This window comes from Alosa pseudoharengus, unplaced genomic scaffold (assembly GCF_046254945.1).
Source record: "Alosa pseudoharengus isolate Yale_2024_CS ecotype anadromous, Long Island Sound unplaced genomic scaffold, YU_APseudo_1.1 YU_APseudo_1.1_scf_22, whole genome shotgun sequence".
NCBI classification, from domain to species: domain Eukaryota; kingdom Metazoa; phylum Chordata; class Actinopteri; order Clupeiformes; family Clupeidae; genus Alosa; species Alosa pseudoharengus.
Window position 1 is genome coordinate 30,608,476 of NW_027468680.1, and position 104,061 is coordinate 30,712,536.

Here is a 104,061-nt window from a genome sequence, read left to right on the forward strand (position 1 = left end):
GATAAGAAAATGTTGAGGTGTATTTTGAATCATGGTTCTGATCTCCATTGGGAAATTAAAACTGGTATGAATCACATTTGCTTGAATGATGGGAACATAAAAAATGTTCCAGGTTTTAGACCAGCTGGGACAGAAGAAAAAGAAACAAAACCAGAACATGTTGTGGAGAAATAATTTTTAAATGCAGATTAGCAGTGTCAGCTGTCTGCCACTGATAAGATTCTGATCACAACTGAATGCAAGCAGGCAGTGGTCATGCAAGCAGGCAGTGGTCATACACTGCTTCCTTTTGCACATGTTGTGAAATTATTGCACCATGTCAGCTATTATATGGTATTTGTTGAGTGTAGAACTGAAGGTTGGTTCTACTTATGAAGCTATTGAAAATATGCTTGACATCTGCCTATTAAATCCCAGTCAGTAAATACAATGCTTTATAAGCATTGTGGTAAGGGATTGTGAAACAACCCCGGACAAAACCCAAAAACAAAATCATGAACCAGGGACTCGGTGTCCTTCTAACGTTTCCCCTCAGGAATCCCAGCATATGGCATTAATGGTGCTATGAGATTTTTCTTTATAGTTTCAAATATTCAAACATGACCTAAAAATAGCAACTGAATGTGAACAAACAACCATTTTGACTTCCTGTCAAAAGCACTATGCTAATGCTCCATTATGTCTAGATATCCAATGGAGTTAGCATATAATGCCAGGGTGCCTCTCAGCAACACATGTAGTGCTGTATTAAACACTTTGCAAGTAATGTGAGAATGTCGGTGGCTGCATTAATGAATGACATGTACAGTAATTTCTTTAGGAAGGTTCTTGCACTTATGTGGGGATTGTTCAACTACATGCATTGCGCACAGACACACACACAAGACACACTTCAATTAGAAACACACCAGTCACAATAATGAATACCACCTTTAATGTAAACAGACCTACAGACATGGTTTCTTTCTAAAAACACGTACAGACATCCTTCTTTAAAAACTTCCTCTTTCCCTCCTCCCATCTTCCTTGATTTCAAACCTCCTCCTGCCTTCGTTCACAAACCTTTTGTCCCACTTTCCACATCCTTTCTTATCTCATTCCAAAAGACTGAATATTAATTGTGCTGACACATTGATTACTACTCTAATAAAAGCCATGTTTAATAGATGAAAGTGTATGTTTGAACCATGTTTATGCTAGCAAACTACTTGTAATACAGGCATGCTAGTTACTAGGAATTATTAACCACTTTTTTTTGGTGAGAAGCGCTCTACTCTGTGCAGAGAATGGCAACCCCACGCTCGTAGAAGTTGTGAGGGTCCTCCTTGGTGGCGATGTCGAAGTCGACGGTGAAGATAAGGTCAGCTCGAGTGAAGTTGAGGTACACGGGCAGAGTTACCTGCAATAAGAAATTGTGGGATAAGTAAGATGAAGAATGTGAGTAAAATTATTATTTGCAACACTTGACATGAATGGCAGATGATATTTATCAGGAGGCACTGGACAAATGCATTGAAAATAAAGAAACATGGCACTTTTATCCAAAGGAACTTACAATTAGTTGTCATTTGTAAGTTCCTTTGGATAAAAGTGTCAGCTAAATGTGTATGACAATGTGTGTGAGGACGTGAGTGAGTTTGAGTGATCTGAAATGACCTTTAATCACTCATCATCTCCACACTCAAAAGGATTTGTGATGAACTGCAACTACTTGACACTAGTGACTTGTTGCAATCAAAACTATAGAAATTACGGTACCATTTTTGCTCTGCTTGCAATCGAGTGTTCTAAAAAGTCAGGCTTCTTTGGGTGCTTTCACATAAATAGTACTGATCTTTGTCCACTAAAAGGGGACCAGAAAGTGGACCAAAACAAAAGGATATTCATTAACCCAACATACTGTAGAACACACTTGTTTGGCTGTAGCCAAATTACAAATATCTATCATGAGCCTAATGATTTTTTAATGATAGAATATTTTTAACGTAATAAATGACATGCCTTCTCTTTTGTCAATGGCAAGTCAATTAGGACAAAATAGGCTAGTCTACATTGCAAAATGTGAACGAGAACCTAGGGCGTTTTTTGTTCACCATGCACAGATTAGGCGAACCGCACTATGGACGTCAAAATGAACCGTGCAGAGACAACATCCCGAGGTGGTCTCAGTTCGAGGCTTTGATTTTGATTAGTGTTCACATGTGCACATAAAATGCGGAGTCATCAATCTGAGTTTGTTTAGAAGGCTGAAAGGGACAAAGTGGGAAAGCCTGGAACATCACCAAAATTTCCATAACAAGGCCTTTGTAACACCATTCCTTGAAACCAGATGTTGGCCAGCAAAGTTAGCCAACTAGATGTCAAAAAGCACATTCTAACAGATAATGGAGATCCTCAAATAAATCAAGTATTCCCCATCTCTCCTTTGACCAAAACTCCCTCCATACAATGTCTTGACAGTCACAAAAACTCGAACAGAGAAGTGTTGTAATGGTTTCTAACAACTCTTTTGCAGCTGTAGGTGGAACAATTAACACACACCACGGCAACTTGTCTCTGCAACTTCCAGAAACACTTGTATCTCATCGCATATCTGTTAATTTCCTTGAGTAGAGTGTGTGTGAGTGTGTCAGGCTTGCAGCATGAAAGTGTGTGTATGTGTGTACCATGTTCCTCTTTTCAGCATTGAACTGCTTGAGCCAGCGCAGCTGTGTGAGGGGCAGCTCTGTGGAGATGGACGTGGAGAGGGACAGCTTGTTGTTGCCACAAGTGGCACCTTGCAGCTTCAGACCTGTGGGGAAGCAAGAGAGATTATGAGTGGTGTCAGTGCTAAATCAAGAAAGGAGCCTTTCAAATGCACCAACTTCCTTTTTCTATAGGTTAAACTAGTACCCCACTCCCCCCAGTGCACTAGGACTTATCTGGCTCCCTCGGCCTCACCTTTGATGCCAAAGCTGCAGGCGTCCAGCTGCGCCCCCTGGAGGGAAGTTACGTTGACCTCCAGACACAGCTCCTCCAGGGACCAGCTGTTGGCCTGGGCCACGTACTGACGGGTGGCCGTGATGTAGGCCTCTGGCACAAACAGGCTGCCCAGACACACATGAATGTTCTAGGGAAGGGGGAGAGAAGATAAAATGAAATCAGTGTAACAAAAGTCTATCAAGTTGATACAGCTTAATGTGCCATAATAGAGCTTTTTCCCACTCTTTTTTGTATTTATGGATTTTTGTTGAGGATCAATTTCCCTGTCTGCAGTTGTGAGCTGAACTGAGCCATTATGGGCTGCCCAAGTTCTAGAATGTTCTTCCTGGTTTGCTAAGTACCTTAAATACCACCAGAAAGAGCTTAACTTATAATCTCACGTTTACAGCCATCCTAAACACCACATTTAAATGAACACTAGGAAACACAATTGTAGCTTTTTTTTTTTTATCCAGAGTGCAGAAAAGTGAACATAGACATGTTGATTTTTACAGCAATGAATTGGCGTGTTCACTATTGTGAAATCTGACGTCTGCGTGTGTACACTGACCTTCAGCTCTTTGGCGCCCCCGCTGGCAGCTGCCTGTGAGATCTGCTGGAGCTGCTTGATGCGCTCGCTGAAGTCGGCCACCCACTGGATCACAGTCAGCGAGGCTGGCACTGTGTAGCGGCACCAGCTGCGTGGCAGAATACCTGCCCACACAAACAGAAAGAGTTCATTTGAATGTCTATTTCACAAATATTACCTTACCCCAAGTCACAATCAGTACACTTTCTAAATGCAGGAGTAGGATGTTTTTTTTTTAATCGGGTGTATACTGAGAGGACCACTGACATGTCCAATACATATTTGAATGAGTAAGATAGTGACCTTTGACCAGGTCGTTAATGAGGGTGCGGAGGTCGTTGGTCTGCTTCTTCTTGCCCTCGCACACCTGCACCACATCAGTCAGGTCCTGGCGCACGTCCTGCAGCATGCGTCCTCCCATCTTAACCTCGCGCTCGAAGAACCGGAACAACGGATCCTACACACACACAGCCATTAGCAAAGATGTAGCAAGCACATTCTCTTTGGACAGAAATCCAGGTATCTTGGTGGTATATGTGGAGAATTACAAGGCCTTGTGTATATAAGGTTTTAATTTAGACTCGTACTACTATTATTCGTCACGTACCCAGACTATGAGGAATACTCACTGCCGCACACACACACACACACACACACACACACACACACACACACTACGTTACCTTGATGTTCTCGACGGTGCGCTTGAGGGGGTTGACTGACTCGGGGATGAGCTGCAGCCAGTTACAGGAGGTGGTGCGCAGGATGCGCATCCAGGCGGGCTGGGTGTCCGAGGAGCTGCTGGTGCGCTGCTTCTTCTCTGTCTCGTAGGCCAGGTCGTCCTCGTCCTCCAGCATCTGCATTTTCAGCATCTTACCCATCATGTCAGTGCCTGAGCAGCCCAGTCCCGGGCCACGGCAGGAGTGGGGGACAGTGAGGAAGGAAGAGGAGGAGGAGGGAGGGAGAGGCAGAACATGGGCAAGAGGAAGAGGAGAGAGAGAAGGAGGGAGAAAAAGAGAGCAGGAGGAGGAAGAGCGTGAGGAGAGGAGAGAAAAGAAGGATGTACAGAAGTGGAAGGAGGTTGGTGGGGGACAGAGGATGAGGAAGGATGCAGGAGGAAGGGCCGAGGCCAGGAGATGCAGGAGAGTTGGGGTGGGGGGAGGGAGGGAGACCAAATTAATAGTGGATGACAAACACTGCAGCGCTGCATTCCCCTTTGACATGTTAACTCACATAAAAGGGATTTAAAAGAAAAACACTTAACAGGACTGTTTTATCAAATAGTTAATAGGGAAAAGGAGACAATAAACCAACTGATCCATGTTGTTATTACTGTTTTGAAATAAAACCAAGACAGCAAGGTAGTGAATTATAGTGGTCCCATGCATGTTTGTGGGATGGCAGGTTTAGGTTCAAAAGCACAAACATGGAGCGCCGTGAGCAAAAGCATCAAACTCATGAGAACCAAAAATCAACTAAAAGGTTAGGGGAGTGCGTAAGCAGCTGCTGGAGCCGACACGACTGATGCTAAATACAGCTACTGGAGGGTGAGGACTCCACCCACCACCACCCCTGCCCCTGGCAGAGCATACCCTCCAGTGTGTATGTACACACACACACACACACACACCTCTACAGTCTGAGCTAAGGTAGCTTACCAATTAAAGTGCCGGTTACTGTACAATTCAGTAATAATTCTGTATGTTAGCATGTAACCAGTGTCTTTAGAAGGTATACTAAGGCTATGCGACTATAATCTTATAGTTCATAGTAACACTTCAGAATCTTATTATACTTGTACAAGTTTGAATATGAACCAATTCCATAAAAAGAACCTACATTCAAATCAAGAGTTAGTATATAATGATACTTTTAGTTCTATAGCTGTTAAGTTCTACTGGAGTAGTGAACATATTTAGGCAAGCATATTATAAACATGGCAAGCAATGAGAAACAGTGAGTACTATACACACTAGACAGAATGCTCTGTCAAAAGCAGACCGAAACTCTTAATTATGTGGTTACGCGCTGTAGGAGTTAAAATGGGGCAAGATGACAGCCTGTGAACACAACTGAGAGAAACACTGTTAGAGTAGACACATGTCAGTCAAGTGGGCTATGAGGAAGGACACCTCTCCCCTTCTCATAGCCCGTTGTCACGGTGTCACCATGGTGAGTGACAACAGCGGCAGGTGGCCATACCCTGTGTGGTGAGCAGGACCCTCTCTGCGTTGCTAGGCAAGCCCAGCCAGGATGGCGTCTGGGTGTCCGGCAGCAACTCCACCCAGTGCATGAACTCCTCACGCCTGAAAGGCACACGGCATACAAGCGGATCAGATCAGGATCAAATCAACACAACACAGACAGGTCTCACAGTGACTACATTGTAAAAGGGCTACAAATCTTATAGAGCTTAAAAAAAATAAGCTTGAAGTTGGTGTCAGCAGGTTTGTGAATAGGTTTTAAGAGAACATCTAGATTTAAGAGTGTGATTTAGGAGTACTCTCGGCGGTAAGATCAAATGCTTTGTGAATACAGGCCCTGATGAACAGAGGAGGGACCCATCACTAACCTGATACCATCGGGCATCTTGATGTCCTTGTGTCCGTCCACCTTGAAGGCGAGCTTGAACTCGCTGTCAAAGCTGCCGGTGGTGAAGAGGCGATCCAGGAAGGTGTTGAGCAGCCGCTGGTCAAACTCGTTGTCGATGCGCCCGCCGTAGATGGACTGAGCCATCAGTGTCTTCAGCGCTGCCCACGGGATCTTATCTGGAGAGATGTTCTGACGACCCTGGAGCAGAATGGCCATAGAAAGGGCTCAATATCAATCAACATCCGTCAACATCAACACAAACACACCCACCTCATCACAACAATTAAATGTTGTGTGAAATCAGTGGGCACTCAATATTATTCACTGTGTTCCATTTGTGGCAAAAAAAAATTGAAACATTTTGTATGTACAAACTTTTAGGTTGCAAGTGTATAATTGTCCGATGTGGGGCAAATACTGTACAAGTGGAGTTTTTGTGGGTTTTCTTTACAGGACGCCAAGTGTTTGTAAAAGAAAAAAGTGCTTGTGTCCAATGACATGATGCCACACCTTAGCAGTGTCGTCCAGCCAGGTGTCGATGGTGTCACAGGCAGAGCGCAGGTCAGACTCTCCGAACTCGTACTTCTTGGACCAGCCGAGTGGAGCGTAGCGCAGACGCTCCTGGATGACTGCGTGGAACCAGGCCAGCAGGAAGTAGAGACGGGCACGTTCGTTGGGAGCCTGCAGTTGTCCACACGCAACATTTAGCACAACACAGATAGCAACAACAGCTTGACAAGCAGAACAGCCTGGACACTGTCCAAAAAATACATTTAGTCAGAGTGGCCAAGGCTGGAACTATTTTTGAGAGAGGTGGACAAACGGACAAAAAACTAAATAAATAATAGAAAACACAATTTGGTGTCTTTAAACTCGATTAGTTGGATCTGTTGTTTAAATGCAATATGGCATGAGAGAGTGGCGTTGGTAGCAGATATCGTCATGGCAGTGATGACAATATCTGCTACCAATGCCACTCTCACTTGTCATATACTATCTGACTGTCACACAGATCAAAGCAAACCACACATTTACAAACTGGTCCATTTTTGCAGGCCGTTCAAGCCTTCAATAGAATCTCTTCCAGATCTCAGGTTTGATGTGTGCAAATTTGTCCAGGTATTTTCCTAGCCCAATGTGTCAAATGAAACATTCGTGCTGATCTCACCTTGCACATGCGAGCCACTGGGATGTTGGAGAAGGTCCTCAGCATGTTGGCCTTGACGCCTGGAGGCGGCTCGAACACAAAGATGCGACCGGCACGCAGCAGGTTCACTGGGACCTGTGGATGACGAGGACATCACTTAAGGTGAGCAGTTTGGTGATCATGTGTTCTGTTAAGTTCTCAGATGGTTCTGGCATCTAATGTTTATAGTCTAGCCATTATATTTGAAATGCTGTTTTTTAAAAGGTACAGTCGTGGTTATGAATTGTTAATTCTACATACTTCTGTTCAAAATCAATAAACAAAAATGTAACATTCTTCAAAAGCATAGTCTTATACAGTACAGAACATGCTTCATGATAAAAAAAAACGAAAAAAAAGGAGAGAGAGAGAAGCTTTTGATCATTGGAACAGACCTTGGGGTTGATCTCCATGGTGAGGAAGAGGCGGAAGCTGGCATGTGGCTGCATGGAGTGGAGCTTCTTCTCCAGCTGCATGAGCCAGCCGGGGGCCAGGTGCACGTTCTCCAGCATCACCCACCTGCAGAGGAGAGAACACACCTGGGCGTCACCTCAGCACACCTGTGCAAGCTCACGTCCTGAGGAAAGCCATTCAGCTGAAACATGGCGTTTCTTTTCTACTTTTTGCCCTCTCTACACAACAGTGCCTTTGACGCAGCCCTGGACCACTCAGTGACAGGGTAAGACGGTCTTTATGGCGTCCTATTTTTACACTCGGGGTAATCACAAGTGACCCAACTACAGTGGATTAAAAGTTACTGCTTACTGGTGAGTTGATTCTTCTATAATAAAATGACATCAAAGGATTTCAGTTCAACTCCAAGAAGAGACAAAGCGAACACATTTACAAACACCAACCTGCCAGACTTCACAGCAGTGTTGATATCACGGTCAGCTTTGTTGAAGCCCTCAGCAGAACCTGTGACGCAGGGAGAAACCAGAATTCATCCCAGCATCAGATAAATCAACACTAGCGGTGAGTCAGTTTAACCACGCCGTCTTCCTTCAAAGTTCAGTGCAATCGGCCAAATGGGTACCACCCGGAGATGGACTTTTCAGCATTGACTGCTGACACTGTAGTCTTACCGATAGAGATGGAGGTGATGTGTTTGTTCTGCTCAGCAGCAAGGTCTCGGACCAGGCCGCTGGCATCGTATCCGGGCACAGAGCACATCAGCACAGGAGTTCCAGGCTTGACCTGAAACCAACCATTCAGTCTCATTAGAAGTGCTCATTCAAACCCATGCAGCATCTCTTAAACCAGCTCTTACTTACTGGCAACATACACCAAGCTAAATAACACCAACTATTTTCCTGAGAGCATTACTGTTCATTTTATTGACCAATTTATTCAGTCAAAAACTGATTTGGGGAAAACATTCTAAATTATCTATATTTTTTCTATTAATCAATTGCTACTTTAGCTGTTATTCACCAACCTCACTGTCCACAACGTTGGCCAGGTCGAGGGGCTGGTCGATGATGGCCATGAATGTGTCCCCGAGGACCTTAGCAACAAAGACGTGGGACATAGCCAGCATACGGTCGGGCCTAAAGGCCTGGATCAGCAGCAACTGGTGCACTGCCTGGCCAATGGAAGCTGAGAGAGGAACACAGGCATATGAGTGAGAGGCCAGACATCCAATCAGAAGTGATATATTTAATCAGGAGGAAGCCATTTTGTCTCACTTTATGCGCTGTGTCAAGTAGTGAAAAGGACAAAGCGAGTCTATGGTCTACAGTGGATGGATGGCAATTGTATTCATGACTGGGACAGAACAAGCTGAATTAAACTTCACCTTAGAGTATAAGGTAAAGTAGCTCACTACACAACACACTGAGGCTATGGCTGTGTAGTGTGTAGGTTTGTTGGAGTATGAGAGGGCTTAAGGACTTACTGGAAGCCTTCTCCTCAGCCCAGAGGTAGGGCACGGACAGTTCAGGGGAGTTGCTCTCCAGCCACATGAAGAACTGCTGCAGAAACAGAGACAAGAGCTTATGTTACATTTACTCTGCTGAACTACAGTTCAGTTTCAGCTGTTGGAGTACATTTCCCCTTGACAGGCAATCAAAAGGACAGATAAGTGGGAATGTTTGAGCAGTACAGGATGTGGTAGAAAGTGTGTGTGTGTGTGTGTGTGTGTGTGTGTGTGTGTGTGTGTCTCTCAAGATGGTCTCTTTCAGAAGGTTAGACACTTTGCTTGATTGACCATGTGAAAAGTATATGATCAAAGACTATGTGCCCTCAGGGGTTCAGTGCACAACATCCTCTCACCTCATCAGCCTGCACTTTGGTCACCAGGTCTTTGAAGGCGGGCAGGCGGCTGAGTCGGACCATGGCCTCGCTCTGGTCCGTGGTCAAACCCTTAACCTTGGGGATGGCTGTGCCGGTCAGCACAATCTCTTTCCCACGCAGGAAGTGCTGGAACTCCACGTCAAAGGACAGCTCACTGCGCACACAATGGAAAATCACATGGTCATTCAAGCAAGCATAGATGTAAATGTATGTATGCATGCATCAACACATGTGAATATACGGTTTTCACTTTAAAATCACATACATAGATGTAAACTGACAGCAAATACTCTTTCACATGTATGTGTATATATAATTGAAGGCATGAAGGCATGTAAACATACACTGCCGTTCAAAAGTTTGGGGTCACTCAGAAATGTCCTTGTTTTTATCAAGATCATTGTTTCCATGATCTTTAATGTAATATCTACAATGCCCATTATGAGCAACCATTCATCCAATGTTCCAAAGGCACATTCTGTTTACTAATCTGATAGGCTAACTGAGAAAACATTGGAGAACCCTTTTGCAATTAAGCACATAATGCAATCTGAAAACTGCTGCCCTGATTAAAAAAAACAATGCAACTGATCTCAGCTGGTATTCTGTCTATAATGGAGTGGAATGGACATTTCTCAGTGACCCCAAACTTGTGAACGGTAGTGTATACCATAAACATTTATACAAAGCTATGTTTAAAATTCAGTCGAGCTGTCATAGGTACTGTATTGTTGATGTGTGGATTTGGTCACCTGGGCATGCCCTTCAGGTTGATCCTGGCCAACAGCATGGCAAACGTGATATGGTCCTGATGAAGCATACCCCTCGCCACACGGTTGAATGCAATCTGTTAAGATCAAGGAAATACACCATTGTTAAAGGAAAAGACCCCTTTAGTAGGTCAAACAGTTTATGCCAAGACAACAAGACCCTCCCAGAGCCAGCAACACTACACATTTCTAGTCCCATCTCTGATGACCTGAATTGGGTTATTCTACTCCTTTGAGTGGATCTCTTTCACAACCTCTGTGTTGGGGGAGGAGGGTGTACCTGGAACAGGTCTTTGGTGATGACCGTGAGACGCTGGCTGTGGTCACTGATGCCCTTCAGGTTGGCGTTCTCATACAGGACTGTGTGGTAGATGTCCAGGAATAGGTGAAGAGAGTACTGGTACAGGAAGTGAATCTGAGAAGAAAAACACGAGATGAGATAAGTGCTTACTGTAAAACATTTAAGAATTGTCCCATCATTAACTTCATCATGCACCAAGTCAAAATGATCATCTTTCAAGCTTGCTATATTTTGAAATCAATTTTCTGTAGCAGACGAACAGACATGCCTTCATGACTCCTTGCATGTCGGCCTACACCATCGGTGTATGAGAGTGTGTGTGTGTGTGTGTGTGTGTGTGTGTGTGTGTGTGTGTGAGTGTGTGAGAATGGGTGAATGTGAGGCATGAAATTGTAAAGCGCTTTGAGGAGTGAGAAAGCTCTATACAAACTCAGTCCATTTAACATATACCATTTATCAGTCACGCCACATTGACAGGGTAGATGGGCACTGTTCTTTGGGCCCTAACTCCAGTGTTCCTACCTGGTTGAGGGCTTCCATGGTGAAGTAGATGCTGCTGCAGGCAGTGGACAGAGACAGGTACTGCTGAGAGACCGTCTCCACCTCCTGCATCACTATGTCCGTCTCCTCCACCTTCCTGGTCACCTCCGCCGCCTCCTTCTTCAGGTTCTCCAGGGTGGTGATGATGGTGTCGTCGTCAAGGATACGACCCTTGACCTCGTTCAGGGCCTGCAAGAGGGACTTCTCGAGCTGACGCAGACGTAACTGGAACTCACCTGGTAGGCAGTGGGGGGGGGGGAACAGTAATTTTAAGTTTACTAATGGATTTACATCTATAAAGAGTGTAGTGACAAGACCTGCAATCATTATGGGGACAGGAGAAGCAACGATGAAAACATGGAGGAAGAGAGAGACGGAGAAAAAAAATGGGAGTGTGTCAGAATGTGAGCGGCTGTGCTTAGCTGCGGCTCACCCTGCAGTTTGAGGAGGTCGGAGCGTTTCTCGTCGACGTCGGGCCTCTCTGCCTTCAGCACCTCGTTGAGGCACTGGCTCTGCAAGCTGCTGCGCGTCACCGTGAAGTTCACGAAGGTCACGCGAGAACACAGGTCTGGTGGGAACTCAACCTGGAACCCACACATTCAGAGGATGGAAAATCACCACAAGTCCACTGGTATATCAGCAGAGATCAATTGGACTGAAGTGCCCAACCTTGTGTGGGAAAACTTCAGATCCTTCGACAATCATATATAAAAAGGTGACAATCCTAACCACAAATGTTTTCTATGTTTTCTAATTTGTTCATCAAATTGAAAATATTTCTTTGCATTTTCATTAAGTACATTAGACTGATCTGAAGTGAAGGTACTCATGTAAAGCTGAAGTGTTTCTGTGACTGTGCTCGTGAGGAGGACACTGACCGTGGGGTCGCGAGTGGAGAGGAAGATGACGAAGGATGGGGACAGATCGATGTCCTGGTCTCCCAGCGTGATGAGAACTCGGCCTCCGGTCCTGCGCACCTCCCTGTTAAGCACCGGGTTCAGGATGGGATCATAGCTCTCCACGTCCTGCCAAATCAAAACCATTTATTAGTGCCACACCATCATTTCATAAAAGCACTGCTAAATCAAAACAACTTCTGGAACTTCTGGGCTCTGACACTGCAGCATAGAGTACCTGCACAAGCAGAGGGTTTCCAAATCTCAGGGCGCTTTCCAGATTCTTCCTGAAGGCGTCGTCCAGGAAACTGGTCCTGGTGATCTTGCGGTCCTTGTACTCATTCATGATGAACTCTGTGGCCTGGCCTGATGGGTCAATGATCAGTGGGTACCTGGACAGATAAACACACGAGTTAAATAGGTCAAAACTTCAGTGAGCTTTCAAGTGAAAAGAAATCTCGGTATTTCTCAGGGTTTCATATTTTTGACAGTGCAAGACACAAACACAGTGTAATCAGCTGTGTTGAGGTTTAATGAAAGTGGCTCTTCATTACAAATTACATGTTTTGTTGTAACTCATCTCCTAAAAAACAATTTCTTGTTTTATGGTAATACCTGAAAAATGGCTATTGGCTTCAATCAACTCTAGGTGTGATACATTAGGAGCGCTTTTATGATTAAAGGACCAGCAAATGCTGGTCCAGGTGTTGTGGGCGCGGGGCGGATGCTCACCTGTTGAACCTCTTCAGCATGATTGCGTTCTCAGTGCACAGGTCGTCAGCAGGCAGCGAGTTGGCCTGCCAGCGCAGCCGCTCGTCAGCGTTGGACAGATACTCAGTCCTGGCGATGTCTGTGCGGAACTGTGGAGAGACCAGAGCACAGGTCAGTCTGGTGCTGTTGTGTAGTACCAGAGCACAGGTCAGTCTGCTGTTGTGTAGTACCATAAGGGTGTTTACTCAACATGACTGGGTAAAGTGAGTAGTATTTAGCAGATTCTTTTATCCAAAGCACCACAGCAGAGACATGAATTCGAACCCGGACAAACTGATGGTCAAGCTGCAAAACTACCAGTGCTCTACGCCCAGGGTCAGGTCATCATGGACATACCTGAACGTTGGCCTGCTGCAGGTGGTGTGACCAGGTGGTGAAGAGGTTCTGCCTCATCTGCTGGTCGAAGTAGCCGGCGTAGGCAATGAAGGCCGCCGACAGGAGGCAGTCTCCGGCGATGGTGGACATCTGGTTCTTGAAGGTCTCGCTGGTCTTCTCCCAACGGTCCCTCTCGGCAGACAAGCTCTTCAGCAAGGCTGTGCTGCGGTTCACCTGAAAGGTAGTTAAGGCACATTTAGGTTGAAAAGCTTGATGTTGCAACACACATACACACAATGCTTTTACAAAAAAATCTACTATTGTGCTTTTCCCTTCTATGCCTGAAGCATCATTTTCATGAGTGTGACATTTGTCTTTTCTCAATTTTACACCATCAGATTTACAACATCAGATTTCAGGTGTCATTACATTGCATGTCAGTTATCAATCAAAAGAGGCTTCCGGAACCCCCGCGCTCACCTTGGCCTCTACGGCAGCCAGGTCGGCCTTGATGGCCTGGGCCTCTGAGATGAGGATGGCGTATTCCTCTTTGTAGCGGGAGATGCTGGACTCCAGGTCACGGATCATGCGCTCCACCTCCTCGCCCTTGGACTTGTTGTCGGTGGCGTCGTCCTCCAGCTTCTGCAGCTCGTTCCTCAGCGGCTCCACGCGTTTCAGCATGTCCGCATAGTTCAGCTGTCACACACGCCGCAACACGGGTCACAGGTAAGCCATGTGGCCTCTCTTTAAACACGCTCACATTTTGTTATATTCCACTTTGTATTGCAATGTTAGATGAACTGGGATGTACAAATAAAGTGTGGATTTCAGAGGTCTGAATGTGCACCACTGGGCACTGGGCTCTACTACTGGATACTCAGGACACTAGTTTGCAATCATAGTCATGGACCCCTTGTACAAATGTACATGATGGCACACAACACTGAATGAATGGAGAGCCTACCTGAGCGATGGCCCATTTGACCATAGGGCCACAGGCCAGTGAGGCCCTGTTGACCTGCTCGTAGTTGTAGGATGGGTTGGACATGTAGTTCTTCTTCATCTTTTCACGGATGGAGTCACTGTTGCCCCAGTGAAGTCACCCAGAGATGATCAAAATGAAGAAATGTGTGTTAGCTCAGAGCGCCAAACGCCATCCAAGGTATTAAGGAATTAATGTTAGGAAGCACACAGGGGTATGGATTGGTATGAATGAAAGTGGAGAGAGAGATATTATGAATTAGAAGGGATAGAGAGGTGGAATTTTCAGGCAAGATTAAAAAGGACTTAATCATCATATCTTTTTATATTTGGTAGACTTTCTCCTACATTTACTGAGTTTTCTAGTATCGAATTTTGAATCTGCATCTGGGGGACTACTCTATCGGTGGCTAATTAAATTATCAATTTATTGTAATTAAGCAATATAATTAAATAATTAGGAGTGCAGTCATTAAAAAAAGAAAAACACCCTGTGTGACCATTACCCCGTGTGCAAATTGCTTCAGCAGACCCAGTGAGTTGCACCAGGATTGTGCCCATAGACAGGAGACAGAGACAAAAGCATAAGAGACATGGTTCTTAATGACAATACCTCATGTCCTCAGAGACAAAGTTGACTATGCTGGAGATGAAATTGTCTCGGATAATAACTTGTCTGATCTTTTTCCAGTCATTAGTCTCCTCTCCCAGCAGGAGACAGATAGACTCTAAGGCCAGCTTTACGGCAGGGGGAGGGTTGGCCATGGAACGCACTTCGACAAGGTGCTGCTTCTTTATAGAGCTGACCGCTGAGGATGGGGAGGAAGAGGAGAGGAAGGAGAGAGAGAGAGAGAGAGAGATATGAAGGAGAAGTGGAGATGAGGGAGACAGAGAGAGAGAGAGAGAGATAGAAGGGGAGACAGAGGGATGCTGGTTTTAGAAACATGCAGGACAGATGGGGTGGGTGGGGGGGAGGGTGCCTGGCAGCTGTGTGGCACTGAGGAGGGGGAGGTTGCATAGGACTGAAAAAGCCCGTCAATTAATGCTTTTGCCCTAACAAACTCATATGAAGGGTCAGAAGACCACAACACGTATGGCAATGGGTGCAGTCCTTAAAATGTTCCTTTTTGTCACACGTACACTGTATATTTATTTGATTTCCAATGATGAGGAGCTACCACTAGCACTGGACTATGTCAGGATGTCCACCCCTGCCCTCTGCTGTGCCACACAGTCACCTGGTGCCCCACTCCGCACACTCCAGTCACCTGATCTCATCAGCAGAAAAGTTAACAATGGTGGGGATGAAGTTCTCCCGCATAATGATGGAGCGGATCTGCTTCCAGTCGGTGGTGCTCTCGCCCAGAAGCAGGCAGATGGACTCCAGGGCCAGCTTCACCGCCCCGGGCGGGTTGGCCATGGACCGCACCTCCACCAGGTGCTGCTTCTTAATTGACTTAACGGCTAATGACCACAAGAGGACGCAGTGGAGCAATGTAGGAGAGGAGAAAGAGAGGAGAGGAGGAAGGGAAAGAAAAAGCAGTCAAGTTAGCAGTGACGCCAGGACATCAGTTTGAGCAAACACCCATGTGTATTCAAACATCTCTCTCTCACACACACACACACACACACACACACACACACAGACACACAAACACAGACACACACATTAACACATGACAATGGCACACAAACTGTGTCGCAATTGGAACTTTTCTGGCAGTTATTTAAACACAACAGTAAGCTTTAAATAAATTGTAGGACTATTCTGCCAGGATTTGAAGTTCCAATTGGGACTTGACAAAGAGCAGAGGAAGAATAAGAAACCCCAAAAGATCCCCAAGAGGAAAACTAGGCAAGAGGCCAAAAGGAGAGAATTGCTCCAACACAAGAACGCGTCTCAATAATCCAAAGTCTACTTACTGCGATATGGAACAGGGGTATTCAGGAGAATGTTTTTTTTGCGGCACTCAGAGCTAGGCAATTCAACATCACTTTCACACAGTCAACAAATGTAGTCAACAGATAGAAATCTACACACATCATATCTACTGAAGTTGTTCAGGAAATACACAGTGTGAATAAGACAGACGTGGAAAAATAAAGGGTAAGTAAACAGTCGTTTCCATACCGTTCTGAGCTTCAATGACGGCAGGCTCCACCTGATCCAGGTCATCTTTGACACTCAGTTGCTTGTCTTTGATGACTTCCTGTTGCTTGTAAATCGATTCCTGGATCTCCTGACTCATCACCTGTGATTATCCCATTTAAAAGTCCAGCGTTAAGTCAGTCAAATGAATACCACAACCACTAGTCATGAGCAATCACAGAATGAAACCCAACAAAGCCAAATGCTGTGTGAATGAGATAAAGCCACTGATGGTCAGCTTGCCTTCTTCTTCTCGGCCTCCTGCTGGTCCTTCACCATCTTCTTCAGCTTGTCGTTGGCAGCCGCATTCTTGGCCTCCAGCTCCTGGCTCTTGATCCTCAGATCCCTACGTAGCTCCTCCACCTAGCCAAACAGCACAACGTGGTTATTTGGTCTATTTTGTAAGAGGAGGACAGGCGACAGATGGATTTATTAACATGGTTTCTGTATGGCAATGCATCATTCCGTCTTTCACATCATTTTTGACTGTACTCCAGTGGTTGTTCTGCACAATGTACCACCCCCCACCCCCTCCTAATTTGCTACAGTTACAGTAGAGTAGAGTAATCAGCCAGGATTGGCCCGGAGGTGCTTCAGCAGACATCCATTACCTGGTCGACGGTCTCCTTGATCTTGCGCAGGCCGACGTTCAGATGCATCTGCTGCTCCTCCAGCTCACTGCGCTTCTCGTTGAACAGGTTGGCGTAGTGGTTGATGAAGTCCAGGTAGTGGCGCGGGGTGATGGCCATGGTGCGGCCGCCGCGCTTCGCCAAGCGGTTGTTAGCCTGAGGGGGAAAGGGACAGCAAGCGAAAAGTCAATAAGCGGAATTCAGCAACTGTTCAGAGATTGTCACTGGTACGGTACAAAACCAATATGAACTGGTCCCATGTACTTAATCTGCCCAATTAAAATATTTGTTTATAACCAGATTAGGAAATTAGAATGGCTGGCAATAGAAAAATAACAAAAAATGAGAAGGATCATCTTCACCATCAACTTCTGCATTCAACAGCACAGCTCCTGAACACTTCTGAATCAGAGGTAATGTGTGGAGTCTCACCTGGTGCAGGGTCTGGTGGACAAACACACAGCCGTTGACGATGGCCTCCCTGTGAGTGGGGGGCTGGGGCAGCTTGTCGTAAACGATGGGCATGTAGTCGGGCACTTTGTAGTTGGGCTTCTCCAGGTCCATCTTGCTGGTGAACTCTTTGCCGACCTGGTAGAGGGCATCAGTGGACCAGTCACCAAACCAGTTCAGCACACACCTGTGGGAGAGATGGATTGTCAAACATCCGTCATACACATAAATGAACAACTTTCAATACGTCCTCACGGGTACCGGGTACACGGGTTTAGACCTACAAAAACGGCAAAGAATTCAGCCAATAAATCTACTCTGGCTGATCTATTCCGTGAAGCAAAGACTGCTTTACCCCACAAAAATTTGGTAGATCTTCATGGATTTATTATCTTTGTACCAGGTCGACTTAACTATGGGCACTTGGAGGTGTCTGAGGTTGCCTTGATGAGGCCACTCACCTGTTGAAGAGGGCAGGGGAGGTGGCGGCGCGGTCCTTGAGGCCCTCGGAGGATGGGTTCATGGTGAAGACCACGTGCAGGTTCCGGATGACCTGGCTGGTGAACCACTTGTAGAGCTCCTCATGGGTGTCCAGCATCAGGCCCTCCTTCTGGGCTCCCTCTTTGCACTGGGTCATCAGCGTGGCGTACTCGTCACCCTCAAACAGACCTGGCACCTACAGGAGCAGCAGGGAACACACACAAGGCTCACGGTTAACACCTGCTCACACAGCATGCTGAAAAATATCCATATATCCATGTACTCAAATAATCATGCACGACAATAGCCACATTATCCCGGATAAACAAATGCATTATCCCACTTGAACAAATGTATTATCCCGCATAAACAAATGCATTATCCCATGCATTTGTTGAAAAAGATCAAATTTGTGTACTTTTTTTCCTAAGTATTTTTCTACTAATCAAGTGATTAGTACCCATGTCATAACACAAGGAATAAACTGTATAAGACTGTAAATGAATTGAAAACAGTGAATCACAGATACTGAAAGGCTTCCTCACCTCTCCGTTGGCCAGCAGGGTGTTCATGCGCTCCAGGAAGCCAGAGTCCAGCACGTTGGACTCGTCCATAATGAAGGCGATCTTCTCGTTTTTACAGCCGGAACGACGCAGAACTGTACGCAGGTCCTCGTCGAAGTCCTCACCTGTGTACTTCCTGTGAACCTGTGGAAAGGAAAGGCTTCATTTAGAGCTCTGCTAACAAGCATGTTTGGCTTGGTACTGCAGCTTGGCTGTGGTCCTGGGGTGCCTACAGCAGAGACCCTGTGTCAACAATGTCCACTGAGACCTCCTATGGGTAAGGGGGAATGTGGGCCAGTGAAAAAGGGGAGAATGGAGAGGAGGTGGGACAGTTTACCAAGTTGGATTGTGTGATGTGATGGACAAGCAAGGAGAGAATAAAGATCCTAGAAACCAACAGCTGGGTGAGTGACAGCTGCCAATCAAAGGTACTCCTACCAAACTTTGTTTTCAGCTTCACAGCATTAGGAACAGTTTAAAACATTAAAACATTTTACTTTTATAAACCAACATATCACAATAATCAACATAACAAATCACACTCATGAGATGCAAAGTCCATAGGTTCAATCAATGCAGAGAGATCCTGGAAAAATGTGTGTGGATTCCAAAATGTCGAGTCTTGCCTTATCAGTGCGCTGTACAAACCTTGATCTGATAGACACTGAGGCCGTTCATCCAGGCCACGAAGCGGGACAGAGTGGTCTTGCCAGCACCGCTGACGCCAATGAGCAGCAGATGTCCCTGAGGCTGACGGAAGATTCTGGAAATACAGGTGTGGACAAGGTCATTAAGTGCCCAGTCGGTGGTATGCACCCTTTGAACAGTTGTGGCAAAGGAAAAGACAACCCAGAGAGAAATACTTTGTGTTCAAAACATTCACTCATTCCCTACACAGAGCCCATCAGTGAATAACTATGTTGGTAATTCACTACTATAAAATGTACTTCTACCTATTGAATGATTGGATGTTCTGAACACAGGGGTGGTCTGTTTGGAGCATATACAGAAGAGTTCACTTTAGTCCTTTAATGGAGGTGAACCATTCAGCTGAGGACTGTAGAGCCTGAGGGAGTCCCTGAAGCATTTTTGTTCAGAATCACTTAGAGGACAGAGCCAATTTTACATGCTTGACTCAGCAGTTAAACAGTCTTTTGGAAGGACGAGTGTCCTAGAGCAATTGACTGGAGAGACTGGTGACTCTAGAGCTGGGTGATGTGCAGGACTTATGAAGTGGGTGAAGTAACTCATTATTTTGTCTTTACCGGTCAATTCTGAGGACGTGATCCAGGACCTCATTGAAGAGCACCAGGGGAACGTCCAGCTCCTCCTCGTAGAACACCTTCAGACGGGCCTTCACGTAGTCCCTCAGCTCCTCCTGTTCCACTGGCACATAATCCTAGAGAGAGCATTGGGCATGTGTTAAAAAACAGCATTTACAGAGAACCAACATCCTCATGCGCAGATATCAGCTCAATCTTTGCACTTCATTAGATACAACAACCAGAGGCCAAGTGCAGAAATCAACTAATGCTGCAGAGCAGCTTATTTTTTAAAGTGGCTGGTTGAAAACTCTTCAAAGCTATGAATACATAAGCAGGGAATGGGGGTGGTGATCATATCTGAACAGTCGCACACAATTACAGTGAACAACCACTTGAACTCCCTCACACAGAGTATATAGTATCTAGTTTTTACAAATAGCTGAGCCACTGGAGTGGTTCTATAAGTCAGTGGCAGGCACAAGGTCTGACCTTAGAGAGCCAGTTGCTGTAGAGGATGGGCCTGTTGAGTCCCTTGTCACGGTCAATGTTGGGGAAGTGCTTGAGGGCCACAATGTCGATATTTTCATCTGTCCAGCGTCTCTCCTCATCCTCCACCAACCTGGATAACAAAGAACACAGATGTCAAAGCTGCGGCTTGACTGACCAATTTTTTATGCAACCTTCTCCACTGATAATCTTCTTATTGGCTTATTTACACAAACAAGCTTAATACAAGACTTTCTTTCGAAATTGCCATGACACACACACAAATAACAACCACCATATTTTAAAATGACAGGTGATGAAAAGCATGATGTTGGCTTCATGCACATCTCCACCACAGCCCTTTCCCCCCACCTGTCTTGGAAGAGGCGCAGGGCCTCGTGGGCCCAGATGCGGATCAGTCCCTCCACGGGGAGAGTCTCCAGGGGCCGCAGGGCCTCGAAGATGCCCCTCACCCAGCGGGTCATCTCTCGGGGGGAGTAGATGTAGTGGGGCTGGGTGTCCTGGGTGAAGCGCTCCTGGAGGAGGCGGAGAGAGAGAGAGGCCACGAGAGACATCAGCAACACACGGTGGAGGAGCCAATGAGAAAAGCTCTTTCCATGCACATAGAGTACATGATATGACCACCACAGGGTGTTGCCACCTACTACAAAAAATAAAGCCTGCCTACCAAATCCCCCTTATCCCCTACACTCTGCAACTGCATTTGCATTTAAGCAGTAGCCATCATAATCTATTGTATTTTTATTCTAACAATACTCTGTGTGTCTAGCGTACACTACAGCTTAGAACCCCTGGTCTACAGAGTACCCTGGGCTGCAGAGCCCTGAGGCGTTTACCTGTGACATGGTGTAGAACTCCACCATGGCGGCGGTGAGGGGCTCTGCGTAGGTGCGCAGTGAGGGGATGAGGCGCAGCATGGCCCGGTTGAAGGTGCCGTAGATCTGGGTCAGGGAGGCCGGTCCAGGGTAGTCCACGTACACCACAGGAACGTGCCTCAGGAACCTGGGTTTGGGAGAGAGGGCCAGAGGACAGGTGAATGTTTGAAACAGCCCTGCATTTACTGTACCTATGATCATATAGCTTAACACAAGCTGTTTATGGGGCTGTGTATCTGTGATAAGAGTTCGGTAAAACCGGTATTTCAAGTACAAATTGAGTGACTCTTGTCAAAAAAAGCATGATACGTGATGGTATGGAAGGTGTTAAATGAGGAAGGGCAGCTCACCTGTGAGTGAGGGGCTTTCTGCCAGGGTCGGTTGGGGGGTTGCAGGCGCCCACAAACTGGATCCTCTCCAGCTTGACCCAGGTCTGGTCCGAGGTACGGTAGAAACCGCCGTGCTCCACCATCTGCGGCACACACCACAACACAAGCCAGGTGAGCCAGAGCACAACAAACAGAACAACAAACAAATAACATGTTTACAGTACATGTTAATCTCACTCCTCTGCTATTTCCTAAATATAGTAAGTTCCCTAAGTATAATTACATTCCAACATCCTTTAATCAAGCACAAACACACACACACACACACACACTCATCACATAAAGAATAAATCATACCTGTCTGATGAAGGAGATGACCCTCTGTGTGCCGTACTTGTCCATGTCCGGCAGGTTAATCTCGTCACAGAAGAGCACGAGCCACTTGCCAAGCTGCACAGGCGCCAGCACGACCCCGTTGGGCGTGCGGCGGTACTCGCAGTAGTGGTCAAACGTCTTCAGCAGCAGCTCCGGGGTGGTTGCACTGGAGAAGTTCAGACCCACAACCTGAATGGGGAGAGAGGGAGAGGGAGAGGGAGAGGGAGAGGGAGAGGACGAAAGAGTGAGAGGCTGTTTTTCAGTAGAGGTCTTTATTGAAGAACTAGGCTTAATCCATGTGCGAGAAACCCAGCTATGGACTAAAATAGTAAAAGACAAAGTGATCACTGTCGCATACATGATGTTTTTAACGTTTAAAGGCGATCTTTCAAGAATAACAGTGTAGCTATGCGAGGGCAGTCAGGTTGGTACCCACCTCCATGTCGGGCAGGGCTCGGAGGGCGCTGAACAGGGTCATGGTTTTACCAGAACCCGGAGGGCCACACAGAACCAGGGGCTTGTGTTCGGCCAGCCAGGTGTAGAGCAGGGCCTCGTGGCGCACTGTGTCCAGGGTGGGCACCACCACCTCTGGGGAGGCCACTTTATGGGTCTCCACCTCAATCTGGGGCACCTTACCCTGCCAGGACTGCCACTCGCCACTGATGGAAACCTGGGGGACGGCAAGAGAAAAGGATCACAAAGGAACATAACTTCATACAAACACTGGACAGACAATGCATGTGCAATATTTGCACAGATGTTGAAATCAGCCTTTAATATGTACAGTTATATTCATATCCAGTAAAAATGTATATATTAGGGCTGTCAAGTGACTAAAAAAAATCTAATTAATTATATACAGGTACAACAATTTTGGCAGATGAGTGAATCAATGAAGAGCCAAACCAATATTATAGACTTCAACATCTCTCTCTTTTATTCTAACATTCCCTTTGGCGCAGGCATCAGCATTTTTAGCATGATGAAGGCAAATGACTGAAGTCATTGACATGTGCAGTAGCTCAACACCAAGGTAATGTGTGGTATACCCCCCATGATTTGTCCTTTTTTTGGTCATTCAAAACATGTTGTAGATTTTTATTCACATAAATAAAGTTGTCTTTTATCATACATCATTAGCAGGTTTTGCCAATTGCAATACACACTATTTGTTAGCAAAGTCAATGATACTACCTGACACAAACTGATACTACTCTTAGCACTTCTTTAATATACACCAAGTTTACACAGGAGTGACCACCCACCTCATAGTCGATGATTGGCACATTGGGAGCAGATGGGAGGGGCACAGTGGTGATGCGGCGGATGTACTCTCCAAGCTCCGCCCGGATTTTCAGTCTGCCATCTCCAGAGAAGGACCAGAGCACGGCGTAGATCAGGTACCTCTGCAGGAGCAAGCACAAGCACAAGCACAAGCACAAGCAACGTTGGGGGTTTAGGATGGATTTCAAGGTAGCCATCTGGATAGACCAAGCTAACTAGCGTTTTTAGACTTACAAAAACATGGAAAAAAAAAATAATAATAACATTCTCCGATTCAAGGCTCCATGAAAAAAAATATATATATACATAATACATATATTTACAAGTCTCTTGCAGAAGAGAAGCCACAATAAAATACTTTCAAATCTCCTCTAATAAATACAAAACGGCATTAGCAAAGCCACCATAATTGTTGAAACTGAAAACACATCAAGCTTCAATCTCCTCATCAGTTGCTCATTCACACCCAGGCATGCACACACACACGCATACGCAAGTCGTGGTGCTGACCTGCATGTATCTCTCGAGCTGGTCAACAGGCATGGGGAAGTCAGGGTGGTTGTTGTTGTACTGGGCCACGTTGCGGCAGGCCTGGTGCAGCATGGAGAAGAGCGAGCCCATGCAGCGCATGCGCGTGAAGTCCATGATGTGCTCCAGCTTGGACGCGTGCTCCAGCGCCTTGATGACCAGCCCCGTGGAGGTGAAGTAGGGCTGCAGCACTGCCGCCGCGTCCCTCTGGATCTGGGGGGAGAGGAGAGGTCAGAGGGGGGGACGGTTAGTGTGTCCAGTTCATAGGAACACCGGACTCGAGTGTGGGGAAGTGGGAAAAGACTGATACAATTTGACTCCAGAGGGGCAGCCAGGCTAGGCAGGCAGCCATGGGCGTGTGGAGGTACCTGCAGCATGGGGGAGGCGGCCTCGTCGCCCTCGTCCTCCATGCCCACGCGCTTCCGCAGAGCCTCGTCCTCTCCCTCGTCCAATGGGATGCTGCGCAGGCGGTCCAGGAAGTTGAAGAAGATCATGTCCGTGCTGAGCACGTCCTCGCTGAACCACACCATCCCGCAGCGGGACACGGTGGCCAGGGTGGCGTACTTCAGGTCCTGCACCTCAAACATGATGCGCACCTGCAGGGGGGTACGGGAAGGCAGTGGTTATGTAGTCAGGAAGTTGGCAAATCACAAATGATTAAAAAGCACAGGATGACTGCCAATAACTGACTGCGAACACTATTCTTAGATCAGAATATCCTATACAGTAGACGTCATGATTCCGGCAATACAATTAACAGAACTTATTGGTCTAGGATTTTAGCTTATCTACTAGAATTAAATTGAGTGGTAATGGTGACCTAAACAGTTACATTTCCAACAAAACTGATGTGCATGTGTGTCCTGCCCATCTGTTTACTTACGTTGGGAGGCAAGCTGAGACGCTCTCCGTTGGGCAGAGTCAGAAGCTTGTTGTCGTCCAGCACAGAGTTCAAGTTCTCCACCCACTCTGGGTCCACATCACCGTCAAAGATGATCCACTGCCTCTTCTGAAGTTCCCCACGCACGTTGTCAATGATCCTGAGATACACATGAACAGTTAACGCTCTTGGTACAACCTTGCATACTGGATCACAGATTCAGCAGACGACAAAACTGCAGGAAGTGACCATTTAAGAGTCTGCAGAACTTCCGCTCTGTAAAATGTGTGATGTGCAGACAATACACAGAATCATCAAGGTAGTTATTTTACTATCTTTTAATGAATCATATATTCAACAGAGCAGAGCACAATTACGCTGCCAACTAAACACAAGCATGCCCATTCTGACATCAGTGTTTCCCATACATTGACTTATTTGTGGCGGCCCACCACAATATCAACATTGACCACCACACATAGATTTTCCAGGTTGTACTAAATTGTGCTTAAATCTAGTTAGCATCATAACCACGCTGCGCTTGTTAAAAACTGTTGCATTCAAGTTAATTCTTCAAACCTACCACCACAAATAAAATGTAATTCTGTGGGAAACACTGCTGACATCCTACAATAATCAAGTCTACCCTCCCTAATCTCTCCCTAAAAAAATGCTACTTACTTCCTAAGTACGTGTGTGAACAACCCATCGGTCCACTCGCGGGTGTTGGGGTCCAGGGTTCCGTACAGGTGGTCTTTGCTGATGGCTTTGGGGTCGATGATGTGTGCCACCCCCTCAACGCCCTCGAGCCGCTCCAGGGCCTTCAGCAGGACCCTCCAGGCCATGGTCTTGCCACTGCCCGACGGACCCACCATCATCAGCCCGTGGTTGATCTGGGTGATCTGGTAAAGCTGGAGGACCTGGGAGAGCACAAAGACATACAGTACGTGGGTGTTAGACCATTTGCATCTCTTAGTTAGATTCAGAGGCAGATATTGGTTGAAATGAGTTTATAGAGGAGTATGTTCAAGTACCATGAGCAATACACTAAATAGCCTAGAAATGGAAATATTATGAGTGTTCAGCGTTTCCTTACCTTCTCCACCCACATGCTCCCCACGTCGTCTCCGTCTCCGTAGGTGAGGTACATCTCGGAGCAGACCTTTTTGAGCTCCTCGCGGAGAGCGGTCATCTCCCCACGCATGTACTGGATGCCAGGGAACACATCAGACAGCAGGCTGAAGAGCAGAGGAATGTCCTCAGCCACCAGCTTGGGCACCATGGTCTCACACACACTCTGGATAAGAATCTGAGGAAGGAGAGAGGAGGAAGAGTACGGTCAGGACGCCATTTCAGTGAAAGAGCTCTTATTGTGGCATCGCTTTTCAGAATACAACATGATGGGGGGGAAAATAAAAACACTTAATGCAATACTAAATTTAAAATAATAATAATAATAAAAAAAATGATACTGACCTCTTGTTCTGGAAGGTTTTCTGCGATATCGTTCTCATCTACAACCTCTCCGCGCTCACCCTTCTCCCGTTTGATCCTCTGGATGCGCTCACGCTTCACATTACCAGCACTGATCAGCACACTCTTCAGGGCGCGCAGGCCAAAATCATAATGAGACTGAGACGACAACTGTTCATCACACAGCCTGGGAGACAGACACACACACACTTTGGTAAAGGAACGTACCCTACTGAAAGCCCTGCAAAATTACATTTGTTTTACATAGCTTCATCTATTAGTGTCAAAATAGTCTCAAAATCAAACAACCAGACCAAAGTTGTGGATGCAACTTGGCAAGAGAGGTAGCAGTTAAACAGTGTTCACTACTACTGTAGCTAATGTGGCAAAACAGAAGCACTGGAGGTGGTGTGGAGGGGGCACGTACTTAAAGAATGGTACAATCTTCTTGGCCAGGACCTCAGCAGTACGGAAGCCTTGAGAATACAACATGACCTGGGCGATGAGCTGGCGGTCAGGCTTGGTCATAGCCAAACTCCTGAACAGCTTCTTCAGGTTATCAGGTAGATTGGAGCGTCCAGCATAGCCAGGGTTCATGGTGATGAAAATGGCCATTTCTGGACTTACTTTAACTTGTTTATTTAACAACTCGGTCATTACCGGAACACCTGAGAACACAAAGGAGATCAAAATATCACATACGACTCATTCACACCATGACCTTCACATCATTCCCATCCAACTTTGCTGCACAAATATACTGAGTCAGTCTAGTCAAATTCTTTTTTAAGAGTTTTAAAGAGACAAAGTGTTACTGTCAGTTACTGTGCCAAATGAACAGATATTTTTGTTTAAAAACGTTGTAACAAAACAAAAAGGTGTGGGCAGTGGACTTGTGGGCAGTGGACTTGTGGGCAGTGGACTTGTGGGCAGTGGACTTGTGGGCAGTGGACTTGTGGGCAGTGGACTTGTGGGCAGTGGACTTGTGGGCAGTGGACTTGTGGGCAGTGGACTTGTGGGATACGTACTGCGGTCTCTGTTGGGGTTGCTGTGCTCCCTCAGGGCCACCTGGATGTACTGCACCTGCTGGGAGACGGCCGACAGCATCCTCTCCTCCAGACGGTTGAACTCGTCGAAGCAGCCCCACGCTCCCACCTGACACAGACCCACAAAGATACGACCCATAGCCTGGAGGACAGAGCAGAACAAACGGTTAATAGCGGAGTTAGACAAAAACAATGGTACGTTTAAAGAGATGATATTGTGAACCACATACAGGTTAAACAAGGTTTAACAGGGTTTAAGTGCACTTTTAAGAAATACGTGATTGAAAATCCAGATGTGTGGACAATAGACCTTGTAATAATAGACTGTTAAAAATACTGTTTTTACAGCAGGCATACCTGGAAGTCAAAAGTCTCGTCACAGTTGAAGACCAACACAAAGCGGCCGAGCTGATGACCCAGAGCCTTCACAGACTCTGTCTTTCCAGTTCCAGCAGGGCCTGAAAGATACCAGGAGAAACGTCCATGTCATCCTTTTAATACTTTTAACAGCAAAACTGCTTGCATATGTATATTTAATACGCTTTGGATTTTTAGTCACTAGTTTTTTCAAGATCATTTAATTTGTTTAGCATAATGACAATTAATTAACTTTAAAACTTGATCAAGCTGAAAAGCACTTGGCTACAGTACAACAAAACACATGCTATGCACAAAAATGTGCCTCATCACGCTCAACTGACCGAACGGGGAGCCTCCGAGCCTGGCCTCCAGTGCCTGTGTCATGGTGAGGTAGCAGCGGTCAGTCAGGGGGGTCTGCACCAGTTTCTCCTGCACGCCCAGGTACTCAAAGCCGTAGTTGAACTTGGCGTTGGCCATCTGGATGGAGAGCTGCTGCAGCACGTCTGTCTGCTTGGGGTCGAAGTAGAAGCGCATCTGGCACAGCCACTCGAAGGACTTGGGGTTGTCAATCTTGTTCTTGATCAGGGTCCTGGTGACATCCCTCTGGTGCACCAACTCTGTGATCTGTGAAAACAATGGTAAACAAGCATGATTAAAAAGGAACAGAATAAACTAGAATTATGATAACCAGTCTGCATAAAAAGGTTAAGGTAAGAAACAGTTTATGATTAGTCAGATTGAATACCAGTAGTTGTATTATGGATACAGTCACCCTGTAGTATTTGGTAAAGGTATCATTAAAATGGAAAACCCAAAGTGCAGTCTGGCATTGACTAAACAAAAGCCATTGTGTAGCATATAAGACTGCATTCATCCAAGTTTATTCATGGAATTAATTATATTAGGCCAAACTAGCTCATAGTTCATTTTTGTTTACTGTCAGTCATTTAAATTGGGGCCCAGAGCCTCGGTGCATAATGGGGCCTCTACTCACCAGCTGTTCCAGCTTCCTCCTGCGCAGGATCGGCTGCTCCATGAGCACAGTGTCGGCCAGCAGGTTGAGGGTGGCCTCCACATTGGACAGGACCCCCTGCAGGGGCGCAAGGTTGCCCCCGCCTGAGATGGTGTTCAGGGCGTTCTCCACATTCTCAGACCAGTCAATCTGGGCAGAGAGCACCACCAGCTGGGCCTAATGGGCGACAGACACATACACATTAAAACCTCCTGAGCTTTTCTCATCAGGACATATTACATCTAGTTCATATTCAACAATTATACTTGTATTCCTACAAAAATAACAAGCTCATTATGTGAGCCTGGGTTTAATGTCAATGGTAGAGTTTCATTTGTATGTACAGAAACTAATCATAAACATCAGCATTTAATTGAGTTGATAAGCTAATGCGATGTGTTGATGTACCTGATAGCGGTCGATCCAGTCGATGTAGGTGTTGAGGTCGATAGCGGTGCCCTTGTTGAAGGCGCCCACTTCAGTGACTGACTCTGCGAGCAGCTTAGCCAGAGTGACCCTCATCTCCTTCTCCACCAGGGTGAGCCACTCGTTGATCTTAGGGTGCTCAGTGATCGACACTGGTGTCTTATAGATGATCTGAAAGGACACACACAAATAGGTAAATACAATACTCACAAGCATCAAAAAGGAAAAATAATAATAAGAAGAAACCAACTTGGCATCTTACCTCCTCACCCTCCCTGGAGGAGATGCCCAGCACTTCTGTGTTGTCTTCGTTCAGTAGGATGCTGGACACGCCTGCAAACATCTTCTTGAAATGCTTCTGCAGTTTGGCCACATTCTTGCTGTTACCAATGATCTCAAGCAGATCTTCATCACCAACAAAGTAGAACCTGATGGACAAATAGGTCATCAATGAACCACATTACGACCACAGCCAAAACTACAATCACAGCTGGATCTCTTTTTAAATGGCCATTATGAGAATAACAAGGCTTTTATTAGCTTTTATTCGAATTCCAATACTAGCAACCTTGCAGTCCAATTCAATATTCTTCTATTTAATTTAATTCATTCATCTGGAGCAATATAAGGTACAAGACACTAGAGGTCTGCGGGACAAGTTTTGAAAGCTCTATGCTGGAGCGGGCGGGATGAGTGAGGTGCATTTGCGGGTGCGGGAGACAGATGATTCACTGCACTGAAAATTAAATATGTGCAGAAATAGTGTAAATAATTATAGTTGAGCTGGATATTGTGTTAGGCAGCATTAAAAACAGAGTTTAAGCAGCCTAATTGATGGATATTGTCGTTTAGGCCTACGTGGGTTAAATTTTTTCCTGCTGCTCTGTTGATGAAACTCGAAATCATGACCGAGGAAGAGGACACCACTAGACTACTTCAGATGTTTGTGCCTTTTTAAAGAACGGATGCCAGCTAGCATAGCTGTGTTGCAGTAGCCTACACTCAGTTGTGTGTCAAGTGTAAGACAGAAGGCAAAACTGAATAGTTTTGTAAGACAGAAGGCAAAACTGAATATTCTTCCTGCATATCCTGCGGGCTTTTGCGGGCATTACTAAAAATTACACATTATTGCGGGAGCGGGACAGAATGTTGCGGGAGAGGGCCGGCTGGGGATGAAAAATCTGTCCTGTGCAGACCTCTACAAGACACATTATAGGGCCAGCAGGAGATGACGCAGGAGTAGCAGCATATTGTGTTCCACCAAAGAAAACAATGACAAAATCTGAAAATAGCTCTAAAGAGTTGCCATGGCTTAGAGTTTGAGAGACGTAAAACCCAATCCCACCTGGGGAAGGAAGAACGCTCCCTCTCCAGATACTCTCCAAGGGCCTTCTGGATCTTTCCAAGCAGGTCAGCCAGCCTCTCGAGCGAGCGCTGCACACCCTGGATGTTGAGCACGTCCATCACCAGCGGGGACTTGGTCACCTTCTTCATCAGGGCCAGGAATTCTGTGCTGATGCTGAGGGATGAAAGAAGGTCACCAAGTTAATGAAAAAAACACATATGCAATGATACACAGCATGGTACTGTACAGTAAGTCATATACAGTAAATCACAGCTTATTTTGTAACACTGGACAGTTGCTGTTCCTTTCCAGCATACTCCCAAACACCAATTTCGTGCATCATGACTAAAATAATTTGATTTTCTATGGTAAATTAATTAGATTTTCTATGGTACATTATCTATATTTTATCAATGGAAACATAAAATGCCTGACAGATCAATACCCTCATCAAACTCGTGACCCTGAGCCTTCACTTGTTGAACTCACCTCTGGAACCTCTGGGTTTCCACTGGCAGCAGGTGCTTGATGTCAGCGCTGCCAGTGAAGATGCCCTCCAGGTAGACCCAGCGACGCTGGACATCAATCCACACATCGAACAGCGCCATGATGCGGTTCAGCTTGTCCTCCCAGCTCAGCGCATCCTCCTCAAACACCTGTACAAAACAAAAGGATCAGCATTAGAAACTAATAATGTCAGGCATTTCAGATGACTCTTGTTTCCCCCAATCATTGTCATGACTTTTAGACATTTCCTGTATGATACAGTATATACTACAGCTTATAAACAGGCACTACATGGAAATTGTACATTCAAACCCATAGTGACTGGTAGAGGTGAAACTACCATTGTCCGTTGTTTTAATTGATCAGGACACTTGCCTTGTAGTAGGGCGAGAGCTTCATGGCTGACACGCTGTTGATGTGCTCCTTGACCTTGTTGAAGAGGTCGTCCCATCCTCGGATCAGGCGGCACTTGTTCTGATAGTTGACCAGGTCCAGCTCGTAGGAGTTCCAGACCTCACGAATCTATGCAGAATAACACGAGAATGTGAACAATCTGACTGGGGGTCAGGATAACAATTATAACAATTCACTTTACGCTAAACATTTGACATAATCTGGAAATTCATCATGACAAACACAGCTCTGCCGGTCCTGCGGCTGACCTGTTTGAGGAACTCCTCCAGGGCCATCTCTCCCTGGGCCACCAGCAGCACGTCCTTAACCACCATCTCGTTCTTCTGCAGGTCCACGTCCCAGATCTGACCCAGGGTCAGCTCCGACAGCACCCAGTTCACATGCAGACGCTTCATCAGCTGTTTCCAGTGGCGGTCCTTCAGCGCCTCTGACTTCAGCTCAATCACCAGCATGTTAATCTAGGAGAGGACGGCCATTAGATGCAGTGAGTCATGTAGTATAGATAGGTATAGGGGGAAAAAAGCGCTGGTAGAAGTCATTCAGAGAGACTTATAATTAAAGAATTGTGCACAGAAAATGCAACTGTGAAAAACAATAGCATTCTGATTCAACATAAAACCAGGCAAATGATAATGTGCAATACATCACATTATCTGTTAAATAAACAAGTCATCAAATACCTTACTAATTTGCTGTTAAACATGTGATTCAGAGTGGCATTAAATAAAAGTATAGATTAAAACTTTTTTAAAAATAAATCATTTTAGTCCTAATAAATGATCTGCCTTCAACTGATGAAACTCAATCATAAGTGGTCATAAGTCAGAGATGATTGTGGATGTCCGTGTGGAGTTGCTCACCTTCATGTAGCCCTTGAGGAGCCTCTGCACGTACTCATAGGAGGCGTACTGGCGCAGACGGGCCGGGAAGTTCTTCAGCTGGTTGAGGAGAGCGTCCAGGCTCTGGCGGAGCTTGCGAGGCTGCACAGACACCCACGGCTGCTCCTTCATCTGGTCAATCTGCTCCCACACCTTGGACAGCTCTGACCACACACCCTTCAGATCCTGAAGCTCCTCCAAGGCCACCTGCAAACACAAAGAACACAAACTCGATCATTTTATACAGTTACATTCCAAACAATGTTCAGGAGCCAAGATTCCGTCCTTCAACATCAATATGTGGTAAAAAGACAATTTCTCATCAACAGTATTTTGTAATGTAAGAGAGTAAACACTTTTAAAAATATTGTGTAACAGATACACAGGACACAAACTTTGCCTACTGAGTTACAGTTTTAAACACCGTTTAGAGGAAAGAAAAGTTCCTAGAGCTTACTAGAAAGTCTTTAAAAGTATTGTAAGTTAACCTGTAGTCATAATGGTTCAGATAATCAACACTCCCTCATGTGAAATAGATTTAATTTCACAGTCCAGTGCACACTGTGGGTACTATGTGACAATATGAGACGGAGTATTGATGTGTATTGAGTATTGGATGTATTGGAGCAGGCGTGGGCATACCTGCACCCTCTCCTCGCTGCCACTCAGGAGGCCGGTGTCCGTGAGCTCCAGAGCCTCCTTGGCCTTGGCACACTTCTCCCGGTCATCCTTCAGACGGCCAAACTTGCCCTCGTAGATGGTGAGGGACTGCAGGGCTTCTTCAGGACGCAGGCTGCCCTGTGGTCAAAATGAAAGAGCAAATACAGACTTTTAAGGGACTTTCTAAGTTATGAATAAGACTTAAGCTATTAATAGCTGTTAAAACGTGTTAACTACAACAAACTTAATTCAAGCAACTGCTTTTAATAACAATAAATCATTAAGACCTAGCTCAAAAGAATGCATTTTTAAAAAATGAATAGGATTTAGAAATGTAGTGAGTGACATTTGTGATGGCAAATTGTTGACCATCAGCTCAGAGCATAGTACAATGCTACAATCTAAAGCCACAATCCCATTCTGGTCAACCCATCGCCCTACGTACGGCCACGGGTTTGGTCTTCTCCCAGTCAGCGAGCAGGTCGGTGGTGCGGTTCTCCACGGCGCGGTCCTCCTGCACGATCTTCATCTGCAGGTTGGCCACCTGCTGCTGGATGGCTGTGTCCTTGCGCTTCATGATATCGCTGAAGGCGCCCCACTCGCCCTCGATGTTGTCGATGTAGAGCCACGAGGGAGGGAACTGGAACCGTTGCTTCTCCAGCAGACGCTGGCCATTACGGAAAAGCTGAGGGAGAGACCGGAGAATAGAACCATTACATTTACACCCAATACCGTTTCTTACCTTCAAAGCCCTCCAAAACCTGGTTCCCTCCTTCTCAGTGAACTCCTGAACCTATACTTCCTAATCCCACTTTTTTTAGGTCTTCTAGCAACCTGCTTGCTGTTCCACACATACAATTATACAACCACATTATACAAGTACAGCCTGCTGCTGCAAACAAAACACTGAACGATATTTTAATTTAATACTATGGGTGACCTTTAATGTTAGCATATGATGTTCATGATCTATTGCTGAGTAAATAAGGTTAAGATATACTGAAATTATGCTATTGCCATTAGCATTGAGTGTTGTTTTGGAAAAGCGGTCATCTCATCCACAAATCTGTGTCTAGACTTGCCAATTAGGCTAAAAGGGTGAAGGGAGAAAACCACCAGAGCAAAAGCGGGTAAAGAGTCACTTTCTGCGGCTGGACTTTTCCATCCCTGAAAAATTAAGCAGGCGGACGGGTTCACTTTCACTCACATCCACTTGCTTCTCGAATGCCTTGATCTTGCGCTTGAGCGCCTGCACATAGGTGATGAAGGTCACAGCATCGGAAGTGCTGGCCGTGTCCACAGAGTGCTGCTCCAGCTCTTGCCGAGACTATGATGGACAATATCAAAACAAACAACAATAATTAACATCAATATTAAGGTGAGAAAACTAGTTTTAAGTTATCACTACTCTTTCCATCCTGGCTTTGCTAGTACTGGCAATCTCACCTTGGAGATCTGGGAGTGGAAGTCCTGCATGTTGTTGCCCAGCATCTGTCCAAACCTGCTGAGGACTTCTTTGTGCCAGGAGTCATACTTAAGATTCACCTTGGATTGGACCTGTGTTTTCAAAAGTTACAAAATGTTTAATTACCTCATTTATTTAAAAACAGGACAAAAACTAACAATCAAGAGTTGAGTTGAAAATAAGGACTTGCATAACAAACAGAAATAGTCCATATCTCCATTAACCATGTTCAGTCCAGTTAACTAGTTCAGTTGAAAACATGTAACAGTGTGGGAGTGTAAACAATGCTTAGATCGTAGATTATAGCTTAAACCAGAAGTGCTTCGGTCATATTTTAATTTCATGTCTACTGAGCTGACCGGGAGTTTTTTTTTTTTTAAGTAAAAGTTCAGCCGACCAGGAGTGCCATTCACAACGGCGTTGCTATTTATTATCTCCATGACTACAGCAAAAGCCTACAAGGAAGTGTCTAAAGAGAAATCTTGGTGGTCTCCGTCAGTTTGAGGACAAGAAAGGGTGCATCAAGGGTGCATTAAAGAGAATTTAGCAACCAAAGAGAATTGAGGATGATAGCACAAGTGACGGTGTACCTTGCCATAGTCAATGACCACAGGGCCAAACTCCTTCCTGGTCTCAGCGTTGTCGAATGTGCCCCTGGCCTTGCGGATTTGCACCAGCAGGGCCTGCCACTTGTTGAGGTCTTCACCAAGGCGGTTGTAGATATTCTCAGCCTGCATGTCCCACAGGCACTGGTACTGGAGCCACACCTGGGAGAGCGAGCAGAGAAGAAAGGCGTAAACTCAATGCTTGTAGTAGAATGCAAATCTGATGACTGATCGTCTGACTTTGTGTGGTTTTACCATCTCACATCTGATCTTTTCTCAACTCCACATTTCAACAGTACCACTATTCTCAACCCACAAACCACCACACACATCTAGGAGTTCTCACACAAGAACAAAACACAACCATAACAGCTGTGGCTCACCTTGACGTACTGCTCCACCTCCTGGACGTTCTCCTTGACAGCGTTGTAAGCCTCCTCCAGTGCCGCTGGCCCGTCTGGCATTCTGGTCAGGGCATTCCGGTAGAACTTCTCCTCCTCAGACAGCTCATAGTGCACACCAACCTGCTCAACATAGCACAGAATCAGAGATGCAATTACCAGAACTGACCAAGGATAACCATGTACATCTAATGGTCAAGCCCTACCATCAAAGTGCTTTTTGTTTGTTTGTTTGTTTGTTCTTGGTTTCCATCATTTTATTGTTTTCTAACGATGCCATACATTTAAGCAAACACCATGGCTACTAAATGTTGAAATGCTTAGAGCAGCTACAGACCTGGTATCTCTGGCTCTGGATCCTGGGTAGGGCCAAGATGACCATCTTCCAGGCAAACAGCTCCTGATACAGCTTGTAGCGGCAGTCCTCAATGGGAGGATTCAGGTAGATCACCTGGTTGGTGATCCTCAGCTCATGGATAATGTTCTGCAGGGTGAAAACAAAGAGACAATGAATGTTATAGTTATGGCTCTTAGAGTTTTGACGGTGACCTCAGACCTCTACAGACAAATTGTGATCAAGGCACTTTCAGGTTAAATATTACACTTTGCAGTTTATATATTGTCTCATGTCATAAATTTCTTAAGGCTGTAGCACTATTGCATAAACTTTTGTCTACCATGTGCAATATATGTCTTTAATGCCCCTTGCATTAAAAATTGAAGTGCCTTTTCTATAAATGATGATTTATTCTATGGTTCAAGGGAAGAGTAGCTTAAAACAAATGGCTTGGGTATAGTACTATAATGTTCCACACATACCTTGATCTTTGGGTCTCCTCCAGGCTTGTGGCTGACTTGCGGAGCCTCGGTGTCCATGTCCACATCGGCTTTGTCTTCCATCTGTCCCCTCAGAGTCTGAGTCCAGGCCCTGAGTCCAGCCTGCAGACGCACTCCCAGGATCCTCTCAATCTGCAAAAGCATTACATTTATTCATTTACAAACTCGACTGACATTCAAGCTACAGTATAAAACCGTGAAAAGTAAAACAACGAAAGCTGTGCCATATGCCAAAGGGAGAGTTGAACAGTTCAAAGACATGAACACTGCCTTTACTTTAAAACTTAAATATAAAATCCATATTTATAAATCCATATTTACAATACCTGTACTTGTTATGGCACTATGATGTAGCACCAAGCTCCAAGTCAAAGATTAACCTTCAACATCAACCATAACCTATTAATACTGACCTCAATGTCCAGTTTGTTGACCCAGATAGGCAGGTTGGAGTAGGAGTGGAGATTGAGGTCATCCACGGCCTTCTGCACACGGTTGAGGATCTCACTGAAGGTCTTCATCTCGTACATACAAGTCTCCAGAGAACGCACCTCAAGGTCAATCTTCTCCTCGATCAGGAGCAGGTCATCAACCTGAGGTCAGGAGGAGGTAAGGGAAACAAATAGAGGAATCCAATTTATGAAACATTTTAAATTCATGTTAACCACGCTTCTGCTTCTGCTGTAATTGGTATCTTTATATGTTGGGACACCATATCTAAAAAGATATTTGGAGCATATGTCAATCTACTGCCAAATTACATCAGTTGGTTTTTATGACCAAAATGCTTTCAGAACATTATGGAGAACAAACCTTCTCTTGGAAATTGAAGACTGTTTCGGCCAGGCGCTGGACATATGGGTCCAGCTTGTAGGACTCCCACACGAGAGCGATACCTTCAGTGACCAAGGCCTGCACCTCCTTCTTCAGTCCTGCAACCAGCAGGGAGATGGAGGAGCGTTCCTCCACCTTCTCACACGTGCGCTCGTAGGTGCGGACGCTCTCGATGAGCGAGATGGCAAACGGGTAGAGCTGATTGGCTTGGTGAGCCTTGTTGACGATGGCCAGTGGCACGCGGAAGCTGAGCCACTTCAGGTTGCGCACCTCCTTGGACAGGGTGATGATCTCCGGCAGAAAGTTGACTTTGAGCTTGAGGATGTTGCCCGTGCGCCCTCGCGCGCGGGTGCTCTCGATGGTGAAGATGCGTCCCGACACGCCCAGGTTGCGCTGCTGCACCTTGCGCGCCCAGTCGTCGAAGATCTCCTGCGTGTTGAGCTTCGCGCGGAAGCTGTCGCCGTCCTGCTTCAGCTTAAGGCCCTCCACGTGGTTCTCCCAGCCCTTCCCCAGCACGTCCTCCACGCGCTTCATGTAGGCCGTCAGCTGCCGGTCGATCTGCTTAGCCCAGATGATGGAGCCCGAGACGGGCGGCAGGTCGCGCACGTGGCTCATCTTGCACGACTGGCTCTGCGGGTACTGCACCTTGAACTTGTCGTGGAGTGACTCGATGTCGTCTTTGACACGCTGGATGAGCTGTGTCTGGTACTCGCGGATGGCACCGCGGATGTGCGGGCGCACAAACAGCGCATTGAAGCGCGAGAAGATCCGGAACATCTCGTTGGCGTTCTTGGCGGTGCCCAGCTGGTCGCGGAGGCGAGCGGTGATGCGTGTCTCCACGCGGTCGATGCGCTCGTCATAGCGCTTCATGGCCGCCTCCCAGGCCTCCATGCCCTCCTTCGACACGTCTAGGCCGTCCACCTCCTTCACGTTCTCATAGGCCAGGTTCACCTCCTCAATGGCGTTGGCGTCGGCGGCGTCGAAGAGAACCTCGGCCACCTTCATGTCGGGAGGATCTACCGCTTCACCCTGAGCGTGCTGGGGCACTGTGGACACCTGAGGCCAGGAGGAGACATAAGGGTTAAAGACCGCAGGCCTGGGAAGACAGCTGAAATGAAGAGGCATTATTCAACTGAACAGAACAATATTTATCTGCACATGACCAATGTAAAGCAGATGTAATGAATGCATGAAACAAGCTTGTATTATAAGCATTCCATTTACTACTTTAAATTAAATGTAATTAAAAGTTTACAAAATATATATGCATCAGACTTATTTCTTGGTGACCAGTACCCTTTTGTGTTTAACCAAGCCATTTTAAGACATCTTCAGGGCTTCAAAGAAAATGTCCTTGTCTGAAGTCATCAGAAATGTTTCAGGCTGTCTATATATTCCACACCTAAACTTAATGGCTGAGAACTTTAAGCCCTGCATCTTTCTCCAGTGGAATCATAACAACCTAAAGACTTCTCTCCCCTACATCCTCTACCTGTGGTCTCAGTACGCGCACGATGACAGCCCTCAGCTGCTCGTGCTGACGGCGGAAGCGCCTCATGTGGTCCAGACGGGACTGAAGCTTGCGGTGAGCCGGGCTCAGGCGCCACACCATCTTCAGGTTCTCCTCACGCTTGCGCTTCACAATGTCCCTCAGCAGCACCTGCAGCTTCTCATACTCATCCTCCCAGGTCTGGAACACCTCGAAGCAGGCTACCATGACCTGCAAGCACACAAGAATGACTTCCACGTCAGAAATGGTATGGTAATGTGTGTAAATATACAGTAGTTAGAAATCCTTCAAAAAAAGGTGGTCAGGTCAAAGTACTCTATGCATTCAGAAAGGATGTCTGTAATGGACATATTTGAGTAAACTGACAGCAAACAAAAGCACACCCACCTTCTCAAACTCCTCATAGGCCACATGCATAAGCTTCCTGGTGCCCAAGACTTTGAGGAGCTGGGAGCTAAGGTCACGTGAGATGGCCTCAACCAATCGCAGGGCCCGCTGGATGGGGTACTTGGTGTTGCGGATCTTGCGCAAGTGGGTGAAGATGGCCACCAGTGCCTGGCGGATCTTGTCAAGCTCGGTGGCCGAGAGCAGATCATTGAGCGGGAAGTCCTTCATCAGGGGGTTGTAGTCGTTCACCGTCTCCACGGCCTGCTTCAGACCTGATGTTCAAAGAGATGTTCAAATCAATTTCATAAAGTTTATTATACCTTCTCATTGTTTAAGTGAAAACAGAAACCCTTGGATGGATGGTTGACAGTGTGAGAGATAATTGATTGAATTTGAATCAATTATATTCACAGAAAATGAAATTCTTTTTCTTTTTTTTCCCTTTTTAAAATATGGTGTTGCTAGTTGTTAATTACTTGTTATGGCTTTGTTTGCCTGAGGAAAACTCTCTGCGAAACTCTTTAAACACATTTTGCAATCACCACCCCCTCATTTTCATACCACAACAGAGAGGAGAACATTGGGGGGTGGTACTGGGGACAAGGGGATGGATGGTGCCTTACAAAAAGAACCCCTCACCAGTGTCAGTGTCGAAGCTGACGGTGGCATGGAAGCGTTTGCCGTGCTTCAGGACGTCCAGAGTGAGCAGGACCTCAGGACTCTCACGCTTCTCCTGGATGCGGTTGAGCGCGCGCTCCAGGTTCAACCAGAAGCTGATCTCCTGCAGGGCTGTACCAGAGGCCGGGTCACGGTCCAGTTTGGTTACCTGGCGGAAGGGAAGAGAACAGGGAAATGTTCAGATACCATAGGCAAAATGTTGTGTAGAATGTGTAGTCTAAATCTGAAACCTTGTCCACATTCCCCCCTTCAAGTCATCAGCCTAGCTGGAATGGTCTTTAGACACTACTCAAAATCCTCACCTTCTGGATTTCCCTGATCCAGCGGTTGACACCAGCCTGCAGCTGGTTGAGGAAGGTGGGGTCCTCAACCTTGTCGCCGAAGTCGGTGACCTTGGGCTTCTCACCACGCTCGTAGCACTGCTTGGCGATGTTGGTAATGACTGGGTGGATGAGGAGGCTGATCTCCGGGATCTCGATGTTCTGCTGGAGGTGCAGGAGACCCATCTCCAGCTCTGCAATCTTCTTCTCCACGGAGGGCGCCATCTTGTCACCATCCCTTAAGAAGGAGATTTCGAGGGTTTCATAAATACGCTTCACTCTGCATTGCTTTCAAAGGTTCACATGCTACTATTTAACATTTAGAGAGGTTATTAAAAGAACACCATGCAGACTTCAGACTGCTGGAAAGCATAGCATTTTCATACTTAAAGGAGAAGTTCGGTGTGAAATTGACCTTAGCTGTACTGAAAGATGTTGCCGAGTACTCACATGTGTCCAATAGGCACCTTCGCTCACCCCCTAGCATTCCAAATTACGCCGTTTTTAGCCGAGTAGCTGTGGGGGCATAGCGTAGCCTATGCAACTAAATCGCTATTTTTACACCATTAAAAAGGTTCCAAGTAACTCCACACTGCATTGGTAGACTTCTGAGGGTCTTGGAACCTTTTTAATTGTGTAAAAATAGTGATTTAGCTGCATAGGCTACGCTATGCCCCCCACAGCTACTTGGCTAAAAACGGCGTAATTCGGAATGCTAGGGGGTGAGCGAAGGTGCCTATTGGACACATGTAAGTACTCGGCAACATCTTTCAGTACAGCTAAGGTCAATTTCACACCGAACTTCTCCTTTAATGCAGTACATCAAAATATAAATCATGAAATATGTCTTGTTTTCATTACAAACCACACTTACCCATAACTCAAACAATATCCATATAAATCTACATAATCATTATATATCTATAATATTTCTTGATATTAAAAAGTCCCTTCATATCCTGCTGGCTTACCTGTCTGCCTTGCCAGACTCGCGGATGTAGGACTTGAAGAAGGGGGACACTGCATTGCTGATGAAGGAATGGAGTGTTTCATAGGGGGAGTCCTCACTCAGAGTGAGCACACGCACCTGTGTAGAGATGGGCTTATCTGCATCCACCACTCCAGTCCTCTTAATGAAGGCCAGACTGGAACACAAAACATCAAAGTCAAAGGTCAAGACACAATTGGGGCAGTCAGAAGGCTATGGCCTGGCATTATTCAGAAAAGTGTGTAGGAAGACAGACAAACATACATTTAGTCATACAAGAGAGAATGGTACAAAGGCAGAAAGGAGGAAACACAGACTGAATGAAAGGCAGACCAAAAACAGACAAATTGAAAGGAAAACATGAAGACAGAGCAAAGGGAAACTAAATGAAAAAGTACATGGCAATATGGAAGGTGCAGCCTTCAACATGACTGAAGGATGCGTCACAATTAATTAATGATGTGGTGAATATGGAACACAGGCTGGCAAGTACACAGGCATACCTGTTGGACTTCAGGCCATAATGAATGTCGATGCTGACATTATAGGAGATGCACTCCCTCTCCTCCTCGCCCTCATCCCCCACATCCTCTGATGGAGCAAGACAAACATTAAATATGCAGGTCATTACACTTGGTAAGGTAACTGATCATGATCCAAGATTCAGTGTCCTATACAGTTATATGAAATACATATGAAACTTAAACTTGTGTAGAGCCCAAATAAGCAGTGATGACCCTTGAGAGAAGAGCCTTGACCAGATTTACAAATAGCACAAGTGTTCCAGTTTCCTAAAGTGGAAGAGATGAGAAATAACTGGCCTACATATTGCAGACTGTTACAAAAATAAACAAATACACAAAACAAATAAAAATAAAACACTGTCCAAAGAGGACAGGCTCAATTTACTGGTATACCACTGATCCAGCGTCATTGATTTGACCACAGAAATATGAGAACCCACAGACCAGACCACCACAAATAAAAAAGTGTTTAGTCACTGTAGCCTTGGGTTAGGCTGGAGACAGGCTGGTCTTGTGTTCTGCTGCCTCCCTGTCACATGCTGTGCCCCAGATAAAGTCAGAGCAACAAAGCAGAGCAGAGGCTCTGATCTGCATTGCAGCAGGGGGTTGCTACTAATACTCAACACGCCATGAACTTGAACGGACTTTAGTATTGAGATGCACCACACAAATCATACACATGAACAAAATATTTGATGAACTGATGAGGGATACATCAGTGAATATATAAGGCACCTGCCAACCCAAAGCCTAGAGAGAATTTAAATGTTAGGACCGGCTAGGTTTCCATTAACATACAAAGAGATGGCTATGGTAAATTTCATGATCACCTGATGCAATTGCAAATATGGTAGTGGTGCAGTTTATTTTACGTTGCCAACATAGCCTACGTAATTGTTGTGTATGTCTTACACAATGTGAGGCATTTCTAAAAATCTTCCGAAAATTTCGAAATATCTTTTCATGTTTTTTTGTTGCCATACGCACAGCAAAACTAGTCAATGGAGGTTCTATATTTTAACGTATCTAGTCGTGCAACGTTGAATGCAGCTGAAACTTTACTGTCAATGGGCATCACCATAGGGCGTGGTAGGCTATGATACATGATTCATCAAAATCACATTCGTGAAGCTAGCTAGTGAGCAATCACCCAGTGTCTGGGTATCTTCATCTTAAACAGTGGCAATGACACATGTTCGTGCACATGGAAGATGGTGGAAAACGACAGTAACTTAACTACTCACTGACTAGCTAGTAAGTGTTGGTTTGCGTCCATTTAACGTTAGACAAATGCAGAATCTCTAAAAGGACGTTTGCAGCGAGCGAACACCTTAACTCAATTTAAATCAATACATCAAGCTTGGCATGTGTGCATGCTAAATTGCCTGGAAATGTCCCATCAGTTACAAACGTAGCTACAGTACGCAGCAAAGACTTTAGCCAGACAGCTCTGCTTTGGCTAACGCTGTCAATCCGAGCTAACGTTAGCGAGACATCAGTAACAGAGCTGCTAGCTGCTAGCTATCAAAAACAAACTGAATTGCTTTGTTATGCTAACGACCATCTATGAAAATGAGCAAGAGTTTTAAGACTGAAAATCAAACTAACCTTTTAGGGTGCTCCTTTCCACAAGAACGGTATGGATTTGAGGGTCAGAGAGAAATTTTTTCATTTGCTCAATAGAGCTTTTTTCCTCTAGGGCGGTTTCCAAGGCGGCCGGTACCTCGCCGCCATCTTCTAGAAGCAAGGGAACAAGTTTGCGAATATGTTTCTGCAAAACAGATATATCTGCAACTGTCTGCACGGCGGCAGACACTTCCATAGTGCCGCCGTCATCACCACCCCCGCCGTCAGACATTTTCACAGATTCCAAAACGCCAGAGACGCTAGACTTCTCAGACCGGACTACTCAGCAAGAACTACTACGTTCACTGCATCAACCGAACCGACTGATGTGTCAACTCGCAGCAGGAGAGAACGCGGATCCAGGACAGCGTTGTGAGATTTATGGATGCATGCCATTCTGGGGATTGTAGTTTTTCATGGTGAATTAATAGTGGTGAGAAACTGCAAAACACTACAATACCCACAAAGCAAAGGAAAGTGTTAGGGAAGTGTCCTGTGTCTGACGTTTCCCCATGACAAAGTGCTTTGTTGCCCTCACAGAAACAATGTCAGAAAATGTATAAGGGACTTTGACCATCATTTTGTCAATTTCAGTATAGCCCATTGTAAAAGCCATTTAAAACGCGAAACTGTTTCATTCTTAATTGCAATCAACACCAGGGTATACATTGACCTTGTGTAACTTAGGCGTAATTAGTCTAGGCCTAGGCTACTCATAATTCACTTATGAATTTACTGATCACACACAACAAAACTTTATGCAGTCTGCCTAGGAGATAGACAACTAAAACAACTTTGTGAAAAATACTGTGTTTATTTCATGACATATTTTACCGTTGGGGGGCGATAATGTACATCTTTGATTCGGTCTTTACCTGTCTCACATGCTAGCAAATTGCAATTTCCATGAGGCAGACAAGTTTGTAAAATCAGTTTGCATTCAAACAATGAAATACAACAGACTACATAGAATTTCCTCAGATATTTGTGGTAATTGATAAGCTACATTTTATTATTGTGAATTTGTTTGATTACTGTTCATTCTCGTGGACATGTAATCGTGCGTTGTTGTCATGCCAGTGGTGGTTGAAGCAATGTAGCATACTGTAAAGTCACATGTTGGTCAACAACGAATCAAGTTGTAAGAGTGTGTGTGTGCGTGCGTGTGTGTGTGTGTGTGTGTGTGTGTGTGTGTGTGTGTGTGTAGGTGTGTGGTGTGGTGTGGTGTGGGCATATGGGTGTGGGTGGGTGTTTGTGTAGTGCTGTGTTTGTGATTGTACGCACTCTGTGTTTGCGCGCATACGTATCAGGCTATGCGCGCGTGTGTGAGGGACGGAACAGCACTATCAGCTAGTAAAAGTGAAGGTGGAAGACTGTGTGTCCCGGGGGTATATCCGTGGAGGGCACGGGAGGAGCTCTCAGAAAAAAAATGCCGAACAAGTCCAAGAAAGATAAGGTAAGAACAATATCAATAGAAGAATTGCATCTAATCTATAGCCTATCTATCTAGTCTATTTATCTATCACTATGTCCGCAGGACATTGCAGGGTAAAGTGAAAAATTTAATGCAACTCATTTTATTTTAGGAATCCTCAAAGACTGGGAGGTCAAGCAAAAGTGGGAGTAAAAACGACAATCACAACTCTGAAAATGAGGTAGGTTAATGGATTTTGATTGTTAAAATATGGTTCATAGGCCTAAATGGCAATTAAGCAGTGCACTTCATTATCATTATATGTTAACCTTGCACATGTATATATGATTCTTATAAAAATGCAAATGCAAGAAACAGGGTGTCATTTGTTTGTGGTTCCTGTATTTGTTTTGTGAGGGTTCTTCACGTGTATTAGGCTATATTAGTATGATGGAAATATGGAAGTTGCATGTAGGCTAAGTGCCTCACCAATGGTTCTGCAGGCTTCTGACTGAAGAGACAGACCGTTAGAGGTTAGGTAACAAGGGTTGAAGACACTCAGAAATAGGCTGGGGAAGTTATCAGAAAATCCTTTCTTCCCTCAGATCCGATCTATATTCAGACACACTTATAAATGGAATGAGGAAAAAGCTGCACCCCGTTGTGAAAGCTGTTGAGTTTTTATCAAAGTTATCCTCATTGAAAACCATGACCAAAATGCCTCCTCGTGTTCAGATGTGTAGTTTGTGTTTGTTGTGGCAATGGTTGACTGATGAATTGTAAAGGCTCAAAAGAACACACCCTGAGTTGTTTTGCTGGTGTTGCTGTTTTCTCTTTGCCTTCCATTTTCCCTCTGCTTACTTCTTGATGCTGCTGTTGTTCAAGGATTTTCTGCTTGCTTAGATGTTTCAGAAAAAAAAACTGTGTGTGGTGTGAAATGTCATTCCAGATAGTGCTAATGTGCATGCAGGCAGCACTACTAGCACAATGACAGCATAACACATAGCTCAACACAGTTTGAAATGTTTTTGTTTATTTTGTGGATTTGGTTTGTTGTAATAGTATTACTTTTAAACCAGTCACTTTTAAAACTTTTAAGCATTCAATTATAATGTGATAATATAATATAATGATGAAAAAAAACACGTGGAAATATTGTAGTTTTTTTTAGTTGTCTTTTTCTTGCAATCACAGGCTGGCTTATTGTCATTATGCTGTACTTAAAACAGCTTATTGAGACAAAATGAAACAGTGTATCATATCCTGAAATTATATGTGAGTATTATGTCTTTGTTACGCTCTACCATCCCCAATATGAACATGACATCACCCGTGCAAGGCCTTATTTAATCAGAGGAGCTGTTCCGGCCATTGGTTGCCTGAGGAATCAGGCTGTGTCTTTTGACATGTTAGGATTAGGGACACCTCAGTGGATCTGATGGTCCACGTCGTCTATCACCATCCACAACAGCAGCAGCACAAAGCCGGTGCTCAGATTGCATAAACAGGGGAAACACCTGATCTTGCTCGAACAGGGGCAACATGACCCCTGCAGCCAGTCATGGCTCCTGATGGCCCTTGGCCCATGGTTTGATAAACCCCTCCTGGTAACAGTGATCCACAACTTCCTCAGACAGGAACTCGGGGTGGTAATGGGAACCCTATCCCCTCTCTCTCTCTCTCTCTCTCTCCCTCCCTCTCCCTCTCTCTATCTCTGTCTTTATATACTGTATATATATATATATATATATATATATATATATATTTATATATATATGACTCTTGTTTTTATGCAGGGCACCACCATGAGGGGTAGCAGTGGCGCCCCTCCTACTGCCCAGCTTCTGCGGGTGAAGCAGCCATTGTCATCATCGCAAGCCACACTCAAGAAGGAGCGTCGCCTGAGCAACTCGTGCTTCCCCATCAGCAACAACCGAGAGCTGCAAAGACTGCCGGCCTTCAAAGGTTAAGTCACAGAGACACACACAGACACAGAGAAAGAGAAAGAGAGTGTGGGGGGGGGGGGCACAACATGCCACAGAACTGACGGCACTATGATGGCTCTAATCAGAACATTCCCACTGCACATACAGTATGTGCAGTCACATTCAAACCCTCCAAGGTTATAAGGTCACTGTTGGTTCACAGTGGGAGAAGGCCGCTCCATTTTTCTCCTCTCAAGCATTGCATGTAGTACACAGGCACAGCCATTCACTCAAGGCTGATTGCAAGTAATGGCTCAGAGCCTACCTTGCACTGACCCACTGTGTGGAAATCCAGGCCTTGTATTAAGTATTCATGGGCCATGTGGATTCACGTCCAGAGGATAGCTTTCTGCATAATTTATGGCGTAGCGGATGCCAGTGAATGTTTACCTTGAATCATGATGACAAGCACCCTAAGCCCTTATCTTGAAGACACACTGGATCCCCGTGATAACAGAGGGCTTGCATGGATTGAAAAGAGGTGGTCTGTTCCTCTGGCCGTGGCCTGCAGGAAGAAAATAAGTCAGCTATATTCAGATAAGCAAACGAATGAAACTCCTCTGATAATAACCGTAATATTATGAAACTGTTACATACCAAAATGTATACCATTTTAAAATAATTGGTCCAGGTCCAGCTTAACCAATCAAATTGATCCAGGATTCCTAACGTTACTTCCTACTTAGCCTAAACTTTACAAACTGGTGTAGGCCTACCTTTGCTGTAAATAAATGTACACATCCTTCCAACAACAATTTGAGGGGCAGCCGTGGCCTACTGGTTAGCACTTCGGACCTGTAACCGGAGGGTTGCCGGCTCGAACCCCGACCAGTAGGCACGGCTGAAGTGCCCTTGAGCAACCTCACTGCTCCCCGAGCGCCGCTGTTGATGCAGGCAGCTCACTGCGCCGGGATTAGTGTGTGCTTCACCTCACTGTGTGTGTGCTGTGTGTGTGTCACTAATTCACGGATTGGGATAAATGCAGAGACCAAATTTCCCTCACGGGATCAAAAGAATATATATACTTATACTTCTGATGTTTGCAGGCGATGCTGCTATTCTTTACAGCCAAATTATATTTTGAAACTATAGCGTCATCCCGTCTTGGATGATTGGTCCTACCTTTGTGGGGTCTGATGGAAACATTATTGAATTATGCTGTTCCAGACAAGTATCTCTCTGAAAGGCGATCTAGGTGGGCATGCAAAGCAGCAAGAACATCAACAGCATCAACAAAGCAACAAGTATAGGTTTTTTAGCAAGTACTCATTTACAGTTAATGTAGCCCAACCGAAGAATTAAAAAAAAATCACCAACAGAGAATCCATCATGAGCATTTCTCTGCAGTTTTCAAGCAGGCACCTTTCTTCATCTGTGTTTTGGTGAATTAAGCCCACAACACCTCCAAAAGGCTCAACAGTGTTGTCTGCCTTTCTCGGATAAACACCTCTCCACACATGATGGGTAAGGACACGTTACCAACAGAGATACCAAAACGTATCACCCCGGAAACATAGTGACAAGATTTTACTTACCCCCAGTCAGTTCAGGTCATAAGATGACCCTAAGTAGTCTGTGCCGGCCCTAACTATTGGTTTGCCTTTTCAGCAGCCTCAGTCAACTCCTTTAAAGTTCCTTTCAGTGACTGTTCTCAGAAATAAAACAAATCCAGTAAAAGGGTTGTGGCTGTCATTGCTAAAAAGCCTCTAGTATCTCTACTGGTCTTGTATGTGCTTGCCAGCCTTGTTCCCTTGCTTCTGCTACCAGTTCTGCATCCTTTAACTTCCTTTCAAAGGCTTGCTCCATTGCATTTTCAAAGGGAATAGTTAGTTCATTAAAGTAGGTGATGCGTTCACACTCAGAATACAACAGAATACACAGAATACAACATCATGTCTGTGTCTCAAAATAGTCACAGCAATACACTGTGGGACTTGCTGTGACCTTCCAACATCATCCTCCTCTATTGCTTGTATTTGCCTAATGTTCACTTCTCTGGCCCTCTCACACAACATTAATTGTACTGTACCTGTCATTAACCGGTCAAAGAGTTAATCTCAACCCTCTTGTTTTCAAGCAAACACGCCAGTGATTTTAAACCATAGTGCAGCGGATCTTCCTCCTCTCAACATCACGCCAGTTTATCCATTGCCCTGGTTTCACTTGAGACACCGCTATTGATCGTCTAGCTTCCTCTTGTTGTTCATAAACAAGCTGTTATCATCTGCCTCTTCTCCTGTGCTGTAGCCTTACCCCCTTTTCAGTTGGCATGATGACCAAACTCTGCACTTGCCCAAACAAAATCCCTGTGCTGCAGCTGTGCACCTTTAGCATGATTAACTGCTCTCCCACAATTTCATATTTATGACATGAATTTTTCATGAACTTCAATCATTCATGACATTCACATACTACTATGTGTTGTTTTGCTGTACCTGATTGGTCTACCATTATAACTCATGTCATACTAGTAAGAGTTTCAAGGTGTCACCAATGACCCATTACCATGTTGTTCACGGCCTTCGGTTGACTGCTGTTGACAGTGTGAGTGAAGCTTCAGCTTACAGTAACATTACTATCATGTAACTACACACAGAATCTACTGAGACCCAGTGTGGGAAAACATTGGTCATCCCTCGGTGATTCCCCCCAATATCGCCACTCACTGATATTCTTAGGAGGGGTTAGTCTTGTGCAGTGGTCAGGTCCCTGGCCTGGCCCCCTCCTCAGTCTATGATCTTGTTTAGACAGCTACCTGGAAGAGGTGGGAGCCTCCTGAGCATGTCTGAACTTGAAAAGGTTGGAGCGGCCAAACACATTACCACAGCATATCTGAGGACTGAAAGTAGGTCAGGGCCAATGAGATGTTTGGACAACATGAAGAAGATTCGGACAGTTGGCCCGAATGGGACTCCCTAAATGTACATGCTGCACAAACAAACTGCTCTTTTATCTATACAGCCAAAGCATGCAATCAGACCAAAGCAGAGATATCTCAACATGCCTTCGACCTTGGTTGAGCTGGTGTAGCTTCCTTTTAAATCTGTCAATCTATGTGCTTTCTTAAATCTGTCAATCTATGTGTCATTAATATTTAATGGACATGAGTTGTATCCTGAATCAGCTCAGATGTGCTCAATGGGGGTTGTCTGCGCTCAGAGTCAGGTTAAGGGATTTGTCAATGAAGTTGAAATAGCACTGGGATCTCCGGCTCCCAGCACTGATAAAGGGATTGGTTATTTTAGGAAGTCTTAATTACATTCAGCTTCTTCTATTTAAAGACAACCCTACCAAGGCAACCTAAAATGCTTAGGTCTCATAAAATCTTTATTATGAACAAATACTCATATCAGTCTCTGCCAACACCTGAACTGTACGACAGGTGATAGTGAAGAACCCTGTATAATAGTCTATTTGTAAGGAAATCTTTGAAGAGATGATCTTGTTATCTTGTTATCTTCTTAAGGCATTGGAAATGTTATAAACCTTCTTCTGGACTAGAGAGGCACATTAATCTCCATTTTCCAGGTAGTGCTCTTTGCACAACCACTTCCCTTAGATAGTATTATTAGACTCTGGAGGAGCTTGCCAGTCTGCCATTCTCCTCGGGCAGAAACGTCAGAGACCCATTCCTGCAAAGTCATGTTGCAGTATTTGGGTTGTGACTGACCGTGGGCAGCTGTGATGTAGCTTTTAAGAGGCGGTTCCCAGTATATACCAGCGTTTCATAAGTAGTGCTTGGTGTTCTTGTTAGCATAGTGTGAAAACGGAGCGCACACAGCACGATCATTCATACATGCAATACAATCAGAACAAAACATGGGAAAGTTCCCTTTGATATTTGCTGTACAACGGAACCCCTATATAATGTATCGAATTAGCCCTTTGTTATCAGTTAAATTGTGGATCAAATTAATTCACCAAAACGTTTGTGGCACATAAAGTGGTTTGCACTTCAGAAAAGTCAGAAAAGCTAAAGGACATACACATTTTATTTGTTTAGATATTCAAATCATGAAAAATGTGTTTGTTTCTTATCACATTATGTCTAAATTGTGAAGAGTGAAATTCACAATGCATTTGTATTTCCATAAAAGGTGAACTGCTGCCATCTATTGGCGGCAGTTTATCTGACAGTTTGTCAAGTGAAAATTCAAGAGAGGCCCCAATCTGGTTAAATGCTCTTGACTCTTAATGAGGAGGGAAGATAGATACTGTTAACATTGTGAATTGAGGTTCATTTGCAGTAGTTTGACTTTCTTTTTTTTTTTAAATAAACTACATTTATCTGACAATGACATTACATATGGAATTGCATAGTCGTGCAGTGTTGTGACTTACATGTCACATAGAGGAACCAGTCTCTGGCTAACTGGCAGAATGACGTCATGGCTGACCTTATGCTTGAAGTTTAAATTGCACCAATTATCTTCCTGGAAGCATGAAAGAGGAGTTTGTACTCTGAGGAAGACTTGTGTTAGTCTTGGGAATTAGATTACAGTAATGTTGAGACCATGGGCAAACAACCAAACAAGCAAGTACACATGAAAACACAGTGCAAAGACAAAAGCATAATAGGCCTACTAACATTAATACCTCTATTCCACAAGACAAATGCTATGATGCTATGAAGACACATGTTATACTATAGGAACAGTCCTGTTATTTACTAAATTTGAACTAAAACCCAGAGGTAAGACTGATGCAAAATAGATGTACAGTATATTTGTGGTGGTAGTAATGTGACAGTTGAGTCTGAGGAACTCAACCTCACACATGTATACCCTCCTGAGGCCACAGTTGCCATTCCCTTCAGAACTCTGCTAACCTTCCAGGATGCTTCTGTGGTTGCCATGGATATTGCATGCTTTGGCAGTGCTCTGAGAGTGCCTGGTCTCTCGGAGGCCTGAGCCCAGAGGTCTATGTCCTGGTTGGGTGTGAAAAATAAAGCCTTGAGGGTAACAGAATGAGAGAAGGGGGTTAGTGGTTATATGCTGTGCACTCAAATACTTCTAAATTGTTCTCAGATGACAGGTTCTTTAAAAGAAAGGTGCTGGTCGGTGCCATAAAAAGATCCATTTGGTAATGAATGAGCTACAATCTGAGAATTTTCTATGAAAAGTAACTCGCATTTTTGGGCAGGGCTTGTTTACAGAGAAAAGTGACTAGCAGTTGTATGTTGTATGTTCTCAGATGATATGTTCTTATAGGAAGCAAATCAGGACTACTCTGTACTGAGCTTCAATCTGGGAACTCTGTGGGAAAAGTGACTTGAAGTGCTTGTTTACTTGAGGAACTTGATGACATTACCCCACACACCAAAGGGGAAGGGGAAGAGGAACTGGAGAAAGTTTCATGTAGACAGGCACAGTATTCACACCCTGTTAGGACATGGCACTGTGGAGATGTGTATGAACACAACACTATAAAGTTTAAAAATAGACATACAGCAGGAATAGTTGTCATGCTTGTTCCTCTCTCGGATTTAAACCTTGCTACTACATAATAGCTTCCCATCAGTGGGCGTTGGTGATCGAGTGGTTTTGAAGTTCTGCTCTTATTTTGCGGATGCAGATTGGTTTGTTCTATTCACCGGTGTTACCTTACTTTTAGATGAGCAGATACATACAGAACTTTGGCTTGAGATCTTATCAGATAATAAAATATTTTTACATTAATTTTGTCCAATATAGCACGATTTTGTAGTTATCTGACCTGTCTTAACTATTAAAGAATACAAAATAAATAATCATGGAAATCAAAATAATATCAATTGCCATCTTTGTTATATTTGTGTGTCTTTCTTATTCTGGCTAATCTTCGTAATTAGCTACAACAGAGTTGTGCCACAGTAACTACTTCTGAGGTGTGCTTAAGAGTAGCATGTTTTACCCTAAAGGGTAACCTGTGCACCCAACCATGGGCCAGTTTTAGGCATGTAAAAAAGAAGAGCATTTGAGTGTGAGGGAAGAAAAGAAGGCAATGCTTCTGAGAAATGCTCAGCTGAAGCTTGAGCTCGGAAAGCGAGCTGTCTGCCTGTGAGTGTGGTTATCCTTGTCAGTCAGCTGAGAGGCAACTCCCTGAGCTTGCAGCTCTTACCTCTCGCCTTTTTCATTTCCTGTGTGCACGGTGCATGCAGTGGCAGCAAGACGAGGCGCTCGCTTATTCTCTCGTGTACTTACTGACTTAATTACTCAGGGCAGAGTGTCTGGAAGGGAGAGAGAATAACTCAGAAATTAGTTTTTATTTATTTATTTATTTATTTGTGTACATTTTTACCACCAGCTCTGAAAGTCTTGGCAGGATAAAGTTTTTGTGTCAAACATGTTTTTTTTATTATTATTATTTATTTATTCACATTCATTACTGATTTATTGCTTTTATTTCTTTCATCTAACAAAAAAAAATCTCACTCAGATTGTCTTGTTTGATCTGTGTTATTAACAATGTTTCTCATACATAATATAAAATTATATTTTGCCTGGGGTGATATGTAAAAGCTTATCAAGTGTTTGTGTTAGTTACAGGTTAGGAGCACAGATGGCTTGAGAGTGCACTAAATACTCTTATGCTATCATGGGGTTTCTGCCTTTGGGAAAAGGCGCAATATCTTGACAGCCACAAATGAATGGAGGAAGAGACTAAAGGGAGCAGCGGTCCCGCCTCTGTCCTCTCCCTGGCCAATGGATTCCCAGCTCCGTGTGCAGCTCTATTACATCATTCTCTCTGGCTGCCCTTAGCCAATCACCGTCAACCTTCCCACTGACATCACTAACTAGCCAGTTCCCTCCAGCAGCCAGAGCTTCATTTTCTGATCTGCTTTTGTGCTAAAATGGAGGCTGCTTCCTTGCCTTAAGTGGATTGCCTGGTTGAGTATAGATGTTGACATGCAATAAAGCTGGAGGCAGGATGGTTGTAGATGCACCAAACTCCAACGGGCCTTTTCAGCCAGTGGCCCTAATGCACTTCAGAGGTAGGCTGAACACTTTTATTGTCATTTGTTTGATCCTGAGAAAGGAGATCACCCTTCTCTCATTTCCTTACTCTGCCTTGTGTGTGCTGCTTTAAAGCTATCTGTTTTGAGGTTTGATTTGTCTGCTCGCTGTGTGTATTTTCAGTTTAGAGAGACCACAGGCTTTGTTGTTGTGAGGAGGGCGGTGTGCTAGCTGGCTAATGCTGCTAGTTGGTAACAGAGTAGCCTAATGTATCGCTCAAGCGTTGCATGCAGAGCTCAGAGGGGAGAGTCGGCTGTAAAAAAAAAGCTAGTTTTACTACCCTCTGCCCATCCCCCAGCCTGCCTGCTGATGTCAAAGGAAGTGAGATCACAGCTCTGGATAGGCTTGTGTGTGTGTGTGTGTGTGTGTGTGTGTGTGTGTCTCTGTGTGTGTGTGTGTGTGTGTGTGTGTGTCTCTGTGTGTGTGTGTGTCTCTGTGTGTGTGTCTCAGTATGTTGGAGTTATCCAGTAGAAGAATCTGTATTTTATTTCTTATAATGTAACAAATCACAGGCCATTCAAAATGGGAAACATCAGGCATTGCCCTTGCTGTCCTCTATTACAGTCTCTATCCCCCACCTCTCTCTCGCTCTCTCTCTCTACCCCCCCCCCCCCACATACACTCATAGTGTGTCTCTCTCTCTCTTTCTCTCTCCCTCTCTCTCTAGTCTCTCCTCTCTTCACTTGTGCTCCTGTCCGTTGACTGTGATTTGCGTTACACTCCAGTTCATCTGGTCACAAATTGGCCTGAGGGTGTAGACGGCCTCTGCAGCAACGGCATCCTCTCCCTCCCTCCCCACCCTTGTCCTCCTCTCCTTCCCGGGCAAGAAGGAGAGAACAGTGCAGGAGAGGTCGCTGGCTTGGCCAGTACACGGGAGACCAAAACTCACTGATACCTGACAGCCGTAGTGAAAGAGAGCATTCAAATTAAGCAATGGCATCATCCGAAGCTGTCTGAATGAGCAGCTATACAGAACGAATCTCGGAAGCAACACAGCTCAAGCCAACAGTTATTTACCCGCTACACTGTATTGACAAATGTATTGACTGGCAGTGATGAACCATCAACCCCCACCCCATGTCAGATTGTATTTCTTCATGTGGAGGAAGGGACAGTTGTTTTTGTTTCAGTGGGGCTGACCGGCTCCCAAATACGCTTTCTGTGTCTGTCCCAACGGCCAGGCATGAATGTTGAACAGTTTGAACTTTCGCTCGTTGCGTTGCAGAGGACGTCTGGTCCTGACAGGACTCTGGCTCAGTGTGTACTTTACAGTTTCTCACCCTGTGTGGATTTGGAGTCCTCAGGCCATGACAAGTGGAGCAAAGCAGAGCAGAGCAGTCATCCATCCAGCGTGCCTTTACAATCTACACTGGGACGCTTGATCAGGAGTACAGTACATTCCAGAATGTAAATACATGGCAGCATAACACACTTCTGTTACACCCCCCGCAACCCTGTCACCCTTCCCACCTCAACTGGGGTATTTTAGGCATGTGGCGAAACATTATCAGCGTTATGCAATCCGAGCCATCTACCCGACTGACACACAGTCAAGGTGGTCAGGCCAAGGGGTGCGTGAGAACTGATACCGAAAAAACACACGTCCACACCACGTCGCAACAAGCCTGCCCCTGAGAGCAGTGGGCCGGCCCTGCGCTGTGAAGCAGCAGCAGTGGACCAGCAGCATGGCCTGTGGCCATGACACTGCTGCCCCACTCTGTGGTGGACTATATGTTCCGACCTCAATCATTCACGGTCAAGACCACCGCTATTTCCAACATATTAACAGAATATAAAGGCTGTTCTCTGTATAGAAGATTTCTAATCTGTGTAATCGTGTAATCTATCCATGTGGAGTATCTCATTTTATTTAATGTATTAAAAAAGGCATTTCATTGTTGGCAAAAATGAATTGAAGTCTTGGGAATCTCGTGTCCAAGGAATAAGTGCAACTGGAATGGTGGCCTCTGTCAAATGCCCTTTGTCAGCAATTTAGGTCAGCGGGTACATATGTATGGCCAAACCTCGAGCCATCCTCCTGCTCCCCTCTCCTTTTCTCTGATTCCCCTTAAACTAGAAGTGCGTTCCTCTCAGCTGGGATGAGGTGTGTGTGTGTGTGTGTGTGTGTGTGTGTGTGTGTGTGTGTGTGTGTGTGTGTGTGTGTGTGTGTGTGTGTGATATGTCCTCTGGCGTTTACTGGCCTTTGTGTAAATCTACCAAAATTAGGGCAAGTTCTTTACTAGTTTCACTGCCTGAGTTTAGGGACGTCCTTAAAAGGCATGGGCTGGCCGTGTTACCCCTACACACTTCTCCAGTTGTTTGAGTGCTCCGGTGATGTGCTCTGTGCAGCCCTGCACTTCTGTTTGGATACAGGAGGACCTGCAACCCAGTGAAATTGTTCTGTACAAGTTTGAAATGAAACATTAACTTGAACAGATGATATCCATCGACATATATAAATTGGGTGTCTTTAAATGTAACCTCCAGCTATTTGGTGGTGGTATAAATTTAGCATTTGCAAAAGATCATGGGGTTTTTGTCCTTTGTTATCATGGAATGTCGACTCCTCTTCATAGAGGGCATGTTGAGCAGCATAGCTTGGTATCTTAAAACATTCAGGTGAACTGTAAATGCAATAGAAAATCCTGATGTGTTTGCAGTCAAAAGATGACAGCTGATTAGGGAACTCCCAAAATGTAATTGCTAAATCACAAATCACATAAGGAGAAGCTTGAGGACAGACCAGTATTATACAATATATCATCATTATCAGATGTTTAGGTGCTCAGAATTCCCCCATGATGTGTTGCCTCTGTACATATTTCAACAGGCTTTAAAAGCTAATCTTTTAAATAAACCAACAGAGGGCTGTGTATTGGATAGTGTTGGTAATTGGTGGTTTAATTAATCTTTCTACACTACAGTATGTTGATCCAGAAAGGGTTGTATTGTTTCATTCAACAAAGGCAGTCAGCAGTGGCAAGCGCACCCTACTTTATTCACATATATAAAAAAAAATCCATAGTTACTTATTCATTATTCATTTGAATCACATACCTCAGACAATTCAGATATAAGGTAAACATACAATAAATAAGAACAAAGTTCTTGGTCTTTGGGATTGTGGAACATGGATTCCACGTGGAAGTACCTGGTGTACTGTTAAGCTTTGTAATTGAACGGCACAATTCATAGTTAAATGTTATATATGCCACGTGCCATGGCCTATGCACGTTGTCAGTGTAACTCCTTTTGTTACTCTCTGTAGCACGTTTGATATTGCTCATAGTTTCGGGAAAGCCTTCAGTAAGGGTGGGAAGGATTAAACGTTTAATGACGTGAATTTTCTAACCCACTCTAAATGCCTCCTCAAGGCAGGGCTCCAGGCAGGAGGAGTCTACAAGTAAATGTACATGTGGAAGTTGTGGGTGGGTCTTAATGGGAAGACCTTAAGGCGTAACTTTGCCGTTGTTCGTTTTTGACGGCCTGCAAAGCCACAGTTTCAACAAGTTCTCATCACAAAATACTGAAATCATGGCTGGCCCCACAAGGCTAGGGAATCCCCAAATGGCCTTTTAATGTAGCTACATTCAAAAGATGTAACAGGGGGGAAACTATTTAACTGTTATATATGATTGCTTCTTTTTTTAAGTACTATTCGCTGTCTGATTGATACTTTCTCAGGGATTGAGCAATTTTCCTTTAAGGAAGACTTGTAAAGGAGTATGTGAAATACTCAAGGGAAACATAAGGAGGATGCTTTCAAAGTAGATCAGCTTAATTGGTGTATTTCCCCAAACCTTCCCCATTTAATTTTCATTTGTGTTGTTTTGCTTGCCTCAACGGGTTTAATGAGCTATGAAAAGCGTATCTTGCATTAAGTACAAAGCTATTGCCACTGTCACCAAAATAAATTTAGATTGTCTGAGTGGCAATTCAAAGTGTATTTTACAGTATTGCAATACAAAAGCAAAACCTAGGCTAACCTATTGCAGGACAACGCAGCACATCAAACCTCATTTTTAAACTGTAGCCTACAAATCTTCTTACAAGAAAATACTGAACATGCCAGTAAGTGTGAAGGACTCCCTTCATAATGCTTTCCTCCAGTGTCTGATGTCTTTGATGGCTGTGATTCCAACCCACTCAGAGCAACCAACTTCAGCCCCAGGCTGTGATGATGATGATGGTGGTGGTGGTGGTGATGATGACTGATGATGGTGATGACGATGCAAGGCCTTGTCTGACAGCAGCGAGTCCCGAAATGCAGCATGCAGATTTGCTCCCGCGGTACCCGTGATGGATGTGCCATGGCCAGGCATGCGCCGCTCTCATGTGCGCTCGTCAATACCATCTCGCGGCACAAAGTGGCCAGCCCCCGGAGCGTGGCGTCAGCGCTGCAGATGGCTTATGGGTTATGGTTGACGGACTGGCATGCGGGCCAGGAGAATATTGACGGGAGGGCTGGGACGGTTCGTCAGAACTTACTCATCAATTGGATTTTAACAAAGAGGAATGGGGGTGGGGGTGGGGGGCATTGCAGAGGTCATATCCCTAACGCATTCACATTGATTGGTCCAGGCTTACTCACTGGTGTTGTTGTTTGAACAAAATATATCTTGGTTGATGCACCTTCACTGGCATAGAAAGCTCATCGGATAAACAGTTTGTTTTTGCCCTGCTCACTTTCCCTGTCCTGAATTACTGCATTACCTCATGTGCTGTTTGTGTAGCGGTTTCGTCTCTGTTATTGTTAGAAATCACAAAAAAACGCAGGGCCCATAATACACCTGCTTGGTGTATAATAAGAAACCAGTGGTCAGATGGGGGGCAGTGACTCATCACTGGTCATTTTTATTTTTATCCGTCTGTTTGTGGCTCTTTTCGTTTCTAGCCGTGGCCTGATAAGTGTCCATTTTTGCTCCCTTGTGATGAGCGTCATGTGTCTCCTCTGTTGCCTCTGTGTTTGTCCTCCCTGCTTGCTCAAGTTGATTTTATGGAGAGTGCCAGAGGTAGGAGAGGCGATGAGAATACTCAGGCCCAGGCTGATATATTTAGACCTGTTCTTATTTGGTCAACCGCAGGGGGGGAAAAAAGCACAAAAAACACTCAGAGACCAGTGATGTTCCATTAAGGTTAGATTGTGGTTAGGTTGAACCATGACGCAGTGTGGCCTAAAAGAGAAATGAAGATTGACACTAAATTGTATGCACTGCCACAGTAAAGATGTGTTTGCATTAAAGGTTCCTAATTGAATGAATAGTGAGTTGAACTCTTTAAGACTCCTTAATACCTTTTTTGTATGCAAAAGATTTAAGAAATGTAATGTTGGTGTGCTATTCTGCTTCTAAGACCCATACAGTTTCCTCTCCTTGTATAGAATCTAAACATACTCTATTCAGGAATCCTTATGCTCTAGGTTACTTGGAAGAAATGTGTTTACTTGTTAAACACAGGCTAAGCTTGCTCGCTAATGACTTCCTTACACATATATACTTTACCCCCTTTGCATTATTTGTGTGTGCACACATGTGTTTCTGTGTAAGTTGAACTGCCCCTAAAGAAACCTGAACTTGACAAGTTCGGTATACAATCTCACAGACGGTTCTAGCAGTCCCCACACTCTGCCACTCAGCTAAATTGTGTGGTGGATAGGAGCTAGTTGGCACATATTTGTTGAGGTGTTCTTCATATGCAAAATGATATTGGGAACTTATCTCTATTATGTGCTGCGAGGCACAGTTTTTGTTTTGTCCTGTGAGCACAAACCTCTTTAGTCCACCCCACCACCACCACCCTGCCGGCCCTCTCCCCCTTCTCCTGTCAACACAACCTTACCTGACAAATAGGTCTGTGCTGCTGTGGAAGACTGTTGCCTAGTTACAGATATGGCCAGCCCTGTGTGTCTAAATAGTCAGTCTCTCTCTCTCTCGCTCTCTCTCTCTCTCTCGCTCTCTCTCTCTCTCTCTCAGGGGCTTGCTCTACCTTTCGTTGCACGCTCTATAGTTCTGTCATATCCTCTTTATCACTCTCTCACTCTCTCTGGCTTTCTCCTCATCCCCCACCTCTTACTCATCAGGTAGCCACGGTGTACTCAGCTGTAATGTACCCAGTGCCTCCAAGTGACACACAAGAACATTGTATATGCTGGGTGCACGCTGCGTACAGTGTCTCTAATATACCACATTATGCCAATTTACATGCTGCTGCTGGTGTCTCCTCATTCGTAAGCTTTGCCAAGCTCTTGGACCATAGCTTTCATGAAAGCTTTGGCAACATCCCCCCCGTGTTGAAACGGAATAATGTTGAAAGGGATCTGGCCTGGCTGTTTTGATGTTTATGTTCTTCAAGTATGCCTGTCATGTGGTGTGGTGAAAGCAAGAGGGCTCTACTGCTTCCACTCATTTTAATCTGAACAGCGGTCCGGATCAGTGCTAGTTTAGGTCCAGAGATGACTGCTTATAACCACACACACTCTCACACCTCTGTATCACTCATCATATCATCATATCACTCATATGCTGTGATTATCTTAAAGCTGTAGTCTGAGACTCTATTTCTCTCTCATAGATGCTCTCTGCAATTGAGCTTATTGCTCCTCTGGCTGTCCATTCACTGTGTGCACTTCAAAAAACAACAGCCCTGGCTCTGTAAATAGGAAACAAATATGGTTGCGTGGACTGAGCCACAAACAGTTCCAGCCTATCAACACGTTGCTTTAGGGGCATGAAGACAGGGGTGTGATTTGATAGTCTGTTGAGCTGAAATATCAACCACTTTTCTCCAGAATTAAAGACCCAACCTTTAACGCTGCCTTTGCTTTGTCTGTCAAACGAAAAGTGACTGATAGATAAGGATGCAACCTTGTCCCTGACTTTGGTACAATGTTGTATTAATACACAGCATAATATGACAAATATTCTGTAAAAGAATGTCATTTGGCAGCCACATTAGAACCATCACCAGTCGCTTCTTCCCACTGAAATTACACATTACTGGTCATCATCATTATTCATCTACACAGACACACTGCATAGTCTAGGTATATCAATCCAGTGTTCTGTATTTGCAAGCAATGAGAAAAGATGCCATACAACATTGCCTGTAATATGCATCCTGTCCTGGCGCTTTAATCTAAATAGATGTTTATGTTTCTTTGTTTATGTCACTCTCAGGTCATTTGGTTTGATTATGGTTTAAAAATGCATCCAGTTATTGCACCCAACTGCCTTAAATCAGTGTATAGAGTGTGTTTGAATATAACAAAAAAATGGTATAGAATGAAGAGCATCACATGTCCATAATGCTGGACGCGTTGACCTCTGACCCCCTGGCTCTCTGACCTGGCCCTTCACAGATGTAGCCCCGGCGGAGCAGGAGAAGCTGTTTATCCAGAAGCTGCGGCAGTGCTGTGTGCTGTTTGACTTTCTGTCCGACCCCCTAAGTGACCTGAAATGGAAGGAGGTGAAGCGGGCGGCGCTGAGCGAGATGGTGGAGTACATCACCCACAACCGCAACGTCATCACCGAGCCCATCTACCCAGAGGTGGTGCACATGGTGAGTCACACCAACCGCCGCCCCGGCAGCACCTCTCTCCTCTCCTCGCTCTCTACCTTCTCTCTCTTTTTCTCACTCCCTCTCCTCCTCTCTGTCTTTCTCTCTCTGTCTTGGTCTCACTCTAACTCTGTCTCTCTCAATATTTCATTCTCTCTCTCTGTCTCTCTATCTCTCTCTCCCTCTCTCCCTCTCTTTCTCTCTGTATTTGTCTGTTACTTTTTTGTTCTTTCTCCATATTTTCTGTCTCACTGTCACTGTCTCACTTTTTCTCTCTCTGTCTCCCTCTCTGTATCTCCTGTGTCTCTCGGTCTGTCTCTCTCTCTCCCTCTCTTGCTCTCTTCTTACTCTGTTCATCCTCGCCCCCTCTCCCTCTCCCTTTCCCTCGCTAGCCGCCCTCTTTCCTTTGATCTTTCCCCTCTACCCAGGAGCATAGAGAGCAGCCCAAAGACCTATTCCTTTCTCTCCTCTCTTTCTCCACCTCTCTTTTTCTCCCTGTCTCTCTCCCTCTCTTTGTCTTGTTTGTCTGCACAGCTGTTTTCCTATCTCTTTATCGCTCCCTTTATCTCTCCTCTCTTTCACTCTATCTCCATTGCCTTCTCTTTTTTCTCTCTCTCCTCTCTCACATGAGTGTCCTGTGCTCCTGTGTTGAAGTAGGCTGGCATAGCCTGGCCTGTAAGCGTCTCTCTCTCTCTCTGAGTTTCTTGTGTTCTCTCTCTCATTCCCCTTTTCCTCCCTTCTTCTCTGTGGTAGATGGACGGAATTTGCCAGAAGTGGATAGCATTGTATAGCCCACACACACACACACACACACACACACACACACACACACACACACACACACACACACCCTTGAGCGGTCATACATGTTGGCACTTAGAATGTGATGGTGTCCCCTCGGCTGTTTTTGCAGCCCAGTGTGGTTTTTGTTGTTTGGATGGCAGATAGCAGAAGATGTTCTGCAGCGCAGCACACCGCTCAGGCCTTTGGCACAGCTCTGTGTGCACTTAGCAGCCACTGAAGCGCCTCATCTTACCTCCCACAAACCCCTTGTGCTGCTCATGGAAGTCCTTATTCAGTGAGCCCCCCCCCCCCCAACAGGACAAATAAAATGATCTAATTGGTTGTTGCTCAAGGTGGGCAATTTATTTTATGCAGTGTGTTGAAATTCAAATGTGTCAAATTGTCAGAGACACGATTATGGTCCAAACAACACAACCCCCCCCAACCCCCCCCCCCCCCCCCCCCCCAAATCCTCCTTTAGGCACAGGCTGACTTTGATGTGCTAGGCTTTAATCATCAAAGGCTGAGAATGGAGATGCTAATGGATTATGGGTAGAGCGAGGTGCGTTTGGCTCGATCAGATTAGATGAGCACTTGTGTCCTCTCTTCTGTCATGCGTGCATGTCTTCCTTTTTTAACATGACCATCTTTGATTGTCATGTTCCGCTTGACTGCTTTTGATTGTGATTACCCCCTTTCAGCTGGCTGGTCTGTCTCTGTGAATGGCTATATTATATTATTGTGTTATTCTGTTAAATAAGAGTTTCCTTATTATTATCCAACACTAAACATTTATGCTCACAGGGCAAGGAAAGGCATGTGTTTAATCAGTGCTTGTGCTCCTGCTAAAATGAACAGTCCTTAGGATAAGTGAAACTTAATATTGTTAATGTGATGCCCTTTATTGTAATGTGTACTTGTACACTGAAGGCGATGGAAGATTGATGTTGTTAGTGCCACACTGTAGAGTTTAATCATGCTCGCTGTTTTCAGGACAAATAGTTTACTTTTTTTTGTAAGACTACATACGTCTCAAACTCACATGCACTCACACACACACACACACACACATATATATATATATATATATAGAGAGAATGAAGCTAATGCTCTTGGGTTGATCCATTGCAGTTTGCTGTGAACATGTTCCGTACGCTGCCCCCCTCATCAAACCCCACAGGGGCCGAGTTTGACCCTGAGGAGGACGAGCCCACTCTTGAAGCCGCATGGCCGCACCTCCAGGTATGTGTGTGTGTGTGTGTGTGTGTGTGTGTGTGTGTGTGTGTGTGTGTGTGTGTGTGTCCGTCCAGACGCCATGTTTAAGGGGGGTGAGCAGTGGTGTTCTGCAGAGGCTCAGGGTGGGATAGCTTTAGGCATGACCGCTAATATAACTTGCATTGGAATCTTCGCTCACTCACTACAGATTTGTAGATGCAAACATGCCGGGGTGATTCCCCTTTGCCTCTTTGATGTTTGTTGTTCTGCATTGCTGTTGTCAGCTGTTGTTGACATATCATCTGATACTCTCCCTAATTGTGTTTTCCTTTTTCTCTCCTCCTCTCTTCTTCTCTTTCCGCAGCTTGTCTATGAATTTTTCCTTAGGTTTTTAGAATCTCCTGACTTTCAACCCAATATAGCTAAGAAATACATTGACCAGAAATTTGTCATGCAGGTAAGATCAACCTCATTTCTTTCCACTCCGTTGCCATCATGTTATGTCGTGCCATCTCATATGTTTTGAGGCCCCTGGTGACATTTCTATTTGATTTACCCTGCAGCTTTTAGATTTGTTTGACAGTGAAGACCCACGAGAAAGGGACTTCCTGAAAACCACCCTACACCGGATCTATGGCAAGTTTCTCGGCCTGAGAGCATACATCCGGAAACAAATCAATAATATATTTTATAGGTGAGTGAAGGCTGGCGTGAAAAACGCTTTCCTGTCACCTACATTCATCTTGACGGTATTGCTATTTGTTTTGTTTGGTAAGTCTTTTTGTACCAAGCAAAACCTCAACAAAACTAATCAAGCTTATTTGTTATACTTTTATAGATTCATTTATGAGACAGAGCACCATAACGGAATAGCTGAATTGCTGGAAATACTTGGAAGGTAAAGTATATAAATTAAAGCTAAGTTAAAACTTTATGATTTTTGTTGAAATGTGAATATAAAAAGACTGTTATTGATATGTTAACAGTTTGCTTTAAAATATTCTTGAAAATGTAATCAAATAGGATTTCCTAAACAATGACTTTTGTTCAGCAGCTGTCTCTGCCATGTACATCGATACACAAGATTAAGCTATTGTATCTTCAATATCTGCTGCTGTAGAAATGTCCTCTTTGTGCTTTTGCGTTCTCATTGTGGCTCTGTGGTTTCAGTAACTGGCTCCATATAAATGTCTTTGCTGTGCTGTTGTTATTTCACAGTATAATCAATGGCTTTGCCTTACCGTTAAAAGAGGAGCACAAGATTTTTCTGTTGAAGGTGCTACTGCCTTTGCACAAAGTGAAGTCACTCAGTGTCTACCACCCACAGGTATGTCTGACTGACACTCTCTCACCCACAGGCGGATATGACTCCATCTTGGGCTTAATGTTACTGTTGTCCCATCCCCAATGCCAATTAAGAGATATTCATAGCATGAGTCATGCTCAAATCTTTACATTATTATTCAAACAGTCTTTTTTGGCAGCACTAATACAAAGGTGTTCTGAAAAAGTTATTTTATATTTAGTTTTTATTTTAAAGTTTACTTTCATGTGTCATTAAGGAGAACACATCTCAGCATGGCAGAGTGAAAACAAACATTAATTTGCAGTTTTGTTGTGGAAGAAACACTATTCACACTTTTCACAACTTTTTGTACTCTTACAGTTGGCATATTGTGTGGTGCAATTTCTGGAGAAGGACAGCACACTTACTGAGCCAGTGAGTTGTTTTGTCGTGTGTGTGTGTGTGTGTGTGTGTGTGTGTGTGTGTGTGTGTGTGTGTGTGTGTGTGTGTGTGTGTGTGTGTGTGTGTGTGTGTGTGTGTGTGTGTGTGTGTGTGTGTGTGTGTGTGTGTGTGTGTGTGCCTGCCTGCCTGCTTGCTCACATTAAAATGTACTGAAGAGGGTGACCATGTCTTGTTCCTCCTATGCCATGATCCAGATTCAAATGGAGGATTTTCATTTCTTTACTGATCAGATATAGGGTAGAGGATTCTAAGTCACTTAATTGCTTGTTCTTATTGTTGCTGAAGTATTCACATTTGCATGTATGTTTATTAATGTCATAGACGGGCCGTGTTTACAAAAGAAATCAACTGTTGACAAGTAAGCATGCTATGAAAAGGTCTAATGATGTACTACTGTGATGGCATTATTGGTTATTTAGAAATGTTGCAGTGCCTTCAGACTTAGAAACTGAAAGTCACAACATATCTGTGAAAACAAAGCAGGCAGGTATGTGATGCTGTTCTAGAGTGTTACTCATGTTTATGTAAGATTTGTTCACAAAGTCTATTTCATGTTGTACATGAGTGACTCACAAGAGGTTGCGTACACCATAAGCTCCTTCCTAGTATCCAGTGTTTTAGAGTCACTACATGGCATAAGAAAGCACATTGTTAATGAATCAGGTACACTTTGTGGTCTGTAGGCAGGATGCAGTTGCTTATTCATTGTTTGTCCCCAAAGGAGGATCCTGCAGGTGTATCCTTGTATCCGACATACAACCATGACCTTTTGACTTTTTGTTGCTAGGTTGTGATGGCCCTTCTCAAATACTGGCCAAAGACCCACAGCCCAAAGGAGGTGATGTTCCTCAACGAGCTGGAGGAGATCTTGGACGTCATCGAGCCCTCGGAGTTCGTCAAGGTCATGGAGCCCTTGTTCCGACAGCTGGCCAAGTGTGTATCGAGTCCGCACTTTCAGGTGAGTGTGTCATGCTCTTCGTCCCATTGTGTAACTGATAGAAACTGAGGTATGTGACAGTAAAAATTTTGAATTTAGACGGTTTCTTCGCAGCTAATGAGTAGAAAATGCATGGTTTTGTCATGTAAGGACTCTGTTCATATTGTACAGACCTTTTAATGACATTTTGAGTCTGTTAAGAGGCAAAAAAGGCACGTTTAGATGATGCCCCCAGTCCTAGCATTGTAGCTTTATGGGAGTACTGGCCATTAGCTGCAGCTACTCCAGTTTGTTAGCACCGATTTTGGTCATTGTTTTTCCTATCGACAGTACTTTGAGACGTGTTGCAATCAAGATCCATGTAAAAATCGGCTGGAATGCTAATTAGCTCATTGAATTTGTGGTCATAATAAAACCAAAATATGATTCGATTTTTTTTATAATTAAGGGTTTGGATCTTTTATTTGATTAATGAACGTAATTGTAAATATAATGGAAAATATGATTGATTATAAATGATTGATTGATTGTATTTTATTATTATAGAATATTAGTGAAAACATTAACCCCAGAAGCTGCCCACCCACCACACCATACTGTTTTGTTGCACCCACTGACAGATCTTTCTTTAGAAGTGGTATTGTTTGTGAATCAAAAGTGCATCTGTACAGTTTTAAGGTCACCCTCTGCCTATCTGGTGCATCAGGCTAGCACCCTGCTGTTGAGCAGAGCGGCTCTTGGTGACCGCTCGGTGTGTTATGAAAGCTTCGCTCTGTAGGGGCTCGCGTTCTGTGTTCCCTCTCTCTCTCTCTCTCTCTCTCTCTCTCTCTCTCTCTCTCTCCCGGCGTCGGAGATGACTCGTGTGTCATGAGGAATCTCACTGACTCATACTGAGATGAGCTTTGCTGTGCTGTGCTAAGCTATGCTAACACTAAGCTAAATTGTGCTGTGCTGTGCTGAGCTATGCTGAGATGCTACAGTACACTAATACTAAGCTGAATTGTGTTGGGCCTGCAGGTCGCAGAGAGAGCGCTCTACTACTGGAACAACGAATACATCATGAGTCTGATCAGCGACAATGCCGCCAAGATCCTCCCCATCATGTTCCCTGCCCTCTATCGCAACTCCAAGACCCACTGGAACAAGTAAACTCAACCGCCATCACAACTCCCCACAACCCCCGCCCCCCTGTGTCGCAGTGACTCATTCCCCCAAGGTCATTTGAATGTCAATTGCATGCTCCCCCTCCGCCCTCCCTCATCCTTTGTGTCCAGTCTCTGCCCCTACACACCCTCTCTGCTCACGAGATCTAAAATTAAACTATTGGATGTGACTCAAGCGTGTTACGGCTCGAACGCTGAGGCTCTGTCCTCAGCACATTGTGGGAAGAGAGCAATGTCACTTGGGTGTTTGGATTTGGATATACCAGGAAATAAGGATTAGGAATTCTTTTGAATGCAGTTTAAATGCAAAAAGGACAATTGCTCAATTTTAGTGTGCCCTCTCTTTAAAAAATATACTTCTTCTCAATGACAGGTTTTGCTTGTAGTATCTTAGTCTTGATTTGTCTTTAGTACACATCGGACTGCTCTTTTCCTTGACCTTCATTTACATTGTGATGTTATTTGTCATTAAGTTGAGCCTGATGCTCTTATTCAGTGTGACTTGAATTAACTAAAGGGCCAGTTCCCCTGGAGCTACTTGGGGATAAATGTCTTGCTCAGTGGTGCTGGACTTGAACTCACAAGGAAGGTCCGATCCCTAACCACTAGACCACCACAATTAATGTTTTTTGGTTGTCTAATTCTCAGGACCATCCATGGCTTAATTTACAACGCTCTGAAGCTCTTCATGGAGATGAACCAGAAACTCTTTGATGACTGCACGCAGCAATTCAGGGCAGAGAAAAACAAGTGAGCAAAGCAAAGCCACATATTGTTCAACCTTTTGAAATCATTATATAGTTTTTATCACCGTATATGTGTTTTCTAAGGTCAGAAAATAAATATTGCTTCACATGATATCTGTGCATTCTGTGTATGTTGTTTCTCTGTTTGTGGTATTTATTTATTTTGTCTGAGCATTGTAAACAAATGAGATAAAAGACCTGAAGCAACAAGAATACTAATATTCTATGCCTTCAGCATGGCAGAATTGTTTAAATGTCTAGACGACAAAAACAAAGGGGGGGACATCTCCAGGCCACATCTAAAAATGTACATATGTGTTTTGTGCCTGCGCAGGGAAAAGTTAAAGTTGAAAGAGAGGGAGGAAGCCTGGATCAAGATTGAGAATCTTGCCAAATCAAACCCACAGGTGAGTTTGTCTCAGAGTAAGGTGATATTTGACCTGTGTCACTGGCATGGAATGATTTGATCTTGGACATTTATCAGCAGACTCTACAGCAGACTGGAATAATGTATCGTATTTCATGCAGTGCCACCTGGGTCTATGTTTAATAAACAGTTAAGGGTGCTGAAGCTGAATGACAAGCTAATGCCTGGCCATGCTTGACACTGACCCTGCCCAACAGAAGGTTAATGGAAATTATGACCCTGATACAGCATGGCTGTACTTCCAAAATGAGTGTCAGCCTTGTTCCTTTGCTTTAGCATACGCTAAAGTCAACCATCAACGGAGCTTGCTTGGTTTATTGACCTTCAGTGAAATGGCTGACATTACTTCACTTTCCCATGTTGCTAATCATTTATATCAGGTGTCGGCCACAGAATGACATTTGCTATGCCATGGCACAAACTTCTACTGAAACCTGACTGAAATGCTACTAGTCATGTTTGTTTCAAGATGCATGTATGGAATGACGCTTTCTTTTGTTTTGCTTCAGAAAATGTACTCAGTCTATTTCTCTACATCACTCAATCACTTTCAGGAATGCCAATCTCCTTAACCTCCACCATTTGTTTGTCTAACTCATCTCCTCCTTTGCCTGCAAAGCTGACTTATCTTTTTAAAATTCATCCTTTTTTTTCTTCTTTTGTTTTTCCTTGCAATAGTTCCTTATGTATGTTGATTCCTCTGGCCACAGTAGTCCCGTAGAAATGGAGACTGATGGTCCTTTAATAGAAGATGTTCAGATGTTAAAAAAGACTGTAGCGGATGAAGCCATTCAGGTAAATGTTGGTTTTGTCTGTTCCTCTACAGTTGAGCATAAGGTAGCTCTTTCTCTTTCTCTCTCTTTTGAAAGGTATTGTAAGCCAAGACTAGATCACCGGAATCAATGAGGTAGCTTTAGCTGTGCTCTTACTCATCTACTTGTTGTGTGTCCTATTCATTTGCATGTTTTTAATGAAAAAACATATCTTGTAGATTAGGTTTTTATAACTTGTGTGTTCATCAAGCATGGCTGCATGTCCCTTTAAGATGACAACCTCTTTAAAACTAATCTATTTTCATTAGTGCTGTCAAAATCAACATGTTAATCATCACGATTAATTAAAAAGAATGGATGATATGAAAATAACCAAAACATAGGCCTACCCATTGGTATCACTCTTGACATGCAAGCAAGAGGAGAAAAGGGCAAAATAACACTCCAACAATAGTCATTTTCAAAAAAGGTCTCTCCATTTTCTCTCTCTCTCTCTCTCAGCCTCTTTCCCTCTCTCTGTCTTCTATATGACTGCTGATTGTTTCTCTCTCTCCCTCTGTCTTCTTTTTCATATTTACATGGAGGATTATTGACCTTATTGAAATGTAACTGGCACAATTGGAAATGTAACTGGAGCAATTAATTAGATTAATCTTTTGATCATTTGACAGCCCTAATTTTCATACATTCCATGGACTGATTCAAGTAGCCTATGTCTAACTGGGAGTATTTCTTGATGGTCTCGCATATCAAAATGATATCATCTCAATCTCCAGCACTAAGAAAAGACTGAAGTGACCGTTCAATATAACGATTAGCCCTGTCTTATTCCAAGTCTTGTAGCCATCGAAAGTGAACCAATACTTTTCAGAGCTAGTGATGATTTTATGGAATGGATTAATGCTTGTTTTAATGTCCACAATTTGTTTCACATGAAGGTTATACACATTTCATGTGTTAAGTCATGTGTGTCAACTATGTATTGCCTTTGCTGTATACTCTCGTTAGGCAAGATAGTTAAGACATTTTTGTAATATTAATTACAGGTGTCCATAAATTGACAAAAAGTCACAATATGTTTGACAGACAACAATTTAATTGTCTTTAACCAGTGGTTGTCACAGTAGGCCATTACAATATAAAGTAATGCTATGGACAGAAGCAGCCCATTACTGATGATGTAGCACAATAAGTGAGATTCACTGCGATTCTCCCGTCCTCCAACACCGGAATTTACTTCACTGTCAGCTACTCAGCTGTTATGTGAAGTCCCAGAGGTCGCATACAGTCCTTGAAAACCTGACAGTCCAATTGACAGTTAATTAGAGGAAGCGCTAAAGAATTAAACTGGCTAACAGCTTGCGCAGTTAAAAAAAGAAAAAAAGAAAAAACAACTTGGCAGCAGTGAGACAGGCTAGTGCTGAGCTGCCAAGGTTTGATGTGGCATTTGCAGTCTCCCACGGTGTAACCTTTACACACACTTAGATCTGTTTGGCTGGGCAATTTGAAAAAAGGACCTTAGCATTTGATTGTGTTGATTTGTTGACAAGTGGATCTATACTTCTAAATCTTGTTTTGTTTTTTACTTTTTTTCTAACGATTATTATTGGTCTGGCACGGTGTTGCCTGGAACAGATGAATATTATTAAAAGCATGTAGTGTTTTATCCTCCCTTTTCCTCAGAAAAAACAATACTTAAGGGGTTTCTCTTTTTTGGCCTTATTACTGTAGGTGTAGCACATAATGATTTAGCTCAGCTACAGTCTGTTAATGGTGTTACTCTGAGGATCAGTGAAGGGAAAACTATTAAGACTCACTTTTGTAGTCTGCTCAGGGCAATTAATTGGCCCTCAACAGAGTTTGTTATGGAAGGAAATAGAGTAGCATTAAAGGAAATTATATATCCAAGCTGTAGTTCCGCTACAGAAGAAGCTAACCCCTTCCCATTACTGCTCCGTCCAGATCCAGAGAGACCAGCGAAAAGACCGGCCACTGGTGCGCCGCAAGTCCGATCTGCCTCAGGATATGTTCACCACGAAAGCCTTGGAGTCCCATCGCCGTGCTGACGAAATGCTGACCGCTCACGACGGCCAGTAACTGTCCAGCCCTGTCTCTCCCATCTCTTCTCCCAGTCCACATCCATGTGCCCCCCCCCCCCCAATCCTCCCCGTCCTACCCCGGAGCCAGCTCCTCCCCCGCCCTTGCCCAGCGACGCTGGCGTTCAGCATTGGAACATAAGCAGCACAACGTCCCTGCCCCCTTTGCCCTGCACCTAAAGAAAAAACTAGTTTGTCTTTCTCAGGTTTTTATTTTGTTTTTAAGTTTAGGAAAGGACTGGGCTGCATCTCTTACTCACCCCCCCTCTCTCTCTCATGACTTCTCTCTATTTCTTTCTCTCTTTCTCTCACTCTCTCTTGCTCTGTGACCTCACGGTTTCCCCTTTCATCTTCTTCTCCACCCTATCAGTTCATCCAGCTCCATTCTAGTTTCCTCCCTCTGAGCATCACCTGGCGTACATGGCATATTTTCCTCCCCTTCCCTCTGTCCTTCTCTGTGTGTACATCTGAGAAACACGATGACAGAAGCTCCCGCCGGTAGCATCTCCTCTCTCTCTCGGCGGGACGCAAGGAGGGGCCAGAATGCAGATCGAGCGCCCAGAGGGAACAAAGCAGGGACTTGGGACTGTTTGGAGAGGGAATTCTGTTTATTGTTTCTATTTGGTTTTCTCTTTATTTTTCTCTCTTTCTTTCTCAATCCCAGAAATGTTGCCAGTGCCAACACCTTTTATTTTCGAGACCATTCTGTCACTATGTAAATGTTTGTGTGTTCGTGTGCGCGTGTGTGTGTGTGTGTGTGTGTGTGTGTGTCTGTGTGTGTGTGTCTGTCTTTGTGGATTTCTATGCTGTCAATCAGGTGTGGCTCTGGGGGGGTATAGGGGTGAAGTGTGGTCTGCCTTGTGTCTCTCGCCATTAATATCTTTTATTTTAAAACGTGTTAAAGGTCTGGTCTGATAGGAGAGGGATATAAGGGCTGGAAGGATTTCTTTCTCTCTCTGAGAAAGGGGGGATGGATGCGATATGCTGTGGAGTTTCAGTGTAGATCGCCTTTTTTTTTTTTGGTGCCATGACAGAAAAAAAGCTCACAACTTTTATGTACCCATACTTTTTTCCAGGGTTGTTTTTCCTTTTGCCCTCTTTGGCAATATGCTCACCGTGACATGGTGGGATATTGACGGTTCAAACAATGGTACTCTTCTTTCAAATGGAGACACAGGACTTCTGTCAGGTGGCAAAGTGGCACAGCAGCACCGCCCATAGTGCTTTAGCCGACATGGCATGCTGCTTACCGAGCAGAACTCCCAGCGGTCCACCTCGCTCTTCTGTGCTGTACCCATCTCCAATATTGCTGCTGTGTAGCCTACTCTACATTCCCTCATCTTTGCACTTTTCTCTTTCCTGCACACACACACACACACACACACACACACACACACACACACACACACACACACACACACACACTCTCACTCACTCACTCACACACACACACACACACACACACACACACACCTGCTGTCCTCATCTGTCTTTAGCAGACCGCTATCTGCACATGTTGGCTTCAGGCCACATCAGAGGACTATGCTGTAGTAGACACCTGCAAATCGAGGTGGAAGAGATGGATATCTGGCTTTCATGTGAGTGGAAGTCATTAGACGGTTACCCTTGTAATGTGTAAACTAGAACAGCTCATAAAAAGGCCGAGCTCTCGGTGCATGCATATTGCAGATTGCCCTGACCAGCAAAAATCTCAACAAGTTGCGTCATGTATTATTGTGTAATAGTGACAGTGAAAGGTGACATTAGCTATCAGCTTGGCGACATAAGATGCCAGTTGGACACAGTGGTCATTTAGGATGTCAGGCATTCAGGAACACACCACATCAATTAGCAACAACCCAACAAAAAACAAACACTTGACCAGTGAGCTGTCTCATTTTCTTTCTCCAGTCAAAAGCCTGGACTTAGGACTGGCTGTCCAACCAGAGAAGGCCCAACCGTGCATTGATTTAAAATCTTGTATCGTTCACCCCCAGCTTGGCCCAGGTGACCTCTCTCTCCCATGGCTTCTGTATCTCTCTCTCTCTCTCTCTCTCTCTCTCTCTCTCTCTCTCTCTCTCTCTGTCTCTGTCTCTTGATCCTTCTCACTCAGCACTTTGCTGTGGAACGGAAAGGACTGTTATTTTGTTACATAAAAAATGAGAGGCGCAAAAAAAGCGCCCCTCTCCATTTTCAAAGATATGTTAGTGCCTTTCTATTACCAATGTAGATGTAGGAGAATTTAAACACATGAAATCCATCAGCTGGATAGAGGAGAGAACAGGAGAGTTTGGCAAACAAGGCACTATTTGCTCTTCCCTATACGATGTCATTCTCTGTTCTCTTGCACAGGTATTTATGGCAAATAAGCATTATTGAGACATGGGCATGTTCACCTACAAATATACTAGTGAGGCTGACAAATTGATTGTCGCTATATTTTAATCTCTCTCAAGAAATAGAAATAGAAAAGATGATAAATACATGACCGTTCATGAGATCTCCACAGATGAAACAGTCTATTGAACTACCTAGAAGCACTTCCTGAAAACTTGAAAAATTTTAACGTTTTTCTTTTATCTTTTTGGTCAAATAGGCAGTTTTTGTCGTCAGTCGTGAATCTATGTATGTATCCTCCCAGCATGAATACATGAGTATAAAACCCTAAACTTATGAGGACGATGTTAATATATCTTTTTTTCCAGTGAAAGTGTCTTTCCGTACCATTGTTTGAACTTCCACACATGAGGATGTTCAGTATGCTTCTTATGGCCTCTCTCTCTCTCATTCTCTCTCTCTCTCTCTCTCTCTCTCTCTCTCTCTCTCTCTCTCTCTCTCTCTCTCTCTCTCTCTCTCGTGTAAGAGTTGTGTTAATATTTGCTCGGATGTTATCAATGTAATGGTGACTACTACTAACCCCCCTCAACCCCCTTGAAAAAAAAGAGCAAAGACTGAAGGAAAAACTTTCACCAAATTGTTATTTTACAATAATAACCCCTAAAGAATGCCATGGTGGTGTCGTATGGTGATTTTGATTATGTGGGAAAATTTTGGTTTTCATTTTGTTTGTGTGTTCAAAATCTGTTCTGCTAACTTTAGCTCCTCAGATAAGACTGAAATAATATATTGTTTGAATTATAGAAAGAAGAAATAACATTTTGGCGACTTTTTTTTCTGCAGTCACTGGTTCTTCACTGTAATAATTGCAGGTTTTCATTTCTGCATAAGCTTTCCAAAATATTATAACATGACAAGTGTCCTTTCATATTACCTGTATTATACAACTTCATTTATTATTGTATATATTAAATACTTTGTTTTACGTAGTGTTATATATCTAGATTAATTTGTACAAATGGTCTCATGTACAGACATAAATAGCAACTGCAGAACACTTGGAATGTGGCACAAACCTTTTTTCCATTTCTCTGTAACTGTCTACATCAGGAAAATGACTATAATATTTTTAAATCAGTTTGTAACTCTACAAAAAATGTTTGTTTGACCATTCTTATGTCTGTGGCAAGATTTTATTCATTAGCCTTTCATTGTGTGCTTTCTCCAACCTAAAGTGGTGTACTATATAGAATGAATAAAGAGAGTATGTGGATTTATATTTTCATCCAAAAGCACTATTGGAGTCTCGTCCCTTTTGTCTCCTTTTGATTGCCATGAAGAGATGAGTTTGGCATATTCACAGTTCATTGGATATGAAGGCATATCTATTGTTCATAGATCAATTTATAAAAAACTAGATGTACCGCAGAGCGGTAGAAAATATGACCACCGCCCAGTCTGGCACATTTTTTCCACAAAAATAAGTCACGCTTGTCAAATTGTGTTCATTTCCTACTTTGTTCCTGCTTAGCTTCAGTAATTCAGCAAAGCCAGGGTATGTGCTGGTCTGGCTGCTAGCTAAAAACAAAAGGTGAAAGGCATATGTGATTCTAACTGTCTCACTGAATTGCATTATGCACACTCAATTCTTACTGGTATCTGCTAGACAAGTAGGCTACCAAAACATGATTAGTTCATAGATTTCACATGTAAAATACATTTTATACAACCCCACACCCATCTTGCCTGTTCATAATTCTGAGAAATTGTTGAATTGTGTGCATGTGTGCGTGCGTGCATGTGGGTGTGCCTGTGTGTGTGCATGTGCATGCGTACATATATCTACTGTGTGTGTGTGCCATACGTATGATTACTGTGAATGTATGTGTGTGTGTGTTTTTAACTAGGTGGCGCTATACATGAAATGAGTGGTTATGGAATGGGTTGACATGGCCTCTTAAGATCAACATACAAAAAAAGGTGGTCCCAAAACTGTGCTGCCCTACCCTCCTTTCGGGGGGTCCAGTCCAGCGGGGCGGCTACAGATCAAAACAAAAAACAATGGTTCCATGCTATCCTTGTGGGGCTGAATGCCCACCAAGTTTTATGCACTCCGGGCTTTCAGTGTCCCGGGAATCCTTGACGGTAAATTGGCCATGCGAAAAAAAGAAAAAAAATTCGACTAAACCTACATGACCGCCGCTTCGCTGCGCGGCGGTCATAATAATACAATCCCAAATCATAAAAAGTTGGGACGTTGTGTAAAATTCATAAAAACAGAATGTGATAATAAACAGGACTGTAAACCCATATTTAGCAGCAAAAGGGACATAGACATGTGATCAACATGTGAAATGTTGAAAATGTTGACTATTTCATGGAAAATATATGCTCATTTTATATGCCATGCCAGCAACATGTTTCAAAAAAAGTCAGGGAATGTTTACCACTGTGCTGCTTCACCTCTTCATTTAACAAAATTCTATAAATGTTTAGGAACTGAGAAGACCAGTTGCTAGAGTTTTGAGAATTAAATGATGTCCCATTCTTGCCCAATATAAGATTTCAGTTGCTCAGTATGAGGTGTTCTTCATCATGTTTTTCATTCCATAATGCATCTAATTTGACAGGTCTGAACTTCAGACAGGCCAGCTTAGCACCTGGATTCTTCCTCTGAAGAAATACTGTCAAATATAAATATGTGCAGAATTAATTTTGGCATTGTTTTCCTGAAATATTAAAGGTATTCCCTAGAAAAAACTTTGCCTGGATAGCAATATATGTTGCTGAAAACCTACATAATTCAGAATTGTTTGTGCCTTGCCAAATGTGCAAGTTGCCCATGCTGTAGGCACTAATGCACTTCCACACTGTCATAAATGTTGGGTTTCGAACTGAGCAAACAAGTTGGATAGGTTGGATACTTGGATAGGCCCTATCCTCTTTAACCCATATTGGAGGTGGGGAATTTTCAAGCCCCACTTGACCCCAATAACCAGGCAAAATAGTAATGTTCAAATATATATATTTTTTTGCATTTTGGTTCCAAGTTACATTTCCCGTCTCAGTCTGCTGGATCGGATGTTATTTTAATTCATATATTGGTCTGTTTATGACTCTTAGGTATGCGTGCGGCTGTTTTGTTTTGAATCTATGATCCTTGTCAAAAAAGAAAGGCATTATTAAAGATTTTTTATTTTATTATTTCCTCCTGTTCCTCGCGCCCCACCTGTCGTGTCTCTATTCCCCACTAGTGGGGCCCGCCCCACACTTTGAGAACCACTGGTCTAACCACAGGACCTTTTTCCACGTTACCTCAGTCCATTTTAAACAAGCTCAGGTACTGTAGGCCCAGATAAGAAGGTAGTATTTCTGTATCATGTCTAAATACAATTTTGACTGTTGCATGATAACGTTTACACTAGCATTTCTGCATTGAGTATCAAACTGTATAGACAATGGTTATCAGAGGTTTTCCTGAGCCAATACAATGATTTTCTTTACAGAAACAGGTCTGGTTTTACAGTTTTTCTCGATTGTTTTGATGCCTGTGTCAACTCTGACATCACATTCTCAAAACAGTTAACACCCATGTCTGAACAAAAGCACTCTGGCCACAATGACACATTTTGCTTGCAAAAAGCTGTTACTCTCTCAAAACACTTAAAACATGCAGCAAAAGCAAATCTTGCCTTCAAAAAACACATCCTGTCATCAAATCACTGTGTGATTTCAATCAATCATTACACACTGGACAACAAAATGCAAAATATAGTTCTCAAAATGAGCATTTTTACTATGTCTGTTCCATTTCTTTCTATTTTTTCTGGTATCAGAAAAAAATGTGAAAAGACTAAATGTATTGCATAAAAAATAATTTATTCATTCCTCCCAAGATGTAACTGTCATTGACCTACCTACAGTAAACACCTAGGCAAATGTCAATGAACTATACAACTTGTCATTTTTCAGCGAACTAGACCTACAGTAAACACCTTTTGTATGGTTTTCTCCACCAAATAGGCAATACAGCACTTTGTCTAAATGTGCATTAGATCCATACTTCCAAATAGCAACACAGAACAGACATGGCATCTCTTATGGATAATGAATAATTGCTGATTGAAGAATTGTGCAAAGGAGTTTCACACAGGTGTATCAGAGATTCAAACTTATGCAAAGAATCTATACCACCTGTGAAAAGATGTTTTCCTTTTGTTTAGCACGGGGGAAACCAATAGAGTTTAGAGTTTTTGAATGGCACCTGTGTTAACTGTTTTGCAAAAGGGTGTGCGAAATGTGTGAACCCAATGAAAATGTGTGAACACATTCGCAAGAGATGTGCAAAGAAAGTGTTCATGAAGACCAAGTGGATCCCAGTTTCCTTAAGCAGGTCAAAGCAATCGAGAAAAACTTTAATGGAGTGCCACCTGAGGTCCAAATGACCACGGCCATCCAATATTTTTTTCAGCTCTATCCTTAGTTTGCAAACATTTCTCTGGATTCTCTGAATATTTCAATGATATTATGTACTGTAGATGGTGAACACCTCAAATACTTCACAATTTCATGTTAAGATGCATTAAAATGACATTGTTTCATCATTTGTCCACACAGGTTTACACAGAGTGATGAATACCCTACATCTTTACTTCTAAGAGACTACTCTGGGATGCCCTTTTTCATACCCAATTATGTTGCCAGCTACCCTATTCGTTGTGAAACATTCTTCCTTTTGTTTTCTTTATCATTACACAACTTTTCCAGCATTTTGGTACCCGCGTCCCAACTTTTTTTGAAACGTGTTGCTGGTATCAAATTAAAAATGAACATATATTTTCCATTTATCGTTTACAACATTTGATATGCTGTCTGTGTCCTTTTGGCAACTAAATATGAGTTTACGAAATTTACAGATTATTACATTTTGTTTTTATTTGCATTTTACACAACGACACAACCTTTTCTGATTTGGGGTTGTATGTAGACTACTTTCATTATTTACATAGTGGGGCTTTTATTTAAAAGCTGTAGTGTTTACAACAGAAACTTGCAATTCCTAAATATATATATATATATATATATATACAGTATATATATATATTATATTATATCTCATTATCATTAGTAATGAGATATGTTAGTACCTTTCTGTTACCGATCATTTAAACCAATCAGCAATCCATCAGCTGGGGAGAGGGAACAGGAGGGCTTGGCAAACATGGCACTATTTGATGTTCCTTATATGATATTCGATATTCTCTGTTCTCTTGCACAGGTACTTATCCTTTAAATTAGAAACAGAATCCTTTACTCTCTCATAGATCTGTTGGTGAAAGTTAAATCTCACTATTTGTCCCTGAAACCATGCATACATCTATTCAATGCACCTAAAGCCATCCTTACACCAGAAGATTTTGGAAGGATTCTTGAAAGATTGTAGTCTTTTAAGTAAAGGTTGAATGGGGGGCATTAGTTAAAAGACTCCAATCTTTCAAGAATCTTTCCCAAATCAAAGTCTTCTGAACTGAAAACTTGATAGTGTCTCAGTTTCTGTAACTTCTTAATGAATGCTCTAGTTTATCAAGGCCTTTCCTTTTACACAACACACTGATCATAACATCCCACATAGAAAGATTATTTGTTATTGTACAGTAAAAATATGTAGAAGGAAGCATTGACATTGGAATTAGAACAGACTGCCCTGGCTGTTAGTCGTGTTTGTAACCACTAGAGGGCACTGTATGTCCTTTGAAGCAACAGCTAGGGAACTTGTATTGGATAGTGTCTGTCAATTCATAATGCATGATTTTTGTACAACCATCTCTCCAGATTATTTTTTATAGTGCAGTATGAAAAGAAGGAAGTATTTTTCCAATCACATTAAGTACAGTGTCACAAACACTCGATGGTGTTTTATGCCCCCAACGTCGTTTTCCAGGCAGTGCTGCCACCGCTGACTTTAAGGCACCTAATCCTAAACCTAACCATAACCTTAACCCATGCCTAACCCTAGTTCCTTCCAGGCAGCGTTGCCTTCAAGACAACGTTGGGGGCATAAAACACCAAGAGACTGTCACAAACACTGTACCCACTAAATATAATCAGTGAGCTAGAGGAGACATTTTCCAACTCACATTGCACTAGTAAGGAAATTTGTGCACAGGAAGACAACCTGAAATGCCATTGTAAAAAAACAAATAGGTCCCTTGATTCAAAATCTGTCCAATCACCATATGCTGCCTCAATTAGGAAGAAGGAGATTTCAGCTATATCATATACTGCTTCTCACCTTCATTTAAAAACGGAATCATAGCTCAACCAGAAAGACTCAAGAAGCAATAAAGAAGGTTAGAACAATATAACTAGAATATAGGACCATATAGGTATAATACCATAATGTTGAAAATGTGTACAAAGCCTTAGAGGAAATGTTTCTGAAATGGTAAAAATCTATAGCTTTTTGTTGTCCATTTCCTGCTATGGACACACACGATGAGCTGTGATGAGTGAGGCTTTACCGGGCCTTTTGAGAATGAGCAAATATACAGTAAGTGTTTTACCGTCTGCATGTTTCATGGATTACTTCCTGTCTGAGTTTAAATGACATGTGCTTTCTCTCTCTCCTTATTCTGTCCTCCAGCGTGCGTGTCTATTTTGCACGATTTGACAGATAGCTAAACAGTCAGTAGTGTTGAAGCCTTGGAGAATGTTTATGCCCCTCAACGTTTCATAAAGTTTCATTCAACACTACTGACTGTCATGGGCGGATTATGAACTTTCGGGCCCCTGGGCCCAGATGTATTAAGGGCCCCCCACTTATTGTCGTATATGTGGGAGGGGGGGTTTGGGGGTCCTCCCCCAGAAATTTTTACATTTTTCTGATGTGATTTCCTGGATTCTGGTGCATTTTGGGGATGGCCAATACTAAATTCAATCAGATTCATAGCCTACATCCTGATTTGTTGATATTGAGGCAATGAGTCCATGCAAAGGCTTGGGCTTCAGGGCCCCCTGACCCCTTGGGCCCCTGGGCCTGGAAAAAACGATGCCCAGGGGCCCGAAAGTTCATAATCCGTCCATGCTCACCGCTAGGTGGAGGCCCAAGCAAAAGGATCTGAAGAGAACCCTTGTACTGAAAAGCTTACAGAGGCCTTCAGACCTTGAGCCCCTGCCCCCGCCGGACAGCTTTAGGCTGGAGTTGGCGGTGGCCCTGGCTGCGGAGCAGAGCTGGAGCGGCAAGGAGGTGGTGCCTTGAGGACGGACGGTTGGCGGAGCCTGTTCGAGTCGGCCTGTTCGCCGGTGCTCTTTAGAAAAATAAGGGGGAAAAAAAGTTTGTAGTGTGAAATCCGATGGCACGAGCCAGAGAGAAGGTCTAGCCTTAGCGCGATCGTGGCGGTGGAGGACAGCTCTGCGACAAGGCAGCAGAGGAGGGACGCCAACGGTAGCTGTAGCTTGATTGCGCAGCGTGGTCCGGCTGCGATGGAACTGGAGTCTGCTGCCCTGACTGGCGAGACGACGGAGTGGAGCATCAGAGGTGCAGTGCCAGTTACGGGTTCTCAGCGCCGGGGAGTCTGTGGCAGTGGAGGCTAGGTCCCGCCAGGTGTTGGAGGAACGTTGCGGTGGTGCACACTGTGAAAGTGGGACCTGAGGGCGTTCTCTGAAGGGAGCTGGGGACGAGAGGCAAAAGACCAGGTGACTGCTAGCACGCCCCGCATTGGTGGTTGTGGTTCCCCAGGGTGAGTAGGGCTCTTGCGGTGTGTGCACCCCACCTGCTGTGTGGCAGTGCCAGAGACTAATTGCTGGACTGAATGTGGGAACGCCCGCGCCGAGGATGGCAATAGGCGAGTTCGACTTGCGGCAGATCTGTGCAGATCTGACTTGATGTGATGCATGCTGGGTTGAACACAATGCATACTGGGATGGAGTCAATGCTTGCTGGTTAGAAATTCTGTCCGACTTCTGTCAGCCGGGGAGGGACTTACCACCGTGACACCATGTCACATGGCCTTAAAATATCGCGGGAGTCTTAGCCTGCAGACAGATCTTGCAGTTGCCTTTCCTAGCGTTCATGGGCTTCGGAAAAACCTTTCTCCGAGCGAAAACATCATCATTCCGCGTCATTCACGTCACTTAATGTGTGAGTCAGAGGTCGGAAACTGGGGCTAGATTTTGCTAACAGAGTTGCCCAGTTAGGGGCTCGTCATCACTTTTGTCGTCATGTTGTAGTTCGTTTGTAGTCCATGTGGCCTTTCATGTCCAACAGTTTTAATGTGAACTTGGGAATTTGCCCTTTTTATCACTTGAAAGCTGCATATCTTTCTTTCATGAGCATCTTACACTATATTTTAAGCAAATACAGTTGTTTGTTTAGGATTAGTGAGTCTATGTTTTAACCTTTGTTGTGGCATCCGTGTTTGTCACACATTCCGATGGCAAAGCACATGAACACTTGCTGTCGGAAAAACAAAGTAGCCATGGGGGCGGTCATTGTCATTCCAAGGTGCTCTGAATGCACCATTCCACGAGCTGCACGAGCTGAAACACACCCTCATGACGTCAGTTCAAAGACGTGATAGGGCCATTTGGGAGGAATGTCCTCATGACGATTATGACGGGAGGCTCATGCTGCTTCCTTATGTTGGAATATGCGAAAATAAACAGAAATCGAAGGGATACCTTCTTATACGTGATTTCTGCAACAATGGTAGGCTAGCCTACTGAAAACGTTTGGATATTCTGTTATTTTCTGCTGTTGGCTAAATAGATAGACACACATAGGGAAACACTTGATATTGAATTTATGTGCTACAATGCAGGCCTGTTAACAGGGCGTGGGATCCGCGTTGCATTGTGGGACGTGGCGGCCATGTTGATGGCTACGCGAACGTTAAAATAACTCTGACATAACGTTGTTGAATGAAGAGTCGTAGCTAGAAGTAGAGTTGAGAAAGAATAGATAGAAAAATAGATAGAAGAAATATGTTAAAATCCCGAAAAGGATCTGGAATAATCCCGAAAAGGATCTGGAATTTACCGGGACGCATTCAATAGAGAAGCCAGGTACCGGTATGTTGACAAAATCAGCATTATTAACGGCTGAGAGGGAGTACATTACGCAGTAGTCATAGGCAGTAGTCTGAGTAGCGGTAAAGGAGGCAATCAACATGGCGGAGTAATTACGTCATGACGCCCACACCCTACTGTATGACAACAGGGGTTTATTTAAAATACATCATAAGAATTTATTTCGTCAGTCATCATGCTCATTTTAATGAGTAAGAATGAAAGTTCTGCTGTGTTTTTTGCAAACAAAATTCTGCGATATCTCCCGCGATGTCTCCCGCGAGTCACGTCAGGCAGACTGTAGCCTTTCTGTCCGGGATGAGCTGCCCTCTGTTGTAGCTCCTCCCGGCTAGCCCCTGAAGATCACGTTTACGTAGAAAGCCAGACTAAGTCAGACTCAGCCGAAGTCGAACACGCCTAATGGCTTGCTGGGGGAGCTGTGCAACGCCAGCGTGCTGGACTGTGCTTGAGATTCCCACGATGTTTCGCGCTGGGGATTCTGGGAGAACTGAATGATCATCTCAATACCAATGTTTCCCAAAAGGCTTGTCCCAAGGAGAACAGTATTACCTTAAACACACATGAGGAAACTGAACAGTCCAATCAGTAGACTAGGATAAGCTAGCCAACTATGCTACTTTGTTTACAATTTCCAGGCTTCAACCAGACAGCTGAATGTGGTAGAGTTGTAATAGAAATAGTAGGCCTAAGCTATAGGCTAATCTGCATAAAGTGTGCTGTCATAAATATCAGACATTCAGTATTCTCTCTTTTTATATCAGGATATAAAATAATACAGATATATTACATTGTAATCCTCTGGTATTCTAAGGTAGGCTATTGAAATGTCTAGCCCCCCCTCCAAAAAAAGAAAAATCGAGGTTTGTATCAAACCGTGGGTCAAACATCGTGATACAAATCAAATTGTTAGGTTGGTGTATCGTTACAGCCCTACTGTATATCGCTACAGCCCTATCCTCCAAAAATCTGTCTAAATTGTACCAAAAAACTCTTGTCAGATATGGACTCAGCATCTCCAGTAACCCCTAAAAACATACTAACATTGTCCATTTTGGCCAAGCAGCTCTTATAATATGATCAATATAGGATATTATGCTAATTTACACAAAATTAGACAAAATTACACAAATTGCCCAACATATGCAAATTAGCATCCGGCAGTTTCTGCATGCTGGGAACCCATACTATATATTTCCATCATAAAACTTTGGTGTACTCAACATTTCCGGGTCCACAATGGGGCTCTATGGGCTGTCCACCGGACTACTACTGTAAATGCTGGTCATAAAATGGCTGAATCCTGGGAACCTAGCAACCACCAAATTGTTTACAATCAAAAAAGGAGTGACATCACACAGACCAGAAACTAGCTATCCTGCTATATCAGAAATGGCCAGTGTGTGTCGCTAAAACACAGATTTGTTAATACATAACATGACACTCCCCGTTTGATATTAAACACAATATCACTAAACATTTTTAAAGGAGTTAAAAGTAACAATGTCAAATTAATACGGAGGTATCTAGAGAGACATAAGGAGTATTACTTCCACGATAGGCCTTAGAAATGTTTTTGCAATGCCTCCTTTTGTTACTCTCAGTTCCAACTTCCTGACTTTCCCATCAGCGTCAGGGATGGCTTTAGTGACAAGAGCCATAGGCCACTCGTTTCTCTTCACTTGGTTGTCCTTTAACAGGACCAGGTCACCTTCTTTAATGTTAGGTCTACTTTCTTGCCATTTGCTACGAGTTTGAGAGTCTCCATCTCTCCCAGAACATGTTGGCAAGATGCTGTACTCTTTTCCATTGCTGTCTGTAAAGGTCTGTGTTCTCAAAGGATCCAGGAGGAGGATTGGGAATGGACATTTTCTGTGTGAGGATCATCGCTGGTGTTAAGAGGTAAGGAGATTCTGGATCAGTAGAGATGGGTGCCAGAGGCCTTGCATTAATGATGGCGCACACTTCAGCCATGAAGGTAGACAGTACCTCATGAATGAGATGTGAGGGAGCAACTTGTGAAAGCATGGAGTCTAGGATCCGTCTCGATATCCCGATCATCCTTTCCCAAGCTCCTCCCATGTGAGAGGAGTGGGGTGGGTTAAAGATCCATGTGCATCCCTCCTCGCTGAGATATCTTGACACACTCGGCTCACTTGTATTGTCCATAAGCATTTTAAGCTCTTTACAAGTTTTACAATCAAAAAAGGAGTGACATCACACAGACCAGAAACTAGCTATCCTGCTATATCAGAAATGGTCAGTGTGTGTCGCTAAAACACAGATTTGTTAATACATAACATGACACTCCTCCTCTTTTTAATTTTAGCTTTTACGCCCCCGTGGCATCTGTGCTGTGTATCAGACTCTTATTCAGCTAATGCTCACTGGAGGAGCTGAGGCAGAGGCTGAGGGCCAGCGTGAGTCACCGCTCACATGTGCCCGTGTGGGCCAGTGTCTGAAGAGCGCTCATTCACACAAGGAGATCAGAAAAAGTAATCAAGTGGCTAGAGGAAAATTATTAGTGTGGATAGTCAGGGAACATCTTTTAAACATGAGGAGGACATGATGATGGATGGATGGATGAATAGGTGGAAAGATAGATAGATAGATAGATAGATAGATAGAGAGAGAGAAAGAGAGTTTGTAAAATATTTCAATAAAAGTAGACAAAGGAGAACTGGAGCGCTGCTGATATCCCTTGTAGCCCCAGTCACACTTGGTAGGATTGTAAATGTTAAAAAGCCTTTATTTTTTGGCCTAAAGTTTTAACATCCCACCGGCCTTCATCAGGGTCTTTGAGAGTATTTGAGTAAAAGTATTTGAGTGTCAGTTAGTCACCGCATTTCCCTGAGGTTGAAGCTTTCAGAAAGACACCACACCGCATAATACCAAAGCAATCCCTTTCCCAGCATAAATATGGCCTACTCTCCGCACTACAATCATAATCTGTGGTCACCCCAGCAAATCCTGAAAAGACTGGAGTTTAGAGAGGATAAAGCATTTACGCACTCACACATGCCAGCCAACCCCCCCATACACACACACACAAGACCAGACTGTGGAGGGAAGTGGTGTAAGGATTTATGATGACATTATGCTCTCAACATGATAGCATTTGTCCCTCACAGGATATCATAATAACATGGTGGAACATTAACAGATGAAAATGTTATATTTGTTTAGTGTTGTTTTTTCCTCTTGCCTGGGTGTCATTCTCTCCTCTGACGGAGGAGGCAGAGCAGGGTGGGGTGGTGGGGGCCGGCTGGAGAGAGGGAGTGCTGCATATTATGCTTGTTTTAATGTGGCCTGACCTGGTGTTGCCGAAAGTTGTGGATTAGTTACAACTTATCCCTCTCACTTGCTCCCACGCACCTGCTGTGCTCTGACCCTGCTCAGTTCCATGCACTCTAGACAACGCAATACATATGTGTCTGGGGTGTTTGTGTGTGTGTGTTAGGGATGTTTGATCACTAAGGCTGATGCAATACAATAGTCAATGCAATGCGATGCAATAGAAAATAAAAATTACAGGCAAAGTGCTCTCCTGGTTTGAATCCTACTTCACTGGGCGTTCGTTCAATGTGTCATGGCTAGGAGAAAAGTCTGCATCTCATTGCCTTGCCATAGGGGGGCCCCAAGGCTCAGTGCTGGGGACCCTTCTTGCTGTGTGCACTACCTCATTGGGCCCAATCATCCACTCACACGCCTTCTCATATTACTGCTACTCAGATGATCTATGATCTATATCTATCCTGTTGATGCCACAGTGTCAGTGTGGATCTCGAACTGTCTGTCTTATACAGTATATCTGCTTGTATGAAAGAACACCACCTCCAGCAAAACCTCTCTAAGACTAAACTACTGGTCCTCTCAGCCAAACAAACCATACATCTCAACATCAACCAAAAATATGGATATTCTACATCTACAGGTAATCATCTTCAAAATAAGGGGTAATTTATTAAAGTTGGTGTAGCCACTCCAAATAAATTAGCAAAACTATGTAAGCTATCATTTTAGCAAAATATCATGTTACAAATAAATTAACTGTGTACTTTGTGATGTGTAATTTGAAATGAATGTATAGCAACTGATAAGCTTAAGGTCTGCCATTCATTGAAACTTTGAAAAGATAACTGCATGAATAACATCAAAGAATCAGTTCCATGAGGCAGTCACATCAGGAGTGTCAGTGTGCTGTACTAGCCAATGAGAGCCCCTGTGAGCGCATTTGAATTTGCTCTGCAGATCCATCTGGCCACCCTCCAAGATGTTTTCCGAATCACCACAAACCCACAAAACCAATCACAATTGCTATCTGACATAGGAGGGGCTTTTTACAGTGACAGACATAGGCGGATTATGAACTTTCGGACCCCTGGGCCCAGATGTATAAAGGGCCCCCCACTTATTGTTGTATATGTGGGAGGGGGGGGTTTGGGGGTCCTCCCCCAGAAAATTGGTGCATTTTGGGGATGGTCAATACTAAATTCAATCAGATTCATAGCCTACATCCTGATTTGTTGATATTGAGGCAATGATTCCATGCAAAGGCTTGGGCTTCAGGGCCCCCTGACCCCTTGGGCCCCTGAGCCTGGGCCCGGTAGGCCCGTGCAGTAATTCATCCCTGGTGACAGACAGAGTAGGACAGTTGACACAGCTTTGTACACAACCAATGGCTGCACTGATTAGCGTCAGCATTAAATGTCAACTGCATTAAACCTTCATTTACCAAAAAGATGTGTATTGTGCTTCCAATATGATTCATTAAGAGTTTAATGTACATCTTAAATTTGAATTCCCCACTGGTTAAATTCCATGGAAATTGAGAATGAACTGAGAATGTCCAGACCATGTCTCCATTGAGAATCAGCCAGCCAAGCTAGTCCTGTAACATATGGGCGGATATCGTGCAGAGAGCTCCTATATGCAAACTGGCTTGTACTCAAAGCACAGCGGGTGAAAATGGGAATCGTTTCAGAAAGTGGCTTAAAGGACTTCATATGTATCATACGTGCAATGCAACAAGAGCTTCACAACTAAACAGAAAAAAACACAACTTCAGTTTTAAGCTTGTATCAGTAAAGTGTATTATGTGCCAAAATAATCCATAATAGTAAGACGTTTCATGATAAATCTTCTGTGTTCAATGCATAAACTAGTTTGTCTGATTTAGGATCAGGTCAGTGATTTGTCATTTTGAATCAACTGTGATGAACACGCGGTGGAATAATATTCAATTCAATAAAATGAACACGCGGTGGAATAATATTCAATTCAATAAGAATTGAAATAACACACGGTACTATCAAAATGTGACAGTGAACACTAGGAAACATAAAGGCCTCAAAATCCCTTAAATTCACTCCTCTTAATCTTATGTATGCCGTGAGACTCGCAACACTTCTCAGAAAGGGTGTCTTTTTTCATTATGCAACCGAGAGCACATGGTAAATTATTCCCATGAAGTGCACCCCCCACCCCCATATGCATTGGAAGCTTTACAATTAAAATTCCTTATTATGTTGGGTAACCAACAGGTCTGCTTTACATGATGCAAACGTTTGTTTTTTGAGAATAAAGTAAAATGTAAAAAAGACCTAATAGCTTTCTTCCTGTGTGCAAGATTTGTTTATTGTGACAACGCATTTCAGGCATGCCGCCTGAAATGCACACGCGTTGTCACGACTACATAAACAAATGGTTATCCACATTTCGCACATGCACATAAGCACAGTCTTGGGTTACGTTAAAAAAGTTGTTAGCCTATATCAGGAGATTTTAAGATTAGGATATGTGGCTACCTTTAGGCTGTAAGGTCGTCTCGTTCAACTGGATGAGGATTTCCTCGAGTTGCCCCAATTAACGTCGATGCTGCATATGGATCAGTGACAGAGGCACTGTAGTTTCAAAGACTGTTGCAGTTCATTTCAAGACTTTTCGTCAATGGTAAGACAAGAATTCTATTTCAATAGGCTATGCTTGCTTGGGCCTCTTGTATTAATGTGCGCTGTGTGTGACCTGCATGCGTGCACGCTCATCTGATTCTGTAGACAATTTGTTGTGTGTTCCGTTTAATGGGCTAAAAAGACAGGCTATCCACAAACGTGAACGTTTAATCACTAGCATGGGAATAACTGAGGCATCATCTGCGTCGGGCTCGGGTCGGGTTCGGACATAAAAATGAAAATGCCTGTCGGGTCGGTTGCGGGCCGGGTTTGGACAGAAATTTGCGGCCCGATCCGCACTCTAACACACACACACACACACACAGACATATACATTCACACACGCGCGCACACACACACATACATACACACTCCATAAGCATGTGCCAATAGGAGGATGATGGAAGATTTGGATTATTTTTTTGTGAGTCCCAGGCATGTTTTTGCAGGAGAGCCATTCCCATTTAGCATCGGCTGGCTCTTCTTTCATGCTCTCTCCCTGTATGCCCTGGGGGTCTGAAATGCAAGAGGCCCCTTCTCTCTCTATTCCAAGTTTCTGCTTTCTCTCCCTCTCTCCATCGCTCTCCCTCTTCCACTATTCCTCTCTCTCTCTCCCTCTCTCAAACTCTCTGTTCCATTATTTCTTTTCTTTCCCAATTCCACCATTTCTCTCTCTATCTCCCAATTCTACACCCTCCACCTCTCCCCACCTCTCTCTCTTTCTCTCTTTCACCTCTCTTTCTTCTCTCTCCCTTGCTCTCTGTTGTGCTTCCTTTTTTCAAGTCAAATCAAGTTTATTTATGAAGTGCATTTAATACACAGAGGTCATTCAATGCGCTTTACATACAGTAAACAAAAGCAAACAGTAATAGCAAATAAAAGCATAGAAGCGCAATAGTCAAAGAATAGTTTAAAAAGTAAAGATCATAATAAAAAAGAAAACATAAAACGCAGGTAAAAAAAATATTTTAAAAAATAAAGAATAATTAAAAAGACAACATAAAAGACAAGGTAGAATAATTAAAAGACAGATTCAGAATTTGTTACTCAGTGCAGTTAGCAGAAGGCATCTGAGAACAGTTTGGTCTTAAGTCTAGATTTAAAACTGGCTACTTGGGGCCTTTTTGATGTCATCCGAAAGTTGGTTCTAGACCTGAACCGCTAAAAGCTGCTTCACCATGTTTAACAGCAGGTTTTACTAACAGGTTTTTCTCCTGTGAGACCTGAGAGGACGAGAGGGTGTGTACTGCTGAAGCATGTCTGATAGGTATTTACATGTAGGTCCTGCTCCATCTACTGATTTATAAATAAGAGCCCATTGCAGTAATCAACCCTGCTGGAGATAAATGCATGAATGAGTTTTTCGAAATCATGTTTTGACATCAGCCCTCTTGGTTTGGCAATGTTTTGGAGGTGGTAAAAAGCTGATTTAGTTGTTGTTTTCATGTGGCTGTTGAAATTTAGATCATTGTCAATTAATACACCAATATTTTTAACAGTATCCTTTGCTTTCAACCCTTTTGTGTCAAGGAGAGTGGCAACCAAGACTTTCCTCCTTTTTACCAAATTACTTTAGTTTTTTCTTTGTTCAGCTGAAGACAATTTTGAGAAATGTTCACTCTTTCCCTCCCTGATTCCCAACCCTTTTTTCTCTCCTCTTTCTCTCTCCATTTCCTACCCCCTCTGTCTCAAGCTTCCGCTCTGTTTCTATTCTCTTTCATTTCAGCTATTTCACTCTCACTTTCTCCATTTCTCTCTCTTTCTCCCACTTCTCTCTCTCTTTCTTATTCTCTCTCCCCATCAGCCTCACACTATATTCCCTCCATTCTCCACTGAGGTCTGGAAAAAAGGGGCCCCTCTCTCCCAAGCTGCCACTCCAGCTCCCAGCACAGATGAAATTTCAGCCTCCGTAACGTCATGGCCGTCACGCCTGCTAGGAGACACAAAGTCCTCGAAATCCCCCCTCCAATGTACTTCGGCTCATCTTAACCCCCAAAACCATGAAACACTCCTTAATATGGAATCGAACTCTGTTAATTTATTTCTTAATTTGTGGGTATGTGGTAGTCGAAATTCCTTGTTTACCTTGAATGCCACGCACAAATTAATTTAATATTCCTTCAAAGATAACATTGATTTGAAGTATTGGGCCTCAAAGTATACACCAGCAGGCCTGTCATCGGTATAGGGGTTGAGGGGGCCCCATTCTCTTGTGAAAGGCAGGCCTGCCTGGGCCCATTGTGTGTGTTATAGCTACGCTGTTCAGTGCAGCCCTCAGGGTTCATTTCCTGCAGACTGATGCAATTCAACAGTGTTGCCTGTATGTGTGTGTGTGTGTCTGTGCGTGTGCGTGTGTGTGTGTGTGTCTGTGTGTCTGTGTGTGTGTGTGCGTGTGTGCGTGTGTGTGTGCGTGTGTACACATGTTTGTGTCCATACTGTACATGTATGTGCATGCTGTTTAGGGGGAAAGCATACAGACCTTCTCTCTACTGCTTGAGACCGAGAGATCCACATGCATCCCGTGTGTGGGCGTGCACACACAGTATGTGTGAAAGCGCTCCAAGTTGTGGGCTGGCATTTCCACACACAGAGCTTTATCTGTGCGAGCGAGAGGCCCAGTGAAGCACCCTATAAGGCCACTCCTGGATGAGCTCCATCTCCCCAGTGGTCGAGCCCTCCTTCGCTCCCTGATGGCTGGGCCCGCGCCTGGAGGTTTTCCGGCTGGTAAAGGTGCGCTGTGTGACCAGCTGGTCCTCCTCTCCCAACACTCTCAACAGGACCTCTCTCCATATAGGATCCCACCATCAGGAACCAAACCACACTCAGCCTCGAGCAGATAGTACTTCACTAGCAGATCCAATAGGACAGATAGCCTAGTCTACAGCTTGGCAAAATATATTTCATCATGACAAGCTGATGAGAGAGAGAGAGTTGTGAATGATCTCAAATGTGTACAGTAAAACTGTATTTCACCTTTTGTCTGATTGTAACAGGATTAGATGTTGATGAGTGAATGAGTTTATTTATTTAAACAGCAAACATTTTTTTATGCAAAAAGAATGTCTAATTTAGGTAGCCATTTTCATCAACATGTGTTTCCTATGAATTAAACCCATGACCTTGGTTTGTCAAGAGGAATTGCAGGGACATAAACAAACATCACACTCAAATGAAATGTTGGTCCTGTAATCTAGTGTGGGTGAGTGAGTTACTAAATAATACTGTGTTTACATCTGCACCGACAGCACTGTGACATTTTGCATTCTCTCATTATAATCATCAACACTGTGTTCACCTGAGTTGACCCGTGCCACCCGAACATGGACATGACCAGAGACTTTGGGGGCTACGGCAGTCCGGGCTGCCGCTTGGGAACGCACTCCTTCCTCCGGGCGCGCTGCCATGTGTCCCTCGGGGATCTCTCACCTCTGACATGAAAAACCCACTGTACTGGGTCGCCGCTGGGGTAATTGACTTACAAGGATTGTCCGGATGAAATAAAGCGAAGCTAACTCAATTGGAAGCCGCTTATTTAGCAAGCAAGTACCCGAAGTGAAGGAAAAAAACGTATTATCTCCTCATCCTTCTCACCCGCCCCCCTTCTCTCTATCTCTCTCTCTCTTGCTGCCCCTTATTTGCATTTGTCCACGCTGGCATGAAACGAAAGCATTTGGAGGTTTTGAAGAAAACTGTGCTCAGAATAATTAGAGGATATCACCAAATCAATGGGTGGACTCTTATTCCCGGAGGACCGTTTCATCATGATGTCACTGGACAAACTGTTCCTGCTATCCTGTACGTCCAGAGCCATCAGGATCAAGTGGCCATTTCTCTCACAGGCCATCGACGCTAATCAAGATCATTTGTGAAACTGAGACCCTGAGCGCTGTGGTTAATGTGTGATTCTCTTTCATCACTGACCTTGAATGCTCTTCACAGACTGACAAAATCAAGGTACCACCAGGTCACCAATCTGGTGATATGTTAAACAAAGAATTCAAAGGAACGACAACAACAATCATCTACAGCTGCAGCTAAACAAATTATGTGTTCTGTGGTCTATTATGCTGACCTGACCAAATGTACACAGTCTATTCTGTTCTCTTATGACACTCTCCTTAAACAAACGTTTTGAGGTGATTTTAGGTGAGGTAACATTTAGGTAAGCAATATAGTTTGGTTTAGTAGTATAGCATTTTAAATGATCTGATCTCATATGATTACATAGTAAATCCTCCGCCATAGATCTCTAGAAGCCTTCTAAAATCTGTTTGGTCAGGGTGGACATCTTCAACAAAGGCGTCATTGACCCCTTCAAATAAACTCACCATACACACACAGAGTCCCTCTCTGTCTGTCTTCATGTGGGGAAAAATATATGAAAGCAAAGATGATGAAAAGGATTTTTCTTTCTTTCTTTTTTTCCCTTTGCTTGTTCTTTTTCTGTCCTCCCTTGGTTCTTGGTTCATTTAGTGCACACATGACTATAGACATGTTCCTTTATTAATGCTTGTTGACTTCCTCGCAGTCACGTCGGCATGCTTTAAAAAAAAAAAAAGATTCCCTGAAAGGGCACCACATTCCTTGAAAACAGAGGGAAGCGGTGGTGGGGGGTGTGGGTGATACACAGAGGCGGGTTTGTCTGGTGGTGATGATAAAAGCAGAGGCTCGCACACCAGGCTGGAGCACTAAAAAAGCGTGAGCGCAGCAGAGACACAACACACCACACCACACCACACCACAGCAGCGTCACGTGGACCAGCTGATGCCGGGAACAGGCCAGCCCTGAGCTGAACCGCATCTGGGCCAGAACAGAGTCATCGGTTCACTGGAGTGATGGGACACCACAGGAGTTCTAAGAACCACTGTAAAATGGCGTCACATGCCTTTGAGATCAATGGAGTTGTACGATGACGGTAACCCTTGGGGGAGGCACAGGGGATGTGAGGAACAAACAAATTGTCAGTACTTGACAGAGAGGGTGAATTACTGGTGGGGATCTTGCCACACTATCCGATCTAGTTTAGGCCAAATCGGGTTGAATCTTTTAAGAGGACGACAGTGAAATGCTTTGATTGTTTCCGTACAAGTTTTGTACACTTTATCTGGAGTCATTCCAGGCAAATTACGAAAATAGCATCTTTGCGGACACTGGGACTATATAATCAAACACACATTTGCTCAATATAAACCCTCTGCTCTCCCCAAGAGGTCTTCTTCTGTGTCATCTTTGTGTCAGCTTCTTGGAGAAGTGCATGTGCAGTGGACTCTACATTCTACAGACCCTTTGGCAGGAAAGTCATCGAGTTTTGTTGGCCATCTCATACTGAACACACACAAGCACAAACAAGCACATATACACACACAACAGAGAGAGAGAGAGACGCTCACACATACACAAACACACACACAAACCAAGCCCCAAGCCATCCAGCAATCATGCAGAGCACACACAGAGACAAGCCTGTTTGTTGTGGAAGATGAAGGCTAGTCGGGTGGGTGTGGAGATGGAGGCATTTACACAAACACAACTTGATTAATTAATAAAAGGGCAAGAGGGACCTCTTGGACATTCATTCAGTTGGCTCCCTTTATTTGCCTTATGAGGGTCAGTTGTACACAGCGCTTTGGAGCAGTTTACTACACACCACCTGCAGGCCAAGTCTCAGCTGGAATCAGACTCAGCTGATGTCTGTTGTGGGAGGTGTGTGTGTCTGTGTTTGTGTGTGTGTCATACCTGTCAACATTTAGCTTTCCAAAAACGGGAGATTTTTTTTCGGGGGGGGGGGGGGGTCAGTGTTTATACCGGATCTGTGTTTGCATATTTAATACGTTTCATACACGTGTTTCAACACTGCATTTCGGTCGTTGCTTTTACCTCACCATTACCTTATGCATGCCAGTTATGTATCCACCAGTGCCTGCCTGTAGCCTACTTCCAAAACTCCAAAGCTGCTTGCTGTCAGATTTGGTTCCGAGGGCACAAGTTCAGTGTATCAACAACACTCAATAACAGTTTATGTGATGTGTTAATGAATTCAATTCCCAACAATTTCACAACAGCTAGTTCTGGAGTAGGCCATTCAACTAGCCCGCTTGCTTACGACGAGACTCAGGCTGCGCAGTCGGCACCCGCTTCCTTATTAAGGTTTTGGGTTGCCAGGTTTTAGCCTATGACAAAACGGTTGAAATTGAAACTAAGTGATCATGTATGTGTAGGGAGTATTTCATACACAATCTGGCAACCTGAATGGATCAATGATTTTAAAATGAAGTTTTATGGTCATGCAAATTACGGGAGTTTTCCGGAAGAAATAACAAAACGGGAGGGTGCTGGGAGATGACCTTGAAATACGGGAGAAACCCGGGAAAAACGGGAGTGTTGACAGGTATGGTGTGTGTGTGTGTGGTTGAGATTGATGAGAGATGGGAAAAGAAACAGTGGCTTCTGTCAGCCTGTAGGGGGAGTTGTAGCTCTGTGGACATGAATGTGTGTGTGTGTGTGTGTGTGCACGCTCACTGATGGTATAGTGGGCAGGTTAGAGAGTGTGTGTGTGAAGTGGTTGTGTGTCGGGGGTTACTATTTAATTATAAATTCATATGAACGTGTGCCTATGGATGTGTGTATTTATGTTGCAGTGTGTGTGTGTGTGCATGCCAGACCAGGCCGTCAGATAAGGTTGAGCTGTTCGTTAAGTGTCTGTGGCTCCAATTGATGTGAGGCTTGGAGACACCATCAGCTTGGAGACACTATCAGCTTGTTTGAGACACCATCAGCTTGGAGACACCATCAGCTTGGAGATACTATAAGCTTGTTTGAGACACCATCAGCTTGTTTGAGACACCATCAGCTTGGAGACACCATCACTATCAGCTTGTTTGAGACACCATCAGCTTGGAGACACCATCAGCTTGTTTGAGACACCATCAGCTTGTTTGCAGCCGATTCAACATGTTGTTCTGATTGGCTGTTTAGCTAATCCACCTGTTGCTAAAACACACAGGGCCAGATGTACTAACGCTTTTGCGCCCACTTCAGGCGTATTTGTTTCGCAATGAAAATCATTGCGAGGTATGTACAAACAGGCCGCAATGATGTAAAAGCACAAACTGCCTGTTGCGGGAGCTGAAAGTGGCAGATTGCGTTTGTCATGTCATGCATATGCATTCATGGGAGGATCCAGGGGAAAGTGGGAGTTTAGCGTAAAAAGATGGGAGGGGAAGAGTAAAGAGCGCCTAATTATGTATTCCGTGGTATGTATAAAGACTGCTCCTGAAGGTGCACGTCTATTCTGCGCCTAAATACTGCCGCCTTGTAAAAGTAGGTGTTAATCCAAATTGTAGTTCAATGCGTCAATAAGAGAACCTTTCAAAGACAACAGAATCACTATTTAGAGCACCAGTTTTTGTGGTGAAAGTATTTGTACTATCAAAAGCAACCTTAACTTTCGTTGGCCTTTCGAATGTCTTACTTTCACTTTCACGTCTTAGACTAGTCTTACTTGCTAGATTTGACCAATCTTCCATAGCCTACTTGCACAAGTAGTTTGAGTAGAACTACTGATCTTTATTATCTCCCTGCTTGTTTACATCTTATCATGTATGGTATTATTTCATGATCGCTAAACGTTTGATTCTTTTTAAAGTTGTCATCAGTTAACTTCATTCAACGGCGCTTGTATATAGGCGCTGCCTTTCAGTTGTGGACGTTTGTAAATTGCGTTTATGGGCGGAGAAAGGCAGAGAAAGGCGCAGTTTACAATAAGGATTGAACGATTGATAAATATGACGGAAACTTGGGTCTGACAGCGTTCGCAATCTGCGGTGTGTCCATGACGCTGATAACGCTACGTTTGCAAATGTACATACATCTGGCCCACAGTGTAATCATCAGATCCCTTAAAGCAACACCAAAGAGTTTTTTGTACCTTAAAATAATGTTTCCAAAATCATTTTAGTGGTTCATCAACTTGTAACAGGGTGAACAGCACTTCTGCATTCGCTTTGCGGCTGTCTATCGGCTATAACCGCACTATGTAAGTTTGCCAGATCGGGTAGCGGGTCTGTAGTTCGAAGGAATGAGACATAAGAAACTACAAATTTGACTTGCATCTGATGTCGCAATACATCGTACTTTCATAAATCGTGCAACATATTCTACCTTGTCTGTGGACATTGTTATTTGCAAAGCCGGTGCTGGATAAATAGCGTGCGTGCGACAGAGGGAATATTCTTTGGTGTTGCTTTAAGGAGATACGATCCTAGTAGTAGGTGTTTTGCCTGTATTACTGATTGTGTGTGTGTGTATTACTGGATCTAATTTGCCTGTATTACTGATTGTGTGTGTGTGTGTGTATTACTGGATCTAATAGCCTAATGTTTAACATTTTCTTTTCTTCTCTCTTTCTTCCTATTACAGCCAAAAGACCCAAGACCAACAACGGCAGTGTAATTTGCAACTTGTTATCAAACTTATTCTTGATTAGAGGCAGATACTGCACACTGTCTGGTGAGCAGAAGTTTGTTTACCTTTTGTTTATCTACATTGTAATAGCAGCAGAATCTAGCCTACGTGCTAGGTGATTGTGAGCAGTCTTTTTTTTTTTTATATATATATATATATCTTTTTTGGCCTTTTTTGGGCCTTTAATTAGATAGGATAGTGGAGATTGACAGGAAGTGAGTGGGAGAGAGAGTCAGGGTGGGATCCGGAAACGACCACAGGGCGGGAATCGAACCCGGGTCGCCGGCCTGTAAACAGTCTTTGTGGTGTGTGTGTGTGTGTGTGTGTGTGTGTGTGTGTGTGTGTGTGTGTGTGTGGAGCCTGTGCGTTGTGTGTGTGTGTATGGAGCCTGTGCGGTGTGTGTGTGTGTGTGTATGCAGGCTGTGTGTGTGTGTGGGCTAAGGCCAGTGATGAGCAGGGTGCAGCCGAGGTGAGAGGCTGGGTGGCGGGGTAAAGCCTCTCAGCAGGGCCAGCCACACTAATCTAATCAGCCAGTGTAGTGTGCTCTCCCCAGCCTGCTGCTACGCTTCTCTGCCGCCAATACATGAGCGCACGCACACACATACACACACAAACACACACACACACAAACTAACACATAGAGAAACACACTCTCTCACACACACTAACACATACAGTATAGAAATACACTCTCACACACACACAAACACACAAACACATAGAGAAACACACTCTCACACACACACACACACACACACACACTAACACGTATAGAAACACACTCACACACACACACACACACTCACTCACACACACACCTACACACACAGATAGAATCACACACACATACTGTATGCATACACTCTCATACATGCACATGTAACAGTACACACACACATACACAAACAGAGAAACACACACATATACACATACACTCTCACACATGCATGTGCACACTCGGACACACACATAAAACCACAGCCAGTGCCATCACCATAACTACCACACCTTACCTATCCTACCTCTCCTTCCATCTCTCTCTTTGAATTAGTCCCCGAATATTTTCTTTCAGTTTCTTTCTTTCTTCCTCTCTTGTCTTTCTCCATCTCTCCCACTTTGACAAGAGTTGTGTGCATGCCTCTCTCTCTCTCTCTCCTTGTTTTGGTACTGCTTGTGATGTGAGGTGAGAGACCCACACAAATGAATGGACTCCTGGTAGTGCTTATGAAAAGGATGACTAGATGCTTTTATGTGTGTGCTGTTTTGGCTCCCTTCACTTTATGGTTCCTTTCTGTGCTTTCACATCTCCAAAAATGTCCTCTGTGCCCACATCTTTCTGTGTGCCTGTTTGAACCAGCAGAGTGTTTTAACTATATGAGTCAGGACAGAAAACATGTTCAATGAAATTGAATGTAATATGTATCTATGTTATAAAACCAAAGAGAGGTCTGTTCGATTGTACGTCATCCTTGCTGATTACACATTCAGTTCAATTCCATTCAATTCAATTCAGTTCACAGGAATAACTAAGCTCAGGGAATAAGCCAGTGAGGAGAAAAAACGACTTAAACTCCAGTTTATGCAAAGCAATCAGAACACTTTTCAGTTTTAAATCCCCCCCAAATCATATTATTTCAACTTTCAAAAACGCAATTGAGTTGGCAGTCAATAAACAATATAATGTGCGTTACCCTTTTGAACTATGGCAAGCCCTCGGTTTGAACTGCCATCCAAGCGCTATTAAAGTTTTTTGAGCCCTTTCTAATTTGTTGTTCTCAGGGATATGCTGGTTATGAATGCGTCATTGGCAATGACGCTAGAGAGAAGCGAAGCTTAGTCTTCCTGCTAATTCGCCGCAGAGCCACGTAATGGGAATAATGTTTTTCAAACACTCCACCAGGCTCCCTGGGCACGGCCTGTGCAAACAATGCAACATCTATTAATTGGATGGATTTGGTGGTGGTGGCGGGGTGAGGAGGGTGATGGGGGCGCGGGGGTATATATCCAGTATCTTCCAGATGGTAAAAAAAAATCATGTCAGGACTGACGGCAAGAGATGATGTCTTTTGTAGAAAAGGGAGATTATCCTCTTGAGTTCTCGGAGCAGGAATGAAACACAATGTGCAACACAAGCACATGCATGGATCAAATATTGCCCAGACTGAGCTGGATGTCTGTGGGACTACAGCCAGCATAGCAAAAGCAACTAACTGGATTTCTTTGCATTAACGTGGACTATTGAAACGTATAGTGTTGAACATATAGTTCAACACTTGTTTTAAAATGTTATATGTGGTTAGGAATGTGCATATCGATCAGAAAGGCAGACCCTGAATCCCTGTTGTTTAAAAAGACTCCTTTCTTTTCTCAGATTAATTGTCTTCTAGAAGACAGGAGCACCTGAATTGATTTGATTGTTTGACAAAAGCAAAATGTGTGTGTCAGCCACTGAAGATGAAACCATTGGCTGGAACTTCAGGTCGAGGTACTGTGACAGACTGCAACGAAAAATTTGATTCTTTTCTCCAAAATGTTACCATGGTAACTTCTAGGCCCATTCTGCAGGCAATGAGCAAGTGGAAAGCCTTTTCAGATATCAGAGAAGTCGAGGAAGGGAATGATGTAACTTTAGATGGCAAAATCAAATTTGACAATCACACACATAGTTGTTTTCATCCAATATGAAAAAATAAACATTAATGATCTGAGTTCACTTTGCCATGAGTGAATCAGGACACCAAAAAATGACAAAAATCAGTGGAGCAACTGAACTCCCCCATCTCCCTAGTCATAAGGCCAGTGGTTATGGAGGGACTAAAAAGATGACCAAGACCTTTACATTTCAAAAGTACCATTTCACATTTCCTTCGTATTTAGCAAAATATTTTAGTTGGCAGCTGACAAGGTTGAAGTCTGAAGAAAACCGAAGATATCCAGACTTTGGTTATTCTGTCTCCGTCAGGGATAAGGACACATTCATAAGGCCACTCAGTCGCAACAGAGACAGAAAAAAAAAAACAGTAACTAAGCAACCGACAGCAGGATGGTATCAGAGGTTGCCAACAAATATAGAAGTCCCTCTATAATCTCCTTTGTACCTAACCCATGGAAAAAGTTCTAGACAATGCAGAGATCAGAATTAATCAATCAAAGTATTATCTGGACTTTTCAATCTCTATATGGTCTAATATGCTTGATCAGACATACACAGGGAGTATTACAGGGTATTCAAGGTGATTGATTCATAGCTTTCTGCATAACTTTGTTGTATTCATGTTTGGGTAAAAATGAATATTTGCTTTTCATTTGTGCAAATAATTTCACAACAAAATTGTTTACTCTTTCTTTTATCTACTTTGAATGACATGATGTGAAGTGTTTAGAAATTATATTTGACCTTATCTATAAGATTTGACTGTCTGGGACATATTGCCCTACATGTTATGTCAACAAGCTATTGTCAGTATGTCATTGAATGCTAGTAACCAAGCAGACAGTGATTCTCAGCACATCTCACAAGTCCTCTATAAAAACATAAAGAAGTATTAAAATGACACACACTGACTTCAAAATGTGAAGTCAAGCAAACAGAATTATTAGCAAAATAACAGTGCAACAAATTAAAATATCATGGAAAAGGATATCTCTCCTTTTTTGTCAATTTTGGTTTGACAATCTAAACAGTCTCAGTGAATTGTTTTTATTGCTTTTTGTTATTTTTTGTTATGTGCTGTTTGGAAGGAGAAATCATTCAAAAATGTTAAAAGTAGGCTTAGTATGACTAACATATTATGACTGTGATATTAGACAGTAGTCATGCAAAATGGAATTGACAGAGATAAAAAAAAAATGCTCCCATTAATGTCATGGTGACTTTATGGAATAGCTCTTCATCAGATGTTTTAACTGTTTCATTGCATGTTTTAATGAATAGCCAGGTGATGTAAAAAGGCTTTTTAAATGCTTAACCCTTGTGAGTGCCTCAGATCTCTGCAACATATTTGAGCTCTTCTTTTGACTATGTTTCTATCCTGTATGGAACAACATATTGAGCATTACCATAGCATATACTATTACTAGAAAGCATACTTTATAGAGCATTGCCTGTGTTCACAGAGGTCTGTCAATCTAGCAGACACATTTGTCCAAAGCATGATGATAGGCATAAGTTAGCCATATATAGGCTATTTTATGTTTGTCAAAATGCCATCTCAGGCAATCAAGGCTATGACCTTGAGATTTAGACCATGAGTGGAGTTATCAGAGATACAAGGGCATGGACTGTATGCTCTCATAACCCTGATACCAGGTTCTTTTCAATTTTCTTTTCAGGTGACACTAAGGAGCGTCTCCATGGAACACAGGGGCTTATGGCATAAATGAAACCATATCAAACAGAAACCTTTTCAAACTTTTTCACTCGGTGTCAGAGAGTTCACCTCCCAAGTGAACACTAAAGGCTTGTTTCCTCCCTCTACTTTTTTTGGAAGCCAGACTGGTTTTGGAGCTTACGACTATGTCTTGTATTCAGTGTTGCGACTGGAGATGGGGAGGCGGGGGGGTGGGAGTGTGAAAATAGCATCTAGAAAGACTCTTTTGTGTGCAGAAAATTGAAGGTAATCAGTGCAACTGAAAGGAGAAGTGATGCTGAATAGGCAACAGGGGGCAATCAGAGCCGAGCTGAGCCCACCGGCAGATTGGCAAATGATGGATACAAATGACTCAAGCCAGAACAACCCAAATTTCCTTCCTCATCATCACACAGCGAAACACGACAAGCAAGGATGTGTGCATGATGTTTCCTTTTTTTTTTTTTTTTACTTTAACTTGGCAATAGACTAGAGGAGTCACCTCAACAGTCTCCAGGTAGCCTACTGTGCTGCTGCAACAGACTGTACTTTAAAGCTGAGCAACAAGAGTTGGGCTAAAACTAGTGGATGTGAAGCAAGCATCAGATTTATGTTTTAATCCTGTATGGCACTGGTCACGAGTCTTGTTCGATGTGCTTAAGTCTGAGCACAGTGGATTGTGACATGCACAGAAGGTGAAGCAGTTTTAACAATACTTGACAAATAAATAAACAAAGGGCACTGAAATGAAAAGAGTAATATTTTGGGCCGAGGCAGAAACAATTGAGAGAATCTTGCTTATCTTTTGGGTTAAAATTTTTATCATCATCTCTCTCTCTCTCTCACCCACACACACCCACCCCCACACACACACACACACACTTGTATGACTCTTGAATTGTTAACAATGTCCCAATGGCGTGTGTAGGAGCAGGATTTGAAAGTTATCCATTTAAAAGGAAAAATGTTTGTGTTGACATGAAGGGCTGGACAGAACACGCTGAGTCACACACAAAAGTGTGTAAACGGTGCGCTATTCCTCTCCATCCCTGTTTAAACAGAGTTAAATGCGCTCGTTAAGAGCTTGTACCATACGGCACCAATTACCAAAATGTCTATCTTGTAATGTAAAAGAGGACCTATTTCTTTACTTTATAAACATAGTTTCTCACAGAACACCATTTAAATTACAAGTTTGTTTATTTACAAAATATATTCAATAAAAAGGATGTATCATTTACAAAACATACTCGATAAAAAAAGGCAATGCACACGCACATGTACACCAGTATTAAGACATCAGTATCGATTTTCTGGTGACGCACCTTTTAAAAACCGAACTTCACAACAATACTGGGGTGTATGTCAGTGAGCATTACGCAGTCAGGAGAATCCCCTTAACCATTCACACAGTACAAAGCAGAACAGGGAGATAAGGGCATAACAAATGCAGCAACAATATAATTCGAATATACAAATATGCGATTGATAACTAACAAGTAAACAACATAATTGATTGAATACCTAACGATGTTCATATGCCCAAGTTTAAAATAAACTAACGAGTTATAGGACACAACTTCTTGTCTTGTGATAATACACTTTTCCGCCTTCACAAACAATTTCATTGGTTTGAGTCCTATCATGAGAAAGGGAACAACACTAGTGGGATTGCAGTCTGTCAATGATGGCTCAATTTTCTAAACGTGGGTGAAACAGAAAGTTTAAATTATATATGAATGACAACATTCCTGGAATTTTCAATACTGTGTCTGTACTGATCAAGCCAGTTTCTCAGTTCAGATATTCGGTATCCCTCCGGTCCCCTGCCTCCTTGGTACACAACCTTGTTGTCCTGGAGTATATAAAGTCTATCGAAATACGCTCCGTACGCGGCATTTGACGAATTCTCCATACTGTCTGCGACCACAAGACAACCCGGCACTTCTTGGTTCATCAACTCTGCCGCTCTCAGTCTGTCCTCAAGACAACGGTGTTGGGGGATTTGGTATGGCGCATCGGAGCTCACCCATCCATCTGACGGATGCGCCTCCTCTATATACACAACAACGGAGTCTGCTATATCAGCGTATTGGTTTATAACCCGCTGGAACGCCTTCAGGCGTGTCATAAATGGTGGTCAGGTACAACTACCAAAGTTTAGAATTAGTGGTCTCTTGCCTTTCGCATAGTCAAGAATCCGGGTTGGTTTTCGGTCTCCAAGCTGCACAACTTCGGTGTTGGGTGCTTCGTGTCCCAGGTGCGCCGATTTAAAGAAGTCCAGTTTATGCCCGTGCCAGACCGCTTTCAGCGACTCCAGGCTGAACATCCGATTAGAATCAGAGATACACAGAGGTGGATCATCCGCGTTTCCCTCGGTCTCCCGCATTTTGAACAGCATTTTCCTTACGCACAGAAAATCGAGGAACCAGAGCATGACCGCAGCCACCAGGAAGCGAGGCAGCAAAATAAGACAGATGACTGCATTTTTAAGTGCCTTGATGGTTTTCATGCCGAACGGGGGTGGCGCGACCACCGTGTTTAGGCCTGGCTACAGGAGACTTGAGTGGCTGTGTTATCATCCGTTCTGATCCTCTGCACTTAAGTTCTTGACTGCACACAAGTTCCCTTTTTATAGGACTGGGATGAGGATTTGAATGAAACACACTCCGCCTCCAACCTTGACCGACCCCTCACATGGTGGGGATTACCTCCCATTAACTTGTGTTGGTGATGTAAGGGATAGGGAAATGTAACCTAACTAGTTTCTGAAGACTAATTTATGAGAAATACATAGGAAACACTTCGGAACAACATAACACATTCATTAGTATCGAACACCCGATAATATCTTACCTGTTGAGCTTACAGGCTATATGTATGCCACTGGCACGTTTAGGTTAATTGATTGCGCATAGGTTTTACACATTTCTCGCATAAATAGAATTGAATCAATACAATAAAACTTCTAATAACGGGTCCCAATAACATAATCTGAATTTAAGGATGGTGCCATGAAAATAACTTGTATCATATTAATATATAATAAACCAATAGTTCTAATCCCGCACAGATACTATTGCACAGAATAATGTATAGCCTACACTAGATCAACTAGGCCTACTTGCCAAAGCATAGGCTATTCGTTGCACTGTGACACTCTATATAAGACAAAATAAGCGTGAAGACAAACAACTAGCATTGCACATCGCATACCTGTCCTGATGTATTTTG

At 43.8% G+C, this 104,061-nt stretch overlaps 3 protein-coding genes across 8 annotated transcripts; 1 reads left to right on the plus strand and 2 right to left on the minus strand.

Moving 5' to 3' along the window:
* Positions 1-917: 917 nt before the first annotated feature.
* dync1h1 (dynein, cytoplasmic 1, heavy chain 1) lies at positions 918-43,131 on the minus strand. Of its 3 annotated transcripts, none has more exons than XM_076299684.1 (77): positions 42,790-43,131; positions 41,161-41,248; positions 40,641-40,814; positions 39,652-39,907; positions 39,311-39,497; positions 38,672-38,943; positions 38,267-38,494; positions 36,754-37,830; positions 36,354-36,533; positions 35,923-36,072; positions 35,441-35,587; positions 35,086-35,226; positions 34,688-34,864; positions 34,079-34,189; positions 33,840-33,959; positions 33,078-33,317; positions 32,615-32,770; positions 31,955-32,179; positions 31,343-31,552; positions 31,056-31,202; positions 30,663-30,829; positions 30,174-30,347; positions 29,091-29,256; positions 28,811-28,999; positions 28,385-28,579; positions 27,732-28,014; positions 27,388-27,488; positions 27,013-27,172; positions 26,412-26,652; positions 25,988-26,171; positions 25,608-25,820; positions 25,193-25,431; positions 24,515-24,671; positions 24,000-24,227; positions 23,614-23,844; positions 23,085-23,225; positions 22,256-22,489; positions 21,802-22,008; positions 21,466-21,587; positions 21,077-21,242; positions 20,592-20,755; positions 20,223-20,352; positions 19,734-19,867; positions 19,117-19,231; positions 18,451-18,612; positions 17,887-18,101; positions 17,408-17,612; positions 16,958-17,131; positions 16,590-16,709; positions 16,329-16,449; positions 14,811-15,006; positions 14,181-14,298; positions 13,697-13,912; positions 13,238-13,450; positions 12,863-12,990; positions 12,369-12,522; positions 12,113-12,259; positions 11,668-11,818; positions 11,217-11,470; positions 10,674-10,808; positions 10,376-10,470; positions 9,603-9,777; positions 9,226-9,301; positions 8,767-8,927; positions 8,414-8,525; positions 8,186-8,246; positions 7,724-7,847; positions 7,311-7,424; positions 6,653-6,823; positions 6,123-6,340; positions 5,753-5,856; positions 4,234-4,442; positions 3,854-4,007; positions 3,533-3,675; positions 2,941-3,109; positions 2,667-2,791; positions 918-1,399 (listed from the first exon to the last, which is right to left on the minus strand). In XM_076299684.1, the coding sequence occupies exons 1-77, from the start codon at positions 43,037-43,039 to the stop codon at positions 1,271-1,273; spliced, it is 13,926 nt and encodes a 4,641-aa protein (XP_076155799.1). In that variant the 5' UTR covers positions 43,040-43,131; the 3' UTR covers positions 918-1,270. The 3 variants fall into 3 exon arrangements, with proteins under 3 accessions (XP_076155799.1, XP_076155800.1, XP_076155798.1); XM_076299685.1 differs by lacking the exon at positions 14,811-15,006 and adding an exon at positions 15,466-15,661 and having other exon boundaries at positions 9,226-9,298; XM_076299683.1 differs by lacking the exon at positions 14,811-15,006 and adding an exon at positions 15,466-15,661.
* Positions 43,132-44,154: 1,023 nt separating this feature from the next.
* ppp2r5ca (protein phosphatase 2, regulatory subunit B', gamma a) lies at positions 44,155-74,274 on the plus strand. Of its 4 annotated transcripts, XM_076299689.1 has the most exons (16): positions 44,155-44,263; positions 44,394-44,462; positions 46,018-46,186; positions 60,559-60,758; positions 62,670-62,780; positions 63,118-63,210; positions 63,317-63,447; positions 63,592-63,651; positions 63,972-64,080; positions 64,420-64,473; positions 65,288-65,458; positions 66,455-66,582; positions 67,249-67,350; positions 67,681-67,753; positions 68,452-68,568; positions 70,509-74,274. In XM_076299689.1, exons 1-16 carry the CDS (start codon positions 44,237-44,239, stop codon positions 70,641-70,643), a joined length of 1,749 nt encoding a protein of 582 aa, XP_076155804.1. In that variant the 5' UTR covers positions 44,155-44,236; the 3' UTR covers positions 70,644-74,274. The 4 variants fall into 4 exon arrangements, with proteins under 4 accessions (XP_076155804.1, XP_076155801.1, XP_076155802.1 ...); XM_076299686.1 differs by lacking the exons at positions 44,155-44,263; positions 44,394-44,462; positions 46,018-46,186 and adding an exon at positions 52,637-53,179; XM_076299687.1 differs by lacking the exons at positions 44,155-44,263; positions 44,394-44,462; positions 46,018-46,186; positions 68,452-68,568 and adding an exon at positions 52,637-53,179.
* A 27,734-nt stretch (positions 74,275-102,008) lies between these two features.
* On the minus strand, positions 102,009-103,439 carry dio3a (iodothyronine deiodinase 3a). The gene has a single exon (XM_076300037.1). The coding sequence runs from the start codon at positions 103,337-103,339 to the stop codon at positions 102,557-102,559; it is 783 nt and encodes a 260-aa protein (XP_076156152.1). The 5' UTR covers positions 103,340-103,439; the 3' UTR covers positions 102,009-102,556.
* Positions 103,440-104,061: the final 622 nt, after the last annotated feature.

Coding starts and splice junctions, on each gene's coding strand:
- dync1h1 (XM_076299684.1), bottom strand. CDS start 43,039: ATGTCTGACGGCGGGGGTGGTGATGACGGCGGCACTATGGAAGTGTCT. Junction 19,232..19,733: donor CACGTCCTCAGAATTGACCG/GTAAAGACAAAA, acceptor CTGTATTTCCAG/AATCTTCCGTCAGCCTCAGG. Junction 12,260..12,368: donor GAAACCCTCTGCTTGTGCAG/GTACTCTATGCT, acceptor TTGATTTGGCAG/GACGTGGAGAGCTATGATCC.
- ppp2r5ca (XM_076299689.1), top strand. CDS start 44,237: ATGCCGAACAAGTCCAAGAAAGATAAG. Junction 64,081..64,419: donor TCAGTGTCTACCACCCACAG/GTATGTCTGACT, acceptor GTACTCTTACAG/TTGGCATATTGTGTGGTGCA. Junction 68,569..70,508: donor TAGCGGATGAAGCCATTCAG/GTAAATGTTGGT, acceptor TGCTCCGTCCAG/ATCCAGAGAGACCAGCGAAA.